A 144,179-nucleotide genomic window follows, 5' to 3' on the forward strand; every position below is an offset into this window, starting at 1 on the left:
AAAAAATTCTCTCAGACATGAATTTAAGGCTAAGTGTTTCAAGTTATTCTTTCAAAAATTATCTATTTTAATGATATATATTATACACCCTTCATATCTTGAAACTTTTAGTTTATAGAAAGATCTATTTGTTATTAGTTTAATAGGCTTATGATCTAATAGTTCTAATTCTAAATTGATAAGCTTTTTGATATTATTTTTTGACTAAAATTTGTTTCTAACCTTATAAGTTCTCCTATTGAAGATCCAATGTGCTTGATAATGTCTAGGTGATTTATTTCAGGGGAGATTGATTCTAGTTCTACCCATGCTGGGGACATTTTGTAATCAAGCGCAACATTTTAGCATAAAATTCCATGCTATAGACCCTTTGGGGGGGGTTCTTTGTTCTTAATAATGATGTGCTTTCTGATGCATTCATATATTTATTATACAAAATTCTAGCCCATTTGTTGTCTCTTTCTTGGTACATTCTCTAGATTTGTCTACTGCCTAATGCTTCATTTTGCCAATCTAGATTTTTAATTCCTAGCCTTGCTGCTTCTTTAGGACTACAATTTTTTTTCCATCTAATTAAAGTTTCCTTCTTCTTATCCTCTATGCCTTTCCAAAAGAAATCTCTCAGTTTTGATTCTATTTTTTGATTGATATTCTTTGGTAATTGTGAGCATCATAGTTGATAGATGGATATTGTTGATAGAACTGATTTGATTTTTGTAGCTTTCCCAGCTTTGGTTAACTATTTTCCTTTCCATGCTTCTATATGATTATCTATTCTTTCCAATGTTTGTTCCCATCCTTGTTTCTTTTTGACCCCTTTATCCAAGTATATTCCTAAATATTTACAGGGGAAGATACCTTTCTTGTATCCTATTTCATTACAGATATATTCTTCTTTTTCTAATGGTATATTCAGGAAAAACAATTTTGATTTTTCTGCATTAATTTTTTCACCCCAGTGCTTTAGTATAGTTCTCAGAATTGTCTTGATGTTGTCTATTTCTTTTTTAGTACCAACTCCAGTTAATATTGTGTCATCAACAAATTACTGATGTGTGGTATTAGTCACATTCTCTGTAACCATAATTCCTTTAATTTTCTTTTCAGTTTGTGCTATCTTAATTGTTCTCCAAAAGGTTTTAGCCATGATTATGAAAAGGAAGGGGGAGATAGGATCACCTTTTCAGATTCCCCTAGATATTCTAAAGAAACCTTTTGGGGTACCATTTATAAGGAGAAAAAATTTAGGGATAGATATACACTAAAAAATGATCTTGATCCATTGATGTGTGTTAGTTTAAATAATTAATTATTATTACAATTTACTTAAGTTTACTTAGGTGAATGCATTATTTTATTATTTATTAGTTAGACACCTTAGAGTATGCGTACTCATATGATTTGTCTTGTTGACAACACAGGAGTTTGCATAATCATCTAAATTTTCATGTAGACAACACAGTTGTTCATAATCTAATAAAGCACATGGTGTCTACAACATCTTTTTACATGACACAGCTATGTAAGCTTATCCTCTCATCATCACACTAACTTCTGTGCTCAATGGAGAATAATCCACTCTTGGTGGACATGTGCTTAGTTGTGAGTCTTATCATTTTGCTAACTCCTAGTCATTCTAGAGGCCTTTATATTTAGGCACTCCTAGTATGTATGTACATCAATTCAATTTCATATTATTATTTTGATCATACTTTATTGGTCCATATTGTGCTAGTGCTTGAGCTTCTTGATCTTGGGTGATTTTTCCCTAAGGAAAATTCTTGCATGGTATCAAAGCTATACCAAATTCTTATATGGTATCAGAGCCGAGGGAGCTTCTCTTCACATAGCCATTGGAGACAATTTTTTTGCTTCACCTCTTAAAGGACCTCAATTTAGATTTAGAGTATTTGTAGTTATTGGGAGCATCTAGAGCCAAAGCGAACCCCACCATTGCATTCAGAGCATCGATTTAGTGAATTTTGACTATAAATTTGCCTATCCTAGGCCATAGTCAAATCTAAGGTCAAATTTTTATGCAAACTAGAATCTGAAGGCTTGATTTGCAGAATTGGTATGATCTTTTAGATCTGTGAATTTAATTTTAAGATCTACATATTTTAATTTGCATCTCTACAATTATTTTTCTTTTTGGATTTGCATTTTATTTAGTGAAATTCTACGAAAAAATTGGCCTGCTAAGCCAGTAGGAAAGTTTAGTTTGTAGGACAATATTGGAGCTTGCTTGTGCAAATCAGATATTGGCATCATATTCAAAAAGTCAAAGAAAACCCCAAATTGACTTTTGTATCATCAAAATCAGACATTTGAAGTGAAATCTAGAGTCAATTAATTTTTCGAGGTGTGACATCGACGATTTAGGAAAAATAATTGTAGAGATGATTTTCAAACAACAATATCTCCCTCATATGGACTCCTTTTTTCGAGAATTTTTTTTTTTTTTTAAGGTAGAATTTCATGATCTACACATCAATCCAGGATGTTTGAGATCTCTGTTCCTGAATTTTTCCACAAATCATAAATCTTGATTTTTGCAACTTCAAAGGCTTGGTTCGGGCTCATCTGGACACATTTTTAGGTTCTATTTTTTTTGAAAGTGAATAATTTTTCATCCACTTTCCATATCTATAATTAGATTATAGGCTTGTATGGATAGAAATACCACTTTTAGAAATAGGTCCTTTTGTGCATTGTATTGCTTTGATAAAACTTCAAAATTGTTGTACATCTGAGCTACATTGCTAAGTACCCATTTTGAACTTCGAAAAGAAATTGTAAACAGAAAAATTAAAAGCCCACTTTTGTCCATTTTGACAAGTGGCCTATTGTAAACACACTACATATAAAGTGCCAAAAGCATAATTTGTTTTTTTTTTTTTTTGGGGGGGGGGGGGGGGGGGGTGGGGGGGTGTTGTTCTTTGATTGAGTGAATATGAGGGGTGTATCTTGTGTTCTTATATCTCTCTTTCTTTCTCGTGCTCTTTTAATTTTTTGCATCACGGGTTCACCTAAAACTCCACTTTTAACTTCACACAATTATACTACATGGAAAGATATTGTATGGAGTAGACTAATGGAAAAAGGTTTAAATCTATATGTTGATGGTACAATTTTAAAACGCACTGATGTTGCTGCACGAGTTGATTGGCAAGTTAAAGACAATCATGCTTGAGGAATTATTAGGAGTTGTGTTCATAGAAATCTCTTCTTCCACATTTCCAGCTTTAAGGATGCCAATGGTGCTTGGGAGAAACTTGAAGGGTCGTATGGTAAGGTGGATGAGGAAAAGGGATTCCAAATTGAGGATGATCTACTTCTATTGGATCCTAATAATTTTGACACAATTCAAGACTATGTCAAGTAAGCTAATGAATTGAGAGCACTACTTAAATATTGTAGTAATCCCATGAAGGATGATAGATTGATTCATCACATCTTGAAGATGCTACCTTTAGACTATGCATTATTTGTTTTGAGTTACAACACTATCCAGTTGACCATGGGAAGTGCCTTCACTAAGCCTTCATTTGATGCATTTGCAAAAATCTTGATGTTGGAACAATCCAAGTTGATAGATATGAGAATTATCAAGTCATCAAAGTCTAAAGCATTGGTGGCTAGTAATGAGAACCAAACAAATCAAGGTGGAAAATTTTTCACCAACAATAAGAAAAAGTAGTGGAAGCCAAAATCACAATCAGAGGCACATCAATCTTCCTCCTCACAACAAGGCAATTCTTCTTTTGACAAGAAGGGAAAGAACAACAAGAAGGATAAACTATTTTGTGCATATTGCAAGAAACCAAATCATGATGAGCATCATTGCAAGACTAAGAGAAAAGATGAGTTGGAAAACTTGCTTAGGAAGAACAAAATCACTGTTCCAAATGCTTCTAAGGATTCAAATCCATCCACTTCAAAGGGAAAAGGGCAAGCACTTATGGAAAGTTCAAGTTCTTCAAGGGAATGGATTCTTGACTCAGGTTCCTCACATCATATGGGTTCTTCAAAAGGACACTTTTCTTCATTGGAGCAATCTAAGGTACCTCACATATTTGTAGGGAATGATACACAAGTGAAAGTTGAAGGGAAAGGACAAGTTGAGATGGAAAATGAAGACTTCAAATATATTCTATACATTCCTCACCTTAGCACTAATCTCCTTTCAATTTACCAAATCACTCACTGTGGAGGTGGAAATAAAGTTGAGTTCCTTATTGATTCAGTAATGGTGTGAAATCTTAAAGATGATTCATTGGTTGCAGTGGGTAAAGTCAATCATGACACAAGGCCTTATTCTTTCTCCCATTAGTCTCCTTCACATGCCTTTTTGACACATTTACAATCACAAAGTAAATTATGGCATGAGTGGTATAGACACCTTGCCTTCCGCTATCTTCATTATCTTAGCTCAAAAAAAATGGTCAAAGGTCTACCTACAATCAACTTTTCTAAAGATGAATGTTAAACTTGTTCAATGGATATGCATCTAGAAGAAAATTATGACAAAGGGAAGTCTTGGAGAGCATCAGTTGTAGCATTTAGTCAACAAAAGACAAGTGTAGCAGCAATGAAGATTAGAACTCTTAAGTCAATGACAAGTTGCATGATTCAAGCTAAGTCTCTTGATCCATCACTTGTGGTAGAAGCTATAAGTAGTGCCAATCTCATCCTTAATGGGTCTCCTCATAATGTATTTTAGATAGAATGACTCCTTTTGAGGCATGGTGCAAAAGAAAACCAATTGTGAAACACTTCATAGTTTTTGGTTGTCTAGCATGGGCACACATATCTTTAAGGGAATGCAAGACACCACCATCAAGGCCTTGTACTTTCATTGGATATGAAGAAAGTGTTAAGGCATTAGACTTATGGATCTCGAGACTCATGAGATATTCATAGAGAGGAATTTTCACTTTGAGGAAAGTTCACCTGGCTTATCCTCTAATCCTCTCCATACTTCATACATTGTGGAAATTAATAGTGACAATAGTGATAGTGATTCAACAGGTTCATTGGTTGGGAATCCTTCTGATAGTTGAAGGACAAGGTCACATCAAAAAATTCCACATGCATACATTGCTATAGTGATAGGTCCTTGTAATTCAGTACAGTTGGGTACACCTTGTCTTTCAATTCTAGACTCAGGGGATGACTACATAACAGATATTTCAGGCTTGTTTGTAGAGTCCTTCATAGCAAATTTGGGAGACATTATTGATGATATACATCTTCTCTTTGATGAAGATGATCCTTCTTCAGTTGTTGCGAGGGAACACTCTGACCCTCTTGTCCATTCTCTACATGATCAGTCTTTCAAGGTTGATATGATTATGGATCCTTATGTACAAAATTTGTAGGAGGTCGATTTATCATTCAAGGAGATAGATGGTTCTTTAGGATATGTTCTATTGTTGCCATATCAGTCAAATTTGTTATTAGTGACAGACACTTATTCAGATTGTAAGTATCTACTGAGCTTATTGTACAGTTAATAGTGTTTGCCAAGCATTTCAATTGTTGTTGAGTTCTATAGTTTCTATTGAGTCATTTGGACAAACTCTAGTGTTTAACAAGAAGTTATAGTTACTATGAAGATCAGCAGTGTAAATTGAGCATCTCAGTGTATGCCGATTTTACCAGTGCAAGTCGAACTGTGTAGTGCTTACCGAGTTCATAGTTTATGTGATGCGAGTCCAATGTTAACCAAGCTACTCAGCGTTAACCAAGTGACTCAGTTTATACCGAGCTTGAGGTGATAGTGTTTACCAAGTCATACAATGTAAACCAAGAGACTTAGTTTATATGACAAGTTTCACAGTATTCACCGAGTCAGTGCAAACCAAGTTCAAGACTACTTGGAAGTGATTAGTATGGATTGAACTTCTATGTCTACCAAGTGCATGATGATGCCAAGCAATGACAGTGGATGTCGAGTATCAGAACTTCACCAAGTCAATCTTCAGAGGTTGAGTGTGTACAGTTGAGCCAAATTTGTAATATTTGTGTAAACTTGTATAGTGGCCAACTTTGTAATTGTATTATTGGATTGGTATATATGTAGTGTATTGTATCCCATCCAATGTGAGTAGTAACGATGCATATGTAATATAATCTTAAGAGAAGAGCAGAAAGTGCGAATTAAAAAGGCTACAACAGTATAAGGAGTAGCAAAGATTCATCTATCATAGCGAGGTGATTTATACACTTTAAGGAATCTCATTCAACAAAGAAAGTTGCAGATCAAAGATCAACTACTATTTTATCCTAACAGGTCGATCAGTCAAATCCTTTAACAAGGTAGACCTAACAGTCTTCTATAAATATCTTTACCGAGTGCATACTTTATTGTATGTAAATCCTTTCACAAGGTGGACCTATTAGTCCTTATTGCTTCTAACAGGGCATATCATCAGAAGTGATCAACGTAAGCCTTAACAGGCCAACTTTATACTGTAGTACTAAAGCTTGTGGGTATCATCCCCCACCCCAGTTTTAATTTCTATTTGGAAGGTTTTTGGGTCACCAAATCTTTGTGTCAAAGTGTTATGAATGCTTTCATGTTTTCAGTTTCTTATGCATACAATTAGCTCAGATTATATGTGAAGGATTAAATGATTGGACTGTTGGATTAAGAGTTGAAGTTGTAGAAGTTATTGATTCACCCCTCCCCTCTGAGCAACTTAGCATTGTTAAGCATATTTACAACCATCAATCCTTGCTAGATTTGGCCTTGTTCTTTTCAGCAGTGTTGGAAGGGGTGACCATTAGTATTGACACACGGACATTTGAACAATTTTTAGAGACACCATTAATCTTTAGGATTCTTTCTATACATTGGGGAAACATCTTATATGTACCTATAACATTGTTTCTTCCTAAAGGGAGAAACATTATCCACTAGTCATAGATCAATTTCTACATTCATGTTGGCGTAGCTATCACTAATCGACATTCTACATTTTGGGGCAAGGTAAACTTTAAGAAAGCCGCCTCCAGAAAATATAAAATATGGGTGAATCTTTCATTATTTTGAAAAAACAAAATGATTTCTATTGGCAAATCTCTCAATTTTTTATTCTAAATATGATTAATATTGGTGATTATTTTTGAATAATATTTTTTTTGTATAAAATATTGACGAATCTCTATAATAATAGGAAGTTCATTAATCACCATGGAATATTACAAATCAAAATTGAACTTTTTTTTACCTCATGGAATATTATGAGGATCGTTACGTATACTTTAAATCAATAGTGAAAACTAAATATTTGTGATATATCCCTATAGTAACTAATAATTATGATAATTATTGGTCAGTTCAATTTAATTTCTCCAATAATATATTATATTTAGGTAACTCAAATCTAATAATGTAACAAATATTGTGACAAATATTTGATTTTAATTTTTTCAATAAAATAAACTATTGAGCAATTTTAAATATTCTAGAACTAAATTTTATAAAACTATGGTGATTTATGTTGTATCAAATATTAAATTATTAGCCAAATTACTACCCAGAAAATTCTAAAATTAACCAATTTACAAATATTAGCCACTAAAAAATACCTTGTTTGGGGGGGGACTACCATGTCTACTTTCTTCTTCTTCTATTTCTTCTCTCTTATGGGGGGAACTTTTTCCTCTTATAGGGTTTTGTCCTTCTCATACTTCTCTATTGTATGTACATGATGTATGTTGTAATAGGGGGGTTTTAATTACTCCATTCATCCACTCATCTTGTTTTTTCATCTCTCTTTTTGGGGGAGGGTTTTTCCCATGAGGTTTTCCCTCTTTCTCCATTTTCAGAGAGATTGTATTACATTTGTACATGGGTACCTAACATGGCCTCATACCTAGGACCCATCATGCATTTTCATCATATCTTTTGTTAGCTTAAGTGCATTCCCCTAAGTTGCACTTAAGGGTGGTGTTAAGCGAAAATAATTATTTATTATCACACTTTACTTATGTTTACTTTGGTTAATGCATTATTTTATTATTTATTAGTGAGACACCTTGGAGTATGCATACTATATGAGTTGTCTTTTTGACAACATAGGAGTTAGTAACTCTATTTAGCATATGGTGTCTACAACATAGGATTTTACATAATCATCTAAGTTGTCATGTACACAGCCCAATTGTTCACAATCTAATAAAACACATGGTGTCTACAACATCTTTTTACGTGACACACCTATGTAAGCTTATCCTCTCATCATCACACTAATTGTTGTGCTCAATGGAGGATAATCAACTCTTGGTGGACATGTGCTTAGTTGCGAGTCTTATCATTTTACTAACTCCTAGTCATTCTAGAGGCCTTTATATACATGTACTCCTAGTATGTATGTACATCAATTCAATTTCATATTTTTATTTTGATCATAATTTATTAGTCCATATTGTGCTAGTGCTTGAGCTTCTTGATCTTGGGTGATTTTTCTCTAAGGAAAATTCTTACATGGTATTAGAGCTATATGAAATTCTTAGAATATGAAAATCCAAATGCTTCTAATATTTTACATAGGAATATCCATTCCACTTTATCATATGCTTTTTGAATATCTAGCTTTAGTAGCATATATGCTTCTTTATTCTTTGATGTTGAATGGATTGTTTCCTGTATGATTGAGATGCCATCTAGAATAGATCTCCTGGGAGAAAACCATGTTTGTTCTTCTAATATTAATTTAGGGAGATTCTTTTAATAGCTTTGCTAGAGCTTTAGAAAAAAAATTATAGATAGTATTGCAAAGTGCGATAGGTCTAAAGTCTTCTGGTTCTTCAACCTTACTTTTTTTTAGAATTAGAGTTAGGCAAGTATGATTAATTTCCACAAGTAGTTTCCCTCCATTTCTAGATTCTTCTATTGCTTTCCATAGATCTACTCCTATAATTTCCCAACATTTTTGGAAGAAGAAGGCTTGAAATCCATCCAGTCCTAGTGATTTATCTGAATTGATATTAAAGAGAGTTGTTGTAATCTCTTGTAGAGAGAAAGGTTTATTGAGAGATTTATTATCTTCTGTTGCGATGACTTTAGGAATTGCTTTCAACATTTCCTCTTGTGCTCCTAGGTTAGATGTTTCATACTTATTAAAGATATCTTTTAGTAATCTACAAATATTCCTATGATTTTAGCTGGATTGTCTATTGAATTTCCTTATCTAACTTTTATTTTTGATATATTGTTAGTAGCTCTATGTTATAATGCACTAGTATGAAAATATTTTGTATTGTGATATCCTTCTGCCAACCATTTTCCCCTAGATTTTTGTTTCCAAAACACCTCTTCTTTGGCTAAAATTTCTTCTTGTTTTAATAGGTATTCTTTTTCTCACAAATATGTTTTGTTATTCATTCCTTTTTTAATGACTTCTTTATTTAGTTTTTCCAACTTTTCTTCTATATCCATTTTTTCTTTAAATATGTTGTTGAATTGTGCTTTATTCCATTTTATAATTTTTTCTTTTACCATCTTTAATTTGGATATAAAGTAGAATATTTTTGATCGCTAAACTTGTCCTTCTTGCCATCAATTTTTTATATTGTCCATAAAGTTTTTACCGAGGAATCACATTTTTCAAATTTAAATGGATTTCTAGTGGGTTTAGATGGTTCCTTAATATCTATTTTTACCAGAAAGTGATCTGAACTTGCCAATGGTAGAATTTCTATCTTGATTTATCTCTTTAAATTGCTTAAGTCTCCTTTAAAAAAGAATTTTTCCAGCCTTTCTATGCTTTAGCTAAAATATTTTCATCTATTTTTCCATGTATATGTTCCAGTTTTAGTTGTTATATCTATAAATGAGTTATTTTTTGCCCATTCTCTGAAATCCTCTATTGCTCTTGGAATTGTTTGAACCCCCCCATATTTCTCTTCCCTTTTTAATATTTCATTGAAGTCTCCTCCAGTAATGAAGTTCTTATCCTGATGATTAATTAAAAATGAGCTGATCTCATTCCATACTACTACTTTGTCTGTAGTTTGGGTAGGCCCATAGACATTTATTACTATGATTTGGAGATTGTTTTTAGTACTTGCAACCCTACATCCCATCCAATTAGAATTAGTGGCTATTATTTCTAGATCAATCTTCTAGTAATTCCATAGTATTCTCAGTCCACCTAAAGCTCCATTTGATTCTTTAAATTTAGATTTCCAAATGCCTAACTTCTATCCTAACTTACTTCCTTCTTCTTTATTTAATTTTGTTTCTTGAAGTAATACAATTTTTGTTTCAAACAATTTGAGGTTATGCTTCAGCAAGCATTTCTTGCTAGGGGCATATAGACCCCTAGCATTCTAGGTTGTTATTCTCATTGATCCTTAGGAAGGTTCTTCCCCTTCCCACTTTGTAATATTTCACTAATCTTGTTTTGTTCCTTTTCTTGCCCTATTGCCTCTTCAAGCTCTCTGTGTGATTTTGTCCTCTTTCAAGTTTCTATTTTCCACAGTTAGGTGTTTCTAGACCTTCTTGATTGATGGATATTCCTAGATTTTTCAAATTTGATTGATCTCTAACCTTTGCAGATATTTTTGACTCTTCTGCTTCTTGTTCTGCTTCTGATAAAAGCTCTTTTATCATTTGATATTTTAATGGATTTTCTTCTTCTTCTACAATCTTACCTTCCCCCTCATTTCTGCTATTTTTTACTCCTGCTTCCCTGAAGATATTTTCCCCTAGGATTCCAAACTCTTCCTAGGCCATGTTATCTCCTTGCTGATTTTCCTGGTCTACTATAGGTTTGGTTGATTGACTACTACTCTGCTCTACTTCTCTAATTAAGTTTCTATCTTCGTTGGTATTAATGTCTCTAAAGATGTCTTCTCCTCTATCTTGATTACCTCTTTATTTTTTGGATCAAACATATCCATCCCACTGATGGATGTTTTTCAGAACTTAACTTTTTTTTTTTCAGTTTTTTCCTGATAGTAACATTGCTCCATTGAGATTCAATAGTCGATATGCTAGGGCTCTAATTCCCTTTTTCAATTATTACTTCTTCTCTTTCTATGGGGCTTTGTTCTTGATTAGTAATTTTTTTAATTCTCATAAGTGTTGTCGCTCTGTTGTTGTCCACTGTCCTCTGATCCATTTCTATTTCCTCTTCTAATACTTTTGTCTCTATATTGCTTCCTCTTTCTATATTGTTTTCTAGTTCTTTCATCATGACTAATTTTCCTTTATGTTCTTTGTGGTTACAGTCTACTATAATAAATTAATATTCTAGATCATTTTGTAAGAGCAACACCTTGTGAGAAAGCATGTTCAACTTATTCATATCTTCTAGGGTTTCCTTATCTTGTCTACTCTCTTTACAATTTTTGTATTTCTCCATTATGGGTTGATAGTCCATATTTTTCTTTTTTATCTCTAGATCTTCTATTTTGCTTATGTCTTCCCTCTGATCTTCTTGCTCTACCTCTTTTTCCTTCAATACTTGACTATTTGTGTTCTCTTTGTCCTCTGATTTTCTTTTATCCTTGTTTTTTTCTATCTTCTTCTCCCTTTTCATTAGATTTCTTAAGACTTCTTTTAGATTGTTCTTTATGTTTTCCTTTTAAAGTTTGTTCCAACTACTTCATTGATTTCTCCTTCATATTGATTAAATGTTAATTTATATATTGATCTGTTCGTTATGATTTTCTTCATTATAGATTCATTCTATTATATTTGCATTGAAACTAAGAATCTTATCTTACTTGATTTATAATGGTTTACTTCAAAACCTATAAGATCTCCTAAGGCTTGTCCTATTCTTTTTATAATGTTAATATCATTTAGCTCTTGAGGAATATTTGCACATTCCATCCATTTTATTGTATGTATTTTCTGATTACTATTTTCATTAAAATTAGGTTGCCATGCTATGAATTTAATTGGGTGCCCTTTGTAATAACAATTTGATAACTCTACTAGTTCATTTCTTATTTTATGATCTTGACATTACAAAGACCAAGAATGATTATCAAAAGGGGTTATGTTACTTACCTTTGCACTATAGATCTTCATTAAGTTCTTTTCCAGGTTAGCTTTGTATTTTGCTGGGCCATTCTAGATCACATAAGTTTCGAGATTAGAGCATTCCTACCATTTTTCTTCACTATATTCATTGCTAATTATAATTGTTTCACTATTTTCAACATTGTTAGCATCTCTAGGAAGAGGGTTAACTAGTTCAATCCGCTTATTGATTATGGGATGCTTCTCTTTATGTGGAGGGATATATATTGATGACTTAGGTGATGACTTAGGTGCTGTTACTACAATTTTAGTCGATCTATTTGTAGGATTAATGGGTAGGGGCAAAACTAGTTTCTGCTTCGTCATTAGGGCTTTAGATTGGTGTAGGTTATGTTTAGAGATTCCTATAGGTATATTGTTTACTTCTGAAACCTTTGTGGCTCATGAAAAAATACCTAGGCTTGGAATGTTAATGATTGAGTTAGAATACTTCTATTTACCTCTGCCATTGATATATTTGGTTTTTAAAAAAAAGTCTTCTTGATTATTCAATCATTGATTAGATGAATCTTCGATGGTGCTTCGTATTGATATCATCTGAACCTCTCTAAGATTTTTGTTTTTCTAGTTGTTGACTTGTTGCCATCCATCTTCATTTTTATTTTTTTGATTCTTGATGATGTCTGCACTTTGATTTGCATGGAGCCAGATTAGGGTTTCAAAATTGGTGATCTTTACTGTTGATTTACTAGTTCACTATTCTTCTTGGTTTGTTGATAAAGCTTCAAAATGAATTTGAGTTGGAAGATAGCTCTGCCTTGTAATTTTTTGATGGTTTGATGCCTCTTTAGAGTGATTCTAGAGCGTGATTTTGTTTGTGAGGGCCTGTGAATTATTACCCCTTTTGCTATCGAGTCTTGCTGAGTGCCTTGCTTTATTCATCATTTTCCCTAGGCATAATTATGTGTAGTAGATAATAGTAATATTAAATAGGTGCAATTGAATGGCACTTCCAAAAGGATGATTGAAGGAATACACAGTGATATTATATATAATATTATTCATCATATATAATTAAAAATAATATTATATGTTTTACAAAATAATTAAATAAATTTTAATTTATTATATTTGATAAAATAATTTATATAACATATGAACACTAATTATTAATTAATTAATTTTTTTTTAACACTATGGAGAATGCGAAATCACTCTGCTAGGGTTTTGCATGTAGTACAACTTTCCTTCTAAATTCATCTCAGTGTATTCAAGTCATACTTGATTTATTGTGAGAGCATTGGGGATTTTATTATGGTTCCAACCAACTTGATCCCAATAGTCAATACTGGTTTTGGAGTTGTTTAGATGGATGCTCACGATGTCTTCGCTGAGTAAATGACCTCGTAAGTTTGTTCCAAAAGTGTTTCACAAGGTAAGCCCCCTTGATATTTTGTTGGTAAAATAATTGTTCTTGTATTTAACTCTTTCAATGCCCAATATTCATGAACAATAGCTGGTTACAATAGTTGAGAAATCATAGCTAAGTGATTGACTTCCCTCTGAATTCTTAGGTACAACTCCCTTGGATTTGTGATTTGCGATGAATCTTGTTTGTTGCTAATTCTAAATGGGGTTTGTTCTTGATCAAAGAACATGAGAGGTAAACCAAGTTAGACCTAAACCAGAATTAACTCAAGCAGAGACTCGGGTCTTAAAACTAACCAAATCTTTGAACTCACAAATCTTATGAACTCACAGAATTTGAAAATACGTTAATGGATTCTATCTATGAATTAGTTGTTTAACAAAAAGCTTCTAAATCTAATAAAGGATAGACTAACTTAAATAATAACAAAAAACATAATCTCTTTTAACTTTCAATAACACTACTATTATCTTTAGCTTGTTGTATTGAATAGGGGAACAAAACTCTATTTATTCCTTAACTCAATTCAACTGAAAGAGATGTCCTAAACTATCATGAAACAATGGAACAATATATGATTTACATGAAATACATTCAACTTGTTTTTGCAACATGAAATATTTTACTTAAAAAATAAGTTGACTTTTTATTAATCTTTCAATTAGGTACATATAGGATTTCGAGATGACCATTACAAAATGGGACTTAAATTGGATCATCCTCTCAAAATTGACAAATGGCAAGGAGCCAATTGCCAGTTACAATTTTTACATCAAAATATGAAAGTGTGGATTAAAATCACTTCACCTTCTTTCCTTTTTCCAACTTCACCTTATAGGCTTTGGTGGAAACAATGATTGGGATCAACTCCTCATTTCTATGAACATGAATATTAGTGTATCTTAAGAGCCACTTGGAATATTCTTTGGCTAGATCTTTGAGGAAATTCACTCACCCTTGCATTTCCTCCATAGCTAGGTGTATACACCTACCAAGCCTTTGGAGCTTTGACACTTTTTTATGATGATTAGAACATTTCTTTGTTGAGATATCCATATAATTAGATAAATTCTTTTGCATGACAACAACTCCAACTATCTCTTTCCCTTATCCACTGGCTTGGGAGTCTTTATGTAGGCCTCTTAGTAATTCATAGTTAATGTCCTGCTCCTTTTTAACTTTTCTCTCTGTTTCTTTTACTCCTTCCGCTATTGAAATCATTTTGGAATTGAATTGCATACTCTATAGCCATTCAAGTAAGGGTTCATCTCCCTTTGGCAAAATCTTTGTCTCCACTACTTCCTTAGCCTTCATTTGGATAACCATTTTCAATAAGGAAATACAATCCTCACTCTTAGCCTTTTTTGTTGATAGGGTAGCCTAATTAATTGAGATGTTGTCTTTCTCATTTTTTAGCCTCAACACCGCATTACCAAATTTCTCTATGACTATAACTCCTTTAGACTTAAGTTTTTCACCCTATTTCCTACCAATTTCCTCGAAGTGTTTGTCCTCTTGTAGTTGGGAAATGATAGCTTGGATATCTATGGCTATAGGATCATTGGTAGAGGGAACTCTCGAAATGCTTTCTAATGGAGCAATTAGTTGCCTGATGAAATGATTAAGCTCATGAATCTCCACTTTCATCCTAAATTTAGCAAGTTTGAGGCTTTCTAGTTCCTCCTTTATCACTTCATTTTTTGACTTCCATAGGCCCACCTTAGTGTCGTGCCTAACTTCTTCAAGGTCTAGAGACTTCAAGGTGAAGTCATCAGTAGTCAGGTCTTCAATTCTCCTCTCCATGGTAGGTTTAGCAATTTCCATAGTTAGGTGCCTTGTATCAAGGTCTTAGCCAAGAATTGATAGAATTTTTTGTTTCTTAACCTTGCTCAATGCTGATCTAGAGCGTATGGCTAGAGACATAGTTTCTTTATTTGGAACTCCCTTCTCTATACTTTTCCTCTTTTTGTCTAAGGTATTATTGAGCCATGACTCAGTGCCAATCACCTTAGATGCAATTTCGAGTGTATCTATACTGAACATTTTCCTCTTGACTAGAGTTAATGTCTTTGTAGCTAAAGAGAAAGGATTCTTTGGAGCCTAGGAAATAAGTTTTGAAGTTTCGGGACCCTTCTTTGTTTTTGTAGTCATCTTTGTAGCTTCATCAGACTCTCTAGATTTTCTCTCACTAATTCCACCATCTCCAAGGTCAACCACTTATAATTGGGGACTACTTGGGAGGACTAATGTAGTGTTTATGGATGGAATTAGACTATTGTGGGGTGAGAGAGCCACCATGACTGCACTGTCCTTTGATTCCCCAGCCTTCTTCTTCTCAGACTCTATCTCCATTCTAATCACTAAAAATGAACCATCTTGACAAGTTTTATGAAATGGTATGTCTTTGTCAGGAGGTTGATCACCTCCTCAGACTAGTAGAGGGGGTCTTTGAGTAAGAGGTAGGATTGTGCTAAAAGCACCACTTTGAGAAGATGAAGGTGCTGCCACATTTGGGGATGATTGGGAAGGCGTGCCTTTGCTCTTTCTTTGCTGTGTCATGGTCCATTCAAACTAGTTTCTAGTTCTCTTATAAATTCTGGCCATCATCAAATCTAGATTTTCCACAACATCTTCATAAGGTTCCAAACTTATGAGAGTGCTCCTCAGCTTGGTCATATAAGTATTACTATACATATTTTGACCATCGCCTTCAACTCCTTCTACATTAATGTTAATCTTATACATCTTCACTTGGTTGACTGTCAATCTAGCAAAGGCTCGATCACGGATCTTGAACTCATCTTTGCAATCGACCTAATAGTGTTCAATGGTAGTGATGTGCTTTATCATGATCCCTATCTAAAAGATAGCTCTGGCATACTCATTTAGGTCAAACATGGGCCTTAGGATTTCATACATGTGTAGTGTATATTTCTTCTCAAACACCTTTGTCATGTTTTTGGCATCAGACTAGGTGTCGCAACTGAAGACTCCAACTTTCATGGGGAATTTGTATCCTTCCTTCTTTAGGCTTTTGGTTAGTATGTTCACTTGTAGGGCTTGATGTATAATCTTGATCAACATGATCATGTTTCTTGGATACCTTGGTAGCTTGAAGGGAATTCCATCAAACATTGCAAGACACAAATAAGAAAATGATGAGAACTAAATGAAGTAACATCCAAATTGACTAATAGAAGCCATGGCTTCTAGGCTGAATCTCCTTTCCAAGCATCCCTATAGCTTCCTGTAAATCCTCATGGTAAACACATCATTCATCTTAACATAATCCACATAACTATTCTATAATTGTAGATATGGATAAAACTCATAAGATTTAACATCATCAAGGAAATTTCCTAATCTTGGGAGACCAGGCCATAATTGTAATGAGGCCAACATGTAAATCAAGAAGGGAGACATATAGAATGTATTATAAAACTTGGCTACCTAGAGAGCATTGGAAAAAAATTCACTTACCTCATGCGCCCAATCAATGTATTGGGTATTTGAGCAAATGACTTAAACTAAAAAGAAATACTAGTTAATGAAATTTAAGGCTTCTACTTCACCTTTCAACCAATGTAGAAGAACCAAAATATCAATGCTTTCTAGCTTAAGGTTAGTCTTGAACAAGGTTTTGGGAACTTTACTCTTATCATTCTATGGTTTTTGGAACCATGTTCCATGATTTCATTCCTCTAGATCATCTTCTTTGTTGAGAACTCTGAGATGACTCCACCAAAGGTTAAGTTAGAGAATTACTCCCGCTCTGGAATGTGAAGGTAGTTCATTGCTATTTTCCTATCAATTGAAATTAATACTGTGTCATTTGGAAAAATAATTTGTATGGTTTCTAGATTGTAATGATGGACACATTCATAAATAATCTTTGGGGCTTGAATTGTAACTAGAAAACCAACAACCTCAACTAAACCACATCCTTGGAGCTTCTCAGTATTGGGATGGATTAATTCAGATCTCACCCTTTTTTGGAAGTCTGCCATGTCAAAGAAGCGAAGGAAATATCTATGAAATTCTGCAATTGGGACTTGATCCCAATTTTTTGGAATTATACATGTAGTAATTGAGAGGGGGGTGAATTAGTTACTACAAAAACAAATCCTAATCCCTTAGATGTCTTAAATAACTAGTTACTACTGTCACTTAGTAAACACATCATAAAAATGATGTAACTCGGTAGATTAACTTGTTACTCATATTTAGGAATTCATGATTATTAGTAAATATCATGAACACAAGAGACACTAGATTCAACATGGAAACCCAATATGGGAAAAACCACCAAGTAACTAGCTACCAATTTTCACTCTTATGAAGTGAGCCTTGTTAGGAGCCAACCCTGTTAAAGGTTATAATACACACTGTTAGGTGTGACCCTGTTAGAGGATTTAATCACCCTATTAGGAGTGGCCTTGCTAGAGGTCTTTAGAACAATTCAACTGAATTGTCGCCTTATTAGAGGATTTACAAAATGGTTGTTAAACCAACTCTATTAAGAGATTTTGAAATCACTACTACAATGGTTAGAAAGTAACAATGAATTGATCTGAATATGATACAATTGAATTTGTTGATTACAAATCTCTATTTTGCACCATTGGATCCTCCTTGATCAAATATAGCTTTTCTACTCCTCAATGATCTCTGATCATCATCCTTCAAAATTCACTTTCACAATAATCAGTCCTCCTTCACATTCATATCACATAAAATCCATCACACACTAAGAATTCACAACTTGACCTCTTATATATACCATTCAGATTATCAAGTTAGCTCATTCAAATGTTACATTTACCAATAAACCATACATCAGTCGGCTACAAATATTACATTAAACAAATAAACTTTATTCCACAAAACAATGAAATCCTTCATTGGCTGACCCTGCTCGGTAAGCACTACTTCCAAAAATAATTTCCTGAGTTAACCATCTCAACTCGGTTAATACTACAAAATTTGTAAAATCCTTTGGCTACTGAGTTAACTTGGTAAGAACTAAATTTCTTTCACTGACCATGAGAGCTCTGTAAGAACTGAATTTCCTTCGCTGACCATGAGAGCTCAGTAAGAACTATCTCTACCATATTTCCCTTTGATGATCGAGTGAGCTCGACAACAACTAAATTTCCTTGCTTAGCCTTGAAAGCTTGGTAACAACTGTCTGCACAAGGTAAAGTCTGAGAATGCTTGGCAGACAATGTAAACCTTCTTTGCTAACCTTTTGAGCTTGGTAGACTCTGTCTTTTGCCTTGTTGACCAACTAAGCTTGGTAGACTCTATTTGATGATTGATATGACATTTGTGTAACATCAAAGACAACACACAATTGAACAATTGTATCCAACACAGTTAACCTATAAAAACCTATGAAGTTGGTTGCTATGAGTTCGTGAACAAGATTTTGAATCGAGAAAGTGAATTAGACAATGAATGCAACAATCATAGGTTTTTCAAAAGCTATGTGTATTAATAGAATGAAAAATCAAAGAACAAGCAATAACTTATTCAACTGCTTGTGCATCTTTATATGAGAGCCTCAATTCATCCATTATTCTTTAGAATTCAGGCCACACTAATGAAATTTAAGGAAATACCCTTTGCATAGTAAATGCAAGAGCTCAATGGTAACTTTTTATATTCCCACTAATTACTTTTCTATTTTCCTTTAAGTTCTCAAAAGTTACCATTGGGGTACCCTATTGAGGAAAATCTGTTAAATGGGATTCTTGCTATATTTCTTCTTCCTTAATGATTCAATACTTTCTAATATCATTCTAACATACTTTAAATCTAGTATGGTGGTCAAAGTTAGTTGTTAACTTAATTTTTCTTGAAAAATAAAAAACTATCTTCATGGGTTGGAAACCCGCCAAGGAGAAGACAATTTCCATTTTTCGTTGAATCTTTGACAATTGCATTTTTGGAAGTTGGGAATTCTTAGTTAAGATGTGAGGACCTATTTGAGAATCATTAAACATCTTTTTTTTCACCTCAAGCTATTTTATAGAAAACTGTCTTCATGGGTTGGAAACTTGTTGAGGAGAAGACAATTTGAGGTTTTTTGCTAGGGCTAAATGTTTCAGTAAAAATGAATTTGAACAATTCTTTGAAGTCTTATTTTATATTCAAACATCAATTTATTTTAGAATCCTTCGCCTTTTGCATGTTTTTAATCCATATGCATCTTCAAGTGGTTTTATAGGGAAATTTCCGTCATGAGTCAGAAACTTGTCAAGAAGAAGATGATTTTCAAATTTTTGCCAATGCCTGCCTATTAAGGAGTGGTGCATCGTGAGTCAATATGGAACATGATTGATCATCAAATGAGAAATTTGATCTCTATCAAACTAGGTACTAACTTACCCGACCAATCATAAGGTAAAACAAACACCCACTCGACTATAGAGTTGGTGAGGGTGAAAAGGGAAAATATGATAGAGATCACCTAGCTTTAGGGGCTTAGACCTAGACTCAAACACAACTGAGGACTAGAGTCACTCTATCTACTACACAAAACTCACTTTTTTCAAAATATGAGAAAAAAAAAGTGGAGCAACATATTGTTCTAAACCTTAAAGAATGAGATAGTTTGTGGGTAGAAATCCTCTTGAAAGCATGCTTAAAGAATGGGTTTCCAAGGCCTTGACTCCACATGGGATCTGACTTGAAGGTTTTCAAAGCCTCACCAATGGATTTTTTTTTGGTTTGCAAACCCTTCCTAGGCTGACACAATTTTTAATTATGGGTCCTGGATAGTTAGGTCTATATTGCTTATTTTTGAGCACTTTTCTCAAGACTTGTCTATCTCAAATGCCAAGAAATTGAAGGTCCTTGTTTGGGTTGAGTTCTTGGGTCTCCCCATGCCTTGTTGGCCATTTATCCATGCCATTGCACAAACCCTTGCTAATGTGGTGTACATGGAACCAAAAAAAATTCAATGCTCACCCTCAAAGGATGGTTTATGTTGAAGTTGACATTTCTTGTGATCTTAAAAAATCATGACATCCAAGGTTGGGCTCATACCTTCACCCAAAAGGTGCTTTATTTGAACCTACCAAAAACCTGTTATTAGTGTTAATCAACCAAGCATAAAATCAAGTAGTGTCCATTGGTCATGCCTTGCAAGTTAGCTCCTAGTAAGAAGATGCAGGTTAAGCATATCGAGAATGGTTAAAAAGATGCATGGATAACTATTGTGCACAAGAGTAAAACTTTGTTGCCTTAAAAAAAAAACATCTTCTTTTGTCCAACCTTTGTAGGAGATTTTTCTAGTGACTTCTATAGTTGCACCAGTCATGTTGGTGGTGTCTCCTCAACCCCACCCATTTCAAACCTTGTTGGACAGGGGATGTTGACGTTTGCAAGTGTCTCTTGGCCTACTTGGGCCTATAGTCCATAGGTGGCTTCTATGATTTGTTCCCAACCCTTGTGAAGGTCTCGCAACCCAGATGGTTGTAGAGAAGATCCCAATGGTAGCTTAGAGAAGTAGAGAATCATCTTTGACAAAGAATATTCTCTTGGATTCACAACTAGTTCCTTCTTGCACAACAATTTCTTCTCTCTAAGGGACAAGGATGACATGCAAGAGTTTTTATCATTAATTTCATCTCATATAATGTATGGAATCTTACAAACCTTCCTTACAAGTACTATGTGTGTGACACTAGAAACCTTCTTAGTTTCTTGGTTATTGCTCACTGGTGCTTGTTGTGTTATTTGGCTAGACAACAAAATTTTTTCATCCCAACATGAAGTTGGCCGAGGTGGTGTGGTTACTCTCCTTTCCCCTCATTTGATTTCTTTAGTTATTTCTCATGGTTATGACCTCATGCAATGAATTGTTTAGATTTTTTTGTCCTTCAATAATCATTCCTTTGGTATAGTTAATGTTTATGCTTCCAATGATGTTGTTGAAAGATCATAGTAATGGTGTTGGATGGTGGAGTTTCTGCCACTTGGGTAGTATGTAAGGAATTTAATATGGTTGACCTAGCTTTTGACAAATATGGAATTTTACCTTTCCAATTGATAGTTGGATAACAAGAAGCCTAGTACTACATGCACTATAAATTAGGCCTTTTATATCCTAATGTTCATCACTGCCATAATGGTGGGATTAAACATACTTGGTCTAATTTTAAAGTTAGTTCTAACAAGATTTTTAAGAGGCTTAATTGTGTGATGATTTCTCTTTTTCTAAAGAAAGGGTACTACATGTCCTTCCTTTGCATGATGTGACTTTGTTAGACTACTATCCCATCCTATTTACTATCACTTGGCAAACAACTCAAAGACGTCCTTACAAGACACAATTTTTCTCAACATGTCATTGTTGAGTCATGACCCCACTATGGCTCATATTTTATATGTCTGGAATTTGGAACCTTGAAGGCATAATCTCATTGGATGGATTCAATTGTGAAATAATGTCATCTCTAGTACAACAAGATTTCTTTGCATCTATGGTATGCAACTTGCTATGTAGTGCAGGTGATCCTATAATGCCACCACCAAATATTTATGTGTAGCTTCTAAGGCCCTAGCCTTAAATTCATTTGATTTAGTCCTACAACATTGCTGATAATTATGTTGCCAGGGGTGCTTAGTGTAATACCCCAAAATTTTCTCATTGCCATTATACCAATTCTGGTCTACTTCTGATAATTTCTAAGTCCTATTCTAATAGGCAATTCTCATTCTGCTATTCACTACTTGACTTAATTGTCAAATGCAGAAAATCGTAATCTGCATTCATCATATTTCTTACTTAATTCCTGTAGTACGTACTCATATTAGTCGCATTAAACCTACTTGATTTAATTATAATTTAATTATTAAGTATTTATACTTTAATTAAATTAAATTATATCCTAACGCTAATGTACTATGGAATTAAATTTATTTAATTTAATAAGTACGCCTATCTTAATTAATTAAATGTAATTATTTAATTAAATGGGAAAGGTATTTCTAATTAATTAAACGAAATTATTTAATTAAATGGAGTACTTACTTCTAATTAATTAAACAAAGTTATTTAATTAAATGGGAAGCCATTCCTAATTAATTAAATGAAGTTATTTAATTAAACAAGAAAAGTGTCTCTAATTAATTAAAGATTATTTAATTAAATACAAAAAGTAATTATGAGAGCACATCTCATTTTATTAAATTAAATATCTCAACAAAATCTCTCTTTAGTTCAAAAAGGGAAATTTCCAGTTCACTATTGATAAAAAATGAGTTAAATCAATTAACTCCTTTTTCTACTCAAATTAAAATAGTTAACTCTTTATTTTACTCAAATTAAATCTGTTAACTCCCTTTAATTTGGGAATCTCCCTTTATGACTGAACCTCATCTTCAATCCTAACCGTTGATTCGAATCGATCTCAACCATTGATGGATTCCAGGAAAGTCTATTTAAGAGACCCTCATCTCTTCATTTTAGAGGATGAATTTGGAGAATTTGCATTGAATCGCTGCTGAAATTCATGCTCACATTTACTTACATTTCTTGCATACATTCTCATTCTTAGTTTAATCTCATTTTAGTTTAATCATGCATATGCTTAATCTAGTTTGCTTTATTTGTTCTTAGATTACATTGCATCTTTCATTCTAGATTAATCTGCATACTCATTCTTAGCTTAATTTCATTGTCAAATCCTTCGTTCTTAGACGGTCTGGTTGCCCGCACCTTGATTCTGCGGATATTAATAGACAAAATCCCTTTAGATAGAAGGCAACAGGTCGCCTTGTCGGCTAATTTTCAGATGAACAATCCAATGTTCATTTCGGGATGAATCCGCAAATAAAGACCGTGTTGAAGTGTGTGTGTTAGCAGAGGCCACATATTCATGCATACATTTTTGGCACCCACCGTGGGGCCTGAAAATCAGTTTTTTTAGCCTCTTTCTTTATTTTTTAAATCATTTTTGTTCTCTGTCCGTACTATTCCGTACAGATTCAGGAATCTTCGAGCGAGACTGTTCATTTTCGCACGAGGATCTAGAATCTTCGCACAAAGATTCTTTCCGCATCACGTGAGAAAGTTTTTGGTGCACGAAACTTGTAATTTCGCGCGAGCTGAATATAATTTTGCGCGAGCCAAATTTGATTTCATGCAGGCCGTAAAACTTCTTCACGCGAATTGTCAGAAATTTTGAGCGAAACTCTACTGACAGAGGCATTTTTTTGCATTGATTTTCATGTTTTTTGATTTTTCAGCTGACTGTTCGTAGTTTCTAGTGTTTCTGTGTTTTCTGATTTTTTTGGAACAACATAGCAGCAGTTTGCGAGACAATGGGAAAAGCGTACTAAAGTTGCCAGAAATAGGTAAACATCTACTAAGTGCATTGCGAGGATTACCAGGTAATTCTTTTTGACTGATAACACTTCATTTGGAGCTAAAATGAACATCTCTTGTGTCAAGCTTGTGTGTGTATTTTATTTCATGTTCTCATTTTACAACACATGCATAATTTGATACTAGGTTGTGATCTCTATTAGTTTCATCTAGCAGGCTTAGTCTTTAGTGATAGATCTAATTAGCTATCTTGGGTTATTGGACTCACTAATCTGCCAGCCCCTCGTTCCACCCTGTGGTTGCAAGCTCGGCACCACGTTAAATAGGGGAGGGGTCTACAGGACATAAGCATTAAAGGCACCACAAGGCAACCCTTTTGTGCTTTCTAGAACTCATTAATTTTGAGTTGTGGACTCATTTTGGCTTGTGTGAGAGGTTAAATGTTCCACATCTTTGGACTCACCTCACATTAGTTAAAGCGTTAAGTGTACCACCTTGTGTTTTTTGATTGCTTTTGGATAGATATGCTTTCAGGAATTAACATCTGTACACACATAGTAATTAAGCCCCCATGAACACTATTTGTGGATCTTGAGGGAGTGAGTTCCTAGTGAAACTCCTCTCTAAGACAGATTCCTTATGGGTGGGGAGGATACTTTGAGCATCTCATATATAGATGAATCTTCAACTTGTTGATTAAGGCATCCTTTCTCCGAAGAGGTTGATAGATCACGAGGAGATGATATCATAGATATTTAAGAGATAATCTTAGTTTAGCGTGTTAGATTATTCTGTCTGTTTTGATTGGGCTAAAGGTGAAAAGGTGTCAAAACCTTGAATTTGGAAGCTAAGTCCCCTCGTGGTATACTATTGTGAGTCTATCACCTTTAGAGAGGGTTAACCATAGTAGACAATCCCTCTACAGAGCAAATTGCATTGACGGAACCTCGAGCGGTAATAGCCATTTTTGACGTGGTAGTGACAACCGCTATATAAATGTCCTTGTGGAAGAAATCTCCATGGGCGTGGTTCATTGTGGGTTGTCAGATCTCCCTAGCAGCTCTTGAAGATTAAGTTCTCAGACTGTGTCAAAACCTCGATGTGTTGGGATTGGAGGTCACCCTTGTGAGTCATAAAAGTTGCAGAGTCAAACCATTACTAAATACCTTAAAGAGGACAACTTTTATTTTTTAGGGATGTATGTGTGATTGCAAAACTTTTTGAAAACGTACACAAATAGCTCTCTTAAGGATTAGCACAAACTAAGTCACTTGATTGTTCATGCGCAAGGTTGCTTTTTCCCTTGCTCATTATTTTCAGACGTGCTCAAAATCACTTGCTTGCTGTTATACATGCCTGTTTATCTGCCTGGTTCTTGGAACGATAAAAAATTTAATCAAAATTAGTCGCTGTTGTGAAACTATTCTGTCCTTTCATGCGAAATCATTTGGGTCTCATGCGAAATCATTTGGGTCTCATGCGAAATCATCTGGCTCTCGCGTAAAGCCATTTTGTCCTCGCGCGAAATTAAATTTCTATTGTGCATCTTCGCACGATCTAGTAAACATTATCGCGTGAAATTAAAAACTGTTATTGATCTTCGCGCGAGACAGAAACATCTTCGTGCGTCCTGTAAAACTTCTTCGTGCAGATCGTAAAAGTTTTTCATGCGAGACTTTGTATCAACATTAACAATATGGGTCTGTTCTAGCTATCTGTGGCCTGCACACTGTCCTTTTTTGTGTCTATTTATTGCTCTCTGCTTGCAAACAGTCCTAAAATAGCGACACTTTGCTTAGCTAAAAATTTGTGTCTTATACCTTGACTAGTCTGGTCTCATAAGTAATTTTGGTCCTCGTCTTAATGCTTGTCATACTTTGTGTCACAGTGGTCATAATCTCTGGCTGTTCTAGCCTTTAAATCAGACCATTTGTGCCTTAGTGAATGACATTCTTGCTACTATCTTGTCATTTTTGAGACTCAGTATTAGTGTAGTCCTTGTCCAGGTTCTAGCTCCTTGTCCTTGTCTATGACTGTCACAACCAGAAGCGGCAACATGTTTTATCCTGATAACATTAGACGTGTTCGTGCTAGTGGTCGTAATCGCAGTAGAATAGCTTACCTTTTGCTACGCAATCTATATCCAATTTGGCTAGTGAGGCGTCTTCATGATCTTCCTCCCCTGCAAGGTCATCTCAAGTTCAACAAACATTTTCCAATTTGCAACAACTTAGGAATCCTTTTTACCAAGAGGATACTGAGATAAGTAGAAGTCCTGCATTTCCAAACACAATGTATGATCCTTTCTCCATGGACCCTTTTGAAACACAACATACAAAAACTGAACAAGTTCCTATAATGACTAATCGTGAACCTGAACGAGGTAGTCATAGTTGATATCAAGAACAGCCTAGGGATGACAAAGAGAAAGAGAAAGAAGATGAAACTGATGAAGAACAGGAAGAGGTGGAAATCCTTCCTGAACACATAGCAAAATGTCAAAGATTTAGAAGGTCATGGGAATCCTACTCAACGAAGAGAAAGAAAGGTACTTTCTCAAACTCACCCAAGAGGGAGCTAAACTGCCTACACATTTCAATGTGGAGACCATTATCACACGTGAAGAAGAAACTGAGACCGCTAAACTCCAAAAACAATTGAAAATTACGCAAGACCAATTGGCTCAAATGATGCATGAGAAAGAGAAAGCCAAAAAGACATACACATTGGACACTCTTTGTTCATTCCCATTTGACAAAAGTATAAACATGTCGCCTTTCCCACGATGCATAGAACTACCTTGATATGACAAGTACTTTGGTACTACTGATCCCCAAGATCACTTGCAGGAATTTGGTGCTTTGTCTATGGAGTTTATACACAATCAAATGTACCTCATGCGTTTATTCCCTAGAAGCCTAGGTGGTCAGGCTTTGGAGTGGTTCTCACATTTACCTCCTGGTATTAAGACGTTTGACGAAATTGCTAATTCATTTCTTCAACAATATTCTCATAAAATTCAACATCCTATAAATATTCAATATCTATGCAACCTTAAATAGAAGGTTGGTGAGCCTTTTCTCACTTTCCTCCAACGGTGGAGACAACTTTACACTAAGTATTCCTGTAAAATCCTAGAAATGGAGAAGCTCGACATTTTCACTGATAACCTCTTACCTGATTTCGGGTATAGAGTCCAACTACAAGGTCCACGTACCTTTTAAGACATGATTACATAGGCTATCCATATCGAAGAATTTATGGTCAAGAAAGGTGAGCTCACTCTTCAGAGAGACACAAAACAAAGTTCCACTTCCAACAGGGATAAAACCAAACATGTCAACAAGAACCAAGAAATTGTACATGATGGGGTTGTTGATAATGTCACAGCAAAACCTGCTAAAGAAACATTTAATCTCACAGACTGCCTCAAAGAGGCCAAAAATGCTGACAAGCCTCCTCCTAACAATAAGGTGTTTGGGAACAAACCGAGAAACTCATGGGCAGCACGACCAAAATGAGAGTATACGCCTTTGGGAGAACCTTTGGATGTGATTTACAAAACATTGCTTCAACACAAGCTTATCTCACGAATGGATAACCCTCGTCCCTATGATCCATAACCACATCCACCATGGTGGAATGAGAACTCATTTTGTGAGTATTACCAAAACAAGGGACACAAAACCAACAACTATATAAACTTATGTCATAAAGTCTAGTACATGATTGATGCTGGTGAACTTGTGGTAGATGGACATAACAAAAACTCAGACCACAAGGCGTTCAAAGAGCCATTCCCAGCTTATGAAAAAGGAGAGACTTCAAAACCAGAACCCTACAATAAGGTCAACTATACATATTCCAACGATGACAATGTCATTCACATGGTTGAACCTGTAGATTCTGAATATTGCGACGTTATTACCATAAAGGGCAAGGAAGATAATGACAAACCCAAGACACCATTTGTCTTAAGAGGCCCTACTTCCAATAACATGGATAATGCATCTTCGCAACATTGTGCTAACACTGTTACTCGCTCTCATGCGAAGTTGGTGCTCAAAGGCCCTACACCTTCTATTTCAAATCTTGAACAAAACAAGGACAAAACCCTTGCTGGTCCATCCGGTAAAGGTGCAAAACACATAACCAACTTGACTACAACCAGTCATAGTGTTCTAGATCAATTGAAACGAACTAATAATCACATTTCCATATTTGAGCTACTTAAGATCTCGCCTACTCATAGGCAAATTCTGGACAAAGCCCTCACTAAGGCAAACATTCCTCAAGATCTTGATCTTGAGAGATTTCAATCCATGGTAGGTCACCTGACCTCACCTCATCTTATGACCTTCTCCAAGGAGGATGACAACTCACTGAATCACCCACACAATCTGCCTCTACACATTGAGGTTATGATCCACCAGACACGTGTTTGTCGGGTACTCATTGACAATGGCACTGGCCTAAATATTGTTTTTGCTACTCTGCTTAGACAATTGGATTATTATGAGGACTCTGTTGATCCTCAACAAAAGATCACTATTAAAGCATACGATGAAGTGTAATGAAAGTCACTAGGTCTTGTGACTTTACCAATTTGCGTCGGTCCTGTCGAAAGGGATGTTACCTATCAGGTGCTTGACATTCTCTTAGCCTACAACATTCTGTTGGGATGGCCATGGATACATGAGATGCGCGCTGTGCCATCCACATACCACCAATGCATTAAATTCCCATTTTAGGGCTCCGAAGTTACTATTCCTGCCACTACTAGCTACACTTGCAATATGCTCAAAGCTACTAATTATTTCATCCTTGCTAACCGTGAGTCTACTGATTGTCACAACAATAAGCTGAAACAAATTGAACAATCATTTAAATTTAAAGAAACTGGTATGGGAGAGTACCACATGGAACCAGTGCTGTCATTAACATCTATTCCAGAGTCCCCTCAACATTTTGGGACACCCTCAGAAGCAAAGAAGCCATTCGTGTTGACACCTCAGACCATGTTTAATGGCTCTTTTGTCAAAGCTACAGTGCCCTTAGAAGATGAAAGAAAAAATAGAGCCATTTCTGCATGGCTTTACAAGGAAGAGGCTCTAGTAGACCTAACAGAACAAGCTCAAGAAATCACTCCTAAGAAGTATGGGCCTGGTCTTAAGCTTATTAAGCATTTTGGTTACAAGGGAACTGGCCCTATTAGGTGTAATAACAATGGTTTAATAGATCCTATCAAAGCAACAGCTCACAGCAAAAGTGACACAATTGGCCTAGGGTTTAAGAAGGTCCCTTTCCATTTGGGATCCAATAAATTCATACCCGTACCTGAGAGTTCACCTGAAAATGAGTCACAATCTAAGTCAATTACTCGAGAGGAAGAATCTGATGATGAGGATTCTTATCCTTATCCTATTCCTTATGATCTTGCTAAATTCTTTGCTGAGCCAGATGACTTTGTGCCACGTGTTAGCACTGTGGATGATACTAGTGATTCTTCTGAGGACAATGCTGAGCAACTCAAATATCATTTAGAAAAGGGAGAATCTAGTCAGTCATGCCATATTGAGTATTTGTGTAGGAATTCAGAGGCTGAAGGAGAGTATGTCCCTATCACTTTTGGGGAGTTCTATAGTCTCTCACCATGTAGCACCGATTCTCATGAATATGAATTTGACAATCTTTCAGAAGCGACTATTGATAAAGACATTGACCAAGTGCATGTCTATGAAAATCAAATTGAAGTGAGTGAAGCATCTAGGGATAGGTCACAGGGGTCTGGTCCAACTAGTGTCCTAGAGTCATCAATTACTAATGTTCGTACTCCAAGGCATTTGAATACACCTATGGATGAGGTCGCTGTAGGTCTTGAATTGCTGGTCCATGCATTTAATGACTATACTGTGAAGGTAATTGAACCAACCACTACTCTCTCACTCACACATCCTGAGCTTATAGACTGGAACCCCAATGCATCTAACGAAGTCCCCACATTCCAGAATGACTATGCTCTTGCCTGTTACCTAAACACTATCGAACCTGTAATGTCTTCCACCAATGAGCAGAGCATCAACATGACTGAGGCCGACATCAAATATCTCAGTCAAATAATTAAAAGGAAAAAATGCAAGAGGTCCGATGGTGAAAACCACATTGTGGCAGTGTTGGATCTCAAAAAAGTAAAAATAAAAGATGTATCCAAGGGTGAAAACCTCTCTGAGGCGCCCGCAGATGAGATATTTGATGTCCTTCCCAATCACTTTTAGGAGAGGTCATTAGTGTTAATAGAGCCAACACAGCCAATTAACCTGGGCACAGAAGAACATCCTCATGTGATACATCTAGCGCAGTCATTGTCACTTGAAGAGAAGGAACAATTCATTGCCTTTTTCAAGGGAAAGAAAATAAATTTTGCCTGGACATATTTTGACATGCCAGGATTGGATCCTGATCTTATTATGCATCACTTGTCCATAACACCAGGCATAAAACTAGTTAAACAAAAGCTTCAAAAAATGCATCCTCATGTTGCATTGCTCGTCAAAGCCGAATTAGAGAAACTTCTGAAGGCTGGTTTCATTCGTGCAATTGATTATGCTGAATGGATATCCAATATTGTCACTATGTCCAAGCACGATAAGTCTATCAGAGTTTGTATAGACTTCTGTGATCTTAACTTGGCATGTCCTAAAGACGACTTTCTGCTCCCTAATATTGATATGATTGTGGACATGATGGCTGGCTATTAGATGTACTCACTTATGGATGGTTTTTCTGGATACAATCAGATAAAAATTGCACCAAAAGATCAAGAGAAAATAGCTTTCACATGTGCATGGGGAACCTTTTGTTGGAATGTGATGCCATTTGGTTTAAAGAATGCTGGAGCTACATATCAGCGGGCTGTTACTACAATTTTCCATGACATGATGCATAGAACCATGGAGGACTATGTTGATGATACCTTGGTCAAAAGTGCTAAATGCAATACTCATTTGCACGATTTGGGTCCCATCCTAGATCGTATGGAAAAATTTAGTCTTTGGCTCAATCCTAAGAAATGCGCATTTGGTGTTACCTAAGGAAAATTGTTAGGATATATTGTTTCTGCAAAGGGAATTGAAGTAGATCCAGAAAAAGTACAAGAAATAATGGACATGCCACCACCTCGAAACATCAGTCAGATGAGAGGACTACAAGGAAGGCTTCAATCTATTCGCAGGTTCATTTCACAATTGGCGGATAAATCACAACCCTTCACAAAGACCTTCCATAAGGGTGTGAAATTTAATTGGAGCCAGGATTGTGAGCAAATCTTAACAAAAATTAAACAATATCTTGTCAATCCACCAATCCTGATGCCTCCTATGCAAGAGAAACCTTTGCTTTTATACATTTCAACCACTAAAACATCTTTGGGAATCTTGTTGGCTCAGGAAGACAATGATAACAAAGAAAGAGCTATTTATTACTTGAGCTAAACATTGGTCTCTTATGAGAAAAACTACAACATTATTGAGAAAGCTTTCTTGGCAGTTGTCTTTGCTTCCCAAAATTTGAGACACTACATGCTTGCCCACACTACATGGCTTGTGGCTAAAATAGATCCATTAAAGTACTTGCTCAGTAAGGCAGCTCTCATAGGAAGATTGGCTAAATGGGTCATGATACTAAGTGAGTTTGACATCCAATATGTTGAACGCAAAGCTATAAAGGGACAGGCAATTTTCGACCAGCTGGCCGAGGCACCCATATAGTGTCTTCTACCAATAAACATTGATTTTCCAGATGAGTCAATTCTAACACTCACTCACCATACATGGGTTATGTTCTTCGATGGATCCTTTACACAACAAGGATCAGCTGCTGGATTACTTTTCATCACACCACAAGGATACTCATTGCCCAAAGCATACAAGATTCTGTTTCCTTGTACAAATAACATTGTTGAATATGAAGCTTTGATCAATAGTATGAAAATTGTAGCTGAATGGAGAGTAGATCAGTTGGATATCTTCGGTGACTCTTAGCTTGTCATTAACCAACTAAATGATGTGTATCAAACAAAGGATGAAAAACTAATTCCTTACAAATGCATGGTTGATGACTTGATGAAATATTTTGCACACATCACCTTCCAACAAGTTCCACACGCAGATAATAAAGTGGCTGATGCCATGGCCACTCTGGCCTCCCTTCTACAAATGCCAAAAAATGATCTACAACACGAGTTCTTGGTGGAAGCATTACACTACCTAGCCTATGACACACTTGATTCCAGGATGATCTATTCTATTATAGGTCAAGAATCATCCCGCTACCATCACATCTATTCCTACCTTCATAATCAAACCATTCTGAAAGGTCTGACCCAGAATGAGAAACGTTACCTAATCTATAATGCTTTACATTATGTCATTATTGCTGACGATCTATATAGAAGAGGTCTCGATGGAACACTCCTTAGGTGTTTAGAACTCGATGAGTCCAAATGCGCACTAATTGACGTTCACGAAGGCATTTTCCGATCTCATTCCAATGGCCTAACACTAGCTCACAAACTCCTTCGTGCTGGTTACTACTGGTCTAAAATGGAGCAAGAAGCTGTTAAATATGCTAGATCCTACAAGCAGTGTCAGCTACACGAGAATCTCATTCATGCTCTAGTTAAAGAGTTGATTCCCTCTACTACAATGTGGCGATTTCAACAATGGGCCTTTGACTTGGTGGGGCAAATTCACCCAACCTCTTCTAATGGACATAAGTTCATTATCACCACTATAGACTATTTCACGAAATGGGTAGAGGCAGTCCCTCTCACAATTGCTGATGGCAAAACTATAGCATTTTTTATCACAAACTACATCATCTATAGATATGGTATACCGTCCTCAATCATTACTGACAATGGAGGACAGTTCAAAAATAAAGACCTCAAGGAATTGTGCAAGAAATTCAAGATTACACAACATTGGTCTTCCATTTATTACCCTCAGGGTAATAGCCAAGCTGAGGCATCCAATAAGGCGATCCTCAAAATTCTTCATCGCATAGTTAGTAAGTCAGGGAGATACTGACATCTCCAGATCAATCCGGCCCTGTGGGCATATAGAACAAGCATTAGAACTCCAACGGGCATGACTCCTTTTGCGTTGGTATATGGGGTGGATGCTGTGCTTCCGATAGAGGTCGAGATTCCTACTTTGAGAATCTCTATGAAAGGTCTTATCACTGATGATGACTATAGGATAGCTCGGCTTTAAGAGCTTGTGTTGTTGGATGAACGATGACAAGTGGCCTGTGATCATCTACGAGCATATCAACAAAGAATGACACGAAGCTACAATAGGAGAATTAGGCCACGTGACTTCCAGCTGGGTGATCTCGTCCTGAAAGAGAACCCTAAGAATCAACAACAACGAATGCAAAAGGGAAAGTTTGAACCAAACTAGCTAGGTCCTTACATTATTACTGCAGTATATGGATCTAGCGCCTATCAACTTTCCACAACCGAAGGAGAAGTGCTTAAAGAGCTTATAAACACTCTCCACCTAAAGTGTTTTTATAGTTAATTCAATCTCAGCAAGCTCTCTGTACATATCTAAATGTCTTAAAAAAAATCTAAAAATTGCAAAAAGTCCTAAAAAATTGTTACCCTGGTGAAAACCTAGCAATAGGTGCCTTGGTAACACCAAAAAAATTGAAAATCTCAAAAATGCACCAAAAAAAAAAAGAAAAAAAAAAAGAGAAGAGAAAACTTGCCAAGAAGGTGAAAACCTGGTAAACAGGTGCCTCTTGTTCCCAATGCTCCATCTTGCAGCGCATCTTCTGGCTATTCTATATAGTCGCTTTCATGCTTTCACTTTCCTACTTTTCCTACTCATGTATCCATGGATTGAGTCTTGTCATAGCTCAGGGGCATTCCCCCCTTAGTCTCACTTTTTCGAGATTCTCCTCATAGAATCTCCTTTGTGACAGTCACTAGTGGTTCTCACTGCATCTGCCTACTGTCACAAGTGTCACTCTTTTCGAGATTCTCCTCATAGAATCTCCTTTGTGACAGTCACTAGTGGTTCTCACTACGTTTTCCTACTGTCACAAGTGTCACTCTTTTTGAGATTCTCTTCATAGAATCTCTTTCGCGATAGTCACTAGTCGTTCTGACTGCGTCTGCCTACTGTCGCTAGTATCACTCTTTTCGAGATTCTCCTCATAGAATCTCTTTCACAATGGTCACTAGTTGTTTCAACTATGTCTGCCTACCATTCCTAAGTCATGTCTCTAGATTCCTTTATGGAAAATATCTTGCGTCAGTCACCAGTTGTCATGTCCCCTTTTCAAATAATAAAAAAATAATAATCTTTGCTAAGACAGGCAGGCCCAAGAAAGTGAAGTTTCGAAAAAAGGGGGGTTAATCTTTGGAAACCGTTGGACTAATAAATGAAATTATTATTAAAATATGTTTCATTAACCTCTCTTGGACATGAGTTATGGTTATGGCCTCTTTTAAGGGGTTTGGAGGCATTTTGGGCAGGGAGGAGAACTTGATTTTGCTCATTCTTTGTTATTCTTCAGATGCTGCCAAACCTGTGGAGAAGGAGACCCAAGAACGAGAGTTTGCAGATTTCTAGGGAGACCCAAGAACAGGAGTTTGCAGGTTTCCAAGAAGGCTAAGGATAGGAGTTTGAAGCCATTCCATGTGCATGCTCATGCAGAGTTTGCCTTTGTGCTAAAAAATGCAGATTTGTGAGTTTCCGGGTGTATTTTTGTAAGAGTTTGGTGTTTCCGGTTGAGTATTTCATATCAGTTTGGGTTGCTGCTGTATATCAGACTTTTAAATGTTAAAATAGATCTGAAAATATGTATTTGGATATGATTATACTTCTATGATAGATTATTAATTTTTTGTGATGATTTCGGGCTATTTTGTGCTATTTTCGGGAGCTCGATGAGCATTGTTTTTGTCCTCCATTTGGGAGCTATTGTGTGCATGTTATACAGATATGGAAATGACATTTTATAGGCTGTTATGCTGCTCAAATTTCTGTAAAAATTTCTACTTTCATATTTATTAATAACAGGTGAAGCTGTGGAGCTTTTTGGCACTATTTTCGGCATACCTGATTTGGGGTTTCTTGAGAAATTTGGTGGATCTTTGTGATAGCAGTTGTTTGATTTTGAAAATTTGATTAGAGGTGTGAAATACCATATAAAATCAGAAAAGGGGACATTTCAGTGGTATCAGAGCCATGATCTTGCCAGCCTGAGGGTTTGTAGAAGTTGCAGGTCAGTTTTGACAACTACCCAGATCTTGCATGTCAGTTTTGACAACTACCCAGATTTTGCATGTCATAATTTATGGTTGCATGTTTCTTCTAATCAGCTGCATGTTAAAATTTATGGTTACATTCTACTTCTAATCATTTTCATGTTAGTTCTTGGTGAATTTGGTGGTTGTAGAAGTTTGCATGTCAGTTTTGACAACTACCCAAATCTTGCATGTTAGTTTTGACAACTACCCAGATCTTGCATGTCAGTTTTGATAACTACCCAAATCTTGCATGTCAAAATTTATGGTTGCATTCTACTTCTAATCATATGCATGTTAGTTCTTGGTGAATTTGGTGGTTGCATGTTGCTTCTAATCAGCTGCATGCCAAAATTTATGGTTGCATGCAACTAAGTGAAAGAGAAAAAAGATACTTGCAGCGAGAAAAGAATAAAGAAATTTTGATCAAACCTCTAATTGAAAGTAAAAGTACAAAATCCAAGGAAGGGAAAGGTATGGCTGATCCAGATGAGATGGCAAAGAAATTCTTCCAAGACATCCAAAATACTCAGAAGCAAACAGTGGATAGTTTGGCAGAAACTAGAGAGGCTTTGCGAATATTCATAGAAAAAATACAAGGAGTTGCATCTATTAATGAGAAAGGGAGCACTTCAGAGGAGCCAAGAAATCTGAAATCCACACCATCTAAATCAACCAAAACTATTTTCTTGCCTGCAAATGAGCCACCAGTACCAAATCCAGCCATTAATCCTATGGAAGAAGTTACAGGTAACTTGATTACATTAAGAGCTACTTATAATGGTTTAGATGATGACTTTCGTAGTTTAGTTCCTTTTAGAGAATATGTGGATATGATGAACACTTTGATGCCCAAGAAAGCGTACAAAAGGGAGCATGACATAAGTGGAAGAGAGCTCAAAAATAAAATAAGAAAGTTTATAGCACCTACTTTTGATGGAACAAATTAAATTTCAGCTAGAGCATGGCTACAAAAATTACAGACCTTCTTCACACTTAACCCCATTAAGGAGAGTGATGTTGTTCAAATTGCAAGCCTACACTTGGAAGATGTAGCCTATGATTGGTGGTATCATGGAATGACTACTCAAGGTCATGATCAGGTAACTACATTTGATGATTTTAGTCAAAGAGTGATAGATAGATTTGACCTCAAGGATGATGATTATGAGGATGTTGTTGTGCATGATGGTGAGATACCTAGTGTAGATGAGCAGACATTGAGCATTCATGACTTTTTTAAGAGAGAGTACCAAGCACAGTTAGATGCTTTGTCACATGAGGTTGAGGCTAGTTGTACTTCACATGATTTATCCCACCAGCGGAAGGTGTGTGAAGACAGTATTGTCACTACATTATCTCATCATGACAGGTATGTGGAGTTAGTTGGTATTGGTCATATTACTCAAGTCAGGATTTTGCTTGAGTTACCAGCTAATTCTAGTTTACAGATATGGACTCGAGATTCTTATATTGGCATTTGGGGTTCAGTTGACTATAAATCATTAACACTTTTTGGTAGCAGTGATTGTTTGGGTGCTACCATGGATTTGATTAGCAGATTGCACGGTGTTGTCTTTTCTTGTGCCAGGAGCTTATCATATGTTTGTATTAGTTTTTATACACTAGTGTTGGGATTTGTTCATATATCTAGTTGACCATACTTGCTGAAATGTGTTGATGATATTTCATATTTGGCAGTGTGTACAGATGAGTCCCAGGATCATATTGGCATTGATGACATCCAGGAGGATGTAGTGGGTAGTTTTGAAGACTTAGTTTCCTTGGGTACAGAGGAGTTGGACAACAGTGCTAATGTTTTTGATACTCCGTATGTTGATATGAGCTTTAGATTTAATTCACAGGGTATGGATTGTAATACTCTAGAGACTAGTGACGTTGAGGATACTACTTTAGACAGTGCATCAGAGGAGGTTTGTAGGAGACAGTCAAGCCAGTGCCATCATGTGCCTAATCAGTTAAGAGTTAGTGACTGAGACATTGCTATCACTTGCCAGCATTTTGATGCTGCTCGTCAGTCGTTAGCAGTTTATGGATGGGGTTCTCCTACTAGTGATGAGCAGGAAGGCAGTTATCTTTCCTTGACAGAGATACACTTTTTATGGGAGGCTATTCAGATTTTGAGATAGAATTATATGCAGTTGGTAGCTGACAGAGATTATCTTATGGAGTGGGGTAGTACAACATATGATGCATTGTTGGCCAAGGAAGATGAGGTGAGTGAGCTTACTGAGCAACTTGAGGTGACTTCTGAGATTCTTGAGAGTACACAGTTGGCTTTCAAGGAGTCACAGTTTCATTTGGCTAAGGCGACCATGGAGTTAGAGTGGCTACAGTCACAAGCTATGGTGTTTGGTGATCCGAGGATGTCCATGGCTGAGATTTTCAGAGACAGTGGAGATGGGGATGCATCCATCCTTGATAATTCTATATAGTCACAAGCTATGGTGTTTGGTGATCCGAGGATGTCCATGGCCAAGATTTTTAGAGACAGTAGAGATGGGGATGCATCCATCCTTGATACTAACATTGGCATATCAGGTTCATTCCCACTAGAGTCAGGTTCAGTTGAGTTGGGTTTTGTAGCAGATTGTTGTATGCCTGACATGGTGGTGGCCTCTAGTACTGATGGCACAAAGACTAGAGATGTATCAAAGAGCATGTGTGATGTTGGTGAGTCGACAGTTGGCATGGTTCCTGCTCATCAATTTACCTTTGATGACCATGTTAATGAGATTATGATACAGAGATGTACTTTGGTTCCTAGTGCTTATCATCAGTTATGGAATAGTTTGATGCCTTGGGATGAGAGTTGTGATGGGTACGACATGGTGATAGGTCCTGCAGTTGATAGCTTGATAATACATGACTTAGAGCAGGAGTTTTGGAGTGATACTTCAGCAGGGTATGTACATCAGTTAGCAATTGGTCCTTGTGTTGAGGAGTTGATGGTAGGAAAATTTGGTTTGGGTTCCATTTCTTGTTGTTCATCTTGTGATGGCTTTTCACCATCAGGGGTGCGTGGGAGTTATGGTTATGAGACAGTGGCCAAGGATCTACAGAGTTGTGTTGATTGCAGGAGTTGTACAGTGTGTGGACTCTCCATACTTGGTATAGTTTCATATGAGAGCATTCACCATTGTTGCAGAGTTGGATTGTACATTTCGTATAGGCCAGTGGGATGCGTTGATGGTATTTATTGTGTTGGCAGTTTGATTTGTCCACTTTACTTGGGTTCTGATGTTCTAAGAGTTTGTGTCTCATGGGTTTTTGACTATGGTGGTGGTGATTTTGGAGTTTGGTTGAGCTATAATTGTCAGTTTGATTATGGATTCCTCTTGGTCATATTGCAGAGGATATTGCAGGAGCCTATGTTAATTGGTAGTAGTATAGTTCATGACTACATTTGGGATCCAGGTGGATTGATTGGTTTATTGTTTAGCCATTGCTTGAGGACAAGCAATGTTTGGGGAGGGGAGAACTTGTCATGTCCCCTTTTAAAATAATAAAAAAATAATAATCTTTGCTAAGACAGGCAGGCCCAAGAAAGTGAAGTTTCGAAAAAAGGGGGGTTAATCTTTGGAAACCGTTGGACTAATAAATGAAATTATTATTAAAATATGTATCATTAACCTCTCTTGGACGTGAGTTACAGTTATGGCCTCTTTTAAGGGGTTTGGAGGCATTTTGGTCAGGGAGGAGAACTTGATTTTGCTCATTCTTTGTTATTCTTCAGAGGCTGCCAAACCTGTGGAGAAGGAGACCGAAGAACGGGAGTTTGCAGGTTTCCAGGGAGACCCAAGAATGGGAGTTTGCAGGTTTCCAGGGAGACCCAAGAATGGGAGTTTGCAGGTTTCCAAGAAGGCTAAGGATGGGAGTTTGAAGCCATTCCATGTGCATGCTCATGCAAAGTTTGCCTTTGTGCTAAAAAATGCAGATTTGTGAGTTTCCGGGTGTATTTTTGTAAGAGTTTGGTGTTTCCGGTTGAGTATTTCATATCAGTTTGGGTTGCTGCTGTATATCAGACTTTTAAATGTTAAAATAGAGCTGAAAATATGTATTTGGATATGATTATACTTCTATGATAGATTATTAATTTTTTGTGGTGATTTCGGGCTATTTTGTGCTATTTTCGGGAGCTCGATGAGCATTGTTTTTGTCCTCCATTTGGGAGATATTGTGTGCATGTTATACAGATCTGGAAATGACATTTTATAGGCTGTTATTCTGCTCAAATTTCTGTAAAAATGTCTACTTTCAGATTTATTAATAACAGGTGAAGCTGTGGAGCTTTTTGGCACTATTTTCGGCATACCCAATTTGGGGTTTCTTGAGAAATTTGGTGGATCTTTGTGATAGCAGTTGTTTGATTTTGAAAATTTGATTAGAGGTGTGAAATACCATATAAAATCAGAAAAGGGGACATTTCACCAGTCATCCTGACTGTGTCTATCTACTGTCGCTTAGTCCTTCTTAGGTTCTTCATCATGAAGATTCCTCTTTGACCTCAGTCACTAGTCATTCTGAGTGTGTCTGCCTACTGTTGTCACCCTACTGAAGAGATTTCTTTAGAACATATTCTAGAAATTAGCACTTGACATCAATCTTGAAAATATTGAACTAAAAAAAAATAAAATGATATACTTGTTTGGATATGCTGAGCATTTTCTTTGTTTGCTTTGTTTTGCTTTATCATATCTCCTCGAGCAACTTGATGATGTCATATTCGACTAGAGAAGTAATGACTGGGGGCATGATCTTTTTCTTTGCTTTCTATTTGCGATTTAGTTCCAATAAGTTGATCTATTCCTATAAGAGGGGTGTCCACTATAAGAGCCTCCATCTCGTATTGGATGGCCATGTGTACCTCGAATCCTTTTATATAGATACGTCAATGACATTGGTTCTTCTCCTTGTTTGTTAGAGTGAACTCTTCATGCTATAGTACATACTGATACTTGTCCTATTAAGTGAATGTACGGTCACTGTGAGTATATCTAACACACTTCTGTCTCAGGTTACGAATGCAAGGGTCATTGCAGACGGAATGAATACTGAATACTTAGCATAAGAGGAATCTCCTGTGTGTTTGGTGTGCCTATCATGCAAGCAACATTCAGGTCATCCTAGCATTTATGCTTTGATGCTTATGTTAACTTGCTACATTAAAAGGGACAAATGTTCTGGTCATTCTGGCTTCTTGTACCTCGAATGCTTACATTTAATTCTGACATCCCAATAACGTATGTTATATTCATATTTTCATGATTACAATGTCAGTGGGAGTTGTATAACATACGAGCTTTATATTATATCTAGTGATGATAAATCGTCGAGGCTTGGTAACTAGACCTAGGGTTACATTTAACATAGTCTTGCATTACATACTCCATTTGCATTAGCATGCAATTCGATGGTAATTCTCTTCATACTCCACATGCATCAGATTCCTCCACGGCTGCACAAGTGTTTGGTTCGTCGATTCTCGCTCCTCAATGGAATACCTGTGACTGTCAAAAAAAAACACACAACACTATGTAAGATGTCAATTCATACATATATGTTCTATCTAAGTACAACATACATCTCATGTACATCAAAGCAAAACAAAATAGACAATGACATGTACAAAGGAATACTCGACTCAAAATCTTGTATATATATATATATATATATCAAAGAATGGGTCAGTGCAAATATGGGTCAGTACAAATATGGGCGCTACTCAAGCGCAATCAATCAAAAATGATACATGCGGTGCTGGCACACCAATCGATACATAGCCAGAGATCAAAATCAAAACTCAGACACAGACCATCTAACTTTGTCTCGAACTCTCGCCTCCAAGAGGAGCAGGAGGTGCAAGGGTAGTAGGTGGTGGAGGCGGTGGTGGCATATCCGACCTGACAGGAGGTCGTGCACCTCCAGACTCTCGTGCATATTGAGAGAATCGCTGCACTTGCAATGTCTCATCTGGCACAACGCTGGTGTATGCAGCATAATAATATGTAGCCTGAGCAGATTGGAAGCGAATCTCATCCTATGCCAGCTCCAGCCTCTTCTGTGCAATCTCCATGCGCTCTCTCTGACGATCTGTCTCTCGCTGTCGCTCTACCAGCTGCACATCCCTGACTACCAATGCAATTTGCAACTTTCCCAACTATCGGGAGGCTGCACAAACTCGCTCTCGGTATCGCTGTACCACATCGTGTACCCCACCTGCCGACTAATCTGGCATATCCTCATCAACCATCTCAGGTGCCTGCTATGGTGGAGGTACCTGTGGCTGAGGCACCTGCTGCTGTGGGACCTCTTGTTGAGGGGCTTGCGCCTCTGTCCTCTACCTCCTCCACTGACTGTGTCCTGCCCCACTGACCCCAACACTTGGGTTTGATCCCATATGACGTGGGGGAATAGGTATTTGCTATACCCAGTGCTGGACCTGTGGTGGCAACTGTGGCTATGCCTGCTACTGCTGGGGCACCTGTCCCTGTCCCTGTCCTTATACCTACCCTTCCATCTCCACTAGATCTGTAAAACATGGGTATGGATGACTGATAAAAAATGCCTGATATGCAGGCGTCATCTCGGCATCTGCTATCACCGGCAGGTAGTCCCACTGAACTACAGCTAGGCTGCGGATGTCTATCATGGATCGTCCTGGATCCATCCGTGGAGGCCATCCTCGATCAATATCCCTCTGCACCTTGGCATAGGCACAGTACTCAGCTAAAATGTCCTATGGTCGGCCATACTACCGCCACACTCATGAAATCGTGAATCTCTTTATGACTGATGTCGTCCTGCCTGCCAGTGGTCGAAAACTAAACATCCAGTGCAGCTCTCTAGGAGTGTCATCCCAATCCTCTGTCTCTCTCCAGGGTCACCATATAACATACACCAAGTCATTGAGATGTGTCCGCCAATGCTCAATCTTACCCAGGTGGGTCTAGGTAATATGCCCTCGATATCTGAAGATGTAGGGCTCCATGGGCTCCTGAGAATCCTCAAAAATAGGCCTACATACAGGGAGATGCTCCCAGGCCCAGATCTGTAGAACATAAACACCCGCTACCATGGTCTTCTTCTCGTGGAAGATGACCTCATGCATCTCGTGAAAAAGATGGGCCAACATGCACTGACCCCACCCAAAGATCTCGGGTGCCTCAACCATCCTACGGAGCATGACACCCCATCCACACTCCAACCCATGTTGTCCCCTATCAGGACATAGGAAGCAGCTCAAGAAAATACCTAGCACAAATGCCAACCTGTGTGTGGGTCCATAGGTATGCATCAGCTCATCCCAACTGATGGCCTTGCCTCTCGGTAGCTCTCTCTCAAAAATAATGGATAGTGCCTTTGTCCCTAATCGAGGTATTGTATCATACACCACCCAAGTGTCGTGAAAAGGAATCCGCAAGATCCTCCATATGTCCTCTGGTGTGATGGTCATCTCACCCATCAAAAAATGAAAGGTGTTCATCTTCGAATGGAAACGCTCTACCAATGCAGTGAGAAGGCCGTGATTCACCATCATGGCTGGAATCCGACAAAGAGAAGACAAACCCAATCGGGCAATGTGTGCCCGATCTGCATCATCTAGACTCTGCAATAACTATCCATATGGTGGATAATGAGATCTAAATGAAACATCTCCAAAGACCTCCTATACACAGAACAAAAAAATGACAAACAAATGATCAGTATCAAGTCGAAATGAAGCATCAAAATGAAATAAAATGCAATTTCTAAGTGCGAAATCACAAAATTGTCACAGCATTTCGCGCGAGATTCATGAAATCTCGTGCGAAGATATACAGTTTTGCATGAAACAATTATTTCTTCGCATGAAGAATCTCACCCTCACACGAAAAAAGATCTCCTCGCATGAAGATAGAGCTATCCGCACAAGAAAAGAGATTCTCGTGTGAAACACGAATTGCCTCGCACGAAGAAACCACATCCTCGCGTGAAACCAAATTCGCCCCGCACGAAGATTCTCCGGTCGCGCGCGAAGAAATAGTGCATCTTGTTTCTTCGCGTGAAGAAAGAACATCTTCGTGCGAGAAGAGATTAGTCTCACACGAAGAAAGAATTGACAAGCCTAAAACATGCTAAAAACATGCAATAAATGACCTAGAAATGCATGAAAATAAAAGTACAAAGATGGGAAATCGACGATTCACCAGTGGTCTGTAGTCTGCTAGCCGGCTGTGTCGTCTGGAGCGTTCAAAATGATGATATCTCACGTTCACTGCCATTCCTCTATCCGAGTTAAAAATCACTACAAGACAAAAGCACAAATGAATTGAAAATGACCCTTCGAGCCCTTATATAGGTGTTGACCAAATTTTTCAAAGTGCTCGAATTTGTGCAAAAATTGCACCCTTGGCTAATTGGACCATTCTGGATCCATTTTCAGGATCAAATTCAAAATCTGACACACCTAAGAACCTTAAAAATGCATTTTAAAATTTTGGGGACCGACGTGATCGAACGCTTGTGCAACCCAAATCTTTCTAATACTTTATGATTCTTGGAATCCTTTCAACTTTACATTCTCCATATTTTCAAAATTCATTTTAAAAATAGTCAACTTAAGTCAACTATGGCTGAATCTAGTCAACTTTTGGTCAAACTTGGTTTTTGTGATTTCACAATCATTACAAATCAACCCAATCTTTAGATCGTTCTAATCTCTTCTAGATTCTGCTGACATGATATACTGCTTCAAATTATATTTCTGGTGTGTCATCTTTTGATTTCGCTCTCGAGTGGGTAGGATGATTACATCATTGAATACTTAATGCTCGGGGCATCTTGTTCCCTTTTATCTGGCATCTTTGCCATCTATCGCTGTGGGCATCTCATCACTTGGGGTATTTTGTTCCCTTCTATCTGGCATCTTTGCTATCTATCTTATCTTTTCATCAATTGATCAACCTTATAACAACTCTTCTTAGAGTTCGATAGACGGGTATTGGGATAGTCTAAACCCCGACTCCTGATGATCAAACCTCGTTCTGGGGATGATTCTATGACTCATGATTGGACCTTGTTATCTTTCTTTTATCAATCTCAGGTATCTAGGTGTTCTATCTGGATCCTTGAAGGTTAAGCTTTATTCCAGAGATAGTCTTCTAAATGTTTTCAATCTCAGGTATCTAGGTGTTCTATTTGGATCCTTGAAGATTATGCTCTATTCTGGAGATAGTCTTCTAAATGCTTTCAATCTCAGGTATTTAGGTGTTCTACCTGGATCCTTGAAGGTTAAGCTCCGTTCTGGAGACAATCTTCTAAATGCTATCAATTTTAGGTATCTAGATGTTCTGTCTGGATCTTTAAAGATTATGCTTCTTTCTAGAGATAGTCTTTTAGATGCTATCAATCTTAGGTATCTAAGTGCTCTACTTGGATTTCTTAGGATTAAGCTCTATTCTAGAGATAATCCTTAAAAGCTTATCAATTGGTCTTCGTGTCATCAAATTCGAAACCAATCTCATCTTCACATCATGCTTTTTGATTTTCTTTGAATTGAACGTGCTGCTCGCACATTCATTCAAAGAGGGGCAAAATGTAATACCCTAAAATTGGCTCATTGCCATTATACCAATTCTGGTCTATTTCTGATAATTTCTAAGTCCTATTCTAATAGGCAATTCTCATTCTGCTATTCGCTACTTGACTTAATTGTCAGATGCAGAAAACCATAATTTGTATTCATCATATTTCTTACTTAATTCCTATAGTACATACTCATATTAGTCGCATTAAATCTACTTGATTTAATTATAATTTAATTATTAAGTATTTATACTTTAATTAAATTAAATTATATCCTAAGGCTAATGTACTATGGAATTAAATTTATTTAATTTAATAAATATGCCTATCTTAATTAATTAAATGTAATTATTTAATTAAATGGGAAAGGTATTTCTAATTAATTAAACGAAATTATTTAATTAAATTGAGTACTTACTTCTAATTAATTAAACAAATTTATTTAATTAAATGGGAAGCCATTCCTAAATAATTAAATGAAGTTATTTAATTAAACAAGAAAAGTGTCTCTAATTAATTAAAGATTATTTAATTAAATGGAAAAAGTAATTATGAGAGCATATCTCATTTTATTAAATTAAATATCTCAACAAAATCTCTCTTTAGTTCAAAAAGGGAAATTTCCAGTTCACTATTGATAAAAAATGAGTTAAATGAGTTAACTCCTTTTTCTACTCAAATTAAAACAGTTAACTCCTTATTTTACTCAAATTAAATCTATTAACTCCCTTTAATTTGAGAATCTCCCTTTACGACTGAACCTCATCTTCAATCCTGACCGTTGATCCGAATCTATTTCAACCGTTGATGGATTCCAGGAAAGTCTATTTAAGAGACCCTCATCTCTTCATTTTAGAGGATGAATTTGGAGAATTTGCATCGAATCGCTGCTGAAATTCATGCTCACATTTACTTACATTTCTTGCATACATTCTCATTCTTAGTTTAATCTCATTTTAGTTTAATCATGCATATGCTTAATCTAGTTTGCTTTATTTGTTCTTAGATTACATTTCATCTTTCATTCTAGATTAATCTGCATACTCATTCTTAGCTTAATTTCATTGTCAAATCCTTTGTTCTTAGAGGGTCTGGTTGCTTGCACCTTGATTCTGAGGATATTAACAGGCAAAATCCCTTTAGATAGAAGGCAACAGGTTGCCTTGTTGGCTAATTTTCAGATGAACAATCCAATGTTCATTCTGGGATGAATCCGCAAATAAAGACCATGTTGAAGTGTGTGTGTTAGCAGAGGCCACATATTCACACATACACTTAGATAAGGCTCGTTTCCATTGGCTTAAAGTTGGAAGCTGAACCTCTAAGGTATTCTTCCAAGCTCTTAGATCTTGTCATACCTCTATGGGGATCAAAAAAATTTAGGAAGGCCAACGTATTTTCTCTGAGCTTCGTAACATTCTTCAAGCTTACGTCTGACACTATGAGAAGGTGTTCATGGTGTAGGGAAATTTAGCTAACATGGACCAAGTCTTGAATGAATGCATTGATGTGACTCTAAACTGGCTTGCTATTGAGAATTGTGTTTTCTATAAGAAAATGCTTACCCTCAGTGACCTCGATGAAGCCTTCTTCTCTATAGAAGATGAAAAGGCTCCTAGGTGTGATGGTTTCCCATGTAAATTTTATGAACCCATGTGGGATTCCATTGGGCCTAATCTTCACAAAGTCTACCTTGAAGCTTTTCAATCTAAATCCCTCAGCAATATTATAAGAAAATGAAACATTAAATTCATTCCTAAAGTTAGAGATCCTGAAGATTTTTGCAATTGGAGGCCTATCACCTTGTTGAATTTGTCCTACACGATCATAGCTAAAGCCTTGGCCCTCAAGATTCACCATCTTTTTCCTTTGATTGTGTGCCCAATAAAATTGGATTCATTAAATCTAGATATATCCTTGATAACATCATTATTGTCTAGGAATGTATGGAATGGGCTCTTAGGTCTAACAAACAAACCCTATTTCTCAAAATTCATTTTGCCAAGGTTTATGACCACATTGAATGGCCTTTCATTCTTGCTATGCTTCAAGCCTTAGGATTTGATCTAGGTTTTCTTTAGTCAATAGAAAGGCTCTTCGAAGATACTTCATCTTGCATTACCATCACTGGAAATAAATCTAAGGCCTTTGGTCTCTTCAAGTCCATCTTCCAAGGATGTCTTCTGAGTCTGGCTTTGTATATTATTATTGTTGAAGGTTTTGGTTATTTGATTGCCAATTTTATCTCCTTTAGTTGTGTTAGAGGTATTTCCCTATCTGAGTCACCTACTCAATTTGTCGATAGGAACTTTACTGATGAATCATTTCTCACTCTCATTGAGGACAAGTAAAATGTTTTGAATTCCCTCTAGTATTTTGATACCTTTTATTTGGTTTATGGGTCTGCAATTCAATGGTGCAAAACATTATGCTATAGGTAGTCATTTCTTCCTACTCTACCTTGGCTTGTTCAATACAATTGGAAATGGATTCAAAATAGAGTAATCTTCCACTTCTTGGTTATCACCTTTTCCTTTCAAGCATCAATTGTGGACCTTTGGAACATTGTGCTTGCCAAGATTGCCAAAAAGTTGGATTACTTGCTCACCAAGCCTCTTTCTTTGGTTGGTACATTCAAGATTTGTTCCAAGGTTTTGGTTGCTAACCACATTTATTACTCTTCCTATTGGGACTCTTCTAAGGCCTCTTATTTGAAGTTGGAGGAGCTTCTCAGAGATTTCCTCTAGGATTTGGGATTTGATCATCATGATTTTCATAGAGTCACTTAGGAGTATTGTTGTCCACCCAAAGAATCTGGAGGCCTTGGCCTTATTTCCACTCAAAAACAAGGTATTACCTTATGTGCCAAATGGGTCATGCATGCCGTCATTAGAGATGAAGCCTATAAAACTTGCCTTAGATAGTATTTTTTTTCCAGATTCACACTCAATAGGTCTGCCTAGAAGGGGATTGGACTTCAAACTCTTCTCATCATGCTAGAACCATTTTAAATCTAGGGCAACTTTGTTGTTAAAAGTATCTAGAGATCTTGGGAATCCATTAAACCTTGGCTTCATTGGGTTAGTAATGTTTTTAGGGATGGGTTATTTATGAACTGACATAATATTTGGAAGTCTCCCCTATTTGTTGTGCAATGAGTTCCACTCTCTAAAATTCAAGGTGCTAGTGAGTTCTAATTTTTCAAACATGGCATTAAGACTCCCAAAATATGTTCTCCAAAATTACCACAAGTCTCTAAATATGGGTAGATATGTAGGTCCAATTTCATCTGAATCGACTAGATCATCAAACTTTTAACCTATTGATCTATGCTTTACCTTCTCATATGATCCATAAGTTAGGTATCCTACAGTTAAGCCATGGTGGAAAGACTCGACATGATATATGTGTACTCTTGTTAATTACAATCCCAAGATGGATTACCTTTAGTTGATACAACATTTTCCTATGGTAGATACTCTCAACTAGTATTGGCACCTCCAATCTTTGCAAAAAAATTGGAGATACAAGTTTAATGCTATTTGGAATTTTATCACCGAGTCAAAGATTATGCACTTTTCTTAGTGTGTCTTGTTTCTAGGGATTGTTGATGGGTCCTCGACTCAAGCACTTGGGTTTTCCCAACCCTCATTTTCCCTTTTTTGGAAAACTCAAGTCTTTCTTGCACATATTTTGGTTCTACCACAAAGCCTAACATTATTAGCTCTAGATTCATGATTTGTTCAAGCCTTTAAGGCCAGAACCATCTTATTGGAACATGATCTTGCTAGGAGATTCTACCAGAATCTCCTTCAAGTATACCCATATTTGGCATGATTTTAGGATTGAGATTATTCACTCTTTACAAGGATAGAAATGTTATTCTTTTCACTTGCAGCTTTCTAGATATAAATGTTCCTATGTATACTAAATCTTTCATATGTTACGATATAATGATGTAGATACAAGTACAATTCAACAAGGTGGCCCTTGAGGTGATCCATCATTAGGAGTTGCTCAATCATGTTAGAAACAATAGTGCACCAAGATAAATGAGAGGGGGGGGGGGGTGGGGATGAATAAGCTATCTAATAATTAAAACATTTATCAACCTTTAATAATCTTGACCATTCAACCAAAGTAATTAGCAACCATAACAAGATGCACATATAAAATTACACTAGATATGTTAACTAGGGAAACCCTTGGTTAAAGGGAAAACCCCGATGGGAAAAATGCCCACAAGATAATGTACTAATATAAATATTCCTTGTTAGGGGATGGACCCTGTTAAGAGTCTATTACAACATTTAGTACATATGAGTCCCTGTTAGAAGACTTTGAATCACTGTTAGGAGATTCTAACCCTGTTAGGAGTTGTGGAAGACAAAAGGACCCACTATCCAAACAACTTCTAGGGCAAGACCACTAAACTCACTATCCAAGTGATCTCTCAACTATTCCATGCAAAATAATTGTCTATACTATACTTCAACTTATTTTATCAGTCCTGTCAACTGGACCAAACACTATTAGACCTTGTAGACTAGGTCACAAACCTTAGATCTAAGTATCAAACTTCAGATCACACAATAAAACCTCGACAACAAATTTTCCTTCACCTTCACTCTGCTCTGCTTAACTTTACATTCCACTCTTTGTGCTACTTACCAAAAATTTGTATTCTTCCATGAAATAAAGGAAAATGTCCTTTCTTTATATTAAATCCATAAAATAATTCCCTGAGTGAGCTGTTACACCTTCTCAATTATTTATTATAGGACTACATTAAGAACACATTACACTTAGCTATAACATTAATCTTTTATCATAAAACTTGAATAAGTTTCCATAAATGTAATACTATGATGAGAAAGCTTAGCCACATCATCTCCAACATGTCTTCTTCACATTTTTAACTTCATCTTCTTAGAATAACAACTTTTCTAAGAGATATAACAAGTTTACCAGAACATGCCTCTGTAAACTCTATCTCAGAATAGTCTTCACTGAAACTTGCATAACTTCTTCCAAATTTAATATCTTATGCTTTTGAGGTTAGCTGCATATACTAGACACTTAATAATATCTCCCTTTAACCTTGCATGGTGTAAATGCTCAACTATTTATCCATACCAATTTGATCTTTACGTTGTTCTTCTATTAGATACCATAGAAAACTGCTATGTTGACATCAATGACAAATACAGTCATGAATGTAATATATCATCATGATAATGATCTAATAATGTTTCTATAATACTCCCCCATAGAAGTATCATCAACATTCATGGTTTCGACAATCTTCCCCTTTGGCATTGATGACAACATAGATGAAAAATATCTAGTTCCAAAAATATGAACTGCAAAAGACTGCTAACCTTTATTTTCAAATCCTCTTCATCAATCATTCTCCCCCATTGATATACCTCAATGTGCTTTATATAAAATTGTTACTTCTGCCAAATTGTTATCTGTACTTCTCCTATTGTACTTCTCTTACTGTACTTCTCTTGCTATACTTCTTCCCAACTATTTTTCTTCTGCCAAATTATTTTTCATGCTGTACTTCTCCACCATTGACATCAATGTCAAAGGTCTTAGTAGTCAACAATTTTTGTAACAACTATCTCTAACTTTCTCAAGTGTCTAAAGATACTATTAAAAACAACATCCAACAAGAGTCCTAGATGACTCTATCCATTATAGATACTTTCCCATACAAGAAGCATCAACATTTAGTCTAGACAAACAATAGTGCTTTGTTACACTAGATTGATGCACTCTTGCATCATCTATTCTCATGTAGGAAGAGGCATAACCCCTATCGTACCTCACAAATACTCAAAAGTCTCTTTGGGAAGAGGCTTAGTGAAAATATCTACAAGCTGCTCTTTGGTGCTTACATACTCCAATCTAATTTCCTTTTTTGCAATTTTTTCTCTCAACATGTGATACTTGATAGAAATGTGCTTAGTCTTAGAATGCAACACTGGATTCTTAGACATATTTACTATACTTGTGTTGTCACAATGTATGACAATAGGTTCATTGAATTCCATCCTTATACCCTTAAGCATCTGCTTCATCCAAACAACTTGATTACAATTTTTGACGCTGTAACATATTCTACTTTTGCTATACTTTGTAAGATACAATCTTGCTTCTTGCTTAGCCAAGAAACTAATCTTTCTCCATGAAAAAAGTCTCCACCACTAGTGCTCTTTCTGTCATCCATATTGCATTCCCAATCAACATCAATATAAGCATATAAAAAGAAATCATTAGATCTATCATACCATAATCCAAACTCTGGTGTTCCTTTTAGGTATCTAAATATCCTTTTGAATTCTACATAATGTGCTATTTGGGATCATCTTGATATCTTGAAACAATTTCAACTGCATTTTCTATATTCGGCCTTGTGTGAGTCAAAAATTGTAATCCTCTGATAATACATTTGTACTTTTTATGCTCAGCAGTAGGTTTCTCATCCTTTGCAAATAACTTGTGTCTAGTTATCATAGGTGTTCTAACTGGTTTACATGTTTCCAAACCAAACCTTTTTAGTAAATCTTTCAAACACTTAGTCTAAAAAATAAAGATTCCTTCTTTATCTTGTACAATTTGTAATCCTAGGAAGTATTTCATCTCTCTTATCACACTCATTTAGAATTCCTTCTTTATTTATTCAACAAACTTGTCACTTTCATCATCATCTCCTCCAAATATGATGTCATCAACAAATATTACCAAAATCATCAACCCATCATCAAATTTTTCTAATATAGATTACTATCTGCCCTACCTTTGCTATATCCAAGTTTTTTCAAATGCTTGTCCAACCTTGCATACCAAGCTCTGGATGCTTGCTTCAAGCCCTACAATGCTTTCCTCAATCTTTATACTATGTCCTTGTCATCTATTAAAGGAAAAACATTAGGCTATTCTATGTATACATCTTCTTCAAGTTCTCCATTTAGAAATGCTAACTCGACGTTCATTTGATACACCTCAAATTTTTTATATGTTGCATATGCTAAGAATAACCTTACTACTTTTATTCTTTCCAGAGGAGCATTGGTTTAATCATAGTCTATTTCTTCTTTCTGTGTGCAACCTTTACATACCAATCTTTCCTTGTTCCTTACAACTTCACCTTGTTCATTCATCTTGTTCCTGAATACCCATTTTGTTCCTATCACATTCTTGTCTACTAGTCTATGAACCAATTTCCATGTCTCATTCTTCACTATCTGATCCAATTCTTCTTTTATAGCTTGCTTCCAATAGTCATCTTTACATGCTTCATCTACATTGTTTGGTTCAACTTGAGCTATCAAACATAGTTCTTCATTGATTCTACTTCTTGTCATCACACCTTTATCTCTACTTCTGATGATTTTCTCAGGTGGATGATTCTATGTTATATTCTTACTGGGACTAGGATTTTTTATCTCAACTCTTAGCTCTATTGAAGGTTTCAAACTTTGTTCCCACCTTAGCTTTCCTTCATTCTAAAAATCATTGTTAGTCTCAAAGAATACTTCATCATTACTTGGTTTAGTAACAAAATTCTCATCATTTGATTTGTAGTCAACTACTCTTTCTTGTATCTTGAATTTCTCATCAACTCTTATATTTTCACTCTCAACAATAGTCTTAGTTCTTAGATTATAACATCTATAAGCCTTTCTTTTCAATGAATAACCAAGAAACATACCTTCATCACTTCTAGCATTAAACTTACCAATATCATCATCTCTTTTGACAGAACATTTACTACCAATTTTTTTGAAATACTTGACTATAGGTGAGTGACCAAACCACAGTTCATAAGGGGTCTTGTCTGTGTCTTTTCTAACTTGTACTATTTTCATAGTGTAGACTGATGTATTCATAGCTTCTCTCTAAAACATCTTGGATACATCATTCTCAGCTAACATAGCTCTTGTTGCTTCTGTTACTGACCTGTTTCTTCTCTCTGCTATACCATTCTGTTCAAGGGTTCTCAGAGCTAATAACTATCTTTTGATTCCATTAACTTCACAAAAGATGTTAAACTCATTTTAAGTAAACTCTCCTCCTCTATCTAATCTTAAACATTTATTCTTTATACCTTATTCATTCTCAACTCTATTCTTGAATATCTTGAACTTGTCAAATGCCTCAAATTTTTCTTTAGGAAATACAACCCACATCATTCTAGAAAAATCATCAAAAAATACCTTTCACCAAAGAATCCTGTAGTCCTCATAGGACCACTAAGATCTATATGTACAATCTCCAATTTTGTTGTAGTAGTAAATTTTTTCTGGAAAAATAAGTTTTGTTATGCTTTGCCAATACACACTCCTTGCAAATTGTGTTAGTAGGCTTAACAATCTTAGGCAAATCTCTAAATGCAAACATAATACTAGTATTTATAATGTCTACCTTTGTAACCAAATATGTCATTTTAGTAGGATTTAGTGAAAATAAATTACCTCTAGATCTAGTTCCTATTCCAATTACCTTTCCATCTATGTCTTTGATCATCCATGTCTTCTTTGTGAACTATAATAGATAGCCTTTATCCACTACTTGTCCAGCACTCAAAAGATTGTGCTTCAAACCATCAAAAAAATCAAAATCATCTATATTAGTTTTACCATCAAGAGTTATAGATCCAATACCTTTAACATGACATGATGCATTGTTTCCAACTTTGACAATGCCTCCATCATGACTTCTGAAGTCAACAAACTTGTTCATGTCACCAGTCATATGATGTGAACAACTACTGTCAATTAACCAATCAAATTTCTTTTCAACTTGTGATACCAAAGCTATTTTCTCTAGACTTTCTTCTTTAATTGCTACAAATCCTATTTCATTATTGTTGGTATTTTGAAACATCACGGTTTCAAATTACTCTAATGAGAACAAGATACATCTAGGGGCAGCTACTTCCCATCTTCAACATACCTTATAGACACTGGGCCAACTATAAGGGTAGACCCTTCTTCTACTTTAGGCTTTGCAAAACCTAGGTAGGTGAACCTATAGATTCTTCATATGGTTCCAATTGTCAAAAGCATACACTGAATCCAAAAAAGAAGATAAAACCCTTAATCTTCTAACACTTATGTAGAGATCTCAGACATGGAATAGCTAATAACATGGCTTACAAAATTGCTAAGCTAAGTGAGGGCATGCTTTTTAGTTTCTTCAACATTAAAGGGAAAGATATTTGATTTCAACAAAACATGACATGAACAACATAACACTCTAATCTTGTAGTTGATCAGTGCCTTATCTATTAGGCAATCCTACAAACTCCTAACACACATCCCTAAAAGTCATTGACATATCTCATACATTAAGACTTCCTAATATATCTATTCACCTTGTGAATCAGACATCTGCATCTTTCTGGATCTCATACTTGACCTATCCCTTCATGAGATATGCAATTCTATGATGATAAATCAAGCATTTACATGACTCCTTGAGTTAGAGGAAAAATAAATCAACATATATAACCAACAGATTGCAATTAAGTTTCATACTCTTTGGTTACAAAACACAAAAAAATACAAACAACTTGAATGAGAGACAAGATATCCAAATGAAGATTAACTTGCTACTGTATGCACCCTAAAATGGTCACCTTGACTATATGCCCTGGTTTCATAATTTATCTCAAGCTTGAATCGATATTTACATTACCATTTCCTTTGATCAAATTAAATTATTTGAATTATTTAATTAATCATTATTATTTTACATCAATTTTCTTGATTAAATTGGAGTTAATTTATTTAATGAATTTTAAATAAATGGTTGGATCATCTTTATTTGTGTATTATTTAATTAAAAGAATTTGCTCCCTTTTAATTAAATAAAACCCCTCCTCACTTAATTTTATGTGCAACAATTATTATTTTAAAAGAAATAATTAAATAAATGTCACACACTTTATTTTATAAGAAAAGAGATTATTTTACATTTAAATTAAATAAAAATACCCCTCATCTTATAATTTTTATGGAGTTTTACACTCCACATCTCTTAAATTAATTGCTAATTGCACATTCTCTTATGTGGTCACACCTTTTCATTTAATTTTCATTTTCCCTCCAATTTGGGAATGCCTCTTGGCTTTGGTATATAAGGAGACCTCCTTCCTTTATTTTGAAGGAGGCAATTTTATTATCACCATTATTTGGAGCATTCATGCGATTTCCTTGAAGGAGGCAATTTTATTATCAACATTATTTGGAGCTTTCATGCGATTTCTTTGAAGAGGTAATTTTATTATCACCATTATTTGGAGCTTTCATGCAATTTCCTTGAAGAGGCAATTTTATTATCACCATTATTTGAAGCTTTCATGCAATTTTCTTGAGGACTTGGAGCATTCTTGCATGTTCATGATCATTTGAATCTTTCGTACATTGGATGTACTTGTGAAGACCAAGGCTAATGTTCATATGAGAGCCATCACTACAAACCTTTGAAGTCTTTGCACATTGATGATAGGAAGCTATGAGACGATTCTTGAGATCTTGTGATTTCATGTTGTTATTTTGAAGGATTTCAAGTACAAGGATTCATAGAAGTGTGTTTGCATATTTGTCCACATTTTTCACACATATTTGTTGCATTGTCATTCATTTCTTTGAAACAAATACAATGAGATGCATGAAATTGAAATGTAAAAATACCTAACAGATCAGAACTATTTGTATTCTTATTTCTTGCTGTTCATTTCAAGGGAAATTGTTGAAGAATAAAGGTGAATCACAGCTCTGGATCAAACAATGCGGTGTCACAAGAAAGCTGGAACCAACCTTTGAGAAAGAAGAAAGAAGAGAATAAATAGAAGGAAGAAATCTCAAATCAGATTAGGTGTTGCCATTTTTCCACTTGGAAAACCTTCATCTGTAGATGCAAAACATCTCTCTCTCTCTCTCTCTCTCTCTCTCTCTCTCTCTCTCTCTGTAACTGCACGATAGATATTTTCATTTTTTTTGTTTGAAAACTTTGAAAATATCTTTAGAATGATTGAAAATTTTAACTGATTTTAATGCTAGATCTGAGATCAAAGCAAAGGAAAAATAAAAATACAAATAGTCAAATGACCTCTAGAGGCAAGATAAAGCTTTCAAAATCATTTTTCCCAAATTATAGCTTCAATAAAATTTCATATCTATCTTCCAACTGATTTTGATGCTCAACGATGAATTCTACCCATTCTGCTAAGAATGCCCTAAAAAACATAAATTTACTTATAGACTATACCATTGAATACCTGTACAAATTCTAATCCCTTATTTGGAAAGTTCATCTTCTCCTGATTCCAATGGTATATTGCACTGCATATTTTTAACAAAAATTGCCCCTCTGGCATGCATTTGAAAATCAAACCCCCATTGCAAATTCAGTCATTAAAAATGCAAATTTTAAAAAAATATCTATATTTAGAACTATAGAAAATTCAAAATTCTTTTAAAATTTTCAAATGAGACTTTGAGCATTCAAAACTTTGCAAAAATCAAAATGAGAAAACATCAATTTTTTATTTTAAAATTTTTTTGCCCCTTTTCCATCTGAGTCAACCCTCTAGGTTGATCACTAAATGTCAACATCTGATTGGTCAAAATATTCCATGTGTCATCTTAGCACGGCTTCATGGGCTTAACCTAGGGTTACACCTTAACCGAAGTGAACTAGTGAATTCATACATTGGCACACCATCAAAACTCTTCATGCTTAACTATGGTTAAGTTGCGCTACTTGCGATGCAAATCTGCAAAATGGCACCACTTGTCCATCGCTAATGTCATCATTTGTCTTCTTCCTCGACATCTTCAGTCAAAACTTTGGTTTTCTTTCCCCTGGCTAGCCATCCATGGTGGGGCCTCCCACATAGGCCTGCGACTTTCAAAAAGCCTGTGTCTTTTAGACAATGCAACTAGTGAGTGATGGGATACTTAAAGACATTAAAACTTAAAGGTGGGAACAATGTGGGATATTATGACTTGATGATACCATCCGCTACTTAGGAACTCCATACGTATTGAAGATTTTGGATCATAATGACCCTCCATTGCGTGAACTACCATCACTAATGCTTGGGCACATTTGGGGAATTCTCCAATGTTGAAAGAAGACTAGGAAATAGCATGTCTACCACACATCCCTTGTAGTGATCAGAAAATCAATATATTCACCAGGTTGTTTTTTTTTTAAACTATCGATGCAAAGAATTCATGTCTTCAATGATAACATGTAATGATTCACGGGTTAGGGGAGCCACATCTGACAGAGACCACATTAGGTTTCTTATTCGGCTTGCTCCATCTTGCCTCAAATACTTCCTATGCACTTGCAGGAGTTCATGAAGCACAATTGACCATAGGAAGACTCATCCTTTGCAAAAAGAAAATCTAATATTAGTGCAAATGGACTTGGAAATGTGGGGTCTCTCTCTTTTGCTCCATCATGGAAAATCTTCACCTTCTAAACTTTTTCAATGATTTCTTCTCCTACTATGTTCATTCATATGCTAAAGGGTGTCAAGCTTTGCCATTAGTGTTGCTCCTCCTTGGAATTCTATTGTTATTCCCTCCATCACTATGTTTTATGGTGAGCAAGATGTGATAGAAAGCAATGTGAAAAAATGGTTATCAACCAACAAAAGGACATCTTAAGCATTTTCTCTCCCCTTTTTCTTTGTGTTACATTCACATCATGGAATGGCAGCCATCTAGGTTTCCATGACTCGTGATAAACTCTCACATCCACGTCATTCACAATCACATATTTCCATGAAAGGGGGGTGAAATAAATTCACTCCATTGATTGAGCATGTCACTACAAGCAAATTTTAGTTCTTTAAAATAGGGTGTTGTAAGATAAGAATTATGTTCCACCAAAGAAGAGCCATAGCATGTGTATTGACCCTCACAACAATAGGAGCCTGCCCTTTCTCCAAATGGATTTATCTATCTACACCATCTATGGTTATCAAATTTTGTAGAGAATAAATCAATAGGTGATGGAAAAGTTTGAATGTCTCCCATTACAAACATTAGATTGTAAATATAGTGTAGAAAGACAAGATGTATTCATTGCATCCTTGAAATATTATTTACTTGGCATCATCAAAAATAATTTTTCTAGGATGAAATTGAATTCCCATTTTTTTGCTTCAAGGAACACTTTGAAAAAAAAATCATTACCCCTTAAATTTGTAGTCACCAGATTGATATCAGATTTCACCCATGTATTCCTTTATGATCTAGAAAGATATTGAAATTCCTTTTGTAACACTTAACAGTATTTCCCATTTCAAAATTTATTTAAACAATATTCATAGGAGATTAATATCTTGATGAAAAGTGCCTATTAGATAACACTCTCCTAACCTAGAAGACTTCACCCCTTTAGTAATGTGGTGAATTTAGTCGGGCTCAAAAGCAGGTCTGGCTAATTTTTTTTTTTTCCGAATTGAAATGCTTGACCTTTTCAAAGTGATCTATTGAACCTATCATACTGATTGAGATCAAATTCAACCACTAAATGATCATCTATAACTCATTTCATCTTTTTCTACAACTTGTCAATTCCGTGCAAAGGGTTCATCTGACTAGTCTTAAAAATTGATTGAAATCGAGAACTGGGCCCTAAGCTTTGACATACTAATTCTTTGTTCCATAATCTTTTATCCTATTGAATCTCATCTCATGATGAATTCTTAGTCAAAAGATATTAAATGTCGAAGTTGCCTTCTCAGGATTTCCTTCAAGAAAACATGTCAAAAATCAATAAATCATGTTTGAATTTGGCTTTGAAATTAGTGAAAATTGACACTTCAAGGCATGAGAATTGGATCATTGATTCACTATCATGAGGAGAGTATAAATCTAAGATTTGAGCTCATGAAAAATAATCTGGAAAATTTGGTGAGCAGTCAAAGTGGGCTACTCAGATTTGCAGAACTGGAAACACTGGCAGAAAAGTAGTTTTTACAAATGGAATGGACTTGGGAAAGTGTGTAGGTGCATTCATAAAGACATACAAACTAGTACAACACAATGGTGCAATCAATTTGATCTTAACTATCATAGATTCAGAGTTATGACATCCTGAACAAGGGTACTAATCAATCTACATTTTATGACACTAGAAAAACTTTACAAATTATATTGGAATCATGTTTGAAAACTAATCAAATGGATTCATCATAAGCTCAAAATTGAAACATAGCAAGTTTCTAACCTCTAGAATGTAATACAAAAGGAATTTTATCATTTTAGTCAACTGGGTCAAAGTTATAATGGGTCAAATAGGGCCTCCATGAATTTTAAACAATTTATGTAAGCATGACAACAATAAACAACCGACTTTGAGTGCTTCAAAACCTAGTCAAAACATATCAAAACGACTCAAAATATGAAATACATGTTCTATAGTATGAATACTAAAAAATTAAAAAGTGGTGATTCATGAAACATTATTGGGTGCAAGATATTAAGATGCAAACTAGGCTTCCTGTCACTATTTGACACTTTGGCAAAAATGCAGATTTGAACATTGCTCAAAACAAGACTTCACAGAATGACTCAGGTTGGAAATTTATCTTTATGGAATGCATGGATATGCTGAATACAAGGTGTTAGAAACATTAAGCACCTCTTATGCCTCAAAAGGAAAGCCAGATACACATGCATTAAAAAACACTTATAGGGCTTGATTTTTAGAATGGTACTCAAAATTAGGGCTTCAATTTTGAGTCCCAATGATTATCACTAGGATTTACTACTTGTTCATCATAATCTTCTTCATTTTCATATAAACACTCTCTATCTCTTCTAGGTTTGAAATTTCCTCAATACTTTTTCTCTCCTTTAGGGCACTTAGATGGATAATGACCAAATTCATTGCAAGTTCAACATTTCAAGATTTTCTTACCATACTTTTCTCTTCTTACCAGAAGGGCTACTCCTTGTTCTATCTTTATTTCCTCATCAGATCTACTATTTCTAGGAAAGTCTCCTCTACCACTTGTGCTCCTTGATAAACTAGGTCGAATATTCAAGGCACTGAAAGCTATTTCTATTCTGGTCAATTCTCTGGACTGTCTAAGCTCATTTTCAACTACTTCAAGTCTTGCAAGAAATGTTTCCTTTGTGAAATATTTGGTACAAGATATCAATAACTGTATCATTTGAACTGCTTTCTTAAATGGTGGTGTCAATCTCTTCAATATTGGATAGTAGACAAGTCTACTTGATATATTGCAATTTTCTATACAACTAGCTCCAATATTTTGTTTTCAAATTTCTTCTCTCCTCTTTGAAAAATTTTTTCTTGCCCATTCAGATCTTCATTGAATTTTTGAATAACTCCTACTAACTAAACAAAAATAGGTTGAGCACTATCAGCCTCGATATTGAGTGCATCTACAAGTATATTCTTTACATCTTTTAGCACTTCATTTTTTCTATTTTTCTCCTCTCTAAGCCTTTGCTGCTTAGCTTTCTTCTACAATAGCTCACCTACTATGTGCATTTGATGAAGATTTAGAGTAGAGATATCCCAATTCAAGATAACTATATCCTCATCAAGATCAATGTCTTCTTCTTGACCTTTTCCCTTGCTTGAAACTTTAGTACCTGGTTGAGGCTTGCTCTCAACTATCTTTGTACTAACTATTTGTACACTGGAGATAGCAACAACAATAGAAATAGAAGGAGTAGCAATGGAAGTAGATATTGAACTGATAGTAGAAATACCTAGTTGCTGTGTAGCCAAATCTGATGAAGGAGGAAGCACTAGCTACTCAGTAGATGAAGTGTTGATCACTTCAGTCAATATAGAACTTATGTAAATAGGTGCAAATATTGGGTGCTTGGAATTGTAGAGGTTGCCACAACCAAATTGGAAGAAGATTTCTTTGAGCTTGATGGCTTTAAAGCTTTTGTTAGAGAGTGAGGAAATGAGGGCATAACTGTTGTTACAATCTTCTCTAGGTCAGTTTGCTCAATACTCTAAATCTTAGGGAGATTCTCCTCGGTAGCTTCCTATTCTTGCTCCTCATCATCCAAAGTAACACCATATATTTCTTCCTCATCATTATTGTCTTTTCATCCTTATCATCTTCATCATCATCTTTATCACTGAGATGAACACCAAAAAACATTCTTGTGATGAAGATTGTAGATATTCTTCCATGTAGTTGTAGTTGTCTTCACTACATGTTCAATGCCATTAACTAATATCATGCAAATGTTGAATTTTAGAGTGAGTTTTTCTTCATTCCTCTTCATGAATTCTTTTAATTCTTTATCATTAAGACTCAACATGAGCTGCCTTAGAGTCTGTTCAAATAGATCTTTTGCAGTCTTCCTAGCATGTTCCCATCTAGGCTTGATTCTTTCCATAAGTTCATTGGGAATTTTTTGTACAAGTTGATTAGGTGAATATTTCTATTTACCTAACTTGGACATAATCATGTCTTCAACTTGCTTCTTCTCATCTATATTCCTAGTTTCAAATATGAGAGATTAAAGGTTTTCCATGCTAGCTCCTGCATCAATCACTTTTAATTTTTCTTGAAATTTAGGTGTAGGACTTTTGAAAATATTATCCTCTATTTCTTGTTCACCTAATTTCAACTTCTTTCTAGATTTGGATGCTCTCCTTGTGAATACTACAATAGATGAGTTGGTAGGTCTAGTTATGAGAACCTTACCTTTCTTCTCGATTGGCTCTTCTTCTTTTGATTTAGTTTCTTCTACCTCATCTTCTAAATCATCTTCTTCCACATCATCTCCTTTTCCTTCTATCAATTGGAAAGTAGAACTTTCTTTTCTCAAATTTTGCTATCCTCTTCTTTCCTTTGCTAACTGCTTGAGGAAGCTTTATTTCAAGTTCTATTCTGGCTTTGGATTCATCATAAGTACCAAAATATGTAGCCTTGGAACCCATAGGTTCATTCAACAATGCCTCAATGATATCCTTGGTGTCATCAATGTTAACCTCATAGATTAGAGGCTTAACCCACACCACTCTAGGTTTGACTGCTTGAATATACACTTTATCACAATCTACCATGAAACAAACATCATCCTTGTAATCTTCTACAAGTTTCTTAGGAATTCTTAATCTGTTATTCATCTTTTCCTTGAATGAATCAAAATAATTATCCGTGATATTGACAAAGTTCTCACCAATCTCTGCTATATACTCATTGATCTGATATAGTACTGGTACATCTTTTCTCCATATGACTGAACCTTTTGAAGGGAAAATTTTTTCCACAAAGAAGAATAAACAAGTTGAAAGTGAAACAAACTTACACAATTTATTCTTTTAAGTCTTGATGCTCTCCATGTTCTTGTTGAATTGATTTAGCATTAGCTCAGCAAGGTCGAAGGACATGTTGTTCCTCACCACCTTGAGAGCTAGATCAATGGCCTTACATGACATGCTATTGAGATGATTGGAGCCATAGATATGAAGCTTTCATTGGCAAATATTTGAGATGATGAAGAAGATAGGTGGCAATTATTTAAAGAAAAACCTCATAATCTGAAGCTTTCATTGGCAGCAGACGATGCCAATCCATTTGGAGAGATGAGATCTGTTTACTCGATTTGGACTTCATTTGTTATTAACAATAACATTCCTCCTTGGATATCTGTAAAGAGGGAGCACATAATGTTGGCAATGATTGTACTAGGTATTTTCCCATTTAATAGTTATGTAAATTAATTTATAAACATAGTATCAAAATGATCATAATAATTATGTTTTGTTTATGTTCATTCAACTAGGTAAGTACCAAGTGAAAGATATGAATGTATATATTGAGCCCTTGATTGATGAATTGTTGGAGTTATGGAATTGGTTCACTATGTATGACATCTCTAGATCAATTGATGAAAGATAATTTCAATTCCATGCAATTCTTGTATGGACTATACACGATGCCCCTGGACTAACACATTTTTGTAGTATGTAAAACTGTTAATGCATATTTTTCATTATATGTTTAAGTTTCATGTGATAATTGCAAATATGAATCTTATAGTACACATGTCATCTAATTATACATGATCTTTTAGGTCTTCAAACAAAGGAAAAATCTACATGTCCAATTTGTGGTCCAAAGATGAAATCTTGCCATTCAAAAAGTTTAGGAAATCAAGTGTTCGATGAGCATAGACACTTTCTCCACAAAAATAATAAGTATTGAATTGATGACAAACATCTTATAAATGGGAAAGAAGAGACAACATCAAAGACACAAAGAATGACACCTCACCTATGGAAGTTGGAATACAATAGATTGAATCATCGAGGTAATGTCATTCCATCTGATGCATGTTTTCATATGAAATTTAAATTTGGATATTGTATTTTTTTTACTAATGATATTATTGATGTTCATGAAAGTTGTCAAGGCATTGATGAGAAACTTCCAAAAGGACTTAAAAGCTATCCTAGACAATTTAATAGGTTGTACTATGAGCACCTCCTAATTGTGCATTTGTTTGATGCTATGCATATTGGAAAGAATGTAATAGAGACACTATGGAAAATATTTAATAGATGATGTGACAAAGAAAAAATGGTCAAAATTTGCAATGACATTGATGAATCATGCATTGAAGTTTTTTTTGAATCAAATAGAGATGGAAACCCGATTAATATGAGCATCATTCCTTGGTTATTAATGCATAAACAAGTTGATGCCATATATGAAGCCATAAAAAAAACTAATTTTCCAAATTCCCACACAATTTTTTGCAAAGATAAGCAATCTCATATCAAAGAAAGGTAATTTTGGGTCAGGGTTAAAAATGCATAATTGGCATACCTTCATCAAGCTAAGTCATGTTCTTCTCTATTTATAATAAATTTGTAAAACATCATGTACTTTGGATTGTTTTATTTTATAATATATTGAAAAGATCATTTTATTATTATTGCAGTATGTTCTACCTCTATCTCTCCCACAAAACTTTGACAACATGAGTGTCAAACACATTATATATGATCTTGGGAAATACACGAGGTTAGAAGTGTTATATGTTATATTTGTTGTATAGAAGTGTTATCAGTCTCGTTAATATATTTTTACATGATGAATATCTTTTAGGTAGTTGTCATCTAAAGAAATTGATAAAAAATACATAAAGCAATGCAAGAGAAAAATTCTTTGACTTTTGTGTGAGATGCAAAAGTGTCTACCTTTAACTTTTTTCAATGTACAAGAACACTACCTCATACATCTAGTTGAGGAGATCGAATTGTGTAGACCTATACCAACTAGATCAATATGGATGGTTGAGAGGCACTTAAATTTTTTGAAAGACTTGGTTAGATAAAGAGGACGTCTTGAGGGTGGGTGAATGATTTATGGTCTACTACACCATGGTTTACATTAGTAAATATCTTCCCAAGTTTGTATCAAAGATCCATGTAGATTGCATTTGGGATCCCAACTCCATTAACCAATTCGAAGGGGAGTACTTGATGGGGGAAGGTAGATTGAGGAAAGCAAGAGGTAATTATAAGTTGTTATTGTAGTTAATTAATTCTTATCCATCATCAATATAAGTTGTTTCTAAATGGTCTATTTATTTTATATAATTGCTCATGAGTGGGATACACTTCATTTGTATATTGAAAATAATCTTGATTGGATGATGTTATGGATTGAATGATCTCAACAGAATAGTCACTCATTAACATGGGAATGTGTTGCTTTATAATTTAAAGAAGCTCATTGTAATGGAGATCCCAATGTTACACCAATGGTAATTGATCTAGAAAATGGTTTAAGAGGTGAAAATGTATGTATAAGTTAATCTATCATGACCCATTTTATTAATATCAACTCAAGGATGGATGCATAATTTTAACATGTTTTGAAAAATAAAATATAAAGCACCACAGAGCTATGTAGTACATGTTAGTGTAGTTTTTTATTTTTCCTATTTTGCTAGGTTTTTTCTACACTTTTAATAATCTCACTTAGGTTAATAAAGCATGTCTTATTAGGTGAATGGTTGTGAGGTGTCACCTTCCTACATGTGAGCATCCATTAGCTATCTTGGGAAGATACTTTGCTATCTTTAGTCCAATAGATGGTTGCTCCTTATTGGTTGGTGTTGCCACCTCCTCCCTCTTCCTAGCCTATATAAGCATGCTACTTGGCTTGTATTTGCATCTCTTATTTTTGCATCCTCTTAATGCTATTTTGCTTCCAGCATTTGCATTACTCTCTTGGAGACTAACTCTATGATGCTATTTTGATTTTGTATCATTTGCATTCATAGTTTAGATGTTTACTCTTTGCACTAGTTTTCTGGGTTATTAATCTTTTCAGATTCTAACATGGTATCAGAGCTTTTCTATATGCAAGAGTAGATTTTAGTTTCCTTATTTGAGAGATTCGGGGGGGGGCAAATAAACTTTATTGTAGTTTTTTGAAAAATGAAGTATGCTCTTCTCTTGCATCTTTGGATGATCCTGAGAATCAAAAAAGTTTTGACAAAAATAGTTTTTCTCTAGGGTTTCAATCTCAAATCTGACAACCAACTTGCATATTTGGAGTTTTCAATCAGTTTTGCAGGTTCCAGCATGCCATTGATGGACTTAAGAAGCTAATCCAACATTTGCATGTCAAATTTTGGTTGCTAGGGTCGTTTTGTGATTTTTGGAGTCATTTTTTACTGTTAAAGGTGTCTGATTTACACTACAGCAACATCTTTTGTTCATCAGCAAGAAAAACGCTTTCTGGGTTTTGTTCGTAGCCCCGAAAAACCATTTGGGTATCTTTTAGATTTTGCATGCAAGCTGTATATTTTTTAGAATCAAGCATGCAAAGCTACAGCCATACCCCTCTCCGTTGGCAACCGCAAATTTAAATGCAGTTTTCAAATGTCTCGTTCTTGCTCATACAGACTCCGATTTTGATGATTCTTATTATGAACTTGGCTTTTTTTTTGTGCTCTATCCACTAGTGGAGTTATTGTTTGATTTTCATGCATGAATTCTTCAGAAATTGCAGATTCTCAGCCGTGACTATGCACAGTTCTCATTTTGGAAACTTCGGAGGATCATAACTTTCTCATACGACCTTGTATCGAGGCGATTCTTTTTTTGAAAGTGCATAATTTTTTGAGTAGATTGCAGTGGTGCTATTTGTTTCCTTGATTATTGTGCCCAAGTTTCACTTTTAGCATATGCTCTTCATGAGGGTTTGTAATGCATTGAAATCAAGACCACTAAATATCTCTTTCTAGTGGTAGTTGTAAATGCACTAAAATAAAGTGCCAAATCATATTTCTTTGGGGGGGGGAGGGGGTTCTTTGATTGAGTAAAAAGGGGGGGGCATTGTCGTGGCTGGGTTCTCTTCTTTCTAGCATTTCTTCTCTGCATTTCTTCATCATGGATCAAACAAATATGCCCATCCTAACTCCATACAATTACTTTGAGTGGAAATCACGCATGACAATTCACTTAAGGAAAGCTGGATTAAATAGGATAATTATGGGACTTGAAATTGAACCTGCTAAAGATGAAGATAAGCCGAAGTGGTTTAACAAATGTGATGAGGCATTTGGAACATTGTGTTTGTCTGTTTCTCCTGACTTGCTATTTCACATTGAGTCTTTGGATACACCAAATGAAGTATGGACAAAGCTAGAAACACTATTTGGCACACAAGATTCAATGAGGGGTCATATGTTGGAAAATGAATTAATTAGTTTGAGTCCAGGCAATTTCAACACAATCCAAGATTTCTTCACCAAATTGAAATCACTAAGGCTGCAGTTAAAACAATGTGGAATTGAAAAGAAAGATGAACAATTGATTCTCAGTATTCTCTCTAAGCTAAGTTCAGAATATTCTGTGTTTGTCTCTACCTTCTATGCTACTAAGGGTGCACTTGGTACTCAATTCACCATGCCATCTTTAGATGATTTTGCTGTCAATCTCACTCGAGAACAGGACAAGCTAATCCAGATGGGCATTCTTAAGCCCTCTAAGTCACATGCCTTGGCTGCAAACTAAGGCACAAAAGAACAACAAGGAAAAAGTAGTAACAACAATAGTAAGGACAAGAAACAAAAGAATAGCGAGGAGAAGAAGGATCAGATACTGGTTTCTTCAAAAGAAACTATTGATACACCATCTTCCAAGTGTGATAAGCCTAAGAAAGAAAAGGTCAAATGTGCCTATTGTAAAAGACCTGGTCATGATGAACATAAATTTTTGTAGAAACAACTTAATCACTTAACATACATTCTTGAGAAGAATAATATCAGTGTTCCTGAGTCTATCAAACAAATTTCTAATGAAGGGTCTAACAAGGAAAAAGAAAACAGCAATGGGAAAGGAAAGGGCAAGGCCCTTTTTGCAGTTGCTTCCTCACCATCCACTTGGGTTCTTGATTCGGGTGCTTCACACCAAATGGCTTCATCTAAGGAAGAACTTGCATCCTTGGAGCCGTGTACTATGCCTTCTATTTTGATGGGTGATAACACTCTTGTTGAGGTGTGTGGGAGAGGGTCTGTTGATGTGGGGGATGGCACATTCCATGATGTTCCTTATGTACCCTCATTATCAACTAATCTCCAATCGGTACACAAAATCACTCACACAGGTTTAGGCAAGAGGGTTGAGTTCACTCCTAGTTCAGTGGAGATAAGTGAGTTGCACAATGATTCTACAGTTGCAGTTGGGAGAGCAGATCATCAGTCACGACTCTATATGTTTTCTCACTTTGTTCCTGATCCTCCTTTTACTGTTTCACTCACTCACTCTAATGATGTGAGCAGATTATGGCATGAGAAGTTTGGCCATCTTAACTTCCACTACTTGCATCAGCTTAACCAGCAGAGCATGGTCATAGGGTTGTCTTCTACTTTGACATTGGAGTCACTTGGAATACATGATAGATCTTCTAATGGAACAGATTCACTTGAGCAATCTTCTACCTCCACTTCTGATGCAGAGAGTGATTCAGAGGACTCACCTCCTTCCTCTCTTAGTCATCATTTATAGGTTGATGATTCTCCTCTAGATTCTCCATCTTTCGGTCCACTTTGGGCTAGATAGACCTTGCAGTTTACAGGTGATTGGGTTGGGGATCCATCAGACACCAAGCAGACTCGTTCACAATTCCAGGATGCTCTACATATCTTCATTGCTACTACCTCAAATCCACATTCCTTTCATGAGGCTTTTGGTATTTCTGAGTGGGATATAGCTATGCAGGAAAAGTATAGTTCCTTGATGAGGAACCACACTTGGGATCTTGTCCCTTTTCCTAAGGGAAGAAAACTTGTTCGATGTAAGTGGATCAATCGGACAAAATTTGCAAGCTTTGCTGGAGGTGCGGGATGCTTCATCTTTTGGGGGGGCCTCTTCCTCTCACTTGGAGTCCTAATTTTCTTTGGGGAGTCTCTTTTCTCTCTCTTTTGGAGGAATTTTATGTACATGGGTACCTCATCAGGCTTGACTTGTCGGGACCCATTTCTACATCCACCTAAGCTTCGCTTATGGGAGGGTGTTAGTGTAGTTTTTTATTTTTCCTATTTTGCTAGGTTTTTCCTACACTTTTAATAATCTCACTTAGGTTAATAAAGCATGTCTTATTAGGTGAATGGTTGTGAGGTGTCACCTTCCTACATGTGAGCATCCATTAGCTATCTTGGGAAGATACTTTGCTATCTTTAGTCCAATAGATGGTTGCTCCTCATTGGTTGGTGTTGCCACCTCCTCCCTCTTCCTAGCCTATATAAGCATGCTACCTGGCTTGTATTTGCATCTCTTATTTTTGCATCCTCTTAATGCTATTTTGCTTCCAGCATTTGCATTACTCTCTTGGAGACTAACTCTATGATGCTATTTTGATTTTGTATCATTTGCATTCATAGTTTAGATATTTACTCTTTGCACTAGTTTTCTGGGTTATTAATCTTTTCAGATTCTAACAGTACAATGGTCATAAACTTCACATAAAAAAGGTGGATGAGACTTAGTTGTTAAAGGGGAATTTAGAGTGATTATAGGAGGGGGGAGAGGCCAAATTAGCTTTGACCTTTACGTGTTTGGCCTTATTAAGTAGAGAATATGAAAGGATTCTCGAAACCAAGTGAAGTTCAAACTAAACCCATTAAAAGCATTTTAGTTACAACTTATTTTTGTATCATGTCATTATTGACTCTCACATGCATTATTGCCATTATTGTAGATCACAAGGAAGCTCAAACTTTGAAGTCTCCAAAATGGTACTTACTTTTAGTGAGTGAACGTAGTAGGTTCTAGGTGAACACCTTAAAATAGCTTTAACACAAGTAATATGAATTACAACATGTTGCTTTCTCTATAAGTTGTATGCAGATTATGATTTATTGTTGATTACCAATTGCTTCTTTGGTAGAAATGGACATGTTGCTTTCTCTATAAGTTATATGTATACATGGAGCTACTCTTGCAAGAGATTATGTATCATGCTTGTCCACCAAGGAGGAGAAAGTATTTGATTGTCAATATTAAGGTATATTAATCATAAAGAAAACACTGAGAAAATAATAAAGAAAACATTGAGAAAATTAAAGTAGTCATAGAATAATAGCCACCTTAGTTTATACAACATATATTTTGGTGTTTTTCATACTTGGCATGTTCTCAAAAAAATTCTACATTTAAAATAGAGTAGTTAATGTTGGGATGTGATTTTTATGATCCTGATTGGCATTCTTTTCTTCATATATTCTATTGGAAGACTCACAATGGAATCCTCCTCTGCTTCCCAACTACCCAAAAAAATATTTTATAGATACAAGCCATGCTTAAAAAATGATGTCTAATATGTCATCTTCGATAGCAATTATTTAAATATCAATTATTTTATAGAATTTTTCTTGTTGCTTCATTATTTTGTTAAAACTCTAACTACCATCACTATTTTGATATTTACTATCATTGATAGTACAAGCAACTCATCAAAACATCTCTATAGGTTGCCAATAATTTGATGAATCCTGCCATTGAGAGTATAACAAATCTATTGAAACATATCTCCAGGTCATCAATAGTTTGTCTCCTCCTATCATCGATGATGTGGACTACCCATTGAACCATCTCTCATAGGTGTTGATAGTTTGACATTCCAAACTATTTTTTGGTGCTGCCATGGAACAATGATGACAATAATTTTTGACAATTTTTGTTGTCAATATATTGACACTTGTCTTGGCCATCAAACTTTCAACTCTAGTTTAGCAATGGTAGGTTTCGATGTTTTTGAGTCGCAATTTCAATAAAAATGAAAAGAAAACATGACATTAATCATTCCCCATTTGTTTTAATTGATTTTAGAGAGTTGCATGTGAAAGAGGGTGGAAAGCTCCAAATGAGGGTGGAGAGCTTTGAACATTGGTGGAGATTAGTGGAGATCTAGGATTTTATTGTCATTCCCTTATGATCTTTGTTCCCTTGCTCTAAAATTTCCTTCAAGGGGAGAAGAGGTACTTATGTAAATGTTCTTTTCTTTCCTTTCTAAACATGTATCTCTTGTTCATATATAACAGCTTTGGTTAGATTCAAGGATAACTAATTATGATGATTGTATGCATATGTGCATGTATGTATGTAAATTAATTCACTATGTGAACTTCTTTACATGCATACCTATAAAATTGTATAGTACTTGTGCTAAATTAAATTAATCATTCATGTCTTGGATTCACACAAGAAATTATCCTTGCATTCAATAGAATTTATTCATACCAAACTAAGTATGCATAAATATGTACTTATAGATTAGATAATCTCTTGGTGATTGAGTAAAGATTTTGTGCATAATACCATCTAGGTAATGATCGAATGGATTTACATTATGTCATAATAGGATCGAGCAGATAATCCATTTATGTTACTTCATATTTTTTTATTGAACATTTTATTTAACATAATTAGTAATACTAGAATTATATAGCTACAACTAGTAATCTTGTTTATTTTATTTAATCATATACATTTGTGACTATTATTTTTCTTAAAATTATATTATATATTTGCTATCACTAAAACACAAATATAGATCTATAATAGCTATCTTTTTTAATTTCAAAATCTTCATATTTAACGTGAAGAGTTTCCACTAATGGACAATGGAATAACCACAATGTGGAGCCACATAGCTCATGGCTTTTTCCACCAAATTATATTTTTATTATATTTTTGTCCTTCAAAAATACTATAGGTGAATGTTTTTATGATTTTTCATATGTTTAATAATTTGTCACTTGTCATTTGAGCTAATTTTCTATTATGATATAGAGACATCTATCATAATGATGGACATGCCAATTTTGATCATCTTGCTTTCAAAGTTGATTCCCTTATCTAATTAATGAAACTACTTGCAATTGACACCTTGATTTTCTACAACTTTCCCAATTAGCCATTCACACAAAAGAATCATCTCATATCCATAAACATCTAATCTTCTGTAAGTCTCTCTCCTCTAAAGACCCAATACATGGAGCCATTATCATCATGAGTAGACTTACTCTCCATAGATGAATTCAACTAAAACTATTCATACCAAACTAAGTATGCAAAAATTTGTACTTACAAATTATATTATCTCTTGATGATTGACTAAAGATCAAATATAATTTTCCAAGGTGATAAAATTGCATATGCAAATGTATGTATGCATATATGTATGTATGTATGCATGTATGTATGTATGTATGTATCTTTGCATCTCATTTCCATGCCTTTGTGATCTATGTCTATGTATGTTTGTATGTATATACATATGGATGTGTATATATACATACACACATGTGTGTGTGTATAAATGTATATATACACATACATACACATAAAGAGAACCTTCTTTAATCACTTGCTAGGGGGAATATAAAGAGATACATTTTAAGAAGGAAAAGTAAAGAACATTTACATAGGTACCTCTTTTCCCCTTGAAGAAAATTGCAAAGAAAACACTACTACATTTGAGAATGAACACCATAAATTACACCACCATCCCAAATTGCCATCGCAATTTGACCCCAAATGTTGTAGTGCTACAAAAGGCACTAAGATCACAAGGTCACAACACAACAACAAAATCATAGAGAAAGGACACAAAGATCATAAGGGCATTACAACGAAATGTAGAGATCATAAGGGAACATAAACAAAATGCAACAATCACAAGGGCATGGAAATGAAATCTCCACCAATGTTCAGAGCTCTCCACCCTCTTTCGCACGCAGCTCTCCATAATCAAAACAAATGGGGAATGATTTATGTCATGTTTTCTTTTTTTTGTTAATATCTAAAATCAACTTCACATTGTGTTATAACTCTACCATAGGTGTTTGATTCTTGATAGGTTTCATTTCATCATTTCAACATTCAAGTTTTCAAGTTTCCTCTTCATTATATAGTCCTTTCCACCCTAAAAACCACTTTGTTACTTCATTAAAACTAAGAATTAAACAAAGCCAATGATAAAACAAAGCCCATATTCTAGAATCCAAATAATAAAACAATAAATCTCACTCAGCCCATGTTAACTAACTTAGCTCAAGATCCTACACAAAAATAATGTAGACTAGGAAAAATGGGCAATAATTTTAGAAAAATATATCATAATAGATATTCTTAGAAAGAAACAAGCCATAAACTAGTTAAATTGGTCTAGTTGCTGATTAATTGGGTTGATTAAAAATTCCTATAGAACTATCATTGGATTAGGTACAATAAAATGAACAATCAACTGTTCCTAGCTAGTAGGAACAAATACAGTTTTCCAAGGTGATAAAATTGTATATGCAAATGCATGTATGTATGTATGTATGTATGTGTATAGATATGTATGTATGTATATATAGAGAGAGATTTTGTGGATTATGGAGATCAGTGAAGATCTAAGATTTCATTGTCATGCCCTTGTGATTTTTACATTTCGTTGTTGTGCCCTTGTGATCTATTCATCTCATTTTCTTGCCCTTGTGATCTCTATATATTATGTATGTGTGTGTACACACACACACACACACACACACATATGTATATATATGTGTATGTATGTATGTATATAAATAAAGAGATCTTGGAAAAATATAAAAAATAATAAAACTCACTCAATAGGTAGCATGGCCATGGGTATTGTCACATGATTTTAAACATAACTATATAAGGAGTGAGTTAGGATGTATATAGGTTAACCTTGGATTAACTATAAACTACAACACAAAGGTTGCACCAAGGTATTACAATATTTTAATTATAGAAAATCGTCTGCTTTGCCTAAGTGGGTGTATGATCGAAGAGATGTATTCGGTGAGTAAAGCTCACTAGTGGTTATAAGAATAAAAATAAATTAAAACAATTAGAAACTATAACTACATATTCTTGAGAGTAACTAGTTCAAGGGTCTTGATCCCATGGATATAATTATGTAGGCATCCTAGTAGGTGGAGTAGGCCTCCAATGTGCAGACACCTTGGACATAGTTATGTAGCACTTAATCATGTATGTAAGTAAGTAAGTATGTAACTATTCTCTACTTAATAGTGTCATCCACATGTTGGGGGGAGGGGTAGTTGTGCTTGCACCTTTGGTAATAATTCATATCCATTATTTGCGCTCATTGAATCAAAGGTATATAACTTTATCACTTGTAACTATAATTTTCAAATAGTACAAACCATAATAGTTTCTTATAATTCTATGGTTCTCTTTATAAGTTTTTAAAATTGAAGTTTAAACATTAATTGCATTTATATACATCTTTTTCAAGTTTGATATTTCTCTTTTTCCTAACTCATAGTCTAAGAATAATTTTTCAAAACTCATACTAATTAGTTGGAGATTAAGCCATGAAATTGTAAGAACAATTGTACCAAAAGAGCTAAAAAAATGATTGTGCATGATAATCATCTTTTAACATTCTTTTTGGCACAATTGTTCTTACATTTTATGATTTTTGGTGAGAACAAAATTCCAAACTAATTAGATATGTGATAAGACCTATGTCTTGTAATAAGACCCGTTTCTTTATTTAATAGAAATCCTAGAATATATCTAATTGAGTTAATTTTTACTTAGTTTTGGCTAATACAAACTTTGATTTCAAATATATTTTTTTTAAAAAAATACCATGATTTGTAAAGAGAAAATCTAGCTGAAATATCGTATATAAATCTTAGAATATATCTAATTTTGTTAAGGGCAAATTTGTTCAAATTTTAAAAAAGTATTTGTATTTAATGATTGCTTTCTTTTGCAATGGGGTTTAAAATATGTTTACTTATCTGCACCTCTTAATTATAACCATGTTTTCTATGTGCTCAAAAAATACATTTTTTTCAAATTCCAATTTGACTTCAATTAGATTAAGGAAAATTAGCTAAGACAACGTATTAACAATGTAGGGACATGTTGGGAAACTTAGTAGACTATGTTATTATTTTTTCTATGTTTTTCAATAAATCTAACTAAAATGTCTAGATCTAGCAGACTCGATATTTTATGCCTATCTTATTAAAGGTTTAAAAGAATTACAGATAAATAACTTGATTTAAATTCTATAGCTTTTGAATTGTATTGGCATACTCTCCCTATAAGGATCCCAAGTATTTGTTGAAAATAGTTTGATACAAGTATGTGAATGTATTTCAATCATTATTTTATCACTAATGTCAAACCTGCTACTTGTTGGTAAGATAATTGTTTAGATGATTTGAGTACTATCATTTGCTTGATTGATGAAGAGGATTTGATCAAATAAGGTAACAATAACACCTAAATGAAAGATTGAGTTATGATATGGAAAAGAGGTACAAAGCTCAGTTAAGATAGTGATATTATAGTGCATTAATTATCTACTTAAGGTTTCAAAGGTTAGATACACTAACAAAGTCTAGAAGAACAAGAGAGAAGAATTGAGTTTGCCAAGATTGACCGAGTGGACAGTAGGTACTGAGAAAAGATAGTACAAGCCAAGAAGAAAATCAATTGGAGCCAAGAACAGTCAAATTTCAATGTATGACGAGTGATATAGTGTTAGCTGAGTAAAGTTTAGTTGATGCCAAGCACTGGTAAACTTTAGTTCGTGCCGAGTGATTTGTCAATGGATGTCCAACAATGTAGTATGTGTTGGGCATCAGAAGCAAGTTAATGCTGAGTGTTAGCATTATGATAAAGATCATGAATTTTATGAATATGAGCTGACAAGTTTGATTTCTTAGATTGTTTGAATCGTTTGGAAGATAAGCTTGATGAGCTAGTGGTAAAAAATTCAAGATGAACCATTTTTAGGAAAATTCAAAAAAGGATTGAAGGAGAAGTTTCTAGAAGGGAATAAAATGAAAAGATGGGTAAATCCATTGAATCCTACCTAATCCTACCTAACCCTAAAATGGACAATAGAGGATGAATGAAAAAAGGTCTAATTTCTCTTTATAAGTGGATACAAAGCATGAAACAATAGTTGGCATGTGCGAGAACCCAAGAAAGACAAGGAGTCTAAGGTGTTGTTTCATATGGTGGCCAAACTATAGAGCTTGAAATTTACATGCAAAGTAAGAAGACTTAAGGGTATGGATGCTTGAAGGGTGGACAAATGATCAGATCTGAAGTGTGTGAAAGCCAAGGAGAATGGAGGACTGAAACAAAGATCTATAATCTAGAAAGTGAGTTGTAAGTTGTTATCAGATCAAGCCTTACTATTACTTTCTAATCATTTTATCAGTCTAGGGTAAATCCTTTGGATTAAGGTTGACCTAACAGTCATTTGTAAATCATTTAACTAGGTGACATTCCAAGTGAATGATTTAAAGTCCTCTAACAAGGCTTACTCCTAACATGGTTATTGAAATCCTCTAACTAGATCACATTTAATAGTGTGTATTATAACCTTTAATAGGGTTGTCCTTTCACAAGGCATCACTTTAGAAGAGTGAGAATTAGTAGATTGTTATTGGTGATTTTTTCCAAGTTTGGTTTCCATGTAAAATCATTGTGTCAAATGTATTATTGAATCTATTAAGTTTCATGCTTACATTTTTGCAAAGTTGATCTGACAATAATCTACAAGTTTAAGTGATTGCATAATCTAATGGATGCATGCATGATGTATATGTTATAGGGATATGGGTTCACTAAGCTGTGAGATTTTTTATTTGTACATCTGGACCTTGGATAACAGATTCACCCCTCTGTTAGTGTATATAATTATTATTTACACTTTACTTAAGTTTACTTAGGATAAATGCATTATTTTATTATTTATTAGATTAGAAACCTAGGAGTATGCGTACTCATATGAGTTGTCACGTTGACAACACAAGAGTTAGCAACTCTATTTTAGCACATGGTGTCTACAACTCTAGAGTTTGCATAATTAACTGAGTTGTCATGTAGACAACATAGTTGTTCACACTCTAATTAAGCACATGGTGTCTACAACATAATTTTATGTGACACACGTATGTAGGCTTATCTTCTCATCATTGCACTAATTCATGTGCTTAATGGAGGATAATTCACTCTTGGTCAAAAAATAATAGCACCACTAAAAAAATTAAGAAATTTAAGCCAAAATAAAAAAAATTGCATGTGATTTTGAGTTTGGATGACTGAGATATGGCATCCTAAAGTCAGACTGTCAAATAAAAACTAAATATGGTGAGGGGTCTGATCAACAAAATTCTATGTTAAATTTGACATCTAAATGACCATCATAGTAGTGCAATCTGGCTTATTGGTGATGATCAGATGACTATCAAATTTAATCCCATGATCTGATGATGTTAGCAAAAAAAGTCCTCCCTAGATGATGTGGTAGTATGGATAGGTATGGATGATACATGAATTGTACGAATGTTGATGTCAGCAAGTGACTAGGCTAAGATATGGTGTCTACGTAGGCATACAAAGCTGGCGTGTTAGTGCACATAGATGCTGACTAGGGTGGATGATTGAACTTCAAACTACATATGTGGTAGTGTATTGCTAGAGTGATTGAGCACCATGTGGTACTGTTGACATGCCTTGGTGTAGTTGATGTGGCACTGTGGGCAGACATGGTTGATTTAGAGGATACCATGTGGAGGGGTCTTAGTTTGTTGGTGGACAAGGTTCTACATTCATTGGTGCCAAAAATGTATGGATCGATCGACAGTTGGAGGCATCGCCAACAAGAGGTTGTTGATGCCACTGGTAGAGGAATTTGGCACTAGTACCAATGGGTGGGTGTGGGTTTAATCCCACATGCACCCCATTGTGGGTTCTTTTGTGTTTAAAAACAAATGCCACGGGAGGTATAAGTGGCTTGAGAGGCTGCTATGAATCTAACCATCAGGTTATTGTGTGTCCACCATGTGATATGACCATAATTTGAGGATTAAACTACTAGTATGAAGTGGGCAGTGGAATATGCCACCAAATATGTTGTGATGGAATATTTCATGTGGGGGTTGGGATTTGACCACCCAGTTCCTATAAAACAAATTTCTCTATAGGCCTGATAGGCCAATATTTTTGTAAAAATATAATCCAAAAAATACGATAGATGTAGAGAAAATAAAATGATAGATCTGAAACAATAAGTTCGCAGATCTAATAGATCATAACAAATTCTGCAAATCAGGCCTTTGGGTGCCGATTTGCAAAAGAAATTTGCCTCAATTTTGACTATGACCTTAGGTAGGCATATTTATAGTCAAAATTTACAGAATTAAAGCTCCAGATGCAATGGTGAGGTTCGCTTTGGTTCTAGATGCTCCCAATAGCTACAAAATGTCATATCTAAATTGGTGGCCCTTTGAGAGGTGAAGTAAGAATGGTCTCCAATGGCTATGAAATGATGCTCCTATGGCTCTGATACCATGTAAGAATTTTTCTTAGGGAAAAATCACCCAAGATCAAAAAGCTCAAGTTATACTAGCACAAAATAGACCAATAAAATATGATTAAAATAACAATATGAAATTTAATTGATGCACAAGTCCACTAGAAGTGCCTATATATAGATGCCTCTAAAATGACTAGGAGTTAGCAAAATGATAAGCCTCACAACTAAGCACATGTCCACCAAGAGTGGATTATCCTCCATTAAACACGGGAGTTAGTGTGATGATGAGATGATAAGCCTACATAGGTGTGTCACATAAAATTATGTTGTAGACACCATGTGCTTGATTAGAGTATGAAAAACTATGTTGTCTATATGACAACTCAGTTAATTATGCAAACTTCAGTGTTGTAGACACCATGTGCTAAAATAGAATTGCTAACTCTTGTGTTTTCAACATGAAAACTCATATGAGTATGCATACTCCTAGGTGCCTAACCTAATAAATAATAAAATAATGCATTTATTCTAAGTAAATTTAAGTAAAGCATAAATAATAATTATTTACACTAACACCCTCCCCTCTCAATTTTTCTAAAGAATTCTAACAAATGGTATCAGAGTCATCTGCTTAAGAGGACTAGTTTGGAGGTACTAGAAACAAAAGATCAAGATGTCAAAAAGAGAGTTACCTAAGCTTAATAGAGATAACTTCCCCATCATGGAAAAGTTTGATGAAGCTACACCTTGGAGGTTTTGGAGATCATGCACAATTTACCATCACCACAAAGCATGTTGATCCTGCTGGAGTACTAACTACTGAAGATCTAGAAAAAGAAGAAAGAACATAACCAGGAAATGTTAGAGATTGCCTTTGCCTTAATTTATGTCGATTTCAATGATATCAAGCATTGTGACAGTGCAAAAAAAATGTGGGACACTCTTCATACCATTATGGAGGAGACACAAATGTTTTAAGAGCCAAATTTGAAAGTCTTAGAGGTAAGTTTGATGATATGAGAATGCAAGAAAGTGAGAATATTGCTCAATATTGCTCTAGGATAAAAGATGTTGTTAATGCCATAAGAGGAGCTAATGGCAAGATAGATGATGATACTATGTTGAGTAAAGTTTTGAGAACATTGCAACTAATATATGCTATTAGAGTTTCTACAACACAAGAACTGGGATGTATACCAGGTTCTAATCTGACTCTTGAAGGTCTAGTAGGTAGGCTCACCAGTTTTGAGTTATCTAATTTTGATAACTTCAAATCTAACAATGTTGAATCTACTTTCAAAGCTAAGATGTCATTGAAGGAACCTAACAAGAAGAAGAAGAAGAAGGTAAAATATTTTTCTAGTGATAGTGATACGAACGAGGAAGATGTAGAACAACTTGAAGCTCTACTAGCAAGAAGATTTCATAGGGGTAACCAAAAATTCAAGGGTAAGTTACCTATCATGTGTTTCAATTGTAATAAGGTTGGTCATGTTGCTGCTAGATGTCCAAAGAAGAAAAATTACAGAGGTGAAGACAAGTAAAAATGTAGAAGAGATGAAAAAAATAATGATTACAAAGACAAAGACAAGAAGTCTTGCTACATTGCTAAAGAAGAAACCAAAGATAGATCTGATGATCATGATGATGAAGTGGTGTATGTTTCAATGAATGATGATTCTGATGAGGATGAGGAAATTGTACTAATGTCTTATATGAACAAGAATGATAGATGGATCATTGATAGTGGTTTTTCACATCACATGATTGGAGATAAAAGTAGGTTCATTACCTTGAACTATTATGATGGAAATAGTGTAAGGTTTGGTAATGATGCACCCTGTCTAATAAAAGGAAAAGGTTCTATCAAATTCAAAGAAAATATTTTATGTGACAATGCTTACTATGGTGAAGGACTTATCTATAATTTTTTGAGTGTGTTATAATTGAATAGTTCAAGTTGTAAGGTTGAGTTTGAGAACAAAATTGCTAAGATAAATGATACTAATGGAAAACTAATTGGAAAAGGTGATCAAACTAGAGGTAATCTATTCTACCTTGATATGGATAATGCTACTTTTTTAGTTGTATAATTTTACAATGTGTGGCTATGGCACAAGAGGTTATGTCATGTTAATTTTGATAACTTGGTTAGTATCAGTAACAGGAGAAGAGTCAGAGGTTTGCCAAAGTTGAAGAAACTCAACAATATAATTTGCAAGCAATGTTAGTTAGGAAAAATGACAAAGTCAAGGTTTAAGAGTAAGGTTCATAGCTCTAAAGGAATATTAGAGATTTTTCATACTGACTTATGTGGACTAATTGATGTGCAAAGCTATAAAAGAGATGAGTACATTATGCTATTTGTTGATGATTATTCTAGAATGATGACAGTTATGTTTTTGAAACAAAAATATGGCGCTTTCCAAATGTTTAAGTAGTACTTAGCAAGAGTTGAGAAGGAAGTAGGTAAAATTTTGAAATGTTTGAGATCTAACAAAGGAGGAGAATTTACATTAAATGAGTTTGAGATATTTTGTAATGACAGAGGAATCAAAAGATAGACATATTCCTCTAGGACTAGTCTACCAAATAGAATTTCTGAAAGGAGGAATAGCTTTGTAATGGACTATGCTAGGATACTCATGATGGAGAAGAATGTTGCTTTGAAATACTGGAGAGAAGTTGTAAGTATAACTATCTATACTTTGAATCATGTGCAAGTTAAGAAAGGTACTCATTCAACACTTTTTGAACTATGGTATGGATACCCAATGTAAAATATTTTAAGTTATTTGGAAGCAAGTGTTATATTCTCAAGGAATTTAGGAACGGTAAATTTGATGCAAAAGTGAAGAAGGTATATTCCTTGGATATTCTACAAGAAGTAAAACTTATAAGTGTTTAAATACTAACACTAACAAAGTTGTGGAAAGTGCAAATGTGTAATTTGATGAATATATAGAAGTACATGAAGTTTAACCTATGAAGGAACTAGAAGAATAGAAATCATTTGTATATTTTTATGAAGGTATGCCTACTAATGAAAATGTTGTAAATCAGGTTGCAAATTAACATCAAGTTTCAGTGACTGCCAAGTCACATACTATGAATGTCAAGTTGCATTCAAGAACCAAGCTATAATTAGCTGCCAAGTTATAGAATGAAGTTGAGGCACATTCTAATTTTGAGATTAGTATACGTGAAAGAGATGAGCTACTTAATAGATATGTACATAGTGATTCAAAAATTGAGAGATCAAATGAAGAAAACATGGTAGAACCAAGATTGTCAAAGTATGTCAAGAGACATCACCCTGCAACACAAATCATTGGAGATAAAGATGCTAGACTAATGACAAGGAACAAGTTAATAAATAATACATTTTTTCTTAGCATGCATGAACCTAAAATTGTGAAGGATGCCTTAGAAGATGTGGACTAGAGTAAAGCCATGAAAGAAGAGATTGAACAAATTGAGAAAAATAAGAGATGGACTCTAGTTCCTAGACTAGAAGATAAAAATGTGATTAGCACCAAGTGGGTGTATAAAAAAAAGTTAGATGAAAATGGTGAAGTCACAAGAAACAAGGAAAGATTATTTTGTAAAGGATATGCACAATTAGAAGGAATAGACTATGGATAAACATTCACTTCTGTTGCAAGATTGGAAAGAGTAAAAACTCTGCTTGCTTACTATGCATACAAAGGTTTAAAAGTTTATCAAATGGATGTTAAGTCTACATTTCTGAATGATATATTGGAAGAAGAAGTTTATATAGAATAGCTAGAAGGATTTGTTGATAATAACAATAAGATTATGGTATATAGACTACACAAAGTTTTATATGGTTTGAGGCAAGCACCGAGAGCATGGTATGAAAGACTTCATAATTATCTTGTGAAGATTAGATTTGAAAGGACTGATGATAACAACAATTTGTACTTTAAGATAGAAAAAGGTAAAGGTATTTTAATATCTAAAATTTTTGTTGATGATATCATATTTGGAGGTCAGGATACCTTATGCAAGGGTTTTGCAAATGAAATGAAGGAAGAATTTGAAATGTCTATGTTTGGAGAGATCAAGTTCTTTGTGGGTTTGCAAGTACATCAGATGAAATATGATGTATACATCACTCAGTCAAAATATGTAAAGGAGATACTGCAAACTTTTAGATTGGAGGATTTCAAGCCAGTAAGCACACCTATGGTGACATGACCCAAATTGTCTAAAAATGATGATTCAATTGAGGTGAATCCAACATTGTATAGGTCTATGATTAGAAAATTACAATATGTAGTAAAATTGTAGTATCTATTGGTATAGTTACAAGATTCTCTACTAATCCCCGAGAGAATCATTTGATGGTCATTACAAGAATAATGAGATATCTGAAAGGAATAGAAGACTATGCTCTATACTATAGTAAAAATGAGAAATTTGAATTGAGAGCCTACACTGATGTTGATTGGGCTAGAAATATTGATGACAAGAAGAGCATGAGTGGAGAAGCATTTTTCCTAGGAAAAAGCCTAGTTACATGGACTAGCAAGAAACAAAATTTCATATCTCAATCTATTGCTAGAGTTGGATATGTTGCTGCTGCAGTAAATTGTACAAACATTGTATGGATCAAATAGCTACTCAAAGGGATGAAAGAGGAAATCACTATACTTGTGATAGTTTATTGTGATAATACAATGCTATAAATATATCAAAGAATCATGTGATGCATACAAGGACTAAGCACATTGCAATCAAGTATCATTACTTGAGAGAGTTAGTTCAAGATAAAGAGGTGAAGATGAAATATGTTAACACAAAAGAGAAAATAACTGATATCTTCACAAAAGAATTACCTAAAGATGCTCATGAGTATCTAAGAGGTAAACTAGGGGTGATATCTCTATCAAAGGCTATTTAAGAAGCATTAGAAGTGCCCTGCACCAAACAAGATGATTGACATATGTTACACATTGATGCAATGGATCTTAATTTAGGAGCTACCTAAAGTAATCAAAGAGATGGAGCTACAAATCAGTCACAAACTAGGTGATTGAGGGAGAAAATGCAAATGTTCATATCTACATATTAAGATGACAAGTCTTTAGTATCGTTGTCAAAGAGGGAGAAATCCTAAAGGGAGAGAAAAAATAGAAATGAAGGGAGAAATCTAGCAATGTAGAAAGGGAGCAAGAAGATACAAAAGAAACATGGAATACCTTGTCAAAGGAAGATAATTTCAAGGGAGATATAATAAGTGATCTAGAGGGAGTCATAAGGATGAATTAATTTATTGTCTATTGATCAGAACAGAATTTTGTAACCTATTCAGAAGATGAAAGTTTCTGATAGAGGGAGCAATCTCAATATAAGGAATTATTTTCTTTTTGGAATTATTTTTGGTTGCACTAATTAAGTTTGGTTTGCCATCAATGCCAAAAAGGGAGATTGTTGAAAACAACTAGATACAAGTATGAGAATGTGTTTCAATTATTGTTTTGTCACTGATCTCAAACCTGCTACTTTCTGGTAAGATAATTTTGCTTAGATGATTTGAGCACTATCATTTGTTTGATTGATGAAGAGGATTTGATCAAATGAGATAACAATATCACCTAGAGGAAAGGTTGAGTTATGATATGGAAATGAGGTATAAAGATTAGTTAAGACAATGATATTATAGTGCATTGATTATCTACTTCACGTTATAAAGATTGGATACACTGACAAAGTCTACAAGAATAAGAGAGAAGAATTAAGTCTACCAAGCTTGACCGAGTGGATAGTAGGTGCCAAGAAAAGATAGTGCAAGCTGAGTAGAAAATTAGTTGGAGCCAAAAAAATCAAATTTTAGTGTATGTTGAGTGATACAGTGTTAGCAAAGTAAAGTTTAGTTGTTGTCAAGCACCAATAAACTTTAGTTCATGCCAAGTTATTTGTCAATAGATGCTGAGCAATGCAACATGTATTGGGAATTAGAAGCAAGTTAATGCCAAGTATCAACATTATGAGAAAGATCGTGAATTTAATGAATCTGAGCCAACAAGTTTGATTTTTTGGATTGTGTGAACCATGTGGAAGATAATCTTGATGATCTGGTGGCACAAAATTCAAGATGAACCATTTTTAAAGTGAATTCAAAAAAGATTAAAGGAGAAGTTTCTAGAAGGGAATAAAATGAAAAGATGGGTAGATTCATTGAATCCCACCTAATCCTACCTAACCCTAAAATGGACGATAGAGGATGAATGAAAAAAGATCTAACTTTTCTTTATAAGGAGATACAAGGCATGAAACAATAGTTGGTGTGTGTGTGAGAACCTAAGAAAGACAAGGAGTCTAGGGTGTTGTTTCATATGCTGGCCAAACTATAGAGTCTACAATTGGCATGCAAAGTAAGAAGACTTAAGGGTATGGATGGTTGAAGTGTGTACAAGCTATTAGAGTTGAAGTGTGTGAAAGCTAAGAAAAATGGAGGACTAAAACAAAGATCTGTAATTTGCAAAGTGAGTTGTAAGTTGTTATCAGATCAAGCCTTATAATTACTTTCTAATCATTGTATCAGTCTAGGGTAAATCCTTTGGGTTAAGGTTGACCTAACAGTCATTTATAAATCCTTTAACTAGGTGACATTCCAAGTGAATGATCTAAAGTCCTCTAACAAGGCTCGCTCCTAACAAGGTGATTGAAATCCTCTAACCAGGTCACATTTAATAGTGTGCATTGTAACCTTTAACATGGTTAGCCCTTCATAGGGCATCACTTCAAAAGAGTGAGAATTAGTAGCATGTTACTAGTGGTTTTTCTCAGATTGGGTTTCCATGTAAAATCATTGTGTCAAATGAGTTATTGAATTTGTTATGTTTCATTCTTACATTTCTACAAAGTTGATTTGACAGAAATCTTCAAGCTTAAGTGATTGCATAATCTAATAGATGCATGCATTATGTATATGTTGTATGGATATGGGTTCACTAAGCTATGAAAAGTTTTATTTGTAAATATGGACCTTGGATAACTGATTCACCCCTCCCCTCTTAGTTATTCTAAAAAATTCCAATTGTATATACTAATGCTATTAATTTTGTCTAGTTTTTGATTAGCTGGGTTGATTAGAAATTCCTATAGAATTATCATAAGATTAGGTACAATAAAATGAACAATCATTTATTCGACTCTAGTAGGATCAGATTCAATTTTCCAAGGTGATAAAATTGGATGTGCAGATGCATCACTTGAATGCCAGGCATGAAATGTATTCCCCAATTTATAACGAGTGGTTGGATGTAAAGGCTCCATATGTTGGCCCAACAATGGTAGTTGAGGATGTAACCATGCATGTATTGGCACACTCTCCCTGAGAGGATCCCAACTATCTAATGTCATTGTTAATTTGGGCATCACTATATGATCTAAAATGTAATGAAGTACTAAAGCTAGTAGTAACTTCTCCCATGTCTCCATAAAATGTAGCTTAGGTTCAAGATCCCTTAGCTCCTAGGAATTTGTAGTATCTATTCTCACTGCTAGAAGAATAACTTTAGTTAAGAGTTGAGTGTAAGGAGTTGAAGAATCAAGTTCTGCTTCTATGTAAATAACATAATCACGAGACTCATTCCCTTGTAGAAGGCATAACCCAGTTAAATATATGTATATATACAACCCATAACCTAGTTAAATGGGTCTAGTTGCTGATTACCTAGGTTTTTTACAAATTCCTATAGAATTTTCATAAGATTAGGTATAATAAAAGAAACAATCAATTTTTTTTTTGTAGGATCTCAAGCTAATTCACTTAGCATGGGTTGATTGAGTTTTATTGTTTAATTATTTGGATTTTGGAATATGTATGCAGCTAGAATAATTTTTTTGTTATGTAGCTAATATGTAATAAGCACCTTAAAAGAGATCTCTATTAACAATGGGCTAATGAGGATATGTAATTATTGTCATTTATGGAAACACATAATGTACATGTTGACATGAAACCTCAAAAATAAAGATAATTAGCTTTTGGTAATCAGAAAATTGTCTAAGGAATTTGGTATACAACAGTGTATTGTTTTGTTTGTAACTTGTTGCTGACATCATATTATGACTAGTATGATGATGTGTATAACCTTAGAAGTCAGTACAGACTGTACGAAAAAGAGATATTCATGTTTTAAGTGAAATAGGATAGCATAATTGAAGGAAAGAGATTATTTTGTTTACAAAATAATTACTTGTCCAATTAGGGCTAACATCCTAGATGTTTACTCTAAGTTGAAAAAGTGTATTAAGGTCTTAGTTGACCTAGTTGCAATTTTTGTAAAGACATGGTATTTATGCAAAGGATATCTTGTGATGAAAAATGTAGTTGTTATGTGGAGCAATTGTATGTAAACTTTTGTAAAAGTGATATATGCGAAGTTTGTGTAGCTATTTTATGATCTGAGATCAAACTGAGAAAAAAACTATATTCTAGAAGTCTGATTGCTTGTTTAGGTAGTGAGCTCTTCTTGTAATTGGAAGTGCATGTTTTGGCAGTGGGCTCATCTTGCATCTACTATACTACAACTTCTAACAGGGACTCTCTATACTGAATTTTCTCATTGACTCCTAACAAGGTCCATCCTCTAACAAGGAACTTATATATCTTAGAATACTTTTAGAATAACTAAGAGGGGGCAGGGGGGGGGGGGGGGGGGGGGGGTGAACCATTTATTCAAAGTCCAGATGTATAATAGAACTTTTCATAGTTTAGTGAACCCTTAAAACATTTATAATCATGTGTGCATCCATAAGACTATGCAATCACTAAAAACTTGTAGGTTACTGTCAAATCAACTTGCAGAAATGTAAAGCATGAAACATAATAGATTCATCAACACACTTGACACAATGATTTATGTGGAAACCTAATTTGGAAAAACCCACCAGTAACATGTTACTCTTTTCACTCTTCTAAAGTGTTGCCTTGTGAAAGGCCAACCCTGTTAAAGTGACAATGCACACTGTTAAATGTGATCCAGTTAAAAGATTTCAATCACCCTATTAGGAGTGAGCCTTGTTGGAGGACTTTAGGCTATTCACTTGGAATGCCACCCTATTAAAGGATTTACAAATGACTATTAGGTCAACCTTAATCCAAAGGATATACCCTAGACTGATACAATTGTTAGAGAGTAACGGTAAGGCTTTGATATGATACAACTTACCATTTCACTTGTAGATTATAGATCTCTATTCAGTCCTCAATTTTCTTAGCCTTTATACTTTGTAGCTCTAATAGCTTGTTCACCCTTTAAGCATTTATCTCCTTAATTCTTCTTGCTTAACATGCTATTGCAAACTCTTCTCTTAGGTCACTAGATGAAGCAAAACCCTTGACTCCTTGTCTCCCTTAGGTTCTCGCACATGAGAACTTTGCTTCATGACCAACCATCCCTATAAATAGGAAATTAAGATATTTTGTTGCTCATTTTCCACCATCCAATTTAGTGTTTAGATGGATTAGGTAGGATACAATGTATCTATCCGATATCGCATATCTCTTCTAGAAACTTCTCCTAGAATCCACTTTGAATTCACCTAAAAATAGTTTACCTTAAATTCTGTGTCACTAGCTCATCAACATTATCTTCCACCTGGTTCAAAAAATCCAAGAAAACAAACTTGTCAGCTCAGATTCATTTAATTCAAGATCTTTTAAATATGCAACAGCTCAATATTATCAACCTTTTGATGCTCAACACATAGTTCATTTCTTGACATCCTCTGTGAAATTACTCGACACAAACTAAAGTTTACTAGTGCTCGACATCAATTGTTTTGTTCAGCATATACTAGAATGAACTTTTACTCTGCTCCAACTAATTTTCTGCTTAGCTTGCACTAACTTTTCTCAATACCTACTGTCCACTTGGTCAAGCTTGGTAGACAAACTTTGTGTAACTTGTTTTTCTAATTGTTCTTAGTGTAACCAACCTTTGTAACCTTAAGTAGATTATCAATACATTATGCCATCACTATCTTAACTGATTCTTGTAATTCATTACATAATCATAACTCAATGAAATGTCCATTTTCTGATTTTGTATGATATTTCCAACCTTTAATCAGATCTTTAAGATCAAACAACTAATATCACAAAGATCCTCCAAATTTCTCAAGAAACCCCAAATTGGGTATGCCAGAAACGGTGCCAAAAACTTTAGAACTTCACAAATTATTAATAAATCTGAAAATGGACATGCTTTACAAAAATTTCAGCAGCATAACAGCCTACAAAATGACATTTCCAGATCTGTATAGCCTTTACACAAAAGCTCACAAATGTAGGACAAAAACTATGCTCATCAGGCTCTCGAAATTAACACAAAAATGCTCGGAAATACTACAAAACACTAATAAACTATCTCAGAAGTTTAAGCACGTCCCAATACATATATTCAGCTCTATTTTAACATCTTAAATTCTGAAATACAGAAGAAACCCAAACTGATATGAAATACTCTACTGAAAACACCAAACTCATACCAAAAAACAACCCCGAAAACTCACAAATCTGCACTATTCAGCACAAAGGCAAACTCTGTATGAGCATGCACATAGAATGGCTTCAAACTCCCACCCTTAGCCTTCCTAGAAACCTAAAAACTCCCATTCTTGGGTCTCCCTGGAAACTTGCAAACTCCCATTCTTAGGTCTCCTTCTCCACAGGTTTGGCAGCCTCTGAAGAATAACAAAGAAATGAGCAAAATCAAGTTCTAGAATGAGCCCAAAATGCCTCCAAAACCCCTTAAAAGAGGGCATAACTGTAACTCACGTCCAAGAGAGGTTAATGAGACATATTTTAATAATAATTTTCATTTATTAGTCCAACGATTTTCAAAGATTAACCTCCTTTTTCCGAAACTTCACTTTCTTGGGCCTGCCTGCCTTAGCAAAGATTATTATTTTTTAATTATTTGAAAAGGGGACATGACAAGTCCTCCCCTCCCAAACATTTCTTGTCCTCAAGAAATGGTTGAACAATAAACCAATCAATCCACCTGGATCCCAAATGTAGTCATGAACTATACTACAACCAATTAACACAGGCTCCTACAATATCCTCTGCAATATGACCAAGAGGAATCCATAATCAAACTGATAATTATAGCTCAACCAAACTCCAAAATCACCACTACCACAGTCAAAAACTCATGAGACACAAACTCTTAGAACATCAAAACCCAAGTAAAGTGGACAAATCAAACTACCAACACAGTAAATACCATCAACGCATCCCACTGGCCTATACAGAATGTACAATCCAAATCTGCAACAATGGTGAACGCTCTCGAATGAGACTGTACCAAGTATGGAGAATCCACACACTATACAACTCCTACAGTCAACACAACTCTGCAAATCACCGGCCACTATCTCATAACCATAACTCCCATGCACTGCTAATGGTGAAAAGACATTACAAGATAAAGAGTAAGAAATGGAATCCAAACCAAATTTGCCTGCCATCAACTCCTCAAAACAAGGATCAAATGCTAACTGATGTACATACCCTGCAATATAATGTTGATTAAAAAAACCAATCTCAGTCAACAGCTCACCATGAACAAGTGATACAACCCACTGTGACGAATCACTAGCTAAGTTAGGAGATGTCATAGCCAAAGGAGTAGAATCAATAACAACACCCACTAAAGCATCACTCCCAAACTCCTGCTCTAAGTCACACATTATCAAGCTGTCAACTGTAGAACCTATCACTATGTCATGCCCATCACAACTCTCATCTTGAGGCATCAAACTGTCCCATAACTGATGATAATCACTAGGAACCAAAGTACATCTCTGTATCATCATCTCATCAACATGGTCATCAAAGGTAAATTGATGAGTGTACCTCACAGTGTAATGTTGATAGAATTTTCCAATCTCAGTCAGTGGCTCAGACTGTAATCTAGATGAAACTAACTGCAATTGATCATTAACCATGTTGGAACTGACTACTACCTCTGAAGATATCACCAAGGGAGTAGTATTACTAGCAGGAACCATGCCAACTGTCAACTCACCAACATCACACATGATCTTTGATACATCTATAGTCTTCGTACCATCAGTACTAGAGGCCACCACCATGTCAAACATACAACAATTTGCTACAATACCCAACTCAACTAAACCTGACTCTAGTGGGAATGAACCTGATATGCCAATGTTAGTATCAAGGATGGATGGATGCATCCCCATCTCCACTATCTCTGAAAATCTCGGCCATGGACATCCTCGGATCACCAAACACCGCAGCTTGTGACTGTATAGAATTAGGTAAAGATTGTAGTCGCTCTAACTCCATGGTCACCTTAGCCAAATGAAACTGTGACTCCTTGAAAGCCAACTGTGTACTCTCAAGAATCTCAGTAGTCACCTCAAGCTGCTCAGTAAGCTCACTCACCTCATCTTCCTTAGCCAACAATGCATCATATGCTATACTGCCCCACTCCATAAGATAATCTCTGTCGGCTACCAACTGCATATAATTCTGTCTCAAAATCTGAATAGCCTCTAATAAAGAGTGGAACTCTGTCAAGGAAAGATAACTACCTCCCTGCTCATCACTAGTAGAAGAACCCCATCCATAAACTGCTAACAACTGATGAGCAGCATCAAAATGTTGGCAAGTGATAGCAATGTCTCGGTCACTAACTCTCAACTGATTAGACACATGATGGCACTGGCTTGACTGTCTCCTACAAACCTCCTCTGATGCACTGTCTGAAGGAGTATCCTCAAAGTTACTAGTCTCTAGAGTATTACCATCCATATCCTGTGAATCAAATCTAAAGCTCATATCAACATACGAAGTATCAAAAACATTAGCATTGCTGTCCAACTCCTCTATACCCAAGGAAACCAAGTCTTCAAAACTGCCCACTGCATCCTTCTAGATGTCATCAATGCCAATATGATCCTGGGACACATCTATACACACTGCCAAATATGAAATATCATCAACACATTCTAGCAAGTATGGCCGACTAGATATATGAACAAAGCCCAACATTGGTGTATAAAAACTAATACCAACATCAGACAAGATACTGGCACAAGAAAAGACAACACCGTGTAATCTACTAATCAAATCCACGATAGCACCCAAACAAACACTGCTACCAAAAAGTGTTAAAGATCTCTAGTCAACTGAATCCCAAACACCAATATAACAATCTCGAGTCCATATCCGTAAACTAGAATCAACTAGTAACTCAAGAAAACTCCTCACCTGAGTAATATGACCAATACCAACTAACTCCACATACCTGTCATGATGAGATAATGAAGTCACAATACTATCTTTGTTCACCTTCAGCTGGCTGGACAAATTATGTGAAGTACTACCAGCCTCAACCTCATGTGATGAAGCATCTAACTGTTCCTGGTACTCTTTCTTAGCAAAGTCATGAATGCTCAATGTCTGCTCATCTCTACCAGGTATCTCACCATCCTGCACAACAACATCCTCATAATCATCATCTGAACCCACTACACTGTAGTCACTGCCTATTGTAACTATACCATCCTGAATACCTGTGGCATCACCCTTTGATGACTTGTAAAAAATTGTCTCAATTTGAGTATCAAGTTGACCATTACTATCAATCTGTGTAATATCCTTTCCCACCACCTCCTGTGCTAGAGTAGAATTTGAGACCTCTACCTGGCTATCAGCAAGTTTCTCAAACTCCTCATGCAAGTTCTTGGTAATTGTGTCATCTACCTTGTGAGAAAATTTTCCAAATAGAAATCCAATCAAATTATCCAACTTAGCTGGGTCGGACAACATGTCATGCATTATACGATGGTGCTCAACCAACTGTTCAGACATGTCATGGATTATTTTTATAAGTGTATCTCGAATGTCTAAATAACCATCCTTTCTACTATTTTGACTCTGGATATCAATTGTCCAAGATCGTGTTTTCTGAGACTCTGTACTATACCTGTCCATTCTGGATAAAGTAGAGTGTAAGCCCAATAGGATATAACTTCTTCAAACACCAAGAACTAACATGCAAATGATTAGAAGTAGCATGCAACCATAGATTTTGACATGCAACTGATTAGAAGCAACATGCAACCACCAAATTCACCAAGAACTAATATGCAAATGATTAGAAGTAGCATGCAACCATAAATTTTGACATGCAGCAACATGCAATCATAAATTATGACATGCAAGATCTGGATAGTTGTCAAAACTGACATGCAAGATCTGGGTAGTTGTCAAAACTGACATGCAAGATATGGGTAGTTGTCAAAACTGACATGCAAACTTCTACAACCACCAAATTCACCAAGAATTAACATAAAAATGATTAGAAATAGCATGCAACCATAAATTTTGACATGTAGCTGATTAAAAGCAACATGCAACCATAAATTATGACATGCAAGATTTGGGTAGTTCTCAAAACTGAAATGCAAGATCTGGGTAGTTGTCAAAACTGACATGCAAACATCTACAAAACCTCAGGCTGGCAAGATCATGGCTCTGATACCACTGAAATGTCCCTTTCTCTAATTTTATATGATATTTCCAACTTCTAATCAGATCTTTAAGATCAAACAACTAATATCACAAAGATCCTCCAAATTTCTCAAGAAACCCCAAATCGGGTATGCCAGAAATGGTGCCAAAAGCTTCACAGCTTCACCTATTATTAATAAATCTGAAAATAAAAATTTTTACAAAAATTTCAGCAGCATAACAGCCTACAAAATGACATTTCCAAATCTGTATAGCCTTTACACAACAGCTCACAAATGTAGGACAAAAACTATGCTCATCGGGCTCCCGAAATTAACACAAAAATGCCCGAAAACACCACAAAACACTAATAAACTATCTCAGAAGTTTAATCACGTCTCAATACATATATTCAGCTTTATTTTAACATCTTAAAGTCTGAAATACAGTAGCAACCCAAACTGATATGAAATACTCTATTGAAAACACCGAACTCATACCAAAAAACAACCCCAAAAACTCACAAATCTGCACTATTTAGCACAAAGGCAAACTCTGTATGAGCATGCACATGGAATGGCTTCAAACTCCCATCCTTAGCCTTCCTAGAAACCTGAAAACTCCCATTCTTGGGTCTCCCTGAAAACCTGCAAACTCCTGTTCTTGGGTCTCCTTCTCCACAGGTTTGGCAGCCTCTAAAGAATAACAAAGAAATGAGCAAAATCAAGTTCTGGAATGAGCCCAAAATGCCTCCAAAACCCCTTAAAAGAGGGCATAACTATAACTCACATCCAAGAGAGGTTAATGAAACATATTTTAATAATAATTTTTGTTTATTAGTCCAACAGTTTCCAAAGATTAACCCCCTTTTTCTGAAACTTCACTTTCTTGGGCCTGCCTGCCTTAGCAAAGATTATTATTTTTTAATTATTTGAAAAGGGGACATGACACTCAACCTTTCCTCTAGGTTCTATTGTTACATCTTTTGATCAAATCCTCTTCATCAATCAAATAAGTGATAGTACTTGAATCTTATAAGCAGTTGTCTTACCTGAAAATAACAGGTTTGACATTAGTGACAAAATAATTATTGAAACACATAGTCTTCTTCAATGATCTCCATTTTTTAATAATATCTCAACAACAATGATCTTTTCAATTAGATCTCAATAATATATTAGCATATTATCTAGTGGCTATCATTCCCACCGGGGTTTTCCCTTGGCTAGGGTTTCCCTAGTTAACAAAATATGGTGTTATGAATTATCTTTGTGCATGGTTACTATTGCTATTCAACATTATTTTACTACTTTGTTATGTATGGTTTAAAGTAAGAAATAATATCCAATTGGTGACTAAAGTTTGTAGATTATTGATTCAACCCCCCCCTAGTAATCCTTATTTCTAACAATTGGTATCAAAGCACAATTACTCTGAAGAGGCTTAACAAATTGAATAAGATCCCCATAGATATAGAATAGTTAATGAAGAACCTTGAAGAGGCACTTGAACAAATTGATCTCCTTACTAAAGAAAGAGATAAACTAAAGGACATATATGAAGACTCCAAAGTATACATTGGACAGTTGAAAGAAAAGATTAAACATTTCAAATCCTAGCCTAAATCTACTAAATCTGAAAGTAGTGTGATGATTATTCAAAGCTAAAAATAGAGTATAAGATATTGAAGCATGAATTGAAGATTACCAATTTGAAGTTGACTTTGATGAGTGATCCTAACAAAGTTGAATCTTATTTGAAGACTAAGAATGCAGATCTAAGAGCAAGTCTGGCAAAGAAGACATCTGAATTTGAAACATTGAAAGAAGATCATGAAGAATTTCATAAATATAATACTATTGTGAAAGGTGAATTGACTCAGTGCAAGCAACAATTTGAGAAGCTTTACTCTAGCAGAGAAAAGCTTGATGATTCAATGTCAATACAAAGACCTATTTATGATAAGATTGGTCTTGGTTATCTATTTAACATGTTTGAAAAGAAACATGAGATTAGATTAGATCCAAAAGAAAATGGTAAAACTGATGATAAGATTGAATCTAGTCAATCTTTTGATAAACCTAAAGAAGTTGGTCAAGACAAAGAAGTTAAAATCTTGGATGAACCAAAGCAAGTGGAATCTCTTAAGGAAACCAGGTATGAATTTAGAGGCAAGTGTTTTTCATGTAATGAAATAGGTCATATGAAAAGAGATTGTACAAATAAGTCATTTAATCATGTTAAATATTTTTATTGTCATAATTGTCATGGTATGGGTCATAAAGAAATTGATTTTAGGAAACTTAAATATGATAATGATAGAAGAAATAGTAGAATATCTAGAAATACTAACCTTGTAGATAGAAGAAGATCTAATGAAAAAACATTGAGAGAAAGAAGATCTTATGAAGATAGAAGATAGATTGTGTGTTATAAATGCAACAACTTTTGACATAGCTCAAAATTGTCATGCACCCGATGGTCAACAGGATCCTAGAATTAGAATTCGAGTATGTCAGTTATACACCAAAATACTATAAAATGGATAGAAACTTTAGAGATAGAATGAACAATGGAAAAAACATCAAAAATAGAAGGAATGATGGGAAAAATGTCAGAAATGATAGAAGGAACCATGAGAGGAACTCCGGAACTAACAAGGACAATGAGGAACAAAGGAATGTAGTCAGTGAACTTCATGAAGAACTCAATGAGGCATTGGTAAAAGGATTAGACATCTCAAAGGATAAGTTAGATGATGAAATGGGAAGATCAAAGTCATTTATCGAGTTTGATTCAATTAAGTTAAATTAAGCTTGTTCACAGCACCAAAATTTGTAACTTCATCTAGAGATCAAACTAGAGGAAGAAAAGTTGGGAAAAGTTGTATCAGGTTAAGTTTAGATGGTATCTAAGTTCACTTGTAATTTGGAGCTTATCTAAACAAGTTATGAAGGAAGTATGAGTTTTTTTTATTACAGAGAAAGTCAATTCTATAGTAGAAGATGAAAACTATGTTTTTGCTGAGAATTTCATGAAGCAAAGTTTTGTGGAGCTTTGTGATGATGAAAGGAGGATATGGAAAACCTTGGATAGCATTTGAAGATCAGATAGAAGATCTTGAGCAGTTATTTGATTATAGAATGTAATGGACAACTTTTTCATGTTTGTAAAGTATGCAATTAATGCAAGTTCAAGTTGATGGAATAAATGGAGTACAAACTTGATTACTACTTCATTGTGAATACATCCAAAGTAGAAAGCACTAAGAAGTGACCTGTTAAGGTGATTTTGAACCAAACTCTATTTTTAGAAAGAGGTATTTTACCATTTTTCCATAGAATTTATTTCAATTTAAAAGTTCAAATTTGTTTGAATCATTGATATGTTAGTAGTGCACAATATTGAGAATGAGGATAGACCTAATTTGAAGATTGCTTTTTTGAAACCCATAGAAGGAAACCCTAGTTCAACATTATCCATTACTCTGAATAATGTAGTATATTTGGAAGATATAGGAAGTTATCTTAATAGTAAATTTGAATCTATTAAGAGTGAATACATGAACAAGGATATGGAATTATTTTTCAACCATGATATGACTATGAAGCCCAGATTTGAACATTTGAAGGAACTAGACCCATTCAAATATCATTTCTACCATGATTTGGACATAGATGAGTGGACATAGATCATATTAAGTAGAATACATGATGGGAAACTATGGATGCAAGATAGTGTAGTTGATATTTTTACCGACCTTATTCATGAGGTAATTGGTCTTAGTAAGCAAGGTAGTGTACCCATAGGTGAGAAAATGGTTAAGAAGAAAGTTGAAAGTTATACCAAAGCATTGTACAATGGAAAGGCCATGGTGATTAGTACCATTAAGAAAGATGATGTAAGATTCATGAGTAGAATCATTGCCTACTTTGCATGTGCAAGTTCAAAGATTGATGAATTATTAGCTAGATTCATCTATACAGCCTAGAAGATATGTGTAGAGAAGGAATAAGTAAATCTTAGTGAAATTCTAAGAATGCAATTACTTGAGAGCCTAGAAAAGATCAAGAGGACTAAGAATAGTGTGTTTAGATTTTAGTCACTGATCAATCACATATTCTTTTATGTACTTAAAAGATTTCCATATTTACCAGTCACAACGATCATGAGCAGTGATATATGTATAATGGAAAAGATTAATGATGTATGTAGAAGACATCCTATAGATAAGATATTGGATAGTGGAAACCTGATAATGAAATAAGATAGAGATTCAAAATTGCACCTGTAATTCTAGATAGATTTAAAGATGACATTTGTGTTATGGTTGATATAGATTTTACTTATATTAAAGCAGTAGAACCATGTGAAACATTTCTTGATCCCTTAGGTTATGAATTGAGTGATGATATTGTAGTTGGATATAATAATTTATTATTAAAATTGAAGAAGGACAAAGCATAATACATATTTGGAACATATGATGAGATTGCCCAGTCAGCTCATTAGGCATCCTTGGAGAAGGCATCTCATAAGAAAATTGAGTCTATTATGAAGAAATATTTATCATATGCCAATATGAATGAGAGTGAGTCTGAGGTAGTCAGGAAAACCTTAAAGCAAGGTATACTGAATATACAAGCCTAGTTAGCATCTATTGTAGAGATATCTTTGGAATAGAGCATTTTGGATGCAACAGTATCAGATGTGCAACCTAGAGAACCAAAGAGAAAATCTGAGAGATTAGTGGAAGCAGTGACCACAAAGACTAAAAGGGTCAAGTAACAAGCTACCAGACTAGGAAAGAGACAAAAGAAATTATTGACAATTGTTGAGTCTAGTGATGAAGAAGAAGAAGAAAAAGAAGTAAAGCAAGTAGAAAAGGTAAAAACTTCTAAGAAATTAGCAAGAAAAGCTCAGCAACCCTAGAAGCCGAAGATAGAGAAGATTAACTCAGCTATTGCTATTGAGGGTAAATTTGTTTAGATGAACAAATTCTATGATTTGTATAACAATTTTTAGAAAGATTAGATATATATCTCTACTATGAGATACATTATAGTGAACAATCTAAAATAGAAGGATATTGAGGGCATGGTAAACCAGAAAGTCTATGGTAGACTTATTGATAAAAAGGCACTAGCAAGAGAAGAAGACTTAGAACTTCAGAAGTCTATGCTAAGAACAATATGCAAGACTGATGATGAAGAAGAAATTATGAGATTATTGAATAATCTTGTACCTTATCGGAGAAATGAAGTAAGACCATTTTTGTTTATGGTGGGTGAGAAAGACAAGTAAAGAAGTGAGATTTTAGTAGCAATAAGTTAGATGTTGATAGAATCTAAGGCAACATCTTCACCAACACCCAAAACCTCGAAAGTGTTAGTAAGCGATGACACTATGTAGATAGATCAGACCAATGTTACCATTAACATTGAGGATACTAACCCATTTGAGAGTTTAGAACCACTTGAATCTCATTTTGAGGATATTGAAGACAAACTAAGGCAAATTGAAGAGGAGAAGAAATTACTAGAAGAAGAGAAGAGGAAAGTAGAAGAGGCCAAGTAGAAATTGCTTGAGAATGAAATGAAAAGAAAAGAAAAGGAGGAAAAGAAAAGATTAGCTAAAGAAGAAATCAGAAGGAAAATAGAAAAAGACAAGAAGAAGAGATTGGAAGAGGAAGAGAAGAGAGAAAATGAAAGGAAGGAAAGAGAAAAGAAAGAAAAAGAAGAGAGAAGAGTCAAAGAGGTAGCCAAGAAGAAAAGGGAGGATAACACTAAACCTTCTAGTTCATCTACTCTACTTTCACTTGCTAGCCTGACAATTGATGATGATGATCAAACTGATTTGATCTCATCCTCTTCAAAACTCATTCAAAAGAATAGAATAGTGAAGAGCCTACAGAAAGCCTTGATGGAGGTTACTGACAGACTACATAGTACTTTGGTAGTGTAGCACACATAAGAAGATCTAGAACAGAGGGCACAAGAAGTGTTAAGTTCATTTCATGAATAATTTACTAATTTGTTGAGTGTTGTAGAAGAAAAGGCACATATTTCACATGATGCTAACTTTTTCAGCACCATTTGCCAAAATATTAAGAACGATTTGTTGAGTCTTGATACCTGTATGAAGAAACTTTAGAAGTGTCAATAGGATGGTAAGATACTATACATTAAGTGTACTTTATCTCACAAGCTAGCTAAGAACATTTGTAGTTAGATTGGAGGAAAGATGAGTGAGCTAGAGGCTCTATCTAGCCAAATATAACATAAATCTTGTAAGATTGATGATTTTGAAGGACAAGTGGCCAGTATTCACAATAATATGAGGAATTTGGAAATTCAGAAGGAGCAAATTTTGAAGAGAACATCAGACTTTAGAGTGTCTATTTCTCTGAAAGTATCTATTGCTAAAAAATAAATGGAGGAATGTGTCAAGGCGAAGGACACTTATTCTAACTTTTTGTATTCAGACCTTAATGTAGTTGAGATTGCATCGTATGCCTTATGTGCAATTCTCACCTCAACTAAGTCTACCAATGAGACATGGACTAAAGGTATGGATAATCTTAAGGTAAATTTTGATGATTGCATAAAGATTCTATCAACTTAAGGAAGGACAACATTTTTGATAGTAGATGGATAGGTTTTTTTTACATTCTAACCTTTGCCATTAATGTCAAAGGGGGAGAATTACATTGAGAAAATTGTAAAGGGAAGAATATGCATGAGAAAATTGTAAGTTAGGTAAAAAGGATTGTAAAGTATATTGTAAGGGGAAGCATATGTAAAGATGGACAAATTATAATAGATGTGATGTTACTATATTATTTTTTAAAAGTTTTCTTCACTTAGCCAATATTCTCTATTTTGTTGCCATCAATGCCAAAGGGAGAGATTATTGACAATTGGCTAATGAGGATATGTAATTATTGTCATTTATGGAAACACATGATGTACATATTTACAAGAAATCTTGGAAATAAAGATACTTGGCTTTTGATTATAAAAAAATTGTCTAAGTATGGAATTTAGTATACAACAATGTATTGTTTTGTTTGTAACTTGTTGTTGACATCATATTATGACTAGTGAAGTTAAATGGAGATAGTATAAATGTTGATGATCACGTATACAACCTCAAAAGTTAGTACAAACTATACATAAAAGAGATATTCATGTTTTAAGTTAAACAAGATAGAAAAATTGAAGGAAAGGGATTATTTTTGTGAGAATTCTTTAGAATAACTGAGAGGGGGTGTGAATCAGTTATTCAAGGTCCAAATGCCCTGTTAATACCTTTTTACCACCTTTAATAAATCCATACACTTTTCATTCATCCAACCTTAAATCAATCATATAAGCAAGTTACAGTAAATCAACATGCAAAGATAAAACATGCAGGATCAACACATAACACAATGATTTACGTGGAAACCCAATTTGGGAAAAACCACCAGTAACATGCTACTTGATTCTCACTCTTTTGAAGTGATGCCCTATTAAAGGCTTACACCACACTGTTAAATGTGACCTTGTTAGATGATTTCACCAAACTGTTAGGAATAGGCCTGGTTAAAGGTCTTTAGAACATTCACTTGGAATGTCACCCTGTTAAAGGATTTATCTTATGCTTATTAAACCAACCTAAGTCCATAGGATTTAAACTAACTGTTACAATTGCTAGAAAGTAACAATAATGGTCTTTTGATTTGATATAACTTACAACATACTTTGCAGATTTTAGATCACACTCTCAGTTCAATCCTTATGCTTGGCTTCAATCATTTCAGCTCAGACTGCTTGTCTTCCTCTCAAGCTTCATCTCCTTGAGTCTTCTTACTCATTCTGCCAATGCATTCATCCTTGTGGTCATCTATCCAAACATAGTTCTTGTGCTTTCTTCTCCTTAGCACCTTTCTTCAGTACTTCATACTATTATGCTTGACCACCTCTCTCTCTCTTTTTTAAAAACTTGTATCTTCTTAAATAGAAAATTGATTTGCCTTTGCCGCTTAATTTTCCCTCTCCAATTTTAGGGTTTCAAAATGGATTAGGTAGGATACAATGTATCTACCCCATATCTTGTTCTTTTCTAGAAACTTTGCCAATTGTTTCCATAAAAATGTTCTACATGGTGTTCTATGCCACCATCTCATCATTTTTATCTTCCTTTTAATTCACATATTTCTAGATAACAACCTTGTCAGCTTAGATCTGGTGAATCTTCGATTTCCAAAATAATGCAGCAACTCAACATTATTGAGTTATTGGTGCTCGACACCTCTGTGTTACTCGACACCTATACCTGCTCGGCACTTGGTTCTGCTCGATACTTAATTTTGCTCGGCACTTGGTTTTGCTCATCACTTGGTTTTTCTCGGCACTTGGTTAACTCTGTATCACTCGACATCTAAACTTGCTCGACATCTAAAGTTTACTCGGCATCTAATCTTGCTCAGCATCTGAAGTTTACTCGACATCTGATCTTTCTCAACATTTGAAGTTTACTCGGCATTAACTAGGAATTTTCTCAGCTCTTACTAGTTTGCTCAACTCCTTTTCTCTAATGAACTTAGTTGAGCTTTAGAAAAGACTTAGCTAAAGCCTTAAATCTTTGATATGTTTTAGTGTTCCCATTCTTTGTATCTTATAGAATGTCATCAAATACACTTTTTCATCAATGGCTTAGCTGATCCTTGTACTTCATTACAACATCATAACTTCAACCTTTCTCTAGGTGTTCTAGTTACATCTTATTGATTGCCTCCACCTTGACAATAAACTAATTGATAGTATTTGGATCACTAAAGCAATTGTCATTCCTGCAAGTAGCAAGTTTGACATCAATGACAAAACAATGATTGAGGACATTCTTTACCAGTTCCATATATTATTCCAACAACTTTACTTATGATCATTTCAATCATTTCCAACAATCTCCCTCTTTGGCATTGATGAAAAACCAAACTAATCAATTAATCAACTTAGTTACCACCAAGATTGTATATGTTGTCTAGCTACTGATCTCACATATCTCCCTCTTTCATATATATCTCCCTCTTTCTTTGTATTGATCAATTTTCTGTATACTTCTCCCTCTTTGACATAAATGCCAAAGATGTAGCATCTTTATTATGCAAAATATAAGCTTTGGCTTCTTGTTAATTTTCTCCTTCTGTCACCATACTTATGACTGATTTGGAGTTTTTGCTCCCGCTGTCATCCTTCCATCAACCTATTAATATTTTAATGATGTATTCCTGTTGATGCAGTGCAGCTTCCTTGTTGCCTTAAACTGCTTGAGTTAGGGGTATTACCCCCAACTTGCCTCTTAGATATTCATATGCATCCTTGGGCAATGGTTTGGTGAAGATATTTGCAGTTTGTTCTTTTGTGTGAATGTATTCCAACTTTACTTGTTTGTCTTCTACCAATTCTCTAACATAATGATACTTGATTGCAATATGCTTGGTTTTTGCGTGCATCATTGGATTTTTGGATATGTTTATAGCACTTGTATTATCAAAATACAATATCACAGGTTTTGTTACCTCTTCTTTCATTCCTTCCAATAGATGTGTGAGCCATATAATGTTTGTGCAATTGACTGTAGCTGCCACATCTTATGACTCTACAGTGGACTAGGATGTACATATTTGTTTCTTGCTAGTCCAGGTGACCAGCCTTTTGCCTAAAAATAATGCACCTCCACTTGTGCTTTTTCTATCATCAATGTTACCTCCCCAGTCTGCATCTGTATATGCATTGAGCTCAAATTTTCCATTCTTTTTGTAGTATAGACCAAAGTCATCAGTTCCTTTAAGATATCTCATTATTCTTTTCACTGCTATGAGATGATTTTTTTTAGGATTAGCAGAGAACCTAGCCACTATTCCAACTACTAATGCTATGTCTGGTCTACTATGTACAACATATTGTAGTTTTTCGATCATGGATCTATACATTGTTTGATTGACTTCAGCTAACTCATCATTTTTAGACAGCTTATTTCCTGTTGTCATTGGTGTGCTGACTGGTTTGGATTCCTCCAATCCAAATGTTTTAAGAATTTCTTTGATGTATTTTGATTGCGTAACAAATATTCCATGTTTGAGTTGATATACTTGCAATCCAACAAAAAATTGGATTTCTCCAAACATAGACATCTCAAATTCATGTTTAATTTTGTCAGCAAAGCTTTTGCAAAGTACTTTCTTACCACCAAACACTATGTCATCCACAAAGATTTTAGATACAATAATGTCTTTACCTTCTTCTACTTTGATGTACATGTTGCTGTTATCATCAGTTCTTTGAAATTCAATTTGCACTAGATACTTGTGAAGTCTCTCATACCATGCTCTAGGTGCTTGTTTCAAGCCATAGAGTGCTTTATGTAGCTTACACACCATATCCCTGTTGTTTTAATCAACAAATCCTTCTGGTTGTTCAATGTAGACTTCTTCTTCTAGTATACCATTTAAGAAAGCATATTTTACATCCATCTGATAGACTTTAAAATCTTTGTAGGCAGCATATGCAAGTAAAGTTCTTACTCCTTCCATTCTAGCAACAGGAGAAAATGTTTCCCCATAGTCTATTCCTTCTTCTTGAGCATAACCCTTGCATACTAGTCTAGGTTTGTTTCTGGTAATCTCACCATTCTCATCTAGTTTGTTTCTGAATACCCATTTGGTGCCAATCACATTCTTGTCAGTTGGTCTGGGAACCAAACTCCAGGTTTTATTTTTTCTTATTTGATCAATTTCTTCTTCCATAGCTTTATACCAGTCATCATCTTGTAATGCACCATATAATGTCTTGGGTTCAGTTTTGCTGATCAGACATGATTCTTGTCTTAGTCTGTTCCTTGTCATTGGTCTTGCATCTTTGTCACCAATTATCTATTCAGCAAGGTGATGTTTTTTTGCATTTTTGGATAACCTTGGCTCTGTCCTTGTTTCCATGTTTGATCTTTCAGATTCAGGATAACTATGCACTTCGTTGTCAGGTTGTTCTTCATCATATGTACTATTTTCAGAATCAGATTGTCCATTTCCTTCATTCTGTAACTCAGCTTCTGAATGCAACTCGGCATTCACTGGTTAAGACTCAGCTAAGACTGAAGTTTGTTGTTGAGTTTCAATTTGATTGACATCATCCTCATCAACAATCATTCCTTCATAAGAATACACAAAGGTTCTGTATTCTTCCATTTTCTTTGGTACTTCAGCTTGGACTTCTGTGTGCTCATCAAAATTTACATTTGCACTTTCCACAATTTTGTTAGTGTTAATATTCAAACACTTATATGCCTTACTTCTAGTGGAGTAACCAAGAAATATACCTTCATCACTTTTTGCATCAAACTTTCCTTTTCTAGCATCTTTAAGGATAAAGCATTTACAACCAAATAATTTGAAATGTTTTACATTGGATGAGTAACCATACCATGATTCAAAAGGTTTTGTATTTTTACCTTTCTTGACTTGTACTTGGTTCAGTGTATGAACAGCTACACTTACCGCTTCTCTCCAGTATTTTAGAGCAACAGTCTTTTCCATCATTAATGTTGTGGCACAGTCAATCACAGATCTGTTTCTTCTCTCAGCAATTCCATTCTGTGTTGGAGTTCTAGGGGCTAACGTTTGCCTTTTGATTCCATTATCATTATAGAATATCTCAAATTCATTTGATGTAAATTCACCACCTTTATCTGATCTTAGGCATTTCAAGCTTTTTCCAGTTTCCTTTTCAGCTCTGGCCACATACCACTTAAACATTTGAAGAGCTTCAGATTTTTGTTTTAAAAACATAACAATCATCATCCTGGAATAGTCATCAACAAATAGCATTATGTATTTATCTCCTCTATAGCTTTGTATTTCCATTGGACCACATAAGTCAATGTGAACTAACTCAAGTATCTCTTTAGATGTATAGTTTTTTCTTTTGAAACTTAACTTTGTCATCTTTCCTAGCTGACATTGTTTGCACATGATGTTATCAAGCTTCTTTAATTTTGGTAATCCTTTGACTTTCTTCATTTTACTGATGTTGACTAGATTGTCAAAGTTGACATGACATAATCTTCTATGCCATAACCATTCATCATCAAATTTTGCAAATAGGCAAGAAACATTATCCATATCAAAGTAAAACAAATTACTCTTTGTTTGATCTCCTTTTTCTATCAGTTTACCATCAGTATCATAGATTTTTGTAGTTTTGTTTCCAAATTCCACTTTGCAACCTATATTGCCTAACTATGAAACTTAGTAAATTGTAGTTTAATCCTTCAACATAGTACGCATTGTCACATGAAATTTGTTCTGTGAGCTTAATGGAACCTTTTCCTTTGATTTGACATGGAGCATCATTACCAAATCTAACACTATTTCCATCATACTGAGTAAAGTTAACAAACTTACTTTTGTCTCCTGTCATGTGATGTGGGCATCCACTGTCTATGATCCATTTGTTGGAAAATGAAGATGGGGTAACTGAGAGGGGAGGGGTGAATCAGTTACCACAAAAACATTTTCAAAAGTCCCAAAGATGCCTTAAACTTAGTTGCTGCTGCTACTCAATAAACATAAAAATTACTGCTTAAAACTTGATAGATGTTTAGTTAATTTATGAAGCATTTACTGAAATAAGCGATTATGCAAGAGAAAGTAATCATTAACACAGTAGACACCAGATTTACGTGGAAACCCAATATGAGAAAAACCACCAGCAACTAGTCACCAATTTTCACTCTTCTGAAGTGAGCCCTATTAGGAGCCAACCCTGTTAAAGGTTACAAAACACACTGTTAGGTGTGACCCTGTTAGAGGATTTAATCACCCTGTTAGGAGTGGCCTTGTAAAAGGTCTTTTGAACAATTCAACTGAATTGCCACCCTGTTAAAGGATTTATGAAATGGCTGTTAAACCAACTCTGTTAGGAGATTTTGGAATCACTGTTACAATGGTTAAAAAGCAACAATGAATGATCTGAAAATACATGCAACTTATCTTGCTGAATACAGATCTCAATTTTGCTCCACAAGATCCTTACTGATCAAATATATCTCTGCAGCTCCAAGATTTTTCTCTGCTCAATTCTACTTAGGCACACGCAAGTCTCTTCCTTGCACTTCCTTGCACTATCCGTACATACATTTTTTTCTCTCCTTTTTTTTTTGCATCTTGAGCACCTCTTTATATATTATTCATAGTACCAGGTCGGCCCAACCAACTTGTCAAAACAATTCCAAAGTCGACTTTGAACTAAAAAACAAAATTCTTCACTAGCCGACGTTGCTCAGTCAATATAGAACAAAAACTTCCTTCCTGTGTTAACCGATAGAACTCGGTAAAAACTACAATTACCGGGGAATTCGGTAAACCTGCCACTTTCTTTGGAAACTGACTGGACTCGGTAAAAGCTGTCTTCGACTACCGAGTGAGCTCGGTGAAAACTCGGCTTTCCTTAGCTTACCGTGTGAACTCGATTAACACTAACCGTTCGCTACAAAATCCTTTGATACCCGAGTGATCTCGGTAAGAACTAAACTTTCCTTAGCTTACCGAGTGAACTCGGTTAACACTAACTCACCGTGTGACATACAAGAACGCTCGGTATACACTGCAAAAGGCTTTTACTGACCGACTGAGCTCGGTAGACTCTGTAAACTATTTTCCTGGTTGATAGAGCTCGGTAGACTCTGTCTAATAACTGATATGACATTTGTGTAACATCAAAGACAATACACAATTATTTAATTGTATTCAACAATCTCCCTCTTTGGCATTGATGGCAACACAACATGTCATAGCAGAAATGAAATTTGAAAGCAAGTCTACTTCTACACAACACAATTAACAATTCTCCCTCTAAGATAGAGAACTCTCCTTCTTACAGTAATCTCCCTCTGTGAAGAAATTACTTAACCAAATTTCAAATTTCGGAAAGATATGACAGTAAAACTCTCCCTCTTTGACAAAACATGCCAAAGACCATCTAATTTCAAATGAATTTCATTGTACCTTTAGTACTGATTCATATGCAATATTTTCTTGATTTGTTGCATCAACTGATGATTGTTCAATTTTGTAAGAGCTGATGCATCACTAAAACTTATTTTAGTGAACTTCAGATAGGGGAATAACCCCTAACTTACCTCTGAGATACAAAAATGCATCCTTAGGTAAAGGCTTTGTGAATATGTCAGCAATCTGTTCCTTTGTATGTACATATTCCAATCTGATTTCTTTGTCCTGCACCAATTCTCTGACAAAGTGATACTTGATTGCAATGTGCTTAGTCTTAGAATGCATTACTGGATTTTTAGATATATTGATTGCACTTGTGTTATCACAAAACATGACGACTGGTTCCTTGATTTCCATTTTCATGCCTTGTAGCAATTGCTTGAACCAAACAATATTAGAACAGTTTACTGCTGCAGCAACATACTCTGCCTCTGCTGTTGATTGAGCTGTACAGTTTTTCTTTTTGCTTATCCAAGAAACCAACCTCTTTCCAAGAAAGAATGCACCTCCACTTGTGCTTTTTCTGTCGTCAAGGTTTCCTGCCCAATCAGCATCAGTAAACACTTTTAAGTCTAGGTTTCCTCCAAGTTTATACCATAATCCATAATCTTCAGTTCCTTTCAGATATCTCATTATTCTCTTGATTTCCATCATGTGATTTTCTCTTGATTTGGCTGAAAATCTTGCCACAATTCCAACTGCAAGAGCAATATCTGGCCTAGTATGAACTACATATTGCAACTTTCCAATCATAGATCTGTATAATGTCTGATCTATTTCTTTTGAATCATCTTCTTTGGTAAGTTTTAGTCCAGTACACATGGGAGTTCCAACTGGTTTACAGTCTTACATACCAAACTTTTTCAATATCTCTTTGATATATTTTGCTTGAGTGATGTAGATGCCATTCTTGTTCTGCTGAATTTGAAGTCCCACAAAGAATTTGATTTCACTGAACATTGACATTTCAAATTCCTTGCTCATTTGTTCTGAAAATTCTTTGCAAAGATCATCATTCCCTGTAAAAATAGTATCATCTACAAATATTTCTGCCAGGACAATCTTATTTTCTGGTCCTTCCTTGATATACAAACTACTGTTATCATTATTTCTTTGAAATCCAATTTGAATAAGATAGCTATGCAATATTTCATACCATGCTCTAGGGGCTTGTTTCAGACCATACAATGCCTTATGCAATTTGCAAACCATGTTCTTTTTATCTGGATCAATAAAACCTTCAGGTTGTTCAATATAGACCTCTTCATCCAGTATACCATTTAGAAATGCTGACTTGACATCCATCTGATAAACTTTAAATCCTTTGTAGGCAGCATATGCTAATAAGGTTCTAACACCTTCCAATCTAGCAACAGGAGCAAAAGTTTCTCCATAATCTATGCCTTCTTCTTGAGAATATCTTTTGCACACTAATCTAGCTTTGTTTCTTGATACTTTACCATTTTCATCCAACTTATTTCTGAAAATCCACTTTGTATCGATTACATTTTTGTCTTTAGGCCTGGGTATAAGAGTCCATGTTTTGTTTTTCTCTATCTGCTCTATTTCTTCATTCATTGCTTCAATCCAATTATCATTTTCTAATGCATCTTTGACAGTTCTAGGTTCAAAATTAGCAAGTAAACAAGTACCTTTCAACTTACTTCTTGTGATGGTTTCATCAGATTTATTTCCAATGATCTGATCTGCTGAATGATGTCTCCTGACATATTTGGCTAGAACAGGTTCTTTTTCTTTTGGATGAATTTTGTCGTTATCTTCTTGCATTTCTCCTCCTTGCTCGGTTTGGTTTGGCTCGGTATCAACTGGCACGGTATGTACCTGCTCGGTTACCTCAGGCTCGGTAATCTCTAACTTGATATTTTCTGACTCGGTAGACATTGGCTCGGTAGATGTTTCCTGCAACTCGGTTAGTGATGACTCGGTAGAAGAAGATTTCTGATTCTCAGATGCAGTTGATATTATATCTGAATCACTGAAGACGAATCTTTTGTAATCTTCTGGTTCTTTTCTGCTTTCTTCTTCAGTCTTTTCTGCAAATTCATCAACTTTCACATGTATACTTTCTATGACTTTGTGAGTAGATAAGTTCAAGCATCTATATGCTTTACTCTTGCATGAGTATCCAAGAAATATACCTTCATCACCTTTTATATCAAATTTACCTTTTCTAGATTCTTTCAAGATATAACATTTGCTTCCAAATACTTTCAGATAACTTACATTGGGTTTATAGCCATACCATATTTCGTAGGGAGTTTTGAATGAGTCCTTTTTTAACTGTACTCGGTTTAAGGTATGAACTGCTGTACTGATAGCCTCCTTCCAGTATTTGATAGCAACATTTTTTTCTATCATCAAGGTTCTTGCACAATCCATGATGGATCTGTTCCTTCTTTCAGCTATGCCATTTTGTTCAGGTGTACTTGGTGCTGAAACCTATCTTTTGATTCCTCTTTCAATACAAAAGTTATTAAATTCATGTGAAATAAATTAACCACCTTTGTCTAACCTTAGGCATTTCAATCTTTTCCCTGTTTCTTTTTCTACTCTTGCCAAATACCATTTGAACTTTTCAAATGCTTCTGATTTGTTCCTTAGGTACATGATGGTCATCATTCTTGAATAATCATCAACAAAAAGAATAAAATATTTTTCACCAGTATAGCTTTCAGTTTCAATAGGTCCACATAAGTCAGTATGCAAAATTTCTAATAAATCTTCAGACTGATAATTTTTGCTTTTGAAACTAGACTTACCCATCTTTCCAATTTGACAATTCTTGCATAAACCGACTTCTGGTTTCTTTAAATCAGGAATGCCCCTCACTTTCTTGAATTTGCTTATCTTTACCAGATTGTCAAAATTCACATGACATAATCTTTTATGCCATAACCAACTCTCTTCTATTTGAACAATAAAACATGAATGTTCATCAAGTTCAAGATAGAACAAGTTACCTTTAGTTTGAATACCAGATCCAATCAGCTTTCCTTTACCGTTCAGCAGTCTTGCTTTGCCTTGGATAAATTCTACTTTGAGTCCATTGTTGAGTAACTGTGCCACACTCAATAAATTGTGCCTTAGTCCTTCTACCCAATAAGCATTATCACATACAAGTTCCTCGATTAGAGTGATTCTTCCTTTTCCTTTGATGCAACAAGGTTCATTGTTTCCAAATCTTACACTGCCACCATCATACTCTTCAAATTGATCAAATTTTGTTTTATCTCCAGTAATATGATGTGAGCAGCCACTATCAATGATCCATGTATCATTATTACTTATGTGAGAGATGAGTGCCATTTCTTCATTGTCAGATTCATCTTTTACAGCAATGTAAACAATCTCATCCTCTTCTTCATCATTAGAATCATTAGAATCTTTAGCCATAAAACATGATTTCTTACTTTTATCCTTAAATGATTTGAAATCTTTCTTACTGTTCCATTTATTATCTTTCTTTTCATCTTTATCTTTCTTGTTTGGACACCTTGAAGCAATATGACCGACTTCTTCACATGAAAAGCAGATTAGGGGTACTTTACCTCTGTATTTACCTCTTCCTCTTGAATATTTCTTTGCAAGTAGGGCTTCAATTACTTCAAGGTCGCTGTCAGAGCTCTGATCTGATTGATCTTCACTCTCTGACTGAGATTCCTTCTTCTTTTTGCCTTTGTCCTTGAGTGAAAGCTTGGCTTCAAATGCAGACTCAATTTTCTTTGCAGCTGGAACATAATTATCAAAATTATCTAATTCAAATGCTGTCAATCTTCCAACTATGGCCTCTAGGTTTATCTTGTGATTGGCCTCACACCTTCTTTCTTGAATGGCTGATACCCTGATGGCATAAACTGGAAGTAGAGTTCTAAGAACTTTACTTATGACTGTCTCTTTACTGATACTTCCTCCAGAAGCTTTGATAGCACTAACACATGCTTTAATTCTTTCAACATATTTGGCAATATTTTCATCTTCTTTCATTTTCATCTGATCGAACTGTCCTCTCAGACTTTCAGCTTTGGCTCTTCTGACATTGTCATCTCCACCATAGATCTCTTTCAGTCTTTCCCACATTTCATAGGCAGTAGTGCAGTCCTTGACATCATCAAACTCTTCATAACTCAAGGCAGATGCAATATCAATCATCATAATGTTATGAGTCTTCTTTATAGCAATGTCATTGACTGATAATGTACCTGATGGTTCTACATATTTCTCATCAAGATATTTCAGACCAGTGTCACCAATGGAAGCTAGATGAAATCTCATTAATCCCTGCCATGCTGAGAAGTTGTTTCGGTTAAGCCTTGAGATTTTCCTCTTATAAGACATCTTGATCTTTGGCTTAGATCATTGAAATATTCTCCTGCAAGCACCAAAAGCTCTGATACCAATTGTTGGAAAATGAAGATGGGGTAACTGAGAGGGGAGGGGTGAATCAGTTACCACAAAAACATTTTCAAAAGTCACAAAGATGCCTTAAACTTAGTTGCTGCTGCTACTCAATAAACATAAAAATTACTGCTTAAAACTTGATAGATGTTTAGTTAATTTATGAAGCATTTACTAAAACAAGCGATTATGCAAGAGAAAGTAATCATTAACACAATAGACACCAGATTTATGTGAAAACACAATATGGGAAAAACCACCAGCAACTAGTCACCAATTTTCACTCTTCTGAAGTGAGCCCTGTTAGGAGCCAACCCTGTTAAAGGTTACAAAACACACTGTTAGGTGTGACCCTGTTAGAGGATTTAATCACCCTGTTAGGAGTGGCCTTGTAAAAGGTCTTTTGAACAATTCAACTGAATTGCCACCCTGTTAAAGGATTTATGAAATGGCTGTTAAACCAACTCTGTTAGGAGATTTTGGAATCACTGTTACAATGGTTAGAAAGCAAAAATGAATGATCTGAAAATACATGCAACTTATCTTGCTAAATACAGATCTCAGTTTTGCTCCACAAGATCCTTACTGATCAAATATATCTCTGCAGCTCCAAGATTTCCCTCTGCTCAATTCTACTTAGGCACACGCAAGTCTCTTCCTTGCACTTCCTTGCACTATCCGTACATACTTTTTTTTCTCTCCTTTTTTTTTGCATCTTGAGCACCTCTTTATATATTATTCATAGTACCAGGTCGGCCCAACCAACTTGTCAAAACAATTCCAAAGTCAGCTTTGAACTAAAAAACAAAATTCTTCACTGGCCGACGCTGCTCGGTCAATATAGAACAAAAACTTCCTTCCTGTGTTAACCGGCAGAACTCGGTAAAAACTGCAATTATCGGAGAATTCGGTAAACCTGCCACTTCCTTTGGAAACCGACTGGATTCGGTAAAAGCTGTCTTCGACTACCGAGTGAGCTCGGTGAAAACTCGGCTTTCCTTAGCTTACCGTGCGAACTCGATTAACACTAACCATTCGCTACAAAATCCTTTGATACCCGAGTGATCTCGGTAAGAACTAAACTTTCCTTAGCTTACCGAGTGAACTCGGTTAACACTAACTCACCGTGTGACATACAGGAACGCTCGGTATACACTGCAAAAGGCTTTTACTGACCGACTGAGCTCGGTAGACTCTGTAAACTATTTTCCTGGTTGATAGAGCTCGGTAGACGCTGTCTGATAACTGATATGACATTTGTGTAACATCAAAGACAATACACAATTATTTAATTGTATTCAACAGAGCATCATTACCAAATCTAACACTATTTCCATCATACTGAGTAAAGTTAACAAACTTACTTTTGTCTCCTGTCATGTGATGTGAGCATCCACTGTCTATGATCCATCTGTCATTCTTGTTTATACATGTTACCAGTGTTGTGGGGTCTTCTTCATCAGATTGGTCCTTCATGGCTACATAAACAACTTCATCATCATTGTCATCAGAATTTTCTTCAACAATATAACACTTCTTACCTTTTTCTTTGTAATCTCTCTTGTCATCATCTCTTCTGTACTTGTATTTTTTGCCTTCCTTGGAATCCTTTTTCTGTGGACACCTTGCAGCAATATGACCTACTTCATTGCAATTGAAACAAATGATAGGCATCTTACTTTTGAATTTTCTTTTTCCCCTGTGAAATCTTCTAGCGAGCAATGCTTCCAATTGTTCTACATCTTCCTCATCAGTGCTACTGCCACTAGATACATACTTCATTTTTCTTCCTTTCTTTGATTTTACCTATTCAGCATCTTTCAGTGATAACTTGGCCTTAAAAGTAGATTCAACATTTTCAGGTCTGTAGTTGTCAAAGTTAGATAACTCAAATGCAGTGAGTCTACCTATTATACCTTCAAAACTTAGATTGTTTCCTGGTATACATCTTAGCTCTTGTATTGCTGATACTCTAATAGCATAGATAGGGAGAAAGGTTCTTAAGAACTTACTATTAACAGTATCTTCATCCAGTTGACCACTCAAGCATCTTATTGCACTTACCACTTCCTTTATTCTTGCACCATACTAAGCAGCATTCTCATTTTCTTCCATTTTCATGTCATCAAACTTTCCTCTAAGACTTTCTCTTTTTTCTCTTTGTACATTCTGATCTCCTCCATAGATTTTTGATAGGGCTTTCCACATTTTTAATGTAGTGTCACATCCTTTGATATCATCAAATTCAACATAGTGAGTGCAGAGGCAATTTTTAGCATTGTCTGATTGTGTTCTTGCTTGTTTTTCATGTCTTCTGCAGTAGGAGCACTTGTTGGATCTACATGTTCAATGACAATTGAATTTTGGGCATAATCTCCTATAGATCCAAGATGTAACTTCATCAAACTTTTCCATGCAAAAAAGTTGTCTTTGTTGAGCTTGGGAACTTCTCTTTTTGGCATTTTGATCTTTTCTACTTGTAGTCCCTTTAAACTAAATCAACAGTTAAGCTCTAATACCAATTGTTAGAATTCTTTAGAATAACTAAGAGGGGGGGTGAATTAGTTATTCAAGGTCCAAATGCCCTGTTAATTGCCTTTTACCACCTTTAATAAATCCATACACTTTTCATTCATCCAACCTTAAATCAATCATATAAGCAAGTTACAGTAAATCAACATGCAAAGATAAAACATGCAGGATCAACACATGACACAATAATTTTCGTGGAAACCCAATTTGGGAAAAACCACCAGTAACATGATACTTTATTCTCACTCTTCTAAAGTGATGCCCTGTTAAAGGCTTACAACACACTGTTAAATGTGACCTTGTTAGATGATTTCACCAAACTGTTAGGAATGGGCTTGGTTAAAGGTCTTTAGAACATTCACTTGGAATGTCACCCTATTAAAGGATTTATCTTATGGCTATTAAACCAAGCTAAGTCCATAGGATTTAAACTAACTATTAAAATTGCTAGAAAGTAACAATAATGGTCTTTTGATTTGATATAACTTACAACATTCTTTGCAGATTTCAGATCACACTCTCAGTTCAATCCTTATGCTTGGCTTCAATCACTTCAGCTTAGACTGCTTGTCTTCCTCTCAAGCTTCATCTCCTTGAGTCTTCTTACTCATTCTGCCAATGCATTCATCCTTGTGGTTGTCTATCCAAATAGAGTTCTTGTGCTTTCTTCTCCTTAGCACCTTTCTTCAGTACTTCATACTATTATGCTTGACCACCTCTCTCTCTCTCTCTTTTAAACTTGTGTCTTCTTAAATAGAAAACTAATTTTCCTTTGCCACTCAATTTTCCCTCTCCAATTTTAGGGTTTCAAAATGGATTAGGTAGGATACAATGTATCTACCACATATCTTGTTCTCTTCTAGAAACTTCGCCAATTGTATCCATAAAAATGTTCTACATGATGTTCTGTGCCACCAGCTCATCATTCTTATCTTCCTTTTAATTCACATATTTCTAGATAACAACCTTGTTAGCTTAGATTTGGCGAATCTTTGATTTCCAAAATAATGCAACAACTTGACATTATTGAGTTACTGGTGCTCGGCACCTCTGTGTTACTCGACACCTATACCTGCTCGGCACTTGGTTCTGCTCGGCACTTGATTTTGCTCGGCACTTGGTTTTGCTCGGCACTTGGTTAACTCTGTGTCACTCGGCATCTAAACTTTCTCGGCATCTGAAGTTTACTCGGCATCTAAAGTTTACTCGGCATCTGATCTTGCTCGACATCTGAAGTTTACTCGGCATCTGATCTTTCTTGGCATCTAAAGTTTACTCGACATTAACTAGGAATTTTCTCGGCTCTTACTAGCTTGCTCGGCTCCTTCTCTCTAATGAACTTAGTTGAGCTTTACAAAAGACTTAGCTAAAGCCTTAAATCTTTGATATGTTTCAATGTGCCCATTCTTTGTATCTTATAGTATGTCATCAAATAGACTTTTTCATCAATGGCTTAGTTGATCCTTGTACTTCATTACAACATCATAACTTCAACCTTTCTCTAGGTATTCTAGTTACATCTTATTGATTGCCTCCACCTTGACAATCAACTAATTGATAGTATTTGGATCACTAAAGCAATTGTCATTCTTGCAAGTAGCAAGTTTGACATCAATGACAAAACAATGATTGAGGACATTATTTACCAGTTCCATATATTATTCCAACAACTTATGATCATTTCAATCATTTCCAACAATTTTGTGATGCAGGCTGCTCCCCTTAATACCATAAACTCATAACAGAAACATAGAAACAATTGACAATGTGAGAACAAAATATGGACTTCTTATTTGCACCACAAATGTGAAATTATAGAATTCATATGTACAATATGCTAACCTGTATGGGCACCTTCATTACAAAAATCTGTAAGACAAGTTGCAAATTATCACCTAGAGCTATCCTAGACAATGTTCGGGCCTTTCTTAAATAGACAATTTTATGTTGTTTGGGAAGGTTCTAGGTGCTCAAACTTAATACCTAGGGCCGATAGACCCTAACAATACACATAGAGTCAACCAAATACATCTTTGGCAAATTATTTTATAAATTTTGGTAGCCCAACTTTCAAAGGCCATAACTCAAGAACCATTGCTCCGATTGGCTATTATAACCACTTTTTGGAAATGCCCGCTTCTAATCTATAGGCTCAAAATAGTGATATTGCCCTTCTGTCGAGTTTTTGAACCTCCTTTGGGCACTCAAAGGCCTTCAATTGTGAGCCTAAAGATTTTTCTACAAAATTTTTTGCCAAAAATGTGCAATAACTTCTCTGATACTAATGCTTGAGAAATGAGATTTTTATGGTAGGCTTACAACTCTAAAATGAACCTTCCTCTAGAAAATGAGAACATTCCAAGTTCGTATGACAAAATTATGAAAAATAATAAGTTCCCATAAATAGTAACCACCCTATAGTCCTTATTAAAATAGAAAAGACTAAATTTTTTTTTTTTTTTGGGTGATGCACAATTGCTCTTACACCCAGGATGCTCTTGCATCAGACACCTGGGGTAATTTGAGAAGTGACCCTATCACATCACAGGTGTGTAGAGGAAAACTAAGATGGTTAACCTCCTCCTTTGCTAGCCATGATGAATTCTCTACTTGTCTCCCCTTCCATTTGAATAGATATTCCTCATAAGTTCCATTTTTTGTACTTTTTCCAACACGACTATCTAGTAACTCCTCAATCTCCTTTATAGTCAAACTAGCTGCTAGAATGCTCCACTATGCTTATGCAACTTCATCTCCATCACCTCCTTCATAGTACTCTATCAAATCTAAAATATTAAATGCTGGTGAAATATTCAATTCAACAGGCAACTCCACTTCATATGCATTTCTAGAATCATGTCTCTTCACTATCTTGCATGGTCCAAACTTCTTCATCTTTAGCTTATTATATGTACCTACTAGAAAATGCTCCTTTCTCAAATGAACCATGACTTCATCTCCAATCTAAAATTCCTTATATCTCCTTTTTGCATATGCCTTAGCCTTATACTATGTATTCATCTTTATGATGTGCTTCCTCACCTCCTCATGGATGTTCTTAAAATGTTCAGCAAAATCTTCTACTTTAGCACTACTTATCTCTCCTTTATCCAACTGCCTCAGTTCAAAAGCATTTCTGGGACTACTCCCATATACAATCTGGAATGGTGATTTCCCAGTACTTCTATTGACAAAATTATTATATGCAAATTCCACCTATGGTAAAATCATATCCCATCCTTTTGGTTTATCTCCAACTAAGCATCTTAGCAAATTTCCCAAACTATGATTCATAGCTTCTGTCTGTCCATCAGTCTATGGATGATGTGATGAACTAAACTTCAAATCTATCTTCAACTTCTTCCATAATGTATGCTAGAAATACCCAAAAAATTTGGTATCTCAATTTGAAACTATACTCTTTGGTAGACCATGTAATCTCACCACTTCTCTAAAAAATAGCTCTGCTACATGAACAACATCACTAGTCTTCTTACAAGAAATAAAATGTGCCATCTTTGAAAACTTGTCAAACACCACAAAAATAGAATCATGCCTACACTGTGTCCTCGATAATTCAAGAACAAAATCCATGTTGGTATCCTCATGTGGCTTCTCTGGCATAGGTAATGGTTGATACAACCCTGTATTTTTCTTCACTCCTTTTTCCATTTGACATACTCTGCAAATTTGTACAAACTTCATCACATCTTGCTGTGACTATGGCCAGTAATAATTTTTAGCAACCAAAGCTATGGTTTTATCTCTTCCAAAATGTCTAGCTAATCCTCCACTATGCTTCTCCTTGATGGGATTCTCTCTCATTGAAGTTATGGGAATGCACAACTGGCTTCCTTTGACCAACATATTATCTTGGATCATGAAATCTAACCACTTTATCTTGTTAAGTGTAATAGGTTCTATACAAGCCTTCCATGCTTCACCACAATCAAGATCATCTAGATACAATGTATTGAGTTCCTTGAACCCAACCACCTCTATCTACATTTTTGTTAGCAAAATTTTTCTTCTACTAAGAGCATTTGTAACTTTGTTAGACTTTCCACCCCTATGTTTCAAAACAAATGTATAACTCTGCAAAAACTCAACCCACTTTAAATGTCTTTGGTTCAATTTTTCTTAACTATTAAAATATTGCAAAGCTTGATGATTAGTATAGAAAACAAACTCCTTAGGAAGAAGATAGTGGCTCCACTTCTTAAATGCTTGAACTATAGCATAAAATTCTTGATCATAAATATAATATTTTCTTTTTGCATCATTCAACTTCTCACTAAAATAAGTAATAGGTCTACCTTCTTGACTTAAAACAACTTCTATTGTAGTACCGCTAGCATCATAGTCTACTTGAAACGCCTTGTTAAAATTAGGAAGTGCTAAAATAGGTTGCTCAGTAACTTTCTATTTCAACAAATTAAAACTCTTATCTGCTCCTATAGTCCACTTAAACTCTTTCCTATCCCCTCTCATTCTTTCAATCAAGGGTCCAAAAATATTGCTAAAGCTTCTTATGAACTTTCTATAAAATGTAGTTAGTCCATGAAAAGATCTTACCTCTGTCACACTCCTTAGAGTAGGCCATTCAAGGATAGCCTTCACTTTCTCTGGGTTGATTTTCAGATCTTCTCCTAAGACTACAAATCCTAAGTACACCAACTCTTTCTTTACAAAACTACACTTCTTCGGGTTTATCAACAACTTTTCTTCTCTCAACTTATCAAAAACCTTACAAATATGAATCAAATGCTCGTCTAATGTCTTACTAAAGATCAATATATCATCTAGGTAAACAATAAAAAACTTACCTAGAAAATCCTTCAATACTCATTCATGAGCCTCATGAAAGTGCTTGGTGAATTGGTTAGCGCAAAGGCATGACTAACCACTCATATAGTCCTTTCATTGTCTTGAAGGCAGTCTTCCACTCATCACCTTCTCTAATATGAATCTGATGGTACCGACTCTTCAGATCTATCTTTGTGAAATACCTAGCCCCACTCAAACAATCCATAATATCATCCATCCTTGGCAATGGAAATCTATACTTTATTGTGATCTTGTTGATAGCATGAGAATCTTTGCACATCCTCCATTCTTCATTCTTCATTGGTGCTAACACTATTGGTACAACACATGGACTCAAACTCTCTTGAATCAACCCCTTTTGCAACAACTCATGAATTTTCCTATTCAACTCTTCACTTTCTACTGGTGTCATTTAGTGTGCTACTTTGTTTGGAAAATTGGCTTCTAGAACCAAATCCATCTGGTGACTGATCTTCCTCATTGGGGGCAATCCATCATGTACATTATCTGATACAATATTAGAAAATTCTTCCAACATATCTACAACTTCTATAGGTACCTTCTCTACTTCTTTACTATCTTTAGGAATTATAGAAAAACACATATGCTCATATTTCACACCTTTAAGAAACTCTTTTCCATCAACAAAACATATCCTAGCAGCACTACATACCTTTTCTTCTTTATCCTTCAATGGTTTCAACTTATGTTTCACTCCATCCTTGGTCAAAGTCTAGGTGTTTGCTTGCCCATTGTGTACAACATGCCTGTCAAATTGCCATGGCCTACCCAACAACATATGACGTATGTCGATAGGTATGATATCCATTATTCTTATTGTCAAACTTCTTGCTTAGTTTCTCCTCAACTCTTAGGAAAAATTGGTATGCCTCCTCAATACTTCTCATTCGAACCAAACTTAGCTCGTCTTGAATGCTTGGCCTTAACCCATTAAGATAATGAGTGACTTTCTCGTTATCAACTTTTGCATGGGCGATTCTAATGAGAACTCGGTAGAACTCTTTGGTATACTCTTGAACATATTTTCCCACTTGCTTCATTCCTTACATCTTCTTCAATAGATAAAGCTCATAATCCATCGAAATGAATTGTCGCTTTATTTTAGCTATCATCTGATCCCATTTTGTGATTTTGTCCTTTCCCTTTCTATTTCACTCCAACTAAATCTCTTGCTACTAGATCTTTGCATGTCCCTTGAGTTTTGCCTTCGCAAACTTGACCCTATCTAGATCCTCAATATCTTTAAACTCAAACTACTCCTCTAGTTCATTGATCCAATCAATTAGCTCTTCTGGGTTAAAATTTCCTGAAAATGTGGGAACCTCAAACTTAGGTCTTTTTCCAATCTTGGAGATGGCCTTAAAAAGCCTCTCTTCCTCTGGGTTTAGAACTGCCTCTGCTTTGACATTTACTTTTACTTTTTCCTCATCCTTTCTTTGATCTCTCATAAGAAGATTTATTCCTCTTTACATTTGTTCTTCCAATGCTTGCATTTTCCTTTGGAGGGCTTAGAAACCTTTAGGTGTAACACCTATAGCTCTTCCACCATGCTCTCTTTGTGGAGGAATTTTCGCACTTCTGCTAAAACCATAGTGCAAACTACCTCACAATCAACGATCTATCTACATGCTCAGTCCAAACCATAGTCCTGGTGCAAACTACCTCATAGTCAGCGATCTATCCATACACTTAAGAACTCTAGCTCTAATACCACTTGATGCAAGGTGCTCCCCTTAATATCATAAACTCATAATAGAAACATAGAAACAACTAACAGTGCAAGAACAAAATATGGACATATTATTTGCACCACAAATACAAAATTATAGAATTCATAAGTTCAATATGCTAACCCGCATGGGTGCCTTCATTACAAAAATTTTCAAGACAAGCTACGAACTATCACCTAGAGCTGTCCTCGAAATGTTTGGGTCTTTCTTAAATAAATAGTTTGATGCTACCCATGAAGGTTTTAGATGCTCAAACTTAATACCTAGGGTCGATAGACGCTAACAATACACATAGAGTTGGCCAAATACATCTTTGAAAAATTATTTTAGAAATTTTGGTAGCCCAACTTTTAGAGGCCATAACTCACAAACCATTGCTCCGATTGGCTATTATAACCACTTTTCAAAAATGCTAGCTCCTGATCTATAGGTTTAAAGCTATACTGGTGCCCTTCTGTCGAGTTTTTGGACCTCATCCAAGTACTCTAAGGCCTCCAACAGTGAGCTTTAAGTTTTTTTACAAATTTTTCCTTCAAAAATTTGCAATAACTTCTTTGATACTAATGCTTGAGCAATGAGATTTTTATGGTAGGCTTACAACTCTAAAATGAACCTTCTTACAGAAAATGAGAACATTCTGAGTTTGTATGAAAAACTTATTAAAACTAGTAAGTTCTCATAAATAGTAACCACCCTATCTACTAGTCCTTATTAAAATGGAAAAGATTGAAAATAAAATATTTTTTTTGGGTGATGCAAGATTGCTCTTACACCCAAGATGCTTCTGCATCCTTTTGTTTACAAAATAATTACTTATGCAATTAGGGCCAACATCCTAAATGATTACTCTAAGTTGGAAAAGTGTATTAAGGTCTTAGCTAACCAAGCAAGAATTTGTGTAAAGACATGGTATTTATGCAAAGGACATTTTGCAATGAAAGATGTAGTTGTTGTATGGAGCAATTGTATGTGAACTTTTGTGAAAGCGATATATGTGAAGTTTGTGAAGCTATTTTGTGATCTGAGATTGAATTGAGAAAGAATCTATATTCTAGAAGTCTGATTACTTGTTTGGGAAGTGATCTCTTCTTGTAATTGGAAGTGCATGTTTGGGCAATGGGCTCATCTTGCATCAACTATACTACAGCACTTGACAAGGTTGGAATCTGCTAACGGGGATTCAAAGTCTCATAAAAGGGACTCTCTATACTAATTTTTCTCATTGAATCCTAATAGGGTCCATCCTCTAACAAGGAACTTATAAATTAGTATATTATTTAGTGGGTATCATCCCCACCAGGGTTTTCCCTTGGCCAGGATTTCCTAGTTAACAAAATATGGTGTTATGAGTTATCTTTGTGCATGGTTACTATTACTATTTAGTATTACTTTATTACCTTGTTATGTATGGTTTAAAGTAGGAAATAATATCTAGTTGATGACTAAAGTTTGTAGATTACTAATTCACACCCTCCCACCACTAAGTAATCCCTATTTCTAACAATATCTCTATATACATACATACATCTAAATGCTAAATGTATGTATGTATATATGTATATATGTATGTATGTATATGTATGTATGTATATACATGTATATATGGATGTATATGTATGTATGTATATATCATGCAGAGATCTAGGATTTTGTTGTCGTGCATTTGTGATCTCTACATCCCAAGTATCTATTGTTGTTGTTAATTTGGGCATCACTATATGATCCAAAATGTTAAGAAGTACTAAAGTTGGTAGTAAATTCTCCCACGTCTCCAAAAAATGTAGCATAGGTTCAGGGTCCCTTGGCTCCCAAGAATTTGTAGCAGTTATTCTCACTACTAGAAGAATAATTTCAGTCAAGTGTTGAGTGTAAGGAGTTGAAGAAGCAAGTTCTGCTTCTGTATAAATGTAATCACGAGGATCATTCCCTTGTAGAATCCATAATCCATTTAAATATATGTATATATCAACCCAAATAATCAACAACTAGACCCATTTAATTGGGTTATGTCTTGGTTCATTCTAAAAATATTTGCTATGATATGTTTTTGTAAAATTTCTTGCGAATTCTACTGATTTTTCTTAGTTTGCATTATTTTGTGGAGGATCTTGAGGAAAGTCACTTAGCACCTTAAAAAAGATCTCTTTGTGTATATATACATGTATGTATGTATATATACATGCATGCATGTATGTATGTATGCATGTATATATGTATTTGTATGTATATATATGTATATACGTATGTTCCCTTGTGATCGTTGCACTTTTTTGTTGTGCCCTTGTGATCTTTGCATCTCGTTGTCATGCCCTTATGATCTATGTATATGTATTTATGTATGTATATAAAAAGAGAGATCTTGTCACAATAGAAAAATAATAAACTCACTCAATAGGTAGCATGGCCACAGATGTGATGGCAATGCCTATTGGTATGTAGATTCCTCTTTCTCTCTCTCATTTTTCATGTGTTAATTTCATTTGAACTATTATTTCTTAGGGGGCATTTTCAAATATTGGATTCATTTTATGTATGAGGTAATGAGGACATTCTTGGATGTACCCGTGTGATGAATTCCCCATGAGTAATGAAGACGAACTTCCCCTACGAGTAGAAGGAGGTGATGAGGGCATTCCAAATACTTTAAAGATTGATCCTTTATTAAATCTTTTAGATGTTAATAAGGAAATTAAATGTTAGAGGGGGGAGGGGGGAATGAGCTTCCATATTCACATGGTTGGCCTTGATTAGTAGAGAATATTAAACTATTCTTGAAACTAAGTAAAGCTCAACAATAACCTATGATTGTATGTCAACTAATTGTGTGAATCTCTTAGTTTTAGGTAATGCAGAAGGACACCATAGTTTAATATGAAATATTAATTCATATGCATTCAACATCAAGCGGATCTGAAAAAATGCAACAGGTTTTCTTTTTTGTTAGAGGTCTTTAATTAGGTATTTTAAGTTATAGACCATCACAAACATTCTTTAGATGATGGTTTATATTTTTAAAAACTTAATAAACCTATTAAATAAATGTAATCCTGTTATATTTTTTCAGCTTTGCCTATTGTCTATGCATAAAGAATGTAGTTTCACATGCATTCTCAATTCAAAGTGGAAGAATCCTATTTTGGATGTGACGAAAAAATGACATGCACCAGAAGATGAGAGAATGATGTCACTTTTGCAGATCTAAAACCTTTTTTGTACTTTAAACTTTGAACATTTCTTAAAGATTTTAGATGTTAACAGGGAATTTATATTTTAGCAGGGGAGAATGAGCTTCCACCTTCATGTGGTTGGCCTTGATTAGTAGAGAATATTAAAATAGTATCAAAACTAAGTGAAGCTCGATATTAACCTATTATTGCATCATAGCTATTCAATGTTTGCTGCCAATTTTTATTTATTAATATAGCATGACATCGCACTTGTGATGGCTGGTTTTCAATCCCATAGCATTCATGCCACATGCCCATCCTAATTGTGATAGAGGTTTTTGATGGCTTGCCATTAGACTCATAGCATTTCTATCACATGGATGTCACAATTGCAATGGTGTCTTTGATAGATTTCTATCAAAATTCTTATGGTGAAAATAAATGGTTTTCCAGAATGATAGCCCAATTTACAACACCTGTAGGCATCACAATTATGATAGTAACCCTTGCCATTGCAACTTATGAGAATAAAAGTCTGACACCCATCTGATGGGAGAAAATTCTAACTGATATCAGTTGGGCAATGGGTTACTGTCATAATTGTGACATCCTACTATTGCAATTTGGGCCCAAATGTAGTAGTGACATTAGTAGACTAGGATGATGACATGTTAGCCATGTTGAATTATAAATTAAGAAATATAGTAAGTAATGATGAAAATGCTTTATTTGAAGATGTTGTATTAGACTTGACAGAGGCCAAAAGATTTTATTAAAAATTTATCTCTAAGACAAAACACCCTAAAAATGAATGGAGAGATATTGCTAGAAAAGAGAAAGAAATCCTTAGTTATGATTGACTTGATGATTTAGTATATCATGAATGGGTGGCCAAATATGTATCAACAACAAAATCTTCACAAATGGGAGCAGATGATAAACTACAAGAAAAATCAATGACTATTGAAGAGTTGAAATTTGTTGACAAAGGTGTTCAAATGACTAATCTGAAAGTACGAGACGTGAGTTCAAAACTGTCTCAGTAAATTGAATCCAAGGTAGTAGAGATGGACGAGACAAGCCCTCAACCAAAACAAGAAGTTAAAAGCATAATACCATAGGTGGTTGAGGAAAAGGACAACCAGTTGTCTACTACAGATACTAAAGAATTGGACCAAAGCATAATAGAAGAAGAAAAGGTGGCCGCACAACCTGAAGAAGAGAAAAAAGATGAAGACCAATCATTACGTGTTATGGAGAAACAAAAAATAGACAAAATAGAACATGCCCCCACCACAAAGTAGTTTGAAGAGAACTACTTTTTTATCAAGCAAAAATTCCATGAGTGTTTTATGTTTCCTCATGTAGTGAAGAAACTAACATTTCTGTCTTGTCTATAAATATTTTGTTTTGGATTATTGTCCTTTTCCCTCTAGACCTGAAGCTTATTGCAACTTATGCTATATAAATGAGTTCCAATGTTGAATGAAAAAAGTTAGTAGTTGCTAGTCTAATTGAGTTGTCTTCTTATAGAGATTGTCATTGAATTGTATACATTTAAAAGAAGTTAATAAAAAATGTTGAAAGTTGATTGTTCATCCTAGATCTTGTCTCTTCTTTTATTGCAATTTTATTCTCTGAGATTTAATAAGAAAATTGTATTAAATTTTAGTTGTAATTCAATTTGAATTGTATTTCAATTTACTTTTGCTAATAATCTAATTGGTTATGTAAATCCTTAATATAAATTGAAAGAATTCTATGGTTTTCATTGAAGATTTTGATAAGTATGAGATCTAGAAATGAATATTGATATTCTTTTCACAAAGTATCAAGATAGATCCAAAAGTATATGTCAAATTTTGTTATTAGCCCAATAGATAAGGTATTGGTCATCCTTTAAATTCATCTAGTTTGGAATATCTTATATGGTGAAAAAAATTATATAAATCAATCATTTTATTATTCTATTGTTATAGATTTGAAATGTTAGCCTGTACTTGATTCATGGAGTTTTAGGGTTTGATAAAATAGCCATTTATCATCTCTTTTGTAGTCTTAGAATTAGAAGAATTAGGGTTAAATCATCTATTATATTGGAATTCATGTTGAGAGTTTGAGTTTTAAACAAATAAAGATTGAATTCCTAGGTATACACACCTGAATTTTGTAGATTTTAAAGTGAAGAAGACATCAGAATCTTATTAGTTGGTCCTTTTATTTTGATTCTCAGAATGCCCATTATGGTCTCTAGCTAATTCATAGGTTTTTTGATCTTGTAAGAGGTTTCTAAAATTATGTCAAAATAGAAGCCAACACTACATTACCATACCTTTGTGTCATGTGTTGATTTATTGCTTAAATATTTTATTCATGTTATTACATGTTAGATTTGATATTACACATTGATATATGATATTGCATGCAAAAGTTCAAGGCTAAAGAAGAGATCTATGTGATGAATTATATATGAAGATGGTTTATGTTTTGAAGTAGTAAAAGTTTTGAAGGTCCTCATACACCCCCCACCTCTTAGCATCTTACTTTTCCTATTAAATTTCCAACACCAGTGGGGGAATTACAATTTGTTAGAGTAATAAATTATTTTATTATTAATTGAATCATATTTATTTAATTATTAAGTCACTTATTATCTCCATTTTACTAAAGCTAAACTTTGGGCACATAATAATTAATTCTTTCATTAATTATTATCATGCAACCTAGGTTAGATTCTTGTTAAGGTTTTGATCTCCTTTATAAGGATTGATCTCTCTTTGTAATTTATTCATTCACTTTTGCTTATAGAAATATCTCTTTTTTCTCATCAAGAATGTCTCATCTATGGATCTAGGAATTCTAGCCTTAATAGCTTTTGCTTTTCTCTTTTTGTGACATGTGTTTGCATGGAGGTCATTCTTAGGAGCTATAAGGTTGATCCTTCATCAATTTCAACATGGTATTAGAGCTCCAGATCTTTATGCCCCTATTCTGTTTACTAGAAGTTGGACTTGGCTTTCAGATCTATGGCTTTTTTCAGAGGGTTTCAATTTTTCAAAACAATTTTTTTGGATATGGAATGTCACTAATGTTTGAGTCACTTTGAGCCCAAATGAACATCACCATTGAGCTCAGAGAATCCAAAAACTTGTATTTTCATATTAAATTTGTCCAATTTAGACATAGTTGGAATCAAAGAAAAAAAATATTGTTCCCAAATTGGCATGATTCCCGAGGCAGTGATTTTATGATTTTTTTGCATAGAAATTGAGAAATTTTAGCTCAAAAATTGAGATATTTTAAAATGCAAATCATGATTTTTTTGGGCACACAAATCGAGATTTTTTGGCACATAAATTGAGAATTTTCATTAAAATTAAGATGATTTTGATATGAAACTAGTACATTTCTCAAGGTGATTTCTGTGTTGGCAAGTATGCTTTCTAGGCATTTTCGCATAGACCTCGAGGCAATATTTTTTTTACTTTACCCTTTCATCTCTTTTTTGACCTATATGTGGTTTTTTGGTCGTAACTTGCTCATCTAGAATCCATTTTTTGCAAATAAGATATCACTGGAAACTAGTCCCAAGCTCGTTTTAGTGGTGGTGGGCATCTTCAATTTTGGTATTTCTTATGGCTATTTTTGTTGTCAAAATTAGGAGTTTTGTTTTGTACTCTAGGAGACATATCTTGAGCATCTAATCTTTGATTTTGGATTTATTAGTATCGTTGAAAAGGTCTTTGAGATCTCTTTCTAGTGACGATGGTTGTTTTTCCAAATTCTTCTCCAAACACATTCTATTAAGTCTTTTGCATTTTTGCATTCTGGTGGATATCTTGGTTGTTTAGGTTTGGGGATCAGTTTCATTACTTTAGATGATTCATCATGGGTTGTACTATATTTTTTATGAGCCTTATGTCTCTTTTGGTCTATTTATATATCTTTGGTAGCATTTATGCAAACACACTCAAATGAAGTGCCACTCTATTGTATTTCAAGATCTTGCACATCTTTGTGTTTTGTCATACTCACACTACATTATAAAGTGCCTTGGGGGTTTCATGTTGGCCATATTTTCCATCTTCCTTTGTCAAGTGAGTGTTCCTTCCATGATATTAGCCTCATGATATGTCGATGACATGTCTCATTATAGGTGTCTATACTTCTTTTGCACTCTCGATGTTCTTGGTTCTTTTTTCTGCAAGATATATTGCATTGAGTTTTAGTTTTCATGTCTTATCTCTTAGAATTATAGGGGGTTTATGTTGGTTCTATTATTTTCTTGGCTTGATGGAGTGAGCTATGTATTTAGTATTTGATCCTATGTACTAGGTGATTGTAGTGGTTGGATACCTATGCATTTCAATGAGATGGATCATTTACCATATAGACATTCTTTCATTCCTATTTTTGGAGGCCATTAGGATACCTTCCATCTTTGATTGATTAGCTCTTTATGCTTTTTCTTCTCTACCTGGTCATGTTCTATATAGTGGAGGTTCTTTAGATCAACAGTTTGGTAGTATTTGTTGGTTCATGCTTTAGTGGTGTTCTTCATGATCATCCTTTTATTCCTATCTTTTGGAATATTTTTTTTTACCATTATTTCAATATCTTTTTGGAGTAGGGTTTTCCCCATGTGGTTTTATCTATTTCTCCTCTTTTTAAAGATTTGGTTGTGCTTGGGTACCTCATTAGGCTTTGTTGTTGGGACCCAAATCTACTTTCAATAGCAGTTTCTAGATTTTTAGATACTCCCTAAATTTATCTTAAGGGGGAGTGTTAGAGTAATAAAATATTTTCTTATTAATTAAATCATATTGATTTAATTATTAAGTCACTTATTATCTCTAGTTTACTTAAGATAAAATCTAGACATGTAATAATTAATTCTTTTATTAATTATTATCAATCAACCTAAGTTAGATTCCTATTAGGGTTTTGATCTCCTTTATAAGGATTGATCTTTCTTTTAATTTATCCATTCACTATTGATTATGGAAAGCTCTCTTTTTGCTCATCAAGAATGTCTTATCTATGGATTTGGGAATTCCAACCTCCATAGCTTTTACTTCTCTATTTCAGTGATAGGTGTTTGCATGTAGGTCATTCTTGGGAGATGTGGGGTTGATCTTTCATCAACTTCAACATAATCTATTAGTGGGCAGACCTCCATAGACTGCATGTTAGTTTTAGCAGGGATGACTATTAACTCAAAATTAGATAATCCATCACATCCTTCATAAGTTTCTTGAAGTTTCATGAAACAATTGCTAATGCTATTGGAACTAACATCTTTGGGCATACTACTATCATCCCTTTTCTTTAGGGGTGCCTCCATCAGTGAATATTTATCACCTACCCCACTACTCTTTCCACACAATATGTAGGCAATATCTTCCTCTGATATAATGCTATTACAAATGAAAAATTTTGGCCTACTCTTGGATGAAGATAGACTTCTAATTCCTTGAAGGGCAAGTTATTGGGTGTTAGAATTTATGTTCTTTGGCTTAGCCCAAGGTTCATGAAGAGCAAATTTTAAGGTGTCACTATTTGGAAGTTTGATAAATATAAGAGGTTGAGGGTTTGGAATAAAATTTCCCTCATTATTATGTACAAATTTAGCTTGTAGAGAATCAATTTCATTTTGTAATTATTGGTTAGAAGTAAATTAAGGAAAAATTCTTTTACAGCATTGGATGGACATCCTTGGAGTTATGTTTAGAGTGGTCTAGTTTATGTTTGGATTCAATCATATGGAAATCTCTTCTCTTGTGGCCCTCATTCTTGTACAAGAAACAAACATTAAACCCTATGAGAAAGGTAATAGGGCATGCAAATAAACAGTTATCAATGTCAAAAGTTAGAACTTTAGGGATATCAACTCTCGAATTAATGGGAATTAAGATCATGGCATCCATATGCGATAGGATATTATTAGTATGATTGACTCCCATAATGTTATCAATGGTGGTTAGGGCCTCAGGAATGAAGTTTCTAAGGAATAGAAGAATATTTCCTATAGTAATCCACCTAGGGAAAGATAGGGAAATAATTTCATCAAGCATTGCAACAAATGTCCAAGGTAGGGCACAAAAAATTCTTTGACCACTTTTCTAGTAATTTTTATCTACCACATCTTTTTGATGCTTTTGGTTGCAAAAAACAAAAACTAGAAATAGCTTCCATTTTTTAAGTAATTTGAAATATACAAACTAGAAACTAGATTTCTTGACCCACACATTATGGGTCTAATCATTCATATATTTTCTAGAGGGATTGAAGTTAACATCTTGAGCAACTAAAAAAATTGTTATATCATTAAGTTTGATTTTCTCAATATTTATAGATAATTTCATGGAAACTACAATTGGAACAATTATTATGTTGTCATTGATATCAAACTTTAATGGTGAGACATTTTCTAATAGTGTAGAGTTTCATGTCAGTTGATTGATGAAGATGATTTGAAAGGAGAGATAACTAGATGAACTAGTGAACTTGTTGAGTAAAGAGAAGCAAGTATGTTGGAATTACAATGGGCACTTGATCAGTTAGTCTTTGAAAAGACAATGTGTTCTTTAATCATTATATGAATTGAAGAAGATAGTTGAGTTAATGTATTGAAGAGAACACAATAAGTTGAGTAAAATACTAAGCCTGGCCTAGTGATAGTTTCACTAGGTCAATGAAGTAGAAGATTAAGGAACTTATGAGATAATCAAGAAAGCAACATCAGCTGAGTGATAGTTATGGCTGAGAAAGATGAATAAGGTTAATGTACTAGTGACCAATAATATTGAAGGTTGAGTGAGCCAGTGTAAGTTGAGTGACAAAAAATAGTAGAGAACGAGCTACCCAATGATGATTGAGTAGAAAAACATAGTGATGACCGAGTGTTAACATTTTTATAGTTTGTGAAGAATTGAGAATATTTGAGGATGACATATTGAATTTTTGGATTGGTCAAAATGTGTGAATGATAAACATTTATGAGATGACATATTTAATGCATGAATTGGGTTTGTTGAGCAATCAAAGACAAAGATTCAAGGAGAACTTTCTAGTAATTTCAAGGAAAGGAGAAGGAAACAAAAATGGAAAAATTCAATCTAATCAAACCCTAATATTTACAGTGATTTTTGAGTGGAAAAATACCATAGCTACCTATTTAAGGAGGCATAAGGGACATTTATGCAGGTTGGTTCATTGTTGATTGGTGATTTTGGGAAGAACTTGTGAAGAACAGAGTAGTGGAGGAAAAGTAAGAAGATTGGTGAAGTGTGATTGCTTGAAGGGTTGCCAAGAAAATATAATGAAGTCCAATCAATGAACCAAAAAACTATGCCAAATGGACATATGTATTTTTAAAATCAGTTGTATCTTGACAGATAAAACCTAATTGTTACTTTCTAACCATTGTAGTAGTAAACATCTTTTAATCAAGGTTGACCTAGTAGTTATTTATAAATGCTTTAATCAAGGTTACATTCTAATGGAATGATCCAAAGTCCTTTAACTAGGACACTCCTAATAGGGTGATTAAATCCTTTAACAAGGTTACACCTAACAGTGTGTTTTATAACCTTTAACAAGCTTGGCTCTTAACAAAGCTCACTTTGTGAAAAGTGGTAACATGTTACTTGCTGGTTTCTCCAAAATTAGGGTTAGACATTAAATTCTAGTGTCATATATGTGTGAATTTTATTTTGTGATGCATGTTATTTACTATTGTTTATTTCTGTTAGTCGACATATATTGAACAAAGAGCTAGTGATGAATGAATAAGCTAAGTTAGTGATAAGTTGCTACATTGGCTGAGTGATTTTATGAGTTTGAATAAGTTGTTTGAAGTAGTTAAAAGTTAAATTGGTACATTTGGACCTATAGTTAACTGATTCACCTCCCCCCACCTCTCATTTATTCCGAATATTCTAACAATTTGTATCATAGCTTTAATGTTTGTAAGGAAAATTTGAAGGGACATAAGCTAAAGATCAAGATGTATAAGAGAGAGGTACCTAAGATGACTAGAGAAAACTTCTCAGCATGGAAATGGTTGATGAGATTGCATGTCATGTCCCCATATTTATAAGATCTAATGATAAATTAATTATTAATAATAATGATATAATTTGTCATTAAGTTAACATATTAATATGTCCTTGTCTCCAAGAGAAAGGATATCTATCACATCATTTGTAGATAATTATTCATCGACCTCCATTCTAATATTAAATTGAACATAGATACAAACTATTTTATATTTAATTTGAATATATTTGAGACAAACATTGAAGGTGGGGCCGAATCCCAAATAAGCTAACTCTCAAATTATGAGACAAGGTATCACTTACTCCCCTTTGTTATTCATTTATATGTTGCAATCAATATTATGAGGTAAAATATATGTGATATTTGTAATTTCAAATATTAGATATATAGAGAGTTAATATTTGAATGATATTTTGTTCATAACTCGTGGAAACTAATATTGCCTCTCAAGAGGGAGAATACCTAATCTCAAGTATTAATATTATTATGAAATATGATTGTGAGAAATATAATTGCTAATATGATTGTCTCTCACAAGAATTCCAATATAATAACAAATACTATGGATAAGTCCATCTACCAATCTAGCAATGGTACTACAATTATGTTACCCCTTAGTAAAGAAGCATTTGACAATACTGAGATTTTTCCAAAGTACACAATGTACACCAAACTCTCAATGACCACTCATGTTGTGTTGGCAATCACTAAAATTAGCAGATAAAATTCCATAATCATAGTTAGTTATTTGATAAGGAAGAATCAACAACAAAGAAGATACAGAGAATGAACAGCCAAGAATTGGGTTACAAATACTAAGTATGGAAAGAGTGGATAAAAGAAAAGATAGAAGAAATGATGGACCCTCCAAAAGGTTCATTACATTGCATCTATCTGCAGTTGGATATTCTACATTATACTAATTGGACAATGAATATATTGAAGTACCTAGACCCATGAATATTGAACAAATGAAGGAGAAGTAGGAGCACAATCAAATGATGATAGATTTGACATCTTCTCTGAGTTATGTTGAATTTAATGATGTAAAGGATTGTACTACTATAAAGAAAATGTGGGATAAGTTGGAAAAAATCCATGGAGGAGAAAAAAATGTGTTAAGGGATAAAGCAGAATGTTTGAGTGGTAAGTTTGATGATATGAGAATGAAAGGAGAGACTATTGTACAATATTGTGTCAAAATCAAGGAGGTTGTGAGTACTATTCAAGGAGTTGGAGTAGACATATTTGATGAGACTATGATAAGAAAGGCATTAAGGGCTTTACTTCCTATCTATGCAATTAGAGTATCTGCAAGTCAAGAATAAAGATTTACACCTAGTAATGATCTAACCTTGGATAGTATAATTGGTAGACTTGTTGCATTTGAATTGTCATATTTTGATAACTATACACCTTCTACTATTGAATCTACTTTCAAGTCTCAACTAACCCTTGATGGATCTAAAAGAAACAAAACAAGTAAGAATGTGGAAAGTGATAGTGAATCAAATGATGAAATTGATGAGTTAGAAGCATTATTGGCAAGAAGGCTACCAAGAGGAAATGGAAAATAAAAAGGTAAACTTCCTATTATATGTTTTACATGTAACAAAGTTGGTAATATTGCCACAAGATGTCTTGACAGAGATGAGAAGGAAGAAAGGAAAGATAAAAAGTATCAAGGAAAGAGAGACAAGAGAGATAACTAAGGTAAAAAAGACTACAAAGGCAAAGGTAAGAAATCATGTTACATTACATTGCTAAAAAAGAGGGTTCTAATAGTGATACTGATGAAAATGATGAAGAAGTTTCTTATGTTGCAATGAAAGATGAATTTTGATGAGGATGAGAAAACTTCTTGAGTTTCACATGTGAATAAGAATGATAGATGGATAATTGGAAGTGGTTGTTCATATCATATGACTTGTAATACAAGATAGTTTGGAAAGATAGAACATTATAATGGAAATAGTGTTAAGTGTAGAAATGATGCATCATGTTATGTGAAAGGTAAAGGATCAATTATATTGAATGAAAAGATTAGATGTGATAATGCATATTGGGTTGATGGTTTGAAATATAACTTGTTGAGTGTGGCATAGTTGAATAGTTCAAGATATTGAGTTGAATTTCAAAAGAAGAAGACAAAAAAATATGATGCTACTAGTGAACTAATTGTAAGTGAAGAGAAAATAAGAGGTAACTTTTTCTATGTAGACCTAGCTGAAGATACATGTCTATTTGCACAATTTGAATATGTTTGGTTATGGAATAAGAGGTTATTTCATGTGAATTTTTATAATTTGGTAAGCATTAGTAAGATGAAAAGAGTAAGAGGGATATCAAGATTGAGAAAACCTAATTAAGTGATGTGCAAACAATGTCAAATGGAAAAAATGACAAAGTCTAGTTTTAAGAGAAAGACATGTTCTTTCAACGATATTTTGGACTTGGTTCATACTGATTTATGTGGTCCTACTATAGTGCAAAGCTATTATGGTGACAAATACTTTTTTTTTTGTTAATGATTTTTTTTGTTAAATGTTTAAGTTATATTTGGCTAGAATTGAAAAGGAAATATGTAAGAGATTTAAGTGCTTGAGATTTGATAAAAGGGGTGAATTCATATAATATGAGCTCAATACATTCGTTAATGAAAAAGGAATCAAGAGAAAAATGAGTGCACCAAGGACTCCACCAAAAAATGGGATAGCTGAAAGAAGGAATAGATCAATCATGGATTGTGCAAGAACACTGATGATGGAGAATAATGTTTCACAAAATTATTGGAAAGAATAATTAAGTACTATTATTTATGCATTGAACTAAATTCAAGTTACAAAAGGCACAAACAAAACCCCTTTTGAACTTTGTTATGGCTATGCACATAATGTCAATTATTTCAAAGTCTTTTGAAGAAAGTGTTACATAATAAAAGATGCAAGGAAAGGAAAAATTGATGCAAAAAGTGATGAAGGTATATTTCTAGGATATTCCAATAAAATCAAGGCATATAAGTGTTTGAATTCTAACGCTAAAAAAGTGTAGAAAATGCAAATGTTAGAGTTGATGAATTTACAGAAAAGAATGAAGAGGAATGCAAGAAAGAACTTGAAGATTACATAAACTTTGTCTACATCTATGAAGGAGAAAATAGTACATTACCTAAACCAGAGAAATAGGTGATGTGCAAGATCATTGCATTGTCACCTTACATCATTTAGTTTTTATCCACATCATTTAATTTATCAATCTAGGGTGGTGTCCAAGGCTATATGCAAAGAAGAATTGAGAAAATTTACTTGATAGTTCATTCTATACTATACTTGCATGATATCAAATATATTCTAGAGAGCTTGGATGGAAAGAAATAAACTTGTAGGAAATTAAATTTCTTGAATTGAATTTAATCTTGAAAACTATAAATTACATTGTTGCTAGAAATGAAACTAAACTATCCTATTTCCTAAGACTAAAAAGCTTTCCTAATCTATTCCTCTTAATCACCATGCCTCAAATAAAATAATTACAAATTATTTATAGAATACATATTTTAAAATTACCCAACCAATCCAATGTCCTATTTTTATGGGATCATTACAAAATTTTGAAAATTCAAGCCTTGTTGTCCACCATTCAATCACTTCAAGTTTAGTCAGATTCACACATTTGTTTCTTCCTTATTTCTTTGATTTGATCCAAATGCTCTGAGGTTTTTGTGTTCCTTGTTATATAGTTTCTATATCTTTTTGAATTTCTCAATTTCATCAACAAATGAGAGAGATATAGGCATTTTATCGAGACTCAATTTTTAATTAAATTGTTGTCATTTATTACTGCACATCTAAATTAGTCATCTTGAACCACAAACTAAGACTTTTTTGTTGAAAATCATGCCAACTGGAAGAAATATTATTTATGTCTTTAATTTTATTTTCCATAACATCTTACAAATCTCCATTTCATTAATAAATAAGTCATATGTGGCTATTTTGGTGGAACTACCTTTTTGACAATTTATGGGTGCTTGATTTTAGGAACTCTCCAAGTTCTCAATGTGAATCAAGGAACTTCTTATAAACCTATTAGAATAAGTCATTGATCTTGATCATAAATATTAGAGTACAATCATTAAACAACATTTTAATACTTTAACAACCTAATAATCTTTTTGCTCTTTTTGAATTTGAATTTTGAATGATGGCGGGCCCTAAGTCTCCGGATCTGCCATCATGCCCAGACCTACAGCTTGTGCTTGTGATATGAAAGGACTTGGAGGACTTACAGGATGGCTATGGGTCCACTGGGGTTAACTGGTTGACTTATGCTAACACTACTAGTTTGGGTAGTGGAAGCCCTATTGGTTGTTCGCTAGAGGGTGGCCAAAAGTTGGATGATAGATCACTGTCGGGGTAGAGAAATGTGCTTGTTGGCACCTCGATTGCTAGTATCCCAATAGAGAATCCCAAGATTACCCATGGCCAAAAGGGTCCTATAATTTCCCTCCCTATTAGTGTGGTGGACAATGTAACCTCAAGTCTCAAACTTTGTGTTGTTGGCTAATTTGTTGCATTCCATCCCACTATTGACATGGTACATAAGTGGGTGAGTTAGAAATGGAAGGTCAAAGGGAGCATAAGTGTTTCTTCTATGCCTAGTAGCCTCTTTTGTTTCAAATTTACCATTAAGGATGATTTTGACTCCATTATTTTTGGTACTTGGTATTATGGGAAACACTGTCTTGCCTTAACAAGATGGCATCCAAGATTTGATGCTAGCATGGAGTTGAAAAAACTTGCCCTAGTTTGGGTTAGGTTACTTGGACTCCCCCTAGAATTTTGGGATGAGAAGATCTTAAGGTGGGAGGGGAATTCTTTTGGTCATTTTGTCGTGACTGATAAAGTGACTATTCAAAAATCACAGCTAGTTTATGCAAGGTTCTATGTGAATGTAGCCCTGAATAGAGCACTCCCCACTGTACTCATGTTGAGAACTAAATGGGGTGAGAAAATTTAGCCTATAGAATATGAGAATGCTGGCCTGTTCTGCCAAAGACGTGGGCAGTTTGGACACATTATCGTGGATTGTAGAGCCCAAATGTAGAAAGACAAATAGAAAGAGGGCTACCTAGGGATTGTTATTAGGTCCTTGGGTGAACCTTCAAAAATACTAGAGAAAGTGGTAGAGACTCCTCCTAAGGCTACTCCCACTTTGGAAAAAAAGTTCAAACCCTAGGGGGGAGTAGTTTTGGAGGGCAAGATGAACTTGGAGGAATACCCTTTCAGAAGGGATTTAGAGGAATTACTATTCTCACCTAAGGAGGGGCCTATAGCTGGTGGGTTACTGGAGGAGGGTGAAATAGATGTGTCCCATCCATTCCTAGGATCCCCAACAACCTAGATGGGTGACAACCAATAGGAAATTTTGTCCATAGGCTGTGACATTATGGAAAAAGTTTGTACCCCTTTGAGGTTGGTTAAAGCTTCCCCAATAGAGATTGTGGCAAAAGTAATGGAAAGTATTGAGAAGGTGGAAATGGAGCTTATCCCTACCTCACCTCAAGCGGAGGATAACAAGGAATGGGAGGTCTAGAAGAAGAAGAAGAAGAAGAGTGTCTAGTAGAGCAACTAGGACAAAGCAAATAGCTAGGGATGTGGCCAGTGGTAAGCAACTTACACTAGAGATAGTTACTAGAGGTAAGAAATGAAATTCCTTTCTTGGAATTTGAGGGGGTTAAACAATCCCCAAAAGAAATATGCTCTGAAACAATATATTTTTTAGTAAAAAGTTGACTGTGTCTTAATACATGAGACAAAAATGTCTTGTGCTAGTTTTGATAAAATAGCTAGTTATATTTGGCCAGGGGTTGGGTATTTACATATAGATGCTGATGGAGCTTCAGGGGATATTTCCACTATGTGGAATCCAAACTCTATGAAGGGTACTGAGGTCTAGAAGGATATTTTTTTATCATTACTAATTTCCAGTCTAGCAACCTAAGTTGGGGGTTGATCAATATCTATGCCTCTAATAGAAAACTTGGGAGGAAGGATACGTATGATAAATTGGATAGGATTGTAGAAACTATAAAGAGTAAGAAATTGATGTGTATGGGAGACTTTAATACCCCCCTTTACCATTCAGAGAAGTTGGGTGGTAATAGAGAATGCCTAGAAAGTTTGCAAGATCTAAATGACTTCATGAATAGGTTGGACTTTATGGATGTGGAGTTGAGAGGAAACTCTTATACTTGGACTAATAATAGGAAAGGGGAGGACCTTATTCAAGTTAAGCTGGATAGATTATTGGTGTCAGAGAACTGGAATAGACTGGGGAACTCCCACCTTGAGAACCTCACTAGAACTATTTCAGACCACTCACCTATATTATTTCATTGGGAGGATGATTTTAAGAGTGGGAAAAAACCTTTTAGATATGAAATTATGTGGTGGTCTCATCCATAATTCAAAGAGAGAGTTCAAGATTGGTGGAATATAAGGATAGATGGTATTGCAATGTACAAACTTACTCAAAAAATGGATAATATTAGGAGAAATGTTAGGGTCTGGGCTAAGAGTTCATTTGGTGACTTATTCAAAGTTAAAGGTGAAGTGGAGGAAAAGCATAAAAAAATCCAAGGAGAAATCATAGAAGGGATCAACTTGGAAAGTGCAACTCAAGAAGAGGAGTATAGAAAAAAGTGGAAGGATATCCTACTGAGGGAGGAAATTTTTTGGAAACAAAGATCAAGAATTCAATGGCTTAAGGGGATAAGAACACTACTTTCTTTCACAGGTCAGCCTCAAACCATAAAAGAAGAAACACAATCAATAGGCTAAATGTTGAAGGAGGAAGGGTCTTAAAAGAGTAGGAGGAGATGGGAAGACATGTGGTGGAACACTTTAGTAAAGCTTTTGTTAAAGACAAATTTGTAGGGAACTCGGTTATTAGGAGAAGCTTGATTAATTCAATCCCACATATTCTTGGTGTGGAGGAGAATAACCAGATACTTGGCCATATCACTGAGGAGGAGATAAAAAGTGCAGTATTTTCTATGAAAGCTTATAAGGCTTTTGGTCCAGATGGATTTCCTCCAGCATTTTTCCAACATTTTTGGGAGGTTGTTAAATTGAAATTGATTTGGGCCACCTGGAATTTTTTTAGAACATGAAATATGCTAAGGAGGATCAACAAAACCTTTATTGTTTTAGTTCCTAAAATCCCTACTCCTTTGAGCTTGCTTGACTTTAGACCTATAAGTTTATGTAATACTATTTATAAGATCTTTGCCAAAGTCTTGGTGAATAGAATTAAGCCTTTCTTGGTAAAAAATATTGGTAGCCCTCAGAAAGGATTTATCCTGGGAAGATAGATATTAGATCCGGCTATAAACACACATGAGGTTATTCATTCTATGGAGAAAAACAAAAAACTAGGGATGGCATTTAAATTGGATACTTTCAAAGCTTATGATAAGGTCAATTGGGACTTCCTTCAGGATGTGCTGGAAAGAGTCAGATTTATAAATAAGATTATAAACTTGATCATGATGATGGTTGGCTTAGTGCAATATTTTGTCTTACTTAATGGTTCCCCCTAGGGCAACTTTGCTACGGAGAAAGGGTTAAGACAGGGTGATCCACTTTCCCCTTACCTCTTTATAATGGTTGCTAAAGTCTTAGGGAGGTCATTCTATAAATTAGTGAGTATGGGCTATGTTAAAGAGGTTAAATCTACTACTACTACTAAAACTGAGATCATTCAACAGTTTGTTGATGACACTTTCCAATTTGGAGAATCTTCAATAATGTAGGCAGAAGCTTGGAAGATGGTATTACATAATTATGAAGAATGTTCAGGACAATGAGTGAATTACCACAAGAGTAAGATTTATTTCTTTAATACTAAAGCCTCATTACAAAGGAGGATAAGGAAAATTTTGAAATGCCAATCTGCTAGCCTCTCAGATACTTGTCTTGTATTACCACTTACTACTAAGTGACTAATGACTTCTAGAATATGATAGTGGAGAGAATTCAAAGGAAGCTTGTAGGGTGGAAAGGAAAGATATTAAGAAATGCTAGAAAATTACAACTACTCTTTGCTGCTCTTCAGGGAATCCTTATTTACTTCTTATCCATTTTCAAAATTAATCAAATTATGGCAGAGAAAATTGAGAGAATACAAAGGAATTTCCTTTGGTTAGGGACAGGGGAGAAAAATAAATTGAGCTTAGTTAATTGGGAGGAGGTGTGTAAACCAAAGAGTAAGGGTAGTTGGGTGTAAGAAGGCTTCGGGACCTTAACAAAGCTCTCCTTACGAAAGTTGACTGGAGACTGGCTGAAGAGAATACAGATTGGGGTAATATCATGAAAGCTAAATATTTGTCTAATACCTCCTTTAAGTAGAATCTATTTAGTAATGACCTTCTAGGAGGTTCAAAAATATGGTAGAATATTGTTAAAAATAGATGTTTATTAAGAGAAGATTTGAGGTGGATTGTGGGGAATGAGTTTAATATTAGATTTTGGGAAGGTAGGTGGATGGGTGGGAAACCGCTGATCTTTAGTAAATTCAAAAGATTAATGGAATTGCTTAAAGAAGATGTGGGGGGAAAGTTGGAGACTATATTGATTAGGGGAGGATGTGGAAGAAGCTTTATAAGGAAGATTACTCCCAAGAGGATATTCAAATTGGAAGAGTTGATAAAGGAACAAAGACTCCCCTTACTATCTCAGGAGGACACTATGGCTTGGGACTTAACTCCAAGTGGTAACTTCACTGTCAAATTAGCATACACATTCATGTTTATTAAGGAATCCTATCCAACATTGTGGCATAAGGTATGGATTACTGACCTTATTCCTAAAATTAATTTCTTTTGGTGGACAACTCAGCATGGTAAAATCTTAACTTTGGACAACTTGAAAAGAAGGGGTTTTTATATAACAAATTGTTGCTGTCTTTGTAAAGAAAAGGAAGAAAGTATCTCCCACCTCTTCTTAGAATTCTAGTATGCTTTAGGGATTTGCACTAAGGTCTAGGAAATATTTGGATTGGATTGGGTTATGAAAGATAATTTGGGACAGTTTGTGGAGAATTGGTGTTGTCCCTTTTATCACCCTAGATTAGTTTTTCTATGGAAAATTGTTCCACTATATATTTTCTAGCATATATGGAAAGAAAGAAATAACAAAATATTTAGGGAGGAGAGTAAACCAAAGGAAGAGGTTTTTGGAATTATGGACAAATTGTTGAAGGAAAATTTAAAAGTGGTTAAATGCAAAATGCCAAAGGAGGAACCAGTTAGACATGAAGGCTTAGTTGCTGAAAGATGGGGTTGTCATGAGGATTTTTTCCTCTTTAATAACTCAAAAATGATAATGAGATAGAAAATGAGATGGAGACCCCCCACCCTAACGTAGTATAAACTGAACTTCAATGGTGCTGCTAAAGGAGGTTTAGGAGCGATAGGAGGAGTGCTATGGGATAGGAATGGTGATGTGCTATTGGTGTATGTAGGAAAGGTGGGAAATGGAAGCAATAACTTGGCTGAGGCCATGGCACTATTATGGGGCCTTTAGCTAACTAAAGAAATGCAAATTAATGAGCTAACCATTGAGGGGGAATCCAATCTAATCATTGACTTGGTTAACGGAGTGGCTAGACCGAGCTGGAATATTCAAAACACCATTATGGACATCAAGCAAGTATTGAATGGAATGGAAAGTGTCCACCTATAGCTCATCCACAAGGAAGGTAATAAGGTGGTAGACATGAAATATGCCATGGGTTTTAATGCTATGGCAATCATGTGTTGGAGGAATTGGGTTGATCTCAACAAAGATATCAATTCATTGATAATCAAGGAAAGAGGCAAACATAATATATGATGATGACTATAAATTTTAAAAGTGGGGCCAAATTTGGCAACATGGTTATAATGTTCGCTAAATTTAACAATGGATTTTTGGAAATAAAAGGAAGATGAGGCCATGCAAATGGTAATCAGAGTGATTACGAATTAAGAGAGATGTCATTTCAAAATTATGGTAACCCATTGCGAGTTTCAAATCAATTCCCAGTTGGAAGTATGAAAGATATCATTAATCAAGCTATCAGAAAATGTCAAGGTGCAAAAATTATGATTTTATACATTCATGAATCCCATAATTATCTTGCATGGGATTTTGGAGCTTATCAAGCATGGGTCTACAAATTTTTTTTGCTTGTTGTTAAAGGGTTTAAGGCAGAGAGTAGTTGTAGAGAGATTGTAATTTAAAAATTTCAGATGTGTATTACTGAAGAAGGGGAGTCAAAAATTGGTGAAATAGAGATGGGTGGGGACTTGAATAGGCTGGAACCCACAAAAATGGAGAATTTTAAAGATAGGATGGCCACTTGGGTTCTTCTAAAGGAAGGGGGTTTTTTTGCCCTACATGCAGTCAATGGTGGGGTATGATGAGAACTATGGGCTCTAGTTTGTTAATGGATGGAATGATAGAAAGGTCACCATTAATGGAATCACCTTCCAAGTCACAGAGAAAGTGATTGCCATGGTGAATGACCTCTCAATGAAAGGGAAAAAATGGAGAAAGATAACCAAAATTTATGATGAGGCTAGTATGAATAGCTTCTTTGTGGAAGATGAGGAGTTGATTTGTTACAGAGGAGGGTTTAAAAGAGACAAGCTACTTTCCCCATGGGATGATGTGTGCTTGGTCCTTATGAGGTATTTGATGTTGGAGGGAAGATTCGATGTCTGCTATTACTATCATTTCCCTTTGTTAAATCATTTTAGGAATAGGGATTTCATTTCTATCCCTTTTAATCTTTTGCATTCTCTTGAGGATATGGTTGTTGATGTTAGAGAAAAAGGGAGTAAAGGTTTAAATTTTACCATAATTCTTCACGGCTTAATCTTCTACCTCTATTAGTTTCACCTTGCCTTGTGCCCCCCTAGGGTGGTGGTGGTGGATAACCAGCACCACCACCAAAATTCACCCCCAAGCTCTAGTACGGGCACTAAAATTCACACCCCCAACCCTCCCCTAGTAGGGAAAACAAGAAAAAGAAAAAATCTGATATAAAAGTGGAACAAAAGGGAAATAAGAAGATAAAAATTGAAAAACCAATTGAGGTTGATGGAGAGGATTTGGAGGAGACTAGGGGTAAGGCTAGGAGTAGATCTAGTAGGCTTGCACAATCTCAAGCTAGGTGCAAATAGAAATCCATCAGAGATCTGGTTGAGGAGGTTGAGGAAGATAGTTCTGAAAACAATAATGAAGGAAGGGAGGAGGAAGATATTTCCAACTTCAAGAAGGATGATGCAAAGGAGGAGGGAGAGAATTTTTTTAATTCGGGGGATAATTTGGTCGATAATACTCAAACCCAGGCATTTGCTGGTAATTTTGTGAATACAGAGATCACCCATGTGTTTGCCGATTTTTCACTCAAACCCATTACCTTTTGTGAAGAGAGAAACAAGATAAAAACCTCTGCCATAACTATTTCCTCCTTGGTTAAGGATAATTCTAAGGTTTCCTCTAACTCAAGGGTTTTTTAGGATGATATCCAGGTGCATAAAGCCAAGGAGGAAGCACTAAAGGTGGAAGCAGAGACTAAGGAAGGGACTGAGGTGCTACAAGACCGATATGCTAATCTAGAAAGGAGGGTTAAAACATTGGAGGAAGGGTTTTTTAACTTCTCCAAATTTTGCCTCAAATTCACACATGTTGCATCTACCACCCTCCAGTTGCTGGCGTAGGAAAAGGAGGACACAGGTATGGATATGGAGGACCATAAGTTGCTCTTCAAGTTCCTTATGGATGATTGGGCCTGGATCTTTCTGGATGCAAAAGGGAAGGGGAAAAAAGATAATTATGTTTCTTAGTTTACTAGGATCCTTGGATCCAAGACTTTTTATGTCTTACTGTTGGTTAAGGTTTTGCTGGTATATAGCTATTATTAAGACTCGGGTTGGCCTATTATGCCAATTTTGGTTATGTTGAAATTTTGTAGTTTGCTAGCTATCTCTGTTTGGTTTTAGCTTAGTTGCTCTTAAACTCTATTGGTTTTTTATAAATGTTTGAAACTATGTTGATATTTAGTTAGTATTTTGTCTGCTGCTGGTTTCTGCTAGTAATGTGCTGGTTACTAGTGCTTGTATGGGCCAACCCCCTCATTTTTGTCACTTTTAATTTCAAAAACATTTGAATACTTTTCAACTTGAATTATCTTTTTTGAATAAATATAACACAATGTAATGTACAACTTCAACTTGCACAAAATAAATATTTTTCCCATTGATTTAGGAATGGTTGATTGTTGATGATTTTCCATGAATATTGGAATGTGTTGCTTTATTGAAATATTATCCTTCCTCTATTTATTATTTTTTCAAATCCTTCAATATGCCTTGAGTTCTCTTTTATGGTTGTCTGGAGCTCTTGTTAGAAAGTCCCTTCGAAACCTTCTTCTTGTCATGAGATAATTAATACCTCATTTGACTACATTTTAGTATCTTCCACACTTATAGAAAAATATTATAAGTAATTTGCATCATATTACAAAAAATAAATCAACTATCTACTTAACATTCTACCTTAAACAACTAAAGAACCTTCCATTATTCCTCAAATCCACTTTATAATCAATGTTTTAAGAAGAAATATATTATATATTGGGTTAATTATGAGACCAATTATGGTCTCATCAAGAGGTTTTCAAGCATAAATAGCTAGCCACTACCAAGGTCCAATAGAAAAGCTTTTTCAAGAATCAACATTTTGTTGAGCATTGGGTTGTAGGAGCCAAGTCACACAAAGAAGAAGTTGAATGTCAGGGAGAGGAAACCAAAAACCAGACAAATAATGTTGAGTTATAGGTAGAGATACCTAAAGAAGATGAGAAAGCACGATCAAGTGATTTACCACGAGAAAAAGAAGATCTAAACATGTCTTAGCAAAATATGTTAGAATACACCATACACCAAATCAAATCATTGGAGATAATTTTTTAGGAGTCATGACAAGAAACAAGTTGAAGAGGGATACATGTTTAATATGTGACTTTAAGCCTATATTAGTTAAAGATGCATTGGAGAATGAATATTAGATTAAATGAATGAATGAGGAGATTGATCAAATAGAAAAGAACAAGACACAACATTGGTACCAAGGCCAAAGGACAAGAATATGATTAGAACAAAGTGGGTATTCACAAACAAGTTGAATGATAAATGTGAAGTCACAAGGAATAAAGTACGACTAG

This window comes from Cupressus sempervirens, chromosome 3 (assembly GCF_028749045.1).
Source record: "Cupressus sempervirens isolate cs-2001-9-10 chromosome 3, ASM2874904v1, whole genome shotgun sequence".
NCBI lineage: Eukaryota > Viridiplantae > Streptophyta > Pinopsida > Cupressales > Cupressaceae > Cupressus > Cupressus sempervirens.